Genomic DNA, 144,179 nt, shown 5'->3' on the forward strand with positions numbered 1-144,179 from the left:
TCTCTTTACATTTTTCACCTTTGGGTCAATGATCAGGTTAGCTTTAGGAGAGGATTGTTGCATCTCAAACTCGAGGCCTTGTGACAATTGAGGTTGTTTAATTTCTAGCTACATGAACACTTTAGTAGTGTTAGGAACAACCTATTCCAATTGAGGTTGAAGTTTAGATTGTATTTCTTCTTTCTCTTGCTCAAGAGGAATATCTTCCTCCTCACTTTTAACAATCACAACTGTAAGAATTTCTTGGTTGTATTCTTTAGGTAAGGTAATCTTACTTATAGGATCCACTGTTTGGGGCTCTAATTTTTCACAAGTTAGACCTTGAACTTCTTCAATATTGATGGTATGATCATCTGCTTCATATGGAACTGGACTCATCAACTTTGTAATCTCATTCTGACATGGGATACATGAAATTTCTGAGTTCTCCTCATGATGTATTTGACACCATTTCAGAAGCAACAAATCTTGTATCTTCATAGTGTTTCCCAATAAACACATTCCTTATTGTACTGCTATAGCGAACTCTTTGACCCATCTTCTATATGCATTCTTGTCTACTCAAAATAATTGGAGAGAAGATGATGTAGAGAAAGTAAGAATCTCATTGACTCTATAAACTCCTGGACTCACTTCAACAAATTCCACTTCATTGAGAGCACCATAATCCGAGACTAATTTCTTCAATTTAGGCTCACTATCAATTCAGATCTGGTTGCTTACCCCCTTCCATGGAAGCCATAAGTACATAAAACAAGTTGAGAAATATCCTCTCAACATCTTGGACCAATCCCTACTAAGGAGCATCCCATATACTTCTGAAATATCCACTACTTGAATGTCAATATAACAAGATACTCGGGGAACAACACCTAACTGGATGTATACATCTTTCAATTCTCCGATGATGTTAACCTCAATTTTGTCTAGTTGCACCACCTTACTATTTGCATGTACTAGTTAAAGTCTGAGCTGTTGACATATAGAGTAGGGCATTACATTTTCTAAAGCCCCTGAATCTACCAAACAATTATGTAAATTCTGATGAATACTAAGAGGGGGGTGAATTAGTATACCAAAAAACACTGAAATCAAACACTTAAATAGTTTAGTAGATAACTGGTATGATAGATTTACAAATAGACCAGTTAAGATAAATGCAAACAAAGCATTCACCCACAAGAGCACAATCACTATAACACAAGAAGTTTTGACGTGGAAACCCAAATGGGAAAAACCATGATGAGAAAAAAATCACAAGTAACTATCTACAGAATAGAAACTAGACCGGTTAAGGTCAGATCGGTTAAGGTCATACAATGTTCTTCACCAGAATAGATTCTGTTAGGAATCTAGATCTTTGTTAGGAGATAATTCCTATTAAAGACTACCTTGTGAGAGGATTTTAGATTCACAGTTGTGAACCACCTTGTTAGAGGATTTACAAAGGATTTGCTAGGCCTACCCGGTTAAGGGTTTCAAACTTGTTGAAGATATGAGTAATCAACAAGTAGGTGATTTAGATACTGGCATAGTATGCTTGGTTAGATCCATGATAGCTCATTGTTAATGCATTTCAGCATTACTTCAGTCTTTCAATATCTCCACACTTCTACTCTTCACACAGACCTAATCTTCTCTTCTATGATCACACATACAAAACCTCATCAACAACTAAAAACCCTAGACATGATGTCCTTATAAAGGAGTCTGATTTCATGTCGGTCCAATAGGATTACATTACAAGTTCCTAGGTTTAGTGCATCTAAACACATTTGGTAACATGACACAAAATTACCACCAAAGTGTCAGTGGATGATAACTCATCACAGAAATAATGGTTGGTAACTCATCACAGAGTAATACCGGTTCATGCATTTTACTAATTGTCGGTTATCAAAAATGAAGACTAGAAAAATGTTAACTACCTCTTTGTTCCTTCGCACCGCTTGAGATCCTTGAACCGCTTGAGGTCTTCATACTGCTTTGGGTCTTCAGTCAGTTTGTGACCGGTAAACATCTTTTGCAAAACACCAATAGTCTAAAGACTATAATACATAATACCAGTTGGAACAAATATCGGTTGAGCATAACTCATACATAAAGAAAGTGATCTCCAAACAAGTGTGTGTCCATGAATGACAATCATGGCATCATCAAAATGCCAACAGATTCTTCCCATATATCCTCAAACTTAGTTAAAATGGTGGATTTTCTATTGCATCACTAATGATGTTAGCGTTGGCTTCATTAAAGTCTTCCATCTTAACCTCATTGCTTTGTGATTCTAATAATTCCAACTTTCTAAGAAGAGCCTCTTCTGTTTAGGGCAATATCTCAATACTTCCATTAAGGACATAGTCATGGCAGTCCTTTCCATGTCCTTAGTAATGTCAAATGATCCTTTCAGAACATAATATTTCCCTTGAGCTTGTCTAGGGCGTGTTCCTTAGAAAGCTTGAGGAGGGTGAGGATTGTTGCTTGCATTCGCATCAGGAGGTACAAATCTACCCATTGGGGGAGGTGGCTCCATTAATGGAGCTTTACCTTGACTCCTAAGATTGTAGTTGTTCCTGGTCTGAAAGGCCTGAGCATCGTAGACGCATGGTTCACCTTCAGCTTTAGCTTTAAATTCTCTACATAGGAAAGTATTGACCAGCATGGTTGTATTAAACTTATCAGGTTCATTGTTGGATCAATCTTTGGGCTGAGAGTCAGCTTGCGAAATTCTTATGATTTTCTTGAACTGAGCACAATTAATCTCAGAATGCGTAGCTATGTCATGCAACCTGCACCAATTTGTTAGCAAGTTCATATCGGCAAGGTTAACACTTTGTGTGTGGTTTGGGTTATCTCATGCATCGGGGTGATCATGGTTCACCCCACTGTTATTCGGACCCATATTCCACTGCCTATTATAAGGTTTGTTGTTGTACCTTTGATTTTGGTTTTGGTTATTGTAGTTCCGCTGATTATTATATGGTTGGGATTTATTATACCCTCCTAGAGGTTTCATCTTTAGCTAGCTCAAGTCTGAAGTAACCTATGAGATCATTTTCTTTAAGGCTTCTACTTTAGCAGATATATGGGATCCTTGATTCTCAGGTGCCATAGTTGGAGGTTGGTTTGCTGAATTAGTATTGTCAACTTGTTGATTTTTGACTTGCACTTGACTAGCATATTATGTTTGAGTAGGGCAGTATTGGTACCATTTTTCCAAGTCGACACTTGAGCAGTGACTTGCTATTTTGCCTGAGGTTGGGGTGCATATATTGGCACGAGGTTCATCATTGGAGGACCTATAGGTAGAGATGAGGGTGGACCTAGGAGTTGATTGTAGTTTCCTTGATTCACCCCTATAGGTAAATTATATACGATCCCTCCCGGGGTTTGACTCAACTCATGATTCATGCTAATTGCTAATGTGAAGACTTTTGCCAAGGTGTCCCTTTGATCTTTGAGGAACACTCTTCTTAATAAACATATAAGTCCAAGGGTCAATAGCTCTTAGATATGAGTCGATGGCTATGTTAGGTGCTACTTGGTAAGGGACTTGTAGCCTCTTGAATGCCCTTTGGAAGCTAGTATTAAAAGTTGTTAATGGCTCATTTGGCAATTTCTTAAGAGAAGCGAATTGGTGGTATAGTGTCCCAGGGTCTACGTATACTCAGAATTGATCAATGAAGGCCTTCTCCAAGAGGTCCCAACCTATGATGGAGTTTGTAGGTAAAGTTAAGTACCAATTGTATTTATTCTCCCCAAGTTAATATGGGAAGAGTCTACATACTACATCTTGGTGTTCAATATGATTATGAACAACCACATCTTTGAATGCTTCAATATGTTCATCAACCGTTCATCCCCCTGAATAGTAAAATTTGCTGAAAAATTTATCCAGGTTTCTAGGCAGGTCATGTATACCCCTTGGTATGGTTCCTAGTGGTGTGGTTTCTTGGTTGAAGTAGGTCAATGAAGGTGGTGAGAGGGGACGTTGAGTCACAAAAGGTGCAACGATAGGCTGAGGACTAGGAATTAGTTGATCTCCTATGTTGAGTATGGATGAATGTACTGGTGAGGTGTTGAGGGTTGTTTCTTAGCTTTGTTCTTCTTTCTCCTAGTGGTAGGTCCTAATTCTACTAAGTCAGATGGTGAAGAACCACTCCTAAGGACTTGGTGGAATCTCTCGGGAGAGAAGGATGATATATGATCTAGCTTAGTACCTCAATTTTTTGGTTGAGGAGATGGTTGTGAATTTTCTTGTGGGTTCACCTGAGGATTAAGTTGTCTTTGTGCCTCTTCTTCTATACGTATAGCCTTTTGTCTCTCATTGTCCAAGACTTGTCATGCTTGTAACCAATTGTTATAATCTCTTGTACTATCCCAAGTGAAGTCGTATAGCTGGGTAAGAATTTCATCTTGCTCATTGTTGAGGTTAGGTTGGGTAAAGGGAATCAATCTATCTCTTGGGAGTACCATATGTGGTTAACCAACAAGGGGATTAGTCTTGGCCCTCCTTCTACTACTAGTTTTTTTGACGACTATTTTTGACACCCCCACCAACAGTCAGATAGCCAGTGTGAACACTCACCACCTCTCCTGAAAAGTAACGAGTTTGGAAAACTCACTACTCCAAGGTCTCTATAGTTGGGTCTCAATGGTGATGACCAACCTAATGGTTGATGTGGTTATATCTGTAAAGGGGCCTGCTGGTTGGAACTAAATCTCACTGGCTATGGATGACTGCACTTCCTTTCTTTTTGTATTTTTATGGTTTAATATTCTCTAGGAAATAAAATGCGAAGCATAAAGGGAAACAAGAAAATACCAATATAATAACAACTTAATGAACTACTTAATTAGTTCCCTGCAATCCAAGCAATTATCATATATTATCGAAGTTAACATTCAATAACAAACCTCCAGAAAACCTGTAAAATCATCAATTTCACAAATTTATGGAATTAAAATCATCAACAATATGGCCTATCAAAATAATTCTCATACACCACTAATGTGTGCAATATGATTCCTAAGGTGATAGACAAAATTAGTAAACCATGTTGCTAACTCCAAATAATAGACGTTACTAGATTAGACAGAACAATTTGCTAGAATATGAACGTAGATCAGGCAATCTACAAGTTGCTTCTCATATTAATCTCAATGAATGTATAGCAAAAAAAGCTCAAACTTCTTAATCAATCGGCAAAATATTCGAAAATCTCTAAGTAGGCCACAAATCATCAATTTGGGATCCTTAAAAATGAATCCAACTTCTCAATTTATAGAATTTCTTTACCCTACTATCTAGGAAATAACCCTACCCTAAATTAAGAAATAAAACTAGGAGTCGCAGTTAACTTGCAAGTTTCTCCCTTGACACTCCACTTAACAACTATGAAATGGGGACTACATGAGCACTACAAAGACACTGCTAGGTGAGCCACATTTTTGTAATCATGCAGAATTTCTCTCAAAATTGGAACTCAAGTAGGAGTCACAGTTAAAAATACAAGATTAAGGATTTATAAAAAAATCTTTGCCATCTTTAGCAATTGTGTGCTTATCCTTTATTTCTTGATAAAAACTCTATAATTATCAACTATACATGCGACTTCTTGAACCGGAGGGTCAGCTACATGCTTAACTCTAAATTTATACTTCTTCAAAACTTCATCTGCATGCATTCTCCCCTCCTCTAACTCCTTCACCGTGTTTTCCACCTCCTGACACTAAGTAATCAGATATGTGTACCTGTCCATAAGGGTGACATCAAACTAGGCCGCAGGTCCTAGGTGTTGTGCCTCATATGCATCCCATTGATTCAAAACTTGCTCCTGGTCCATTATTCTTGTATAAGCTAATCTGAGGCCAAAAGGTCCTAGCATATTCTTTACAAAATTCTCGTATGACAAAATTTCCCTTAGGACAAGGTTCCTAATCTCGGTCATATCCTTGATATACTGCGGAAACATTTCAATCTTTAGCTCTAAGATGTATACATAAGACTGCAAGTTTTTATAGTTGTCACCCCCTAAGAGGTCTTCCTTTATCACTGTCTCTTCCCCTAGCTGGAATATCTTTTTCAATCTTCGAAACTATTTATTGAAAATGTTTGACTTTTGTTCCCATTGCGTGGAATAGGAAGCCAAAGCTCCACCTACCTATACCGCCTTATGATATATCTCCATCGTATTCTGCAAGAACAATCTAATCTTAGTTGCATTCACCTGGGTCCAAGATTTCACGGCAGCAACCACTTGCCTCACCTCCACTAGTGCCTTTACCTCTCCCTATGGTAGTGATGAGGTTGAAGGTAGGTCATCAGCTCTACAGGAGTCTAGAGGTTTTCTCATTTCAATCAGGAGCTGCTTGTATTGCCCTAGTTGTGCTTTGAGCTCCATATTTGAAGTATGCTCCTTTTCTACACACCCCCTAACAACACTTGTGGCTAGCTCCAAAGTATCTAGCTCTCCCCACTTGGTTTGTCCACCCAAATTTACCTAGAATATTTGATACTTGGGAGAATCTTGTCCCTCAACTTGGAGTGGAACTACCACATCTGCAATCACTTCACCGAAGTCCATTTTTAATAGATGATGAACAATTTTTAGCTTCTTAACCTTCGGTGGCTCCTTAGTGATTACTTATTGTAAAGTGACCTTGGGAAGCTCTGCTTTTCTCTTTTTCTTCTCAAAAGTGAACTCAAGCCATTGCAGTATATTTTTGTCTTTGTCACCTTGATACGATACTATATCTATAGCTATAACATGCACCTTTGCCTGCTCCTTTGGTTTGTCTCTTACTTCTCTTTCTGTCTACCCAGGATCCTTAGGTGAGGTACCCTGGTAGGCTAGATTAATTTGGAGATCTTGTTGGTTATGTAACTCTCCTAATTTTTGACTGACCTCCTCATTAAATGTCATTTCTTCCTCACATGCCTCTGTTTCCCCTTGCCTGGTTGCTATATCCTTAAGAAGGTCCTCTTGATCTTACGGGGTTAGAATTAGTCTTTCATTCAATATGTCTTCTGCCTCATCCCCTTCCTGCTCACCTTCCAGCGGCCATTGTTGCTCAAAATCTTCTTCCTCCTTATCCAAATCAGACTCAATGTTTCTAACATTTATTCCTTCAATGGTAGACTTGAAGCCTTGCACTCTAGGTTGTCTCGTGAGTATATTGACTAGTGGTGGTACAGGGGCACTGGTGCCTGGAACCTATTTGGCATCTATTGAAGGTGGCTGAGTGGGTATCTCCTTAATAATTTCTATATTTTCTTCTTGCTCTTGGTTACCCTCTCCTTCAGTGTGCCCTATAGTCATACTTGGTAGGAGAACTTTGGCAAGTGTTACCGCTCCCAATCCATTGGTCACTCCCAGGTTCGCTGCCTTCTTCAATAATTCAGACTCCCTTACCTTTTCTTGGAGTTTCTTGAGTAAGTCCTCAGTACTTTCTTGAGGTTTGTCTTCTTCACCTGGATCGGTGGATGTATTTTTCCTCGAAGGTGACCTTGGATTCCTTATGTTTTGCCTTTGAGACGTTGGGCCTTACCCTCTGGCATAACCATCGCTTGGTCGTGTTGATGACCACTTGGGAGACCTTTTCCATATTTGTGTCTTCACTTGCAGAATATTTTTTTAGGGAGAGGGGCCTTTTATCTATCCCTCATTCCCTTTAAGTTGGATCAAGTAAGTCCCCATCATCCCTAAGGTCTTTAGGGAGGTTAGTCTCAATTTTGAAATCTCTTACCTGTGGCACAGCTAACCTGTTATATCTCTTCTCCCTAACCTCAAAATTGTCTTGCAAGTTGGCCCAAAATTCCTCCAGTCTGGGATTGTGCCCCTCATACACCTTAGGCATAGCTTGTTTAAGTTTTCGGTAGGGATCATAAAATTCCCTAGCATGATCATATTCCTTCAAGTTCAAATCTTGAAGCTCTTGTTATGCTAATTTTGCTACTTGTATTTTGGAACATGCAAAATATCCAATAGATATTGAGAAATCGATACCTGCTTTGTGTTTTGATTACAAAAGTGACTGGAGGCCCACAAGCTGCCTCACATACTCTAGCAAAATTATCCTATCATTGTAGTATCGGGGCAGCAGCATTGGATTTCCTGTGAATCCACTAACCCTGATGTAAGTAGAGTGTGGGTTTTGGATAAATCAATAGGCCCACTCTCAGATGATAGGGATGGCCTCCGAGCTAATCTGATGGCCTCCAGGCTTGGAGCTAGGGAAGAGGAGATCTGAATAGACAAATGAACCTTAAAAAGTCCTTCATCCCTATTTATAGCTCATCCCAACCCCGTCTATATGAACACTTTGAACACAACCTCAGGACTCTGGGGTCCCCGATTTTGAGCTTAACACGAGGAAAGGAACACCCCACCCTGGAACTCCAGGGGTCTGGGGTTCTGAAGCAAGAAAAAGGAGGCTCCACCTTCAGACTCTGGGACTCCAAAGTTCCGAGGCAAAAGATGCAAAAACCTCGGGACTCTGAGACTCCGGAGTTCCGAGGTCAAAAACCGAAAAGAAAGCAAAGGGACCTCAGGACTCCAGAGTTCTAAGGTCAAAAAATGAAAAGAAAGAAAAGGGACCTCAGGACTCCAGAGTTACAAGGTCAAAAACCAAAAAGAAAGAAAAGGGACCTCAGGGCTCCAAGACTCTGGAGTTCCGAGGTCAAAAACCGAAAAGAAAGCAAAGGGAAAAGAAAAGAAAACAAAGGGAACCCAAATTTTGATGGAAGGAGACTAATGGGGAGATAAATATGCAAGGCATAACAAGACCTGCATTTCCCATGGGTGAATTAACACTATGTCCATCATCCTCTTGCACAAGATGTTTCCTTCTTTCTGGTCCATGTGAACTAGAAGCTTTCTCCAGGAATCTCCTCATGGTATGACCCACTTGGTTGAAATTTTAACACTTGCCAGTGAAAACACTCAGACCTCTGCCTTGAATTCCTTGCCTACCCCTACCAAAAGGTCTTCTTCCTCCTCTAAATCCTCCATTCGTATTGTTGAACTCTCCATTGGACTCTTGCTAGTTAGAGTCACCATTTTTAAAGGAGTATTTCTTCCTCCATAGCCACCTCTACCTCTGAAATTCCTACCTCCCCTTCCTTTATTGTTTTTCTCTCCTCTTCTCCTTATATTATCTTCCACTCTCAATGCTAATTGGAAACATTTGTGCATAATGTCCAAAGTGATGATGCTAATCTCATCTTGAATGTTTTTCCTTAACCCATTCAGGTATCTAGCCACCTTCTCCACATCTTCTTCATGCTTCTTTAACCTGAGACTTAGTTTGTTAAATTCTTTAGTATATGCATTCACATCCATCTCCCTCTGTCTGAGATTTTGCAGCTTCTTGTACATCTAAACCTCATAGTCTATTGGTAGGAATTGATCTTTGAGTTTTATCTTCATCCTCTCACAAGAGGATATCTTCTTCTTCCCCATATTCATCCTTTCTTCTTGCAATACTATCCACCACAACAAGGTAGACTCCTTGAGTCTATACTTTTCCAAACTCACTCTTTTCTCCTCAGGAACTTCTTTGTAGTCAAAGTGGTTATTGAGTGCTTTTATCCATTCAAGCACCTCTTCTCCATTCAAGCTACCATCATAAATAGGTAAACTTTCAACATTGTATTTGTTTACTAATTTCAAAGAATCCAAGAACATATTTTGATTAGGTTCCATATTCTAAGGGATGGCCCCCTTCTCTTCATTCTCCTCCTCTGATTCATCATCACAAGTTTTGTCCTTTCCCTTGGTTTGTCTGGTCTCTTTGAGTTTCTCTTCAAGCAACTCCTCTACCATCTTCTCGATGGCCTCTGGATTCATTTCCTTAGGAGGAATTGTATCATTCTCTCTTCCAAATATTGAGTCTAACATACACTATTCCACCCTTGGTACAACTCTGATACCACTATGATGCAGAGGGTTAGGTGTTAATGAGCAATTTCCTTGGCTTCTTCTATGGGTTAGCACTTAGCACAATCCAATGGTCCAATACCTCTAACCTTCCTAAGGTTTTTAATATTATCCTTGCTGCTTCCCAAGTATCAATCCACTCAAGACATCTTGGTTTCACAAGGAGACTCCTACTTATATGTGCTCAAACCCTAAACCAAGACACCTCACAACCCCAAGTCCCTTACCAATAGGACCTTTTGATCAAATGGTGGAATATGTCATGTGTGGGTGTTTGAACATGTTTGAATTGGTATTTACATTAAATTAGACCTCTTTGGTCTATGCTTACAATCCCTTTGTATCTTTTGTTCTTAGTGACCTAGGAAATAAGGCTACAAGCAATTAGGCCTCTGTTTGGGATTTTTCCTCTTTATCTACCAATCTCTCCAAACAACCCCTTGAAAAAATATTATATTCAGGTACCCTTTTTGACCCTCTAAAGGATTTCAAATTTTTGCATCTAGGTTTTGAGTGCAAGTGTTCAAACCCTACCATGCATATTTTAGCCTAGTTAGTCGATATAGGGGTTTTAGGTCTCAAAACCTTCACCAGTCAAATGGGAATGAAGTTAGGGATTTTGGAGAGGGTCTACACATGTCTAAGGGTCCCCTCCATGCAATTTTTGACCACCATTTTGTCCACTTCTCCAAGGATTCATTCAATCCTTCACTACATAGACTTGTCACATGGGTAATGTCAAGTCTAGGGAATCACTACAAAAGTGAAAGGTGAGATATTCTACTTCCAAGACCAATAAAATCATCTATTATACATGGTAATCCAACATTCCCTAGGTTTTTAGACAATTCCCATTGAGGAATCTTGAATGGTGGCACCTTTTGCATCCAAACCCTGATTTTTGGGGTTTCTTCTAGGCAACGAGAAAGAAAACTCAATTACTCCTCAACCACAAAGCTTCAAGACCTCAAAACTACATCAAATTGATGAATACTAAGAGGGGGGGGTGAATTGGTATACCAAAAAATACTAAACTCAAACACTTAAACAGTTTAGCAGTAAACTGATATAACAGATTTACTAACAAACTGGTTAAAACAAATGCAAACCAAACAACAAATAAGGCATTTACCCACATGAGCACATTCAGCATAAAACAAGAGATTTTGACGTGGAAACCTAAATGGGAAAAACCACAATGAGATGAAACTGCCAAGTAACTATCTGCAGAATAGTAACCAAACCAGTTAAGGTCATATAATGTTCTTCACCAGAATAGATCATGTTAGGAATCTCAATCTCCGTTAGGAGATAAGTCCGATTAAAGACTACCTTGTGAGAAGATTTCAGATCCATAGTTGTGAACCACCTTGTTAGAGGATTTACAAAGGCTTTTCCAGGCCTACCCGGTTAAGGGTTTCAGACTTGTCGAAGATGTGAGTAATCAACAAGTGAGTGCTCTAAATACTAGCATAGTATGCTTGGTTAGATCCTTGATAGCTCATTGTTAATGTACATTTAGCATTACTTTAGTCTTCATTATCTCCACACTCTGATTCTTCACATAGACCTAGTCTTTTTCTGTGATCGCACATACAAAAACCTCATCAACCACCTAAAAACCCTAGCTTCACCTAAAACCCTAGACATGATATCCTTATAAGGAATTTGATTTCATGTCGGTCCAATAGGATTACATTGCAAGTTCCTAAGTTCACTACATCTGGACACATTTGGTAACACGACACAAAATCACCGCCAAAGTGTCGGTGGATGATAACTCATCACAAAAATACCAGTTGGTAACTCATCACAGAGTAATACCGGTTCATACATTTACTGATTACCGGTTCACACATTTTACCAATTACTGGTTTGTCAAAATGAAGACTGGGAAAAATGATAACAACCACTTTGTTCCTTCATACTACTTTGGGATCCTCGAACTGCTTGATTCTTCATACCGCTTGAGATCGGTAAACACTTTCTGTAAAACACTGATAGTCTAAAGACTATAATACATAATACTAGTTGGAACAAATATCGGTTGAGCATAACTCATACATAAAAAAAGTGATCTCAAAGCAAGTTTGTGTCCATCAATGACAATCACAACATCATCATCAAAAAATGCCAACAATCTCCCCCTTTGGCATTGATGGAAACACTTAGGAAAGTTTTGACATCTAAGTGTTTTACAACAAAAAAAATATGCCATAATCAAAATTACTCCCCCTAAGCATATACACTATCCCTTTTGCAGAAAATACAATGTATACTACTCCCTTAAAGAGATAACATGAAAGTATTCATAGCATACATAGCATTCATCAAAATTTTAAATACAAAATACTACTCCCCCTTTGCCAACAATGACAAAGTATTGCAGAATCACCCCTTGTTTCTCATTATCATTAATATAATAAATGTTTATGATAATAATGAGTGAAACTTATCAAAAACTGATTTAAAATATCGCATGAAGGTCTTCATGGATAAAGACCATGATTCAAGTAATGAGGTAGCCACCTCACTTTTTGTTTGCATCTGGGATACCTATTCTTCCATGGCATCAATGGTGCTCATCTCTTGAGTGACCATTAAGGCATCCAGATTGAGATAGCATTTCTGAAGTATTTGCAGTCTGGGTAGTAGAACCAGTTGAAGTTCCTGCAAATCTCTGGTCTGCTTGTTGATCTCCAACTCTATTCTAGCGGACTAGATCTGAAACCAATGAACAATTCGCCCATATGTAGTAAAGGAATCATAGGGTGTTTTGAAGGTGCTTATAAATGCCTGCAAATCAGATTGCAGTTTTTCATTTTGTGCAAGCACATCATCACAAAATAGATGGGGTTGGCTTATCTTACTGAGCAACAGTTTTCCCTCATCCATAGCATCTCTTATATCCTTCTATTCTTTCTAAAGTTCAGACTGAAGCTCATTTAGTTTCTTCACTAAGGCAGTGTTTAGTGCCTTTTGATGCTTTTTCTGTGCATTGGCTTTAGCCACCTCTTCCAGGCATTGTACCTGGTTATTACTACTTATTAAGTTGTCATTAGTTTTATATCCAAAGTCATTCTATATACTCTAGTCGATTACGACTACCAAAACATTCAGTCGGTATGCACAGAGCAGTCGGTTATAAAAGAAAGTAGTCACAGAGACCAGTATACACCGAGCTATCTACCAAGTAACATTCCATGTCTACCGAGCATAAACAATGATACATCGAGTGAATCATGTTACCAGATTCATTGAACCTAGACACACATGTGGAAACATGTTACAAGATCGAGGAACATAGAACCGTTATCACATTGGAAATTACACTTAAAGATTGTGTATGATTTTGAGGTCATCTATCCAATGAAATATTTTGTATGGTTATTCATTTGATAAATCATGTTTGTAAGATCATAGCAATGAACCAGATCACCGACATAAGAGATCTATTTATACAGCATAGATTGAGATCAAATATATATAGAGAGAGAGGTGTATGAAGCAAGACATGTGTGACATATAAGAAAGCACTAAGTGTTATGACTGTTACAGAGACACAGAGGTCACCAAGAAGCATTTCAGAGAACAGTCAAGGTATAGAGTAAACAAAAGGGTTTATCGAGTTATTCTATGGGTTATCGAGGTATGATATAAGCAAGGTAATCTCATTTTTAGCACATAGAATCTGCTATAACATTCCAGATGTAAAGTTGCAGATATTTGTAAAGATTTTATTGTAATATTTTGAAGTTGTAAGAGAAACCTTTAACAGGGTAAAAGACTCTAACAAAGTCTATAAATTGTAAAGCCTTTAACTAGGTGCAACATTTAGAATAAGTATTGTAAAATCCTTTAGTAAGGTAGATCTAATGATCTTGATACTCCTAACAGGGTAAGCTATCAGAAATAGCTGAACATGTAGCTCTGAGCAACCTTTATTATTGTAGTAGTGAAGTTGTGGGTGCCATCCCCAGTGCAGTTTTTCTCTCTAACCAAGATTTTCTGTGTAACCAAAATATATGTGTTATGGAGTGAATCATGTATGATTGTTATTTATTTGTTTTAGCTTTATGTTATGTTACAACGGCTTTTGGTTTATGCATATCAGTGAAGATATTTTTGAAGAAAGGATTTGTAGTACTGATTCACTCCTCCCCTCTTAGTACATTAGCTTTCCATATTGGGCCTAACAATTGGTATCAGAGCTTGAATCTTGGAAAAGGGTTTAACAACCTAAAGAAAAAGATCTTATCAATGGAAGGCTATAAAAAATCTCGGAGAATTGTGTATTTGCAAGAAGAGTTGGATCATGCTAATCAAGTGATTGTAGACATGAAAAGACAAATGAAAAAATCATTGAAAGTTAGAAGGAGATTATCTGATGATTTGCAGGACTCTCAAGAGTTAGTGGAACAAATTGAAACATTATCTGAGAACAGTATATCTAAAGAGACTGAAGAAATTATTGGAGAACTGAAAGAAAAGAACAAAGCACTAACTGCTCAACTAAAAGCAATGAAAAGAGGACATGAACATTTCAGCACACGGATGACTGAGAATATTGATGCATTGAGGATAGTTGAAGATAAAGTAAGAGATCTAGAAAGAGAAAAACAATAGCTTGAAGCATTAGTATCTGAAAAGAATGATGAAATCACAAGGTTGACTAGGATTCAAAAAAATATGTCGGATCAATTGGGCTATGCACATCATGAAGCAAATCTGAAAGATGATGAGAATCAAGCATTGAAATTTAAAGTATCAAGGTTGACCGATGAACTTGAAACAGAGAAGAAATCCAAAGAAACACTGAAGAAGAGTTATGAAGCATCAAAGATGTTGAATGATCAACTAAATACAAGAAGACCCAACAAAGAAGCAGGACTCGGTTACAAAGGAAAAGACTCTACCGAGAAGGGAATCCACACTACCGAGAGAGGAGAATCATCAAAGCAAGCTGGAAACAAGAAGAAAAACAAAGGAAAGAAGCCTATTTGCAAATACTGTGGAAATCAAGGTCATACTGCTAACTTGTGCCAATTCAGAAAAGGTAAGCAACCGAATGTCACTAGGTCTAATGGTTATTGTCACAATTGCAACAAATATGGTCACACATCTAACCAATATAGGACAAAGTCTACTAGCAATTATAAGAAGGCAAAATTCAAAGGGTTTTGTAAAAACTGCAATAGATATGGACATAGTACCAAGAAGTGTTCGTTTAAGTAGAAGAACTATATGTGGTTTGCACACCGAACAAATACTAGAGGCTACCAAACTCACATAGATCCTTACCGACAATATTCTGCAGTGCCATGGGATTAAAATACAAGGATATGGTGTAATCTTGTGGAAGATATGGACATATAAGTGCCAACTCCTTTATAAGGTTTGAAATGAACAACCAAAGATCGTGGAGAAATCCTGGTATGGCATGTTTTCATTGTCACAAAGTTAAAAACATGGCTACAGATTGCAGAGATCATCCTAGAGGAGTCATTGAGGAAATAAAAGACAAATTACAAATGATTTGGAGAAAGAAGGAAATTGTGTCAAATGAAGAAAGCACCTTACTTACCGAGTTAGGTGCACCTATTCCAAATTAATCGGTAAAGGTATGAAGGGACTGCATTCTTTCAAAGGTTAAATCTTAAGAGTTCCTATTCTATCATGTACTTAATTCAAAAATCTGCATAGCTAAAGATGCATTAGGAAATTTGAAATTTTATCAAGTCTTTTGGAGGCCTATCTAGTCGGTGAATACAGGAAATCTGGCTACTCGATAAAAGCATAAAAAGGAAAGGTAAATTGGTTTAAGGGAACCGAGTGCATTTAATGTCTTTTGACCTAACTACATGAAGCCCGATAAGGTATATTGTGTACTTAAAAGCCTTTATGTGGTCATTTTTCACTCACCAAGTTTTCAAGAAAGCAGAGCAAAGCGATTCAAAGGCGATCAAACCACCTCCCGAGCAAATTTCAAGGTATTTACATATCAATCTCAAGCATTTCTAAGAACTAGTTTACCGATCACATCAATTGTGAATATCTATTTTACATTTGCTAAGTGGGAAGCGTCTGTCATTTCAAAGACTTCAAACCCTAAAAATCTTTTGTTAAGTGACTATCCAAAATCTACAATGGCCCCTAAGATCCCGAATCCCATTGTTGTTGATAACATTGAAAAGCCCTCACTGAAATAATCTTTAACTCCCAAAGTAGCTTCTGAACTGGATGATAAAACTACATTTTCACTCATTTCGGATAGGGTTTTATTAGTCGAGGATGTGAGATTCTTCACTAAGTGTCGAGTTGAGGAACTAGATCATGTTGAGATCAAAGACACATATGATGAATTGTGTACCGATGGTAAAATGGATAGAAAATATGAACACATCAAAATCAAGGGATTGACCGAAGCCCTAACCTATCCCTGTGTATTCAAACCCTAGTGGGTCAAGTTTGTTCAGAGCAGAGTTCATGATGATTTCATGTGGTTAGCAGAGCAACCATTCAAAATCACCAAGGAAATCATTCATTTGATCACTGGTTACCCTATTTTTGATCATGCTCGAGCTCAAAAAATGATATCTCAGAAGGAATTGATCACTCTAACCAGAGTTGAATCTAATTGCAGAGGATTGAAACTGAACAATGTGACAGATGCAGAGCTAAAATTTACCATTAGAGTAATAGGTTATTGGTTCTTCCAATCAGCAAGGGAAAATAGAGTACCCTGTGCAACAGTCGACTTAGCATATAAAATTATGGAGAAAGGCATGAAAATTGGTTTATGTGAGGTATTGTTGAAAAACCTATTTGAGAATTTCAATACCATAAGGAAGCCAAAGAAGAACAACTCGGCTAACACTCTAAAGTTTGGATTACTTCTAGTATGCATGTTTTTCTATTTTGAGAAATTCTTTCCATCAGTCGGTAATGTAGTTTGGGAGCTACACCGACCAATCACCCATCAAATCAATGACTTCATCAAGAAGCTAGGTGATAATTTTAATGATATTATGGATGATTATTTCAGCAAGTTTCAAGGAAAGATGCATAACAAGTACCGGATCCCACCCCAGTTAGTAGAGAAATACAAGGATGAGATATGTTTTGAAGTAGACACTAATTACTACTATGTTAATGTTGTGGAACCGAGATCTCAATCTTTGCCACCTATGGGTTATGAGATTGATTTTGACATCGCACAACAATAGATAGATGCTTTTTTTACATTACCAAGGCATGCTACCAAGCTGAGGTATGGAACATATGAAGAAGTAAAGGAAAAAGTAAAAATGAGCATTGTAGTACCCAAGGCTACAAGAAGGCAACATAAATGATCAAGGCATTAACAGAGAAATTTTGAGAAGGTTCTTCCTCCACACCTATCAAGGGCACCATAGTAATCACCGAGGAGGAATCTAAAGCCCAAGAGGCAACTATAACACTGAGCACCGAGTTGCCTAAAGGAAAAGTTTTGAAAATAAAGAAATAGGATACATCAAAGGTATCACCGACTCCTTCAGTCAAGTGCCCAAACAAAAGATCATCTCCAACATCACTGAGTAAGAAACCAAAGAATGTTACCACACCCAAGGTAACAAAAACTTACAAGAAATCTACTCAGAGACTCATTTTGACTAAAGAGTCCAGTGACACTGAATCCGAAGATGCAAGCAAATCAGATTGTCAAGAGTAAAAAGGTAAATGTACATAGTGTTGACAATTTTTGTACTAATCTGAAGCAATATGGTGGATTTGGAGCATTCAAATATGTTAAGTATGAATCCAGATCTAATGATGAAAAGAGACAAATAGAAGAAGTTGTCATCTGCACACTATTGAAATTCTGATTGGTCCCATTGGAAGTATCTAAATCTCTTCCAAATGAATTATATTTGCATATTGACAATAGGTGGAAGTATGCCATGGACTTAGAAAAATAGATGAGAGAAAGAAGTCTAGTACATCTTTTCCCAAACATGATGGTAGATGAGATGACCGAACATCTAAAAAACTACCACACAAAATTCCTAGTCATGCAAAGAGCCTTGAAATTGATGAATGGCCTTTACTTGGATGTAGAGAATGAGACCAAAGAAAAATGGTAGGAAATATTTTGAATCAAGAATGTTGGTGAGCAAGCTGAAGTTGAAATAGTTGATGTCACCGAGCAAGATCCTGATATCACCGAGCAAGACCCTGCTGACACTATACAAGTTGATGAGGATATCATGGACACCGAGGCACCAGAACAAGAAATGATAGAAGGGAATGCTTATGCCCAGCTTGTATCCAGTGAATCAGTTTTGGAGCAAGTTCAGCCCTATCCTCTGGTCACTCAACCTACTTCAACCGAGGCCCGTCAAGACACTGAGCAAGGAACAAAGGGTCACAAGTCTATAGAAGGAGAAACTACTTCTCAAGACACTAAAGAACAGACCTCTCAACCTTGATCTAGCACTGAAAATGTTACAACCGAGACACCAAGCTTAGAGACACCAAAGGACACTACAGAGGCTAAAGAAACTGACCAAAGTGTTGCCTCTACCGAGAAACCTACCAAGGGTCAACAAGCCTCCCAAGCCATTTTTTTAGTTAAACTAATGAAAGGTAAAGAAAAGAAGATGAAAAAGCATAGTTTCACATTAGATTTGTCAAAACCAATAGTGTTGCCCAATGTTCATATATCCAAATTAAAAGGGAAAGCACTCATTGAATTCGGTGAACTATGCAAAGCGAAAGCTGAACAAGAGAAGCAAATGGCTATTCAAAAGAAAAATAAAGTACTTCAGAAGGTGAAAGCACTCTTAACCAATATGCTACCTAAAGCAATAGTGACAAAAGATGCCGCCATCCACATTCAACTAGATGAACTCCTAACCAAGATAGAGACATCTAGAGTAGATGCATCTGAATATTCGAGCAAGTTAAAAGATAAGGAGTTCACTGCTAAAATGATTGAAGAGGTATAGAAAGCTATTGCTATTGGCAAAGTTAAACTTGTTAAATTTGTTGCTAAGTTGTCCCCTGAACTCAAGCACATTCTTTATTTATTTTAGAAACTCTATACATTCTCTTTATTCATTAAAGATATCAAAAATAAAACTAAAGTGATTGAGAAAGAGATCACCGATCTCTCAAATAAGTTGACCACTAAGCCAAATTCCATTCAGAATTTTTATACAAAGCTACAAAAGCTCATGGCTCAACAATTGGAACTCAGGAATGAAGAACACAAGATAAGGATGGACATAATGACTCTTTAGACATTATTCATTCCTCATCTTCCATCCGTCCAAGAGCAGATCAACAAAGCTACCTCCCTATCCACTCAACAAGAGGGAAGCACCTTAGATGGACTAATTTCACTGTTAGCTGACATTACAGCTTAGAATTCACTTATGGACAATGTCAAGGATGCCCTCTTTGCCACCCTTACCGATGCAAAGACAAAGTATAAATCAATTTTTGACCAGTTGCCACCACCGAATGGTAACTAATTTTTGATGTTTGTAAAAAAGGGGGAGTGAGTATAGCATCAATGTACCAAAGAGGGAAGTGTTGTATATAGGGGAAGTATACTAAGAAGTGATCACCAAACAGAACCAAGTATAGAACATTGATCACCAAGCATGCAAAATCAGAGTTTTGTATAGTATATTGATAAAGGGAGTATATCTGAAACATACCATTTTGTTGACTAATATATATACTGTCTGTCTAGTCAAATTTTGTAAGTATATAGATTTTTGAGTTATGACTTTGAAAGTAGTTTTGTCAAAAATCTCAACTAATGTCAAAAGGGGAGATTGTCACTACTTATTAAGTTACCATTAGTTTTATGTCCAAAGTCATTCTATATATTCTAGTCAGTTACGACTACCAAAACATTTAGTTGGTATGCACAGAGCAGTCAGTTATAGAAGAAAGTAGTCACAGAGCCCAGTATACATCAAGCTGTCTACCGAGTAGCACTCCATGTCTACCGAGCAGAAACAATGATACACAGAGTTGATATACACTGAGTGAATCGTGTTACCAGATTCATTGAACGTAGAAACATATGTGGAAATGTGTTACAAGATCAAGGAACATAGAACCGTTATCACATTGGAAATTGCACTTAAAGATTGCATATGATTTTGAGGTCATCTATCCAATGAAATATTTTGTATGGTTATTCATTCGATAAATCATGTTTGTAAGATCGAAGCAATGAACCAGATCACTGACATAAGAGATCTATTTATACAACATCAATTGAGATCAAATAGATATATATAGAGGTGTATGAAGCAAGACATGTGTGATACATAAGAAAGCACTGAGTGTTATGACTGTTACAGAGACATAGAGGTCACCAAGAAGCATTTTAGAGAACAGTCAAGGTACAAAGTAAACAAAAGGGTTTACCGAGTTATTCTATGGGTTACCGAGGTATGCTATAAGCAAGGTAATCTCATTTTGAGCACATAGAATCTGCTATAACATTCTAGATGTAAAGTTGTAGATATTTGTAAAGATTTTATTGTAATATTTTGAAGTTGTAAGAGAAACCTTTAACAAGGTAAAAGACTCTAACAAAGTCTATAAATTGTAAAGCATTTAACCAGGTGTAGCATTTAGAATAAGTGTTGTAAAATCCTTTAGCAAGGTAGATATAACGATCTTGATACTCCTAACAGGGTAAGCTATCAAAAATAGATGAACATGTAGCTCTAACCGAGCAACCTTTATTATTGCAGTAGTGAAGTTATGGGTGCCATCCCCACTACAGTTTTTCTCTCTAACCAAGAGTTTTTGTGTAACCAAAATATATGTGCTATGAAGTGAATCATGTATGATTGTTATTTTTTTTTTTAATCTTTATGTTATGTTACAACAGCTTTTGGTTTATGCATATCAGTGAAGTTATTTTTGAAGAAAGGATTTGTAGTACTGATTCACCCCTCCCCTCTCAATACATTAGCTTTCCATATTGGGCCTAACACTGGTCTTCCACAACTATACATAGAAGTTTTAGTTGGGCCAAAGAGGAATCGGTACTGGGGAGGTTTGTATCGGGAATCAAACTGGTAAGAGTTTCAACCGCATTTTGAAAAAAATCTTGCTCCTTTTTCTTCCTTAATGCTTCCAGTCACTCCTATGCAAGCTTAATGCTTTGGAGTAGCTCCAATTCATTTGCAGATTGGAGGTCAATGGGACTGGTAATGTTAGCCAATTTGGCTTGACTACTGGCTACCTTTGGTGTCTCCACATATGTACTCTTTGCCGCTTCCTTCTTCACTTCGGCTTTTTTCTTTTCCTGTTCTACCTTCTTTTGTTCCTCTACTTCTTTCTTTTTCTTCGCCTCATCCTTCTTCCTTTCTTCTTCCTTTTGCTTCTCTTCTTCTTTCTTCTTCTCCTCTTCATGTTTCCTCTTCTCCTCTACCTTTTTCCTCTTCTCCTCTTCCTTTTTCTTCTTCTCCTCTTCTTATTTTTTTTTCTCCTCTTCTCCTTGTTTCCTCTTCTCTTCCTCTTGATTCTTTTCTCTTTCTCCACTTGCACTTTATCAACCTTTTCTTTGTCCTATTTTTCCTTGTCCACTTTCTCTTTATCAGCCTTTTCCTTTTCTACATCTGGAGTGACATTTTCACCATCCAAAGCATCAACGTCAATTGTGTCCATCTGTTCAGTGACCGGTTCTCCTTCACTATCATATATCTCATTCGGTTTTTCAGTTTCCGGTTCTTGTTGAGCCTTCTTGTTGGCTTCAAACACTTGGTGCAACCTCAGAGTGGCTTTGGCATGTGAGTGTGTATCTTTTACCACTTCAGGAACTTTCCCTTCTAGTAACAAGAGTCTTCTTCTTCTCATGAAGAAGAGACCTTTGTATTTATCCATAACTTCATAGAGTTTTGAATTTGACACACCAGGAAAATATTGTGCAAAAATTTCTTCTCTTATTTCCTATTCCTTTTCTATGGCAATGCGCCATTTGTTATCTAAAGAATTGTATAAAGAATCCGGTGTCTCAGATCTAATATATGATGGCGACCGGTCATTAATACATAGGTACTAAATAACTTCCTGTTCAACTTCCTCTTTTTCATTATCATTAAAATCATAAAAATGATCTATTAAATCACTTAGCACTTTTCTCCTAATATTCTTGATAGTTATTTGACAATGTGTCAATAGTTTGTAAAAGGAAATGTCTATATTTACCAGTGCTGACAATGTCAGATCATTACTGGTTGTCTTTGTCTTCTTCCTCATTTGCCTAGTCTTTTTAGGCTACACTTCAAGTTCTATATCCTCAGAATTTGGTGAGGTGTTCTTAGTTTTCCACTTTCTTTCAAAGACCTTGGCGGGTGCAACTTCTGGTTTCTTCTTGGTCGGTGACCGCTTGGTCACTTTAGGACTTGTTGAAGTAATCAGTGTCAATATCGATGGCACTACCTTTCCCTTCTTTACTAAAGGTTCTTCAACCGGTGTTACCCTCTCCAAGTAGGTGTCCGTTCTCTTCTTCTTTGGATCAAGAGGTGAGGCAAGTAGGGTAGAGGCATACCCATCGAGCATATCATACATCACCTCATATCCCATGGGCTCAACCGCCTCCATTATGCACTCATCTACTCTAATGATAAAGCAGATGTCCTCTTCATATTTCTTGACAATATCACCAGATATTCTCATCCTCTGCCTAATCTTGCATCTAAATTCATCAAAGTATTTATTCAGGACTTTAGGATAACCAGTTCCCACCATTTGAAGACTTTCTCTGATTTTCTTGGTAACCGATTGGTCAGGAGACCATTGAATATCACTAACTCCCAGAAAATAGCCTTGAAAATAGAAAAACAAACCTACCAACAGTTGTCCAAATTTAAATCTTAAGGCATTGTCCTATTTGATAGACTTCAGGTTTACCAGAAGTTGCCTCTACATATAGGTGCATAGATCAAATGATGCATCTTCCATGATCATTCTATAGGCTGCATTCATTGTAGTTGCAGAGACAGATTTTATTTTGCTAGCATATGTCTGGTATCCGATCACCATGCAGGCATATTTAACCAAATCATCCTTGATGGTGTTAATGGTCATTCATTGTTGGTTGCTCATAGAACTGGTGAGCTTGGTCATTTCCATCTTAATGACTTTCCTTAGGGCTGGCACTTCTCCAACGTGACAGAAATCGGTGACGGCATGAATCGCTTCTGGTGTGATGTCATGTGTCCACTTAGATACATTTTGTCACCATGCACTTTGCTTAGGATGATGCGGATGTGATCTTCTATAAATTCTTCAAGAAAATAGATCGTATTGTGAAGTTTTTTTCTTTCTAGGATGATGTATTCTGGTTTGATCTTCTTGTCATTCCTGCAGAATAAACCTAACTAATAATGGATCACTAGGGATCCTAGGTCTTCTATTTTGCAATCAATATAATCAGAAATACCTTCCTCAACTATAACACCAACGGGTATCTGGGATTGGGCATTCTATTTCATCTTCCTTTGTATGAAATCCATTGAATCACTAGGTGCACTTGAACTGGAGTGTGATGCAGAAGCCATGATAAACAAAGAAACTCAAAAAATACCTTCGTGAATCAAGATTTAGGGCTTTGACACTGTGGCTAGCAACACACCACTTCAGTTGCTTGGAACACCGCATAGTGTCCTTCACTTGACTGATTGATACTATCTTTGGATTCTACTTCAAAGTTTTTGAAATTTCACTAAATCGTAAAACAAATTGCCTTTGGTCACTCTACACTTGAGAATTTCTTTGCTCGCAAATTGATAAGTGAAAATGACTTGAAAAATCCTTTTAAACAAATTCTTCACCTACCATAATAAATGCTCCACCATTAGGTTATAAACCCTAATTTTTCCTTTTACCATTTCTGGTCTTCTGTCAATTGATAGGTAACACATACCAGTTAAGGTCTTTTACCGATGTAAACCGGGGGTTCGAAACATTTCACTGATTTGTTCCCCCTAAGCTTTTCTAAAGCTTAGTTTGTCAGTTCAATGACTTCCACACTAGGTACGAAAACTGGTTCTTCTTGTGACACTTGTTCAGGTTTCTTCTTCCATGTTGTCTTCATATCTGCTTGAATAGTTTCAATAGTAATCTTTCCTTCCGGAATGACTAGTATATCATCTAATATGTTCTTTCTTATTCTGTAGGTTCTGGTAGGGTGTTCTGATTTGTTGCAATGATAGCATACCATTCCAAGTGTTCTCCATGGTCCATTGTTCATTCTACCATTCTTCTTTCTGCATGTTGCAATAGTGTGACTGCTACCATGGCAAATCAAATAGGTTGCTCTCCAACCGGTTGCCGCTTGATAGCCACCACCACCTGACTGATGGTCATAGGCATTATACCGGTTTAGATTCCGGTTCACAGAGGATTCAAGAAAAACTCCTTTACTCCTTTGAGGATATCTTCCAGTGTTGTGTATAACAGACCTGCATTCAAATGCTCTATGCCCAAACTTGTTGCATGCATAACAATTACCATTGAATCTATTGGATCTAGGCTTATTGTTTAGAAAGTAGGGAAAATTATTGTAAGCCTTATTTCTACATACATTGGAAGTGTGTCCTTCCTTGAGACAATTAAAGCAAACATGTTTGAACTTTTTCTTACCTTTATCCTTTGGTGTTGGTTGCTTCTTTGATGTTCCATCTTTTGTTCCAGAGGTCTCACCTTCCTCATAACCACAAAAACCAAGTCCAGTGGTATTTTTTACCAGTTTTTCTGATTCAAGCTTTTGTTCTAGCTTAATAGTACTCTTATTGAATTTGGCAAGTATTTCCTTTAACTCAGCGAGTTCTTTGGAAATAGCAGCATTGGATTCCTTCAAGGTTGCATTCTCAGAAATAGCCATGTTTAGTTCACCTTGCATTTCTTCTTTTTCCACTTTACTCTCTCAGAGATGAGCAGTAAGTGCACTGATTTCTTGCTCCAGCTTGGAGATCTCATGATCTTTGTCTTTTACCAGATCTTCAGCTTTCCTCCAGTTCTCAAGCTCTTGTCACATTTTGATAGTCAGTCCTTCTAGTTCCCTTCTCAGGTTGGCATTGGACTCATTCAATTTTTCAACTTCTTCAACTAGGGCTTCCATGTCTGCTTCATCAGAAGAACTATTTTTAATAAGCTCCATAAGTTTCTCAGCATGCTCTCTTCTCTTTGCTAGAGAGGCCTTATATTTGACTTTAAGTTCATCAAAGGCTTTCTCAGTCTAAGTGAGACGACGAGTAAGCTCCCTCATAGTGTATTCCCCCATATCTCCTTTCAAGTGGTTAAACTTATAGAAAGGTTGGCTCTAATACCAATTAATAAATACTAAGAGGGGGGGGGTGAATTAGTATACCAAAAAATACTAAACTCAAACACTTAAACACTTTAGCAGTAAACCGGTATAACAGATTTACTAACAAACCAGTTAAAACAAATGGAAACGAAACAACAAATAACACATTCACCCACAGGAGAACATTCACCATAACACATGAGATTTTGACATGGAAACCTAAATGGGAAAAACCATGGTAAGATAAAACTAACAAGTAACTATCTGCAGAATAGTAACCAGACCGGTTAAGGTCATACAATGTTCTTCACCAGAATAGATCCTATTAAGATTCTCAATCTTTGTTAGGAAATAAGTCCGATTAAAGACTACCTTGTGAGAGGATTTCAGATCCACAGTTGTGAACCACCTTGTTAGAGGATTTACAAAGGCTTTTCCAGGCCTACCCAGTTAAGGGTTTCAGACTTGTCGAAGATGTAAGTAATCAACAAGTGAGTGATCTAAATACTAGCACATTATGCTTGGTTAGATCCTTGATAGCTCATTGTTAATGCACATTTAGCATTACTTCAGTCTTCATTATCTCCACACTCTGATTCTTCGCACAGACCTAGTCTTCTTCTGTGATCGCACATACAAAAACCTCATCAACCACCTAAAAACCCTAGCTTCACCTAAAACCCTAGACACGATATCCTTATAAGGAATCTGATTTCATGTCGGTCCAATAGGATTACATTGCAAGTTCCTAGGTTTAGTGCATCTGGACACATTTGGTAACATGACACAAAATCACCACCAAAGTGTCGGTGGATGATAACTCATCACAAAAATACTGGTTGGTAACTCATCACAGAGTAATACCGGTTCATACATTTACTGATTTCCGGTTCACACATTTTACCAGTTACCGGTTTGTCAAAATGAAGACTGGGAAAAATGATAACAACCACTTTTTTCCTTCGTACCACTTTGGGATCCTTGAACCACTTGAGTCTTCATACCGCTTGGGTCTTCATACCACTTGAGATTGGTAAACACTTTTTGCAAAACACCGATAGTCTAAAGACTATAATACATAATACCAGTTGGAACAAATACTGGTTGAGCATAACTCATACATACAAAAAGTGATCTCAAAGCAAGTGTGTGTCCATCAATGATAGTCACAACATCATCATCAAAAATTCCAACAATCAAATAAAAGATGATTCACTGTTACAACCTATTCAAGACATTATCCCTTCTAGATGTCCATACAAATCTATACCAAAGCCAAGAACACAAGAAAATGCAGAAAAAATGACAATTTCAAAATTGTAGTAAGCATAAATTTCATTCAAAATCTCAATCTAAAATTTGGGAATCATTCCTCAAATTTAAATAAGGCCAAGGAATCCTTCTAACCACCTCCCAACGTACAAGTGCAACCAACTAGCCATTGGGTAACCACAACTCAATTTTTTTGCAAAATTGCCTATGACAACATAGCAACTTTGGACAAATTATTACATCACACACTTGCCTTCACACCAAAGGTTACAAATTGGACACACAACACCTTGAGGACCCCTAGACACCAAAAACATAAATAAAATTCCCATAAATGGCTTTTGACCAAGTACATACCTTGGAGCCTTAGGGCTTATTACATAGCATTAGTAGCATTGGACCTACCACATCCATTTAGGACCTACACAAGAAACCTTGAAGGCAACACATTATGTTGCACTCAAACACATGTTGAAAAGATGCTAGCACACCTTTGAGTGCCCCTACACCAGATTGTCAGAATATTGCCATTGATATCATTGATGTTTTTGGATCCAGCAACTTTGGTTCAACATATTCCGACATAAGCTTCACATGCAACACAATCTAACACATGCTTCAATATAAGGTTTGGCACTATTACTAGTCCAAAAATCATGTAAGTCTTTGGGATCATTATGTATATGTAGTGTCCACCCTTGACTTGACTTGATTTGACTTTTATTTCATGCATGATAGACTTATCTAGACTCGTTATGATGCCCAGAAATCATGTAAGGCTTTGGTATCATGATGTATATGTAGTGTCCACCCTTGACTTGACTTGATTTGACTTTTATTTCATGCATGATAGACTTATCCAGACTCTTTATAGTGCTTCTGATTATGATTCTATATGGGATTCAGATACTCATTGTGATGCTAGACATTATTGGACGTATGCTATTTTGATTATTTATATGGATGGTGACACTATCATTATTGATCATGTGATTTGATGGATATATGTGCTTGATGGATTCTATATGCTTACTATGTGATGGATTATTGATGATTTATATTGATAATGGATTTGATGCTATTACGTTCACACTAACCCCAGTTCATGATTACATATGATGAGTTGATTATGTGACATGTTCAATTGTTGTATGACTGACTTTGTGAGAGGGACGATGTCACATCACTCATTGTGATTCCCTATCACTTGTATGTTATGATATATGTATATATGTTGTATTGTTGCTTTGTGGTTGCAGGAATCGCAGGTACCAAACACTGACTTCACTTGGCTCCACAAGTCTGAGTGTGTCTTTAAATCCCAATGACATGTGGTCCGGAGATGACATGAGTTCCCCTCACATACTCTAGGTCTAGTTGTTCACTTTGAGTTGTTTGCATCCTGGCGTAATTTGCCATGTCAGTTAGTGAGTTGTGGCTTTGTGAGTATGCTAGCTCATTATTATTTTATTTGATGCATTTATGTGTGATTTAATTGATTGGATTATTGACTTTTAAGTATTTAATTATTTGATGATTAATATTTATTTATTTTACGATATTTAAGATTTATTTAATATTTATTGCTTAATCGTTATTTGAGGTTTGATCATTTATTTGATATTTGATTATTTATTTATTGCTTATCATTTTATTTAATTATTTAGTGTTTAATGTTTAATATTTTATTTGATTATTTAATTATTTTATGAGCTTTGAGTTATTTATTTATTAATCCCCATTTGGATTATTTATTTATGGTTTATGATTTATTTATATAGTTTGACTTTTATTTGTATTGGGGTGTATAAATACCTTAGAGTGAAATAATAATATTCCCCACTTGGTTTGTATAAACACATTTTATATTTGTTCTACCTACCCTTTACTCTCATTGGATGAATTTGAAATGGGAGAATAAAATTATATCATATGGTGGTTGGTAAAATATACTCCATAATGGAATATTTTGATTGGTTCTCGTGGAGGCTAGGGTTTTGGAGTTTTGATGGATTTTTATTTTGTTTTTTGAGCTTGTTCTTAGGTTGGATTTTCTGGAAAAAGCTTTATGCTATTTTCTTTTGGCTCTTGGGTTTGGTTTTGGCTTTGGATTGTTGGAGCTTTTTTGGTTTTGGCTTTTGGTTTCAGAGCGCTACTTCAACCCTCTTCCATCACACAAGTTGCAGGTTGGAGCTTTTGTTCCCTTGCATTTTTAGTTTTCTCTTTTCCTGTATGCTTCGTGTTTGCATACTATATTTGGGAGAGGGGATGAAATAAATCCTTATTATATAGTTTCCTTATAGTTTAAGAAAGAAATGTGTTGGGATAGACTTTGCATTATATGAGTTTGATATAGTTTGGGTTGAAATATATTGTGTTTTTTGTGTGTTGTCATTCACGGTACTAGGTATGTGTTTGTGTTGAGAGAACTCTTTCTCTCTAGTTTTTGTTATTTCAAGAGGTCTTTCATTGTTATAGTGTGAATCCTTGTTGTGAAAAGTGTGTTTTCTCATTGTCAGTCCAAGTGATTGATTTCTCTATTAAGTTTCTCAGTGCATTTGGATTGTTTATGCCGTAAGCCATACTTAGCAATATCTTTGTCTATAGTTGGTGATTCTATACTTGGTTTATACCTGGTTGTTTGTGAAGTTTGAGTGACTCTTTTCATATATTTTTTGAGGCTTATTGTTTCGACTTTGATTTTATGTTCTTCTTGTAAGTTGTCTAATTTTTCTGTTTGTTTCTGGCAAATATGCTAGAACTGATAAATGCACTAAATCCTCATGTATATGTGTTGTTTTAGCTTGTAAATGTGCTAACCTGTATAGTGTATGCACTACCAAAGTGGGCACATGTGCTGAAACTGTATGAATGTGTTATTCCTTCTATTGAATGCACCGTTTAGTCTAGTAAATGCATTTCAAAAAAGATCAAAGGCGCTACATTGGTTAACAAATGCGTGACTCTGCCTAGATTTGGTGTTTTGGTCTATTTGCTCATTCTGTCTTACTTTTCTGGATTTAATTTTTGTACCAAATGCTTGTTTAGGGTCTGTTGATGTTTTCCAGATTGGTCCCTAAACAGATTTGATATATATTTCAATGGTTTAATGCTTATTTATCTTTTTGTACCAAATGCTTGTTTACTATTCTTGAAATAGCAAGTGAGTTGGCCTTGTTGTGGGTTTTATCTTTATGTTGACAGCAAAATTGATGGCTTGTTGTGGCCCTTATTACATTTTTATGCCAAGAGGATAATTTTGTATTATTTTTTGTTATGGCCATTTGTACGTTCAAAAATATGTATGTATGTATTTGGTTGCATGTAGATGTTCATGTTTTCAGATTTCCATGTTGGATTATAGCATCTTGTGATTTATTATTGTTTGGGTCCATGTTAGGGGGAGTGGTCTTCCTTGTGATGATAAGGGTCATGAGAGATAGACTTGCATGAGGCTCCTTGTCAGGATGCATGAAGCCTAGACCGCCAAGGCACAATGGAAGTTTACCATGATGTAAACAAGTGATAACATAATAATAAATTAATGGGATGGGTAAATAATTCACTAATCAAGATAATGAATAGTTGATCCCCATGACTTGATCCTGGGGAGGATGTTTTAGGATAAGCTTGGGAAGGCCATTGCGATGGCAAGTCAATCTCCCTTGATCTCTCATAGGTTGAGATGGCTCCACATGTCCATAAGGCTTATGCCTTGTGTTATAGTATTTGTTATGTTATAGGATGGTATGTGATGACACTCCACTCCTACATGTGTCCCCTTGTTGATTTGTAATTATTTCTTGTGGATTTCCATTTATGATTTGATGATTTGTAAGCCTCTGGGAGTTTCTTCTTGTGATTGTTTGTGGTTGGTCCTAGCTTGAGAATCCTTGTATTATTTAGTCTTCTTTGGTTCTTAGGTGCCAGCTTAGGTCTAGAGTGTGTGTTGGGACCTTATGTCATCTCCTAGCATGGGGAGTGGTTCCTTTGGTTCCACATGGTCAGGTGGTTGGTTCTTTTCAACCATTGGGATATTCTTATGGATTCTTCATACATGGAAGTGGGTTCTTCTCATTTTTGCAGCTTATAGATGTTCTTGTAGCAAATTTATGTAATGGATGTCTTGGATTCATGTAATGTATTAATATGTAAGATGTAGGTGAATCATGTATAAGGAAGGAGAAATGCTCATGATGTACTATTCATATGATTGTAATTGTGTTGTATTGTAGTTGGTATATTAGGATTAGGACATGATTTGTAATAATGAGACTATGAGATGTATGGTGATGATCTTGTATGAAGAAAGTAAATGATTTTCATGTACTTAGATGTTTGTAATGGAAATATACTTGAAATATAATAGAATTCATGTTATTTTTGTATTAATTTTTTATCCCATTATTAATATCTAGAAAGTAGATTTATATGTGGAAGAACCTTGAGTAAATGGAATAAAAGTAATGTAGGAATTGTGGTTGATTAATAATATCATGTTTAGTTGATAATGTCATTCATGTGATTGCATTGGATGTTAGGAAGTATGCATTACACATAAGACAATTAAACTAATGAAAGTCATTAGGATTATTGTATCATACATTTGGAATTCATGTTAAAGAATTGATCATGCTAGGAATATGGATGCATGTGTAGTATGAATAAGATCATGTAGATAGAAAATGGATAAGGGATTAAGAATATTTGGATTTGGTTATAAAATGAATTTAAGAAAAAGGGATTAGTCTTGCATGGAAAGAGTAAGCATATTATGTTAGTTAGATGATGGAGTATAATGCATCTCATAATGTTTGAAAGATCAAGTAGTTTGCATATCATAATGGAAGGAAATAAATAAGTTGCATTTAAATATGATAAAGGATTAATCAATAATGAGAGTAGTAATTCAAGTGAGTAGAAAGTTATGGCTTAGGATAGTTAACTAAGTAATGACGTTGAGGTACCCTAGAGAGATAGTAGTAATGGTTGTGATGTTTATTCCACTTGCATATTTGGTTAATGAACTTATGTGAATGGTTTATGTTCGTTATGCTTAAATGATAATGAATTTTGATTCATTGTATAGATGATATGATGTGTAGCATTAGATGTTAAAAAAAAAAATTATTATCTCTTTAAGTATGTTAGATGCTTAATTTCTCTAGGGTATTTTGGCAGACATTATAGTATACCACTCCTAAGGTCTACATACGAACATTTTGGGGTTGATGCTTTATTACAGTTTTGTTATGGGTCTAGTAATGCGATACCCTATATGCTCGGTTAATGCAGCAAGGGATCTTTGGAATCATCAACAAGTTATATTTTTTGTTTTTTAAGTTATGAAGGAAGTCTTTTTGTATTATGGTCAACTTCTTTAAAACAATATAATCAGTATAGCATGGTGTGTAACGGATTTTTGGAGATTATCCTTTACTCTGGTTAAGGTCAACTTCATGAAGATCTATTTGGTACATAATGCAGTTAGCTAATAATGTTTAGATAGATGGTCTTTTTGATCATATGATATGGTGTATAGTATGTACAATCAAACAGTGAATGTGAAAGTGATTATGTACAATGATTGTAATATAAAAAATATACTTTATTGGAATTGTATCTCATGCATATGATAGATGCAATCATAATAGTTTAATTTTTGTATTATCGGTTGTATGCCACCTTTGGCAGTAAGCCATCATACTCTGTACAATGAGTCCATATGGTAGTGATCCACTTGTTTTGTATTATTGTAACCGGTTACATATTACTAATAGTTAACCCTCTCTATGGTTTTTCCCATCTTGGGTTTTCCACGTATAAATCTCTATGTTATGTGGTGTACTCTTTTGTTTGCTATCTTTTTATTTTCCTTAGCTAAGTAATGTTATGTGGTTAGTTATTTAAAAATTTTAATAAGTTCAAGGGAATACTAACCCCTCCCCTATCAGTACTCTAGGTGTGCAACAGTAGAGAGTGGAGAAGAAGACAACTACTCATTGTCCATCTAGATCTTATCATCATTGTTGTTGCATGATTTAATTTTGTGGAGGGTGGAACCTTAATTTTGCATGCCCATTTTTTTGCCAAATATAAATGTAAAAATGACAACTCTACCCCTTCTAATGTCTTGTAGATCTCTACCATATTTTATACTATCATTTTGGTATTGGGATATGTGACTGAGTGATGTGAGTCATACAATGCAATCTTTTCACCCTCTAAAAAATTCAATAATGACGACAATTAAAAGGTTTGGAATGATCTTTGATTAATTTTACAATTATTTCTTATTAATCAGGATACCTTAATGTCACTTCACCACCCATTTTGAGTTAATTTTGGTATATTCCACTTGCCAATCCTTTTCTAATGACATTAAAAGTTTTTGAGATACTCAACATGTAAAAATTTCATGACAAGAATTGTTTTCACTATGCAGAAAAATAATAGAAAAATGAATTTGAAAATAGTTAACTTGTTTGAATGTTTACCCTTTCATAATTTGTATATAGCTTGAGGTAGGATATAAATCATTCAACAATAACTGAGATCAGGATTTGTTTGTAGTGTGTGAGTTATTTCTTTATCAAAGTAAACTCACTTGAAACCAATATGTAGTTGTATGGAGGTTACCTTACAACCAAGCAATCTAGAGTATTCTAAATAAAACCTTTTAGATTGAAAAACAATACTTATTAGGAGTTGGTTACTACTAAAGAGATTTTTGTAGCATTCTAGAGGAAAATTTCTTGGAACACCAATCTAGAGTAATTAAGAGCTTATTATCCAAGAATTGATATCTAAAGTTCTTTGGAGAAAGGAAGTCTTGTGAAGTGAGGCCTCCATTTCTAGTTTTCAATCCATTCCTAAGATTGACTTCCATTACTTATTTTCAATTGAACCCCATTTTTTTGGAAGATAAACTGCCATTTTTGATGTTCCATCTATCTTCTTTATTATTTCTCTTCTAAAAGACATTCAAGGAGAAAAAATTGCACCAATGGAAGATAAGTCTTCCATGATGAAATTCTCAACTTGTGATTGTAATTTTATGAAAAAAAATCCCTTTGGAGCTAGCTTATGATATAGCTTAAGATGATGTCCATTCACCAACATGGTTTCCTTTCTCTATCAATGGGTATTAGTTTTACAACATTGTTATAAAAAATATGACTAGCCTTGTAAGAGTCGAACCATCTACTATGTAATTTTTCCTTGATATCATGAAATCTTGACTTAAAGAGTAATGCCAAATCTCCTAGACAAAACTTCTTACTATTTATGTTCTTGTCATGCCACTAATTTTTTTCTTCTAGACCAACTGAATGTTGTGCAATGATTCTAGTCTCATTTATTCTAACTGGTTCAACTATGTGTTATCGTCGATTTCAAACAATGAAAAACATGGGATACTCACTACAAAATTTGTATGTTTCATAGCTCACAACCTCTAAGCACTATGTTTCATAACTCACACCCTCTAAGAATGCATGTCAAGGTGCTTGTCAAACCACCTCATGTGTATTCAAGCTCTCAAGAAATCATCTTGATTTAAGTCTTAATTTGTCAATTCTAAAAGATTCATAAATTTTCATTTTAGGAGTTAGTTTTCATTTATTTGTGTATTAGTTTTCATTTATTTGTGTATTATCAGAGTTAAACCCCGATTTTCCATAAGTATCAAGTTTTGTTGTAATCTGGAGTTATAACCCCAAACTACACCAAAATCACCCTATTGGTGTAATTCAGAGTTATAACCTAGAACTACACCAAAATCTCAAGTTTTGGTGTAATTTAGAGTTATAACCTTGAATAAGACCAAAGTCACCCTTTTGTGTAAATCGAATTTATAACCCCGAACTACACCAAAGTCACCATTTTGATGTAATTTGGAGTTATAACCTTGAACTACACCAAAGCCATCATTTTGATGTAATTTAGAGTTATAACCCCAAACTATATGAAAGTCTCAAGTTTTGGTGTAATTCGAATTTATAACCTTAAATTACACCAAAGTCTCACTTTTGGTGTAAATCAAAGTTATAACCCTAAATTATACCAAAGTAACTCAGATTTGGAATTTTTGGTCTATTTAGTCTAAATCTAGGAATTATTCAAATCAGTACTGCACTCCACTCCATACGCCAGATTCTGTACACTGGGACCATATGACTAAAATATAGGCTACCTTGCAGCAATATGAAGATTTTTTTTTGAAGGATGATATTGAAGATGTGTCTTTGAACACAGTCATTTTTTCCATGCTTTCTAGATTATGTAATTTGTAATTTGTTTTAAACATTTTACATGTCTTTTTGTACATATGAAATTACATATAACAACAACACAAGTCCAAAGTCAAATAGGACTTTGTTGTTAAATAAGTCAAAATTAGTTGTAACTTTCCCTCTTTTTCCTCATAAGATCTCTTCTATAAGTATGAGGGTGCTCATTGTAAATATGTATCTTTTGGCAATATAATAAGACTTTGTTGGTATGGGAAACACTCTAAAACTTTGTTTTTAGATGTAAATCGAATTGCAATCAATAAAAGAGACAACTTTCTTCCAATCTTTGTGTTGGAATAAGTTGTAATGTGACAACATTATCCAGAGTTGATTGTCAATATTCTGGTGTTATCGAAAAGATATTTAAACCCAATCTTGTAGTCTTTGAGCTACTTATCACATTTGAAGCTAATGTTTCATTCTCAAGAAAAGAGATAACTTGTAGTCTTTGTGTTTCTTTTACCTTCTACATTTGTGCATTTAAGGTGAAGTGTATGTTGAAGTCTTTGAGATACATGTATTTCATCTTTGTTCCTTAAGCTTTCAAGGAAGTCATGGAAAGTCTTTGATCTTTCATGAGCTTCTTGGTTACTTATTCTTGGTTGTACTTTAAAGTTTATTGTAAGAAAAGATCATCTATTCTGAAGGAAGAGGATATGATGAAGGAAGAACACCTATTCTAAAAAAAGAGAATACAGTGAAAGTAGCACCTTATTGATTAGTTCAGTGTACATAATTTTAGCTCCTAGTTAAGTGTTAGTGGTTTTTAGTAGCAATAAACAAGGGGAGCCTCCCCTTACAAAGAAGAGGGACTGTGTCTCACACATTATGTTTTAAACTACTATTTTACAATTGCTTGAGTCAAGTTAGTTGCAAAATTTTCTCCCAACAATTTTGGCGACTCTATTGGGGATACGATAGGCATCCAAAGGCCTTACACTTTTGGTTGAAGTATACCAATAGCCTATTCATTGTAATTTATTTTCTTGTAATTTGTCAAGCTTTCACCAAGGACATGTAAAATGGCTGCCCAAGGTCCATGGGGGATTTCTTTTAGTCCATTGAATCTGATTCCACCTCTACATGCTTTTCTTGAAGTTTCACGGAAGAACATTTTGAATTTCTACAAGGATGGAAAACAACATCCAAATAAGAATATTTTTGCATTTTATATTGCATGCAGTTTTTTTTGTGGTAGAAAATGAAGATGTTTTAGTAAGAATGTTTATTGAAATATTACAAGGTGCAGCTGCTGATTGGTTCTTTCATTTAGCTCCTCAAACCATCACCAATTGGAAAACACTCAAAAAAAAGTTTGAAGAGAGGTTCGAGCTCACGAAGATGCTCATGCATTGCTAGCATGACTCATACAAATGAAAAAGGAGCCACAAGACCCCATGCAAGATTTTGTGAATAAATTCAACAAGTTGTCCAACAAAATTCCAATGGTAGCTTAGCCTACCATTGAAAATTTGAAGTGCTTATACATCAATTCTCAGCTACCTAAGGTGAGTTTTTTATTGAGAAGGGCAATTTCAAGAGACCTTGCAACTGCACAAACATTATCAATTGAGGTTGAAGATGATTTTATCATTGCTGGTAAGATAAGGAAAGATCCTATAATATGTCAAGGGTGAGTCATCTATGGAAATTTATTTTATTTCAAGTACTACTAATCCCATGGTGCAAAGGCTGGCTAATGAAGTGGTAGCCCTTAAGAAGTAGTTATCACAAGGTTCTTCTTTTATCTCTCACAGAGATATCCCAAGGAATTATCCAAATAATGCTTCCAATTATGTAGATAGAAAATAAAATAAGTTGCCTCCCTCTCCAAAGAGGCTTGCACTTGAAGAACCACCAACAAATCCAACAGTGGGGAATTATGAATCTGAACAAAATGATCTTGCTAATCTCTTCCAGGAGAAGGAAGCATACATAGTTAGCAACTCTTATATCTGGTCAGTGCATTATGAAGAAGTTGTTGAATAAGAAGAAGAGATTATAAAAGATACCATGGGGAATAGACAAAAAGAGGTTGAAGGCCACTATTCAAAGGTGTTGGTAAATGAGGACCATAATATTATGAGATGTGAAAAGATGAATATGCATGAAGGTACCATTTAAGTTCAACAAGATGAAAAGAATGCATCTATATTTCAAGGTCATGAACTTGAACATATTATGTATGAGAGAACTATCATAGAACTTGATGAACTTCTTACAAACATAATAGAGGAGTTTTGCTCAAGTCTTGATGAAAACTCAATATCTCTCAAATTTAAATTTTATGAATATCATGATGAAGCAAGCTATGCAACCATGTTTTCACTTGAATCACGTGAGGAAACTCATTTAACTCAGTGTGAGGATATGGTTGAGAAATCAGTTCATGGAAGTAGAACTAACAAGAGGAATTTATTCTTTGTCCTATCAATGGCCAACTTGATGAAGCAAGTGCATTTGTTCATCTCTTTCAAGGAATGGTACATCAATTTATGTTACAATTGTTTGTGCTTCATCTTCATGTGACTGCTTATGATCATGTAATACATTCTACCTTGCTAAATAAGGGCAACTAATTTGGAGTACCATTTAATGGTTTAATTTGAAGAAGTTTATGTCATCAGTTAGTCTAGGATAGGTTAGTTTCCCTTTCTAATAAATGCAAATGCACAAAGTTGAGTTGTGTTTTGTTTTAGTTAGGTACGCCATCCTTTTTGACTTCAGTATCTTTTTTTGTTTGACTTTGTAACCCAAAGGATAGATTAAGGCACTTGGAGTTTTGGGTTCTTCTCCCTTCAATCATTTCAAAGAATGATCAAAGGAAGTTTCCCAGTCAGAGCCAACTATTATCACTAATTTGATACTTGGCAAAAACATGGGATAACCCCTATGAAATTTGTCTATTTCATAGCCAATACCCTTTAAGAACACATGTTGAGGTTCTTATAAAACTCCATCATGTGTAGTTAGGCTCTCAAGATTTCATCTTGATTTGAGTCTCAGTTTGTCAATCTAAAAGATTGATAAATTGTCTTATTAGGAGTCAGTTTTTATTTCTTTGTGTATTATTGGATTTAAACCTCAATTTTGGATAAGTCTCAAGTTTTGGTTTAATTTGGAGTTACAACCCCAAATTACACCAAAGTAATCCTCTCAGTGTAATTCAGAGTTATAATCCAAAACTACACCAAAGTCACCCTTTTGGTATAATTCAGAGTTATAACCCCAAAGAACACCAAAGTCTCAAGTTTTGGTATAATTTGGAGTTATAACCCTGAATTACACCAAAGTCGCCCTTTTGGTATAAATCAAAGTTATAACCCCCAACTATACCAAAGTCACCCTTTTGGTTTAATTTGGAGTTATATCCCCAAACTACACAAACTTCACCCTTTTGGTGTAATTCGGAGTTATAACCCTAAACTACACCAAACTCTCAAGTTTTGGTGTAATTCGGAGTTATAACCTCGAATTATACCAAAGTCACCCTTTTGGTGTAAATCGGAGCTATAACCCCGAATTACACCAAAGTCCCCATTTTGGTGTAAATCAGAGTTATAACCCAAAACTACACCAAAGTAACCCCAATTTGCAATTTTTGGTGGTGTAAATCAGAGTTATAACCCAAAACTACACCAAAGTAACCCCAATTTGTAATTTTTGGTCTATTTAGTCTAGCTCTCAGAATTCTTCAAATTAGTACCGCACTCCACTCTAGACACCATATTCCACACACCAGGACCAAATGGCTCTGAAATACAGGCTACCTTGCAATAATAAGAAGATTTTTTTAAAAAGATTGATGATAACAAAGATGTGTCTCATGTTTGTGGGTAACACTATTGCAAAGAATTAACAAATGCCTCTTCTCCCGCCTTTCGTCTGCAATTCTCCTGCCTACTTTGCATTTGAACCTGTGTCCCTAGATGACCGCCCCCTCTAGGAGTTCCCCCCTCCCCCACTAGACCCAACACCAGATTCTACGGTCGGTGCGCATGCTACTAAACCGGCTGCGAGGTCCCAACGATCTGTGGACCATATGGAAGAAAATACCAGCCTTCACACCCCTTCCACTTCACCAGGTCTAATTGATACTAGCATGAAAGGGGATGAAAGGAATATACCCCATCCCAAACCAAAAACTTTTGCCATATAGGAGGATGTGGATCTTGTGAAGGAGAATCCCAAGACTAGCTAGAAGAACGCCCTCCTTAGGTCAACAAAGTTGACCCCTGAAGATGTTGTGGCCACCTTCTCCCAAATGGAAGACGCAATAGAGATCAAACTCCCAGACAACCTGATGGACAAAATCACCTCTTCCCTTCACTTGAAAATAGTTCGTTGTTTCTTCTCCTTCTGACCATCTATTGACATGGTTAGGCGATGGGCAAAATCTTGTTGGAAGCTTAAAGGAATCCTGGAGGTTTCAGCTATGCTGCGGGGACTCTTTCTATTCAAGTTCAAGTCTGATGAGGATCTGATCTATGTTCTATCAGGGTCTTGGGCTTATGGAAGCCTGATTTTGACCCCTCCACAGAAATAAACCGCATGGCTCCAGTCTGGGTTAGGCTTCTTGGACTCCCTTTGGAATTCTGGGATGAACAAATCTTCTGCTGGATTGGAAACTCATTTGGCAGCTTTGTTGCAGTGGACTCGATCACTCTCAACAAATCTAGATTGGTGTATGCTCATTTTTGTGTCAATGTCATTATTAACAAGGCTCTCCCAAACTTTATCTCCCTAAAATCAAAATGGGGAAAATGGTCCCAAGCTATTGTGTACAAAAATGCCACCTTGTATTGCTAGAAATGCAATAACCAGGGGCATTCATATACTAATTGTAAAGCCCCCGTGGTTGCGGAACCCAAGCTCAAAAATAAAGCCATCTAGGCCGAACCCATCAACCTTGGTGACCCATTATCCTCGGCTCCCCTTGAGCTGACTACTGTGAATGAAATTTTTGAAGATTACCCACACATAGACAAGATCCTTGAGATCTTAAAATCCCCAGCGGACCCTTTCAAAAACTCAAACATTCGCCTAGAAGAGGGGGAGATCCCGCAAGAGATAGCCCTCAACTCGGCTTTGGCCAAGCCTCTTTTGACTAAAAATAGCTTACCCACTTCTTCAACCCCCCTCTCCCCTATAACAGGGGATAGAGATGTGCACCCTAGAAACTCCCTAGTAACTCCACTAAAAGTGTCCCCTCGGGCTCCCCCCGGATGGATAATGAAGAATGGATAACCTAGAAGAAGAAAGTCAAGGCCAAGAAAGTAGATGTTGGGGGTAATGAAAAAAAAGTAGGCAGACTCTCAGAAAGAGTCCTGAGGCACAAGGTTATGGCAAGGGACATTGCAAAGGGCAGACAACTGACCCTAGACGGACTTAACAAAAGCAAGAAATGAAGTTCCTCTCTTGGAACATAAGGGGTCTGAACAACCCCCAGAAGTAGTTCGCCATAAAACAACTCATTCTCGAGATGAAAATTGACATTTGCCTCATTCAAGAAGTCAAGATGCCCTTTCAAACTTTTGTTGTGGTTGCTGGTAAACTTTGGCCTGGTTTGGACTATCTGTATGTTGATTGCTTGGGTGCTTTTGGGGGTATTGCTACCCTCTGGGATCCCATTAAAATGAAAGGAAAGCTTTTCGCTAGCTCCCAAAATTTCCTAGCGGTTTCCCTTCATTATGGGGAACAATGCTGGCAAATGTTCAATATCTATTCTCCCAACTCAAGATCAGGGAGATGGATCCTATGGGAGGAAATTTCTAATATCATTAGGACTAACCAGAAGGACCTGTTTATGCTTGTGGGAGATTTCAACTCCCCCTCTACCCATCCGAAAAGTGTGGTGGCTTGGAAGATTTCTCTGACAACATGGGTGACCTAGCCAATTTCATCAATGCTACAAGCTTTATGGATATTTATCTGCAGGGTGCCCCCTTCACCTGGTTGAATAATAGGAAAAGAAAACATCTAATTCAAGTCAAGTTGGATAGATTCCTGATTTCCTCCAATTGGGACATTGGAAATAGCTCTTACCTGATTACCCTCATAAGGACTACACCTGACCACAACCCCCTTCTTTTCCACTAGAAAGATAGACCCTACTAGGGTCCCCCCCCTTTTGGTATGAGATCATGCGGTCCTCCCACTTGGACTTTAGGGAGATGGTAAGATGCTGGTGGACCACCCCGATCTAAGGGACTGCCATGTTTACAATTATGGAGAAACTAAAGTTAATTAACAGGGAAGTCAAAAGGTGGAATAGGACCACATTTGGAGATATCTTCAAAAGAAAGAAGAACCTGGGAGCCAGAGTGGAACATCTTCAGAATATTATGGCCATCAGTAACCCTCCAGACCCCATTTTGAAGGAGGAGGAAGATTGTCACAAGAACTAGAAAGATACTCTCTCCAGGGAAGAAGTGTACTGGAAGCAAAGATCCAGGATCCAATGGTTGAAAGAAGGGGACATAAATTCTACTTTCTTCCATAGATCAGCTTCTATCCACAAGAGGAGGAACTATATCAAAAGTATTAAGGATGAAACTGGCCAGGAGATCTCTGAGGACTCTTTGCTTAGATAGAGTGCGGTGGACTTTTTCACTAGACTGTATGCAGATGGTGGAAGGGATTCTTTGCTCTAGGACTGCCTTGTTAGTAAGCTGTCAATGGCCATCAATGAGGATGACAATCGACAACTTTCGGCTCCCATCTCGACCGATGAAGTTCACAGGGTTGTCTTTGCTATGGGAGCCTACAAGACACCAGGCTTGGATGGTTTCCCCCCAGCATTCTTCCAAGACTTTTGGGACATTGTTAATTATGATGTCACCAAAGTTATTCAAGATTTCTTCAAAACAGGGAGACTGCTGAAAAAGATCAACAACACCTTCATTGTCCTCATCCCCAAGACCACTACTCCCAGCTTCTTGAAGGAGTATCGGCCTATAAGCCTCTGCAATACCATTTATAAAACTCTCTCCAAGGTCCTTGTGAATAGGATTAAACCCTTCCTGGAAAATTTTATCAGTCCATCTCAGAAAGGCTTCATCTTGGGATGCCAAATTTTGGATGCTGCCATTGAAACTCATGAGATAATCCACTCCATAGATAGGAGCAAATTGCTAGGTATGGCCTTTAAACTTGATATATCAAAAGCTTATGATAAGGTTAATTAGGAGTTTCTTTTCAAAGTGCTTCTAAAACTAGGATTTAACCAAAAAATGGTGAATATGATTCAAGAATGTGAGACCATGGTTCAATTCTTAGTTCTGATTAATGGGACTTTGAGGGGATGCTTCAAAGATGAGAAAGGTATCTAGTAAGGCGATCCTTTATCCCCTTATCTATTTATCATGATAGTTGAAGTCTTAAATAGAAATGTGACCCATTTGGTCACCAATGGTAGGCTCCAAGGATTCAAAGCAGCCTCCACGCTCCCCCCCTCTAATATTCAACAATTCATGGATGACACTTTCCTTTTTGGTAGGACTTGTGTCATGGAGGCTAAAGGATGGAAGATCCTACTGGCAGACTACGCCAAGGCATCGGGACAATGCATCAACTATGAGAAGAGTAATATCTACTTCTTCAACACTCCAAATGACCTCCAACTCAAAATTCTCTCCATCCTCAGATGCAAAGTGGCAACTCTCTCAGGGACCTACCTGGGTCTCCCCCTCACGGTCAAGGAAGTCACCCCCACCTTCTAGAACTCTATCTTGCAAGGAATGCAGAAAAAACTTGCGGGATGGAAAGGTAAATTCCTCAGTAGTGTGGGGAAGCTCCAGCAAATCGCAGCCTCCCTACAGGGAATTTGGGTGTACTTCCTCTCCATGTTTAAATTATCAGGGACCATGGGAGAAAAACTTGAAAAAATCCAAAGAAACTTTTTATGGACTGGCTTAGAGGAAAAAAAAAATGCCTTGCTCTGGTCAATTGGGATACTGTGTGTCTACCCAAATCTCTGGGAGGTTTGGGCATAAGAAAGATTAATGCCCTTAGTAAGGCGCTAATTGCCAAGATTGGATGGACCCTGGCTAAAGGTGAGGCAAACTGGTGCACCATCATCAAAGCTAAGTACTTGGACTAGGAGCATTTCTTTTATAATTTGAATACAACTGGCCTTCCCCAAGGCTCCAAGTTGTGGAACAACATTCTAAAGAACAGAGTGATGGATAGAGAAGGTCTGAAGTGGCAGCTAGGAGATGGTAAAAAGGTGAGATTCTGGGAGGATTTTTGGATGGAGGACAAGCCGTTGGTCAACACTCGCTTCCATCAAATCATGAATCACCTTAAAGGTATCCTGGGGGATTATGCTGCAGATTATTAGGTCTCAGGGAGGGGCTAGAAGGACATTGTTCTCATCTGCAGCAATAGACCTAATTTGGCCCCCCTGACTCAGGATCTACAACTCATTTTGTCAAAAATCAAAATCCCCCTGGCTCCAAATGAAGATAGCTTCATTTGGAAAGAGACATAATCAGGCTATTTCTCAGTCAAATCTGCTTACAGTTAGCTCCTTAAGTACCCTTTGGATGCAGAATGCTGGAAGAAAGTGTGGAACTCTCAGCTAATCCCTAAATTAATTTCTTCTAGTGGGCCCTCATGCATGGTAAAACCCTCACGCTTCATAACCTTAAAAAGAGGGGATTCCATCTCCCCAATAGATGCAGTTTGTGTAAAGATGATGAGGAATCTATTGACCACCTTTTTGTTCTCTGTCCCTTTACGGCTCATATTTGGTCTATTACTCTTCAGAAATGCGGTCTTTGTTGGGTCTTCCAGAAGAATATTAAAAATTTTTCTTTTGATTGGACTCCCCCCTCCCATCATCCCCTCATCATTCAACTTTGGAAACAAATTCCACCGCACATCTGCTAGGCCTTATGAAAAGAAAGAAATAATAGAATTTTCAGAGACACTGAGACCCCCCCAGACTTTGTGGCTCACATTTGCTTTAAGATGATTACTAAAAATTTGGAAGTTACAAAATGGAAAATCCACCCCTATCATCCCAATGAGGTGGACAAGAAGATCATTGTTTGCTGGAAGCTCCCCCCTGGCTTTGATCGCTTCAACAACAACACCAAAAATAAGAGACAGATGACTAGATGGTCAACCCCCAGGCTTCACTGGTTTAAACTGAATTTTGATGGCTCTGCTCAATGCAACTGTCAGGCAGGTGGTGGAGTCATCAAGGATCATCTAGGGAACATGGTTGCAGCCTATGCTGCCAACCTAAGGGATAATACGATCACTCAAGCTGAAGGAATGGCCCTCCTTTGGGGTTTGAAAATGGCTAACTCCATAGGAATAAAACACCTAGAAATCGAAGGAGATTCTCAAATCATTATTGATTCTACCAAAGGAAACACTTCAGTGGGATGGAGAGTGGAACCTATTCAGAGGTTCATCAAGTGCTTTCTAGTCAAAATAGAGGACTTCACTATATGCCACATCTTCAGAGAAGGAAATAGAGCCACCAATTCCATGGTGGCTAAAGGAAGGCTGCAGAATGGCTTATGATGCTGGAGGGACCCCAATCTGCTGCCAATCACCATTAAGGAAATCTTGGAAAAGGAAAAAGCCTTTATCCAAGAAAGGACTATCCCATCTGCTCAATGATGAAGGAAACTTTTTTACAATTTTTAAATTGGCATGGAGATCCCGCCAATTTCTACCCTAAACGACCACATATCAAGGGTAGGCTGAGTCGCCACTACCACTTGGGATGGATTTATAATGAAAGTACTAACATTGGCAATGATTACCCTCTAATTATTACCCGGATGGAGCCAACTAGTGATGGTAAAGCTGGCATTTGGGGATCTATCAACTCACATTGGCCCAAGTAAAGGCTCGCACGTTCTAAGTAGATCTTCGGCCATCGATATCTATGAGATCTTAAGGGATAATAATCACTCTGATTATTATGACCATTTATTTCAAGTCCGACACACTCTTCTCAACCATTCCATCTTGAGTTTTCTTCGACTCTATGTTCTAGTTTTTTGTCATTCTTAAACTGTGAAATTGGAGGATTCAAGAATGGGGGGGAAAGGCTCAGACTAGAACCCAACAAAGTGGATGAGTTCAAAGCCAAATTGGCAGCCTGGTTTGTGTGCACTAAAGGTGGTATTGACAAATTCATGGAAAATATGAAGGGCAATGACGAGAGACTCTCCAAACAATTTGTGACTTCCTGGGAGGACAGAAGGGTGACCATGGGGAGAATCTCTTTCAAAATCAACAAAGAGGTCATTGCTCAAGTGATGGGCCTTTCAATGGAAGGCAAAAAATGGAAAAAGCAGAGCCACATTGCAGATTCTACCAGCCTCAACCAATTTTTCTACCAAGGTGAGAACCCTATCAAGAGGGATGGAGGCTTCAATAGGGAGGAGCTTCCTCACCTGTGGGATGAAGTTTGCTACATCATGATGAAATATTTTACACTGGAGGGTAGGTATGGCATTTTTATACTACTACCATCTCCCATTCTTGAACCATCTAAGGAACAAAGACCTCATTTCCATTCTGTTCTTTTTACTACATTTGATGGATGCTAACATCAAAGATATAGCCAAAGCTAAGAAGAAAGGGAAAGATTTTCCCATCCTGCATTAGGGCCTTATGCTCTACCTATATAACTTTCACCTCACCCTTTGCCCACCCCATTCCATTTCTGTGTAGAATGTTATCCCCTCGACCCAGCCTCCAGCCATTAATGATTCAAGCCCTCTATGCCCAGAATTTGGATCCTCCAGCAAAAAACCAAGAATCACTCCTCGGAGGTGGTCAAAACCCCTAAAAGAGTCAAAATCCAAGAGATTGACTCTGATTTGGACATTACAGAAGAAGCCAACACCCCCCGCCGCTCTAGCAGATTGGCCTCTAAACCCTCAGAGAAATCCCTGAGAGACCCCTCCTCCTTGCACGACATGAGCAACTCCATTCCAAATGTCAAAATGCCCCTGATCTAGCACAAATAGACCCCCCATTCTATGAGCTCCACCTGGATTTCTGAAAACCCCGTCTCTATGAATCCGGAGCCAGCCAATTTCCCATCCCTGACCTTTAGGATTGAAAAAATGTTGGTTGTTGAAGAGGCCACTAGTGTGAAGGAAGAAGATCCCAACTTGGCTGAGCTTGAGAAAAAGATAGAGGCCCTCTCTAACAATGTGTAGGTGATTACCAGCAGACTAAAGGCGATGGAGTCCAAGATGCACGATGTGTCCAAGTTCGCACTGAATGTCATGAGATGCTTGACTACTACGCTTTGCCTGTTGCAGGATACCACGACCAAAGGGAAAGATAAGGAGGACAATGACTACAAAGGCCTATTCAAGTTCCTCACAAAGGAATGGGCTAGAAAGATGCTCCCTAAGAAGAGCCAAGGGAAAAAGAATTAACTATCTGCATGTGGAGGCTTTTTTGTCTAGGCTGTGTAGTTGCAGGTTGGATAAGCCCTGTTTAGGCATATGTTTATATTTTGCTGCTTATAGCCCTATGTGGCATATGATTTATACTCTGACTGGTAGTTTTTTATCACTGATAAACTCTCATAGTATGGTTTTTGATTTTGACAGAGGCAAAAGGCTGCTACTTTGGTGATTTTATGCAAACAATGGTCCTGCCACTGTTCTCTTAATTGTACCTATGGGTCATCCCCCTCGTTTTTGGCTTCTTTTATTATCAAAAACAAAGATGTGTCTCCGAACGCTTAGTCATTTTTTCCATTCTTTCTAGTTTATGTAATTTGTAATTTGTTTTCAACATTTTACATTTCTTTTTGTACATATGAAATGGCATGTAACAACAACACACATCCAAAGTCAAATAAGACACTTTTGTTGAATAAGTCAAAGTTAGTTGCAAATTTCCCTCTTTTTTCTCATAATTTGTCCTCTATAAATATGAGGGTGCTCATTGTAAATATTTATCTTTTGGCAATACAATAAAACACTATCAGTTTGGGAAGCACTATAAAACTTTGTTTTTAGATGTAAATCGAATTGCAATTAATCAAATAGACAAGTTAATTCCAATCTTTGTGTTGGAACAAGTTGTAATGTGACGATATTATTTGGAGTTGATTGTGAGTATTGTGGTGCTATCTAAAAGAGATTTAAACCAAATATTGTAGTCTTTGACCTTCTTGTTGTGTTTAAAATTAATGTTGTCAAACTTGATCTTGTAGTCTTTGAGCTACTTATCACATTTAAAGATAATGTTTCATGCTCAAGAAAAGAGATAACTTGTAGTCTTTGTGCTACCTTTACCTTCTATGTTTGTGCATTTAAGGTGAAGTGTATGTTGAACTCTTTGAGCTACACTTGTCTCATCTTTGTTCCTAAATCTTTATAGGAAGCCATGTAAAGTCTTTGAGCTTTCATAGGCTTCTTGGTTGTCTTGAAATTTTATTGTAAGAAAGGATCATATATTATGAAGGAAGAGGATATGATGAAGGAAGAACACCTAATCTAAAAAAAGACAATGCAGTGAAAGTAACACCTTATTGATTAGCTTAGTGTACATAATTTTAGCTCCAGTATTGTTTATTAGCAATAAATAGGGGGAGCCTCCCCTTACAAAGAGGAGAGACTATGTCTCAAACACTATGGTTGAAACTACTATTTTGCAATTGGTTTAATCAAGTCCGTGACAAAATTTTCACCAAACACTATGCAATTCTGAATTTTTTATCTTCTAAAAGATTGATTCCAACCTCTAAAGCTATCTAAAATGTCTCCATTCAAACTCTATGGTAGTCACAAGAGTCTTACCATAGAGTAACTTATAGGGAGTGAATTCAGTAGTGATCTTCCATGTAGTATTATAGGCCTAAATTGCCTCTTATAATCTATCTTCCCAATCGGTTCTTCATGCAAAAAAAATTTTGGTGAGAATAATTTATAGCTATTTATTGGTAACTTATACTTGACCATTAGCCTAAGGATTATAAGGAGAAGATATTATATTAGTAACTTGATAACACTATAGTAATTCTTGAATCATAAGTAACATAAGCTAAGGTCCCTAATTTGTAATATGAGTATTTGAGGTTTCCCAAATCTCTAAAGAATGTGCTTATATAGGAAATCTATATTTTTTTCTTCTTGAGCTACTAGTAATGCCTTTGCCTCTTCCCACTTAGTGGCATATTCTATGCAAACTAGGATGTACTAGTTTCCTCTAGATGGTGGATCAATCGGCTAAAAAAATTCAATCCCCCACTTTTCAAATGGTTCAAGAGAAAACTAAGGCTTGAGAGGCATTTCTATTGAGGGAGTTGGTCTCCCCATTCTTTGACACTGGTCACAATGCTTTATATGTTGAAAAATATCTTTTGACATATTCAATCAATCATATGCAACACCAAGCACCTTGTGACCAATTCTAACTACTAAATAATGTCCTCCTTTAGGTTCATTATGACAATCTCTCAAGACATCATGAACCTTTGTTTCTTGCATACATCTTTGTAACACATGGTTAGGGCACATTTTAAAAAGCATTTAATCTATTCATTTAAATCTAGAGCTCTCTCATATCAACCTTTTCTTTTTCTTGGAACTAAAACGAGAGGGGCACTTCCCTATAACTGTATAATTTTATAGGTCAATAAACAAAAGATATCAGATTGATATGGAAAATAGCTACTCATCTCAGAATGTGTCTTTTATTGGCTCATCATTTTCCTATAAATTAGTATTGACAATAAATTGGGAACTAAATTATCTTTTCCTACCTTATCAATGATGGTTATATCAAATTCCTATAGTAACAACAACCACCTAATAATTCATCCACCAATTACAACTTTATTCATAAAATATCTAAGGGTTGGTTAGTGTGAACAAAGATTTTATAACAAGATGTATAAGGTGGAAAAATGAGGATTCACTAGCCTAATAATATAGACAATGAATTAAACTCACTTCCAACCAAGATAGATTAAAGGGGAAATAAGATCCAATAGGTTAAATCTCATAAATTTGTGTTGAGAGGGTTGAACACATATTAGAGTAGACTCTCCCATTGTTTGAGTTGAAAATGAATAATTGAATGTGATAAATAGGGTTGATGATGTAAAATTGATAATGATCAACATTAATAGAGAGTTTCAAAACATATATGAAGACATAGAGTATAGATCTGGAGATGGGAAGTACAGAGCAACCTATGGCTAAAATATGGAATTGGGAATGTGGGTCAAGGATGCTAGGAGACCTTGGCCCAAAACTGTCAAACACAAACAACATAAATATTTTTGAAATCAAGATGTCAATCTGAGTATCTCCCTGAAAATCTATTGGAAAAACATTGAACACTAATGTTAGGTGACCTTGACCTAGTGCTTTAATTTTTGCAAAATCTAGTTGTATTTCTCTATCTACTCTTCTCAAATCTATATTTGTTGTCTACAAATATTGTCACCTATAAATACAAGAGGATAGAATGTTGTTGTGTTGATAGGGGTTTTTCCTAGATCAACCTTTAGGTTGGAATCAACCCTTGAATGAACTAGATAAATTGTAATGGAAAGCTCTAAAGTAATATACTAAATGTAATACCCCAATCTTTTTGTAGTTGATAGTAGTGATAATGCAATTCTCTTTGAATGTGATGATAAGTTTTGATGCAATAACATGACACATGACAATACCTAAAAAGAATCAATCATTAAAAATGGCTTGCAAGAAGACTATTGCAACTTATTGCTCCATAATGCTCAAATCTTGAAGGATATGGTGAGATGAAATGATCTTAGTAATGCTCAATATTGTGGATGAACATAAATTCTTGTGATTTCAAAATTAATTGAAAGGATTCTCTTATATAGGGTTCTCAAGGTATCTCATAAATTATTCCAACATCTAATGGTCATATTAAAATATTGGGATTGGGGATCAACAAATGGGAATCGAGCAATGACATATTTAAAAATGGGCCCTTTATAAAAAGGCAAGGATGTATAGTGACCTTGACCACTAGGAAAAGGGTACCTAACATCCTTTTCCACCCAAAAAGGGGTGAATCAAGGATGTATTTTGTGCACTCAGGCTTAAGACAGAGAGCCAAATCACCATATCATCATACAATAGTAATTTTGTATTGCAAAGGCCAGCATATGCTTGGATAAGAACTAGGAGGAAACACACTAAGGCAAGGGAACACAATGGATTGTAGCACAATAAGGGGTCACAATTTACAACACTATATTTATCCCCCACTTTAGTGGGAGTATGAGTCTACACTCATACTCGCGGTAAAGGAGGAGAGAGAGAGAGAGAGAGAGATGAGCAACTAGATTAATATTACAAAGAGATAAGACATCACTAAATTTGAGGAAATAAGCCCCCAATCTTAGGATCTTAACTCAAACTATCCCATACAAAAACACACAAAACAAAGAAAAATGTAAAAAGACAAACAAATACAAAAAAAAAGTGTTAGTACTAAAAACAAAGGCTTCAAGTCAACCAATTGAAGAGACCCCGATAATCAAAATGTCTCAATCACTAATATTATTCCCAAAATTCTATTGCAAGAACACAAGTAATCACATGGAAAGAGAAAGAGCTTACATCACTTAATGAGACAAGAAGCCATGACCCAACAAATCGCAAGGTGTGTTATGCTATGAGTTCATGGAGGAAGGAGAAAGGAAACATGGATTTCATAGGCTAGCTAGCTGTGTTATGATAGGTGATCCATGGAAGAATGAATTCTATGGGAAAACAAGTTGTGTTATGTAGTGTGATCCATGTGAAAATTAAATGAGAGTCTGTAGCATCATTAAATTGTGACACTTGCAATTTTGACCATGTTTTAGGTCCTCACCCTAGCGACTGCATCTCCCTACTCAATTGGGACCCCTCTCTACAATAGTCTTCCAAATCTCCTCTCGTTTCAGCCCTTGTGCTACCTCATGACCCTATCCAAGCCCTAAAATAAAGCAGGACAGGGGCGTGGCACCCCTTTCCCCTTAGGATAGGGGCATGGTGCCCCTATCCCCCTTGGACCGAGGTGTGGCATCCTTGTCCTCTCTCTTTGTGTGGCCCCAAAATGGGTCCATCCGACCCTTAGACCTAATTTTCTCTTCGAGATTTAATTTCCCCTATGTCGGCCTTTGGTGAGAGAAAAATTTAATCCTACAAGGAAATTATAAAAGGGTATCTAGTCCTCTCATTTGCATAAGAGAAAATAAGCGAAGATAAGTGAAAATTGGGTAAACAAGCAAAAGGTCTTTATTATCGTCATCAAGCGTTCAAATGTTCAAGCCTTCAAGCATTCATTAAGTCCTCCTTTTCCTTCATGTGTCTTCTTCACTCATCCATAGGAGAAACATTACGATATTCATTTGCAAGAATGTGTGTGTGTTAGGGTTTTGTCATGTTACATGCCATTTCATGCAACACTTGTGATTACATTCAAGAAGCAAAGCAACCATCATCAACAAATTGCAGATCAGCAAGGTATACATCTCCATTATTTACATTTAACCATTTGCAATTACTTTCTTTCAAGGTTGATTCCTCAACTAGGGTTTGACTAAGGCAAACCCCTATCCACAACCCTTCTTCCCTTATTTTCTATGTGTAGGTTGCAGGTGCATGGTTGTAATTGCAGATTTAGGCTTCATTTGCAGAGACAGAAAAACCCTTTTCGACTGGCAGATTTTTCAAAGGACTATGCATAACTTACACATGGTCCCAATGACTTTTCTCCAAATTTACAAGGCAGATCTGTATCAATCTAAACATCTCATATCCAAAGTTACAACAAGATCCTGAATTGGTAGCTCCTTATTTCACCCATTTTGTAATCAACAAGTCAACATATCTATTTAAAAAAGAGGGAAAATTACATTCCAACACTTGCAATCCACTTAGCATTCACATCCTTATTTCCCTTGGATTTGGATCTAGTGGATTCAATCCTTTTTTTTAATGTAAAGTGCATTTTTGCATCAAGTGAAAATCATCCTATTGGTTTCCTTTCTCTCTCCTAGGTGGGGAACCACTAAGGTCCAATTTTTCACTTTACATTTTGGTGAACCTAACGTCTTACATCTTAATTCTGATTTCTTATTCTTAGATTTGAATAATTACAATTTGAATTTCAAAATTTTATTTCCAAGTTTGATCTTTTTGCAAATTTTAGAGGTTATTTACATAAAAACCCTAATTTTTCATTTTGAGGAAATTAAGCTTGTGAATTATAGCATTTTAGTTTCTTGTTTCAGATCTGATTTCTATTTCAAAATTGCAATTCAAATCTGTCTTTTCATTCTGAAAATTAAGTGGTTAAACAACACAACCCTATTTTTTAAGAATCTCCTATTTCAACCTTTGACTGCTAATTTGACCTATCTAGACATCTCCAAATTAGATATTTTTTTGGATTCTACAATAAAATCATAATTTCTATCATCCTTGAAAATTTTCAAAAAAGTTGGTTGGACCGTGCATAACTTACGCACGGTCCCTAGCTTTTTTCCCAAAATTTTGGGAGTTGGAATTGACTGTATTTTTCTGCTTAAATCCAATAAATTGATGTACTTTATCAATTTTAACACCTCTCAAGGTCAAAAACAAATTCAAATTTCAACACTCACAACTTTTAAATTAATTTTCATAAAAGGGGTCCTAATTTTAGATCTTCTTTTTTAGCAAACTAAGATTTTAATTAAGAGACTTTCAATGGCAATCAATGGATTCGATTTATTTTCTATTACACATATGATTACATTGTTTTTAACACATATTAATTACAATCATGTGTTGGATAATGGCTTCTTTCATTTCATGTTGCATCTTTTCATTCATAGCACTTGGTCATAGTGTGTTGTTCGGATTCAAAAGTCATTTCCTTTTCAATTTGATCTCAAAGCTTTCATGTATCATTTATGTTGTATTATGGTGATGTTATTAAAAAAATGCATTTCATATGTTAATCACCTTAAGGCTTTTGTAGATCTCAGTCTTAGAGATCCTAATCCTTGAACCTCTCTTAGGGTATCTTCTATGAATGAGATGAGAAATAATGCTTCAACCAATGATCTTTTTAAAAGAGAGAAAGCATTGGAAAGAAAAATGGGCCCATCTTTTTCTCATACACATACCCTTGAGCAAGGTGGGAAAAGTCAAAATATTAACATTCTTACATCTTAGACCCTCCTTATTCTCCTAGGACCTATCTTTTACATCAAAATATATGTAGAGAGGATGATGTTATGCACTTTCTTAATGATCTTTCTCCTCTCATAGAAATAAGTAAAAATGAGCCTTTAGATGATGAAGATGCCCATTCCCAATCTCCCAAAAAGGATAAGCATGATGAGAGAAAGGAGAATATCCCTTCAAGTGATATTCCTTCTTCATCTACAAATCCTTGTATTCCCCCTTACACATCAGATTTCAAATAAATTCATGATCCCATTCCCCCACCTAGTCATTTGCAACATTATTATAGTCACGACTTTCATAAAATAACAAAACAAGGTTTTAAAGGACAAGGACTTGGGAAGTTTGAACAAGGAATTCATGTCCCTATAAACCCTCCTACATAAGCTACTACAGAAGGCATAGGAAATGAGACTCCTCTCCCTATTGACGAACTCCTTAGGCTCCAAACTTTCAAAATCATATCCAAAGACAACAAATCATAAGAGCTCGTAAGAATGCTTCTTCTTCAAAACATCATTTTTCCTCATTTCATCAAACCCACGATCACAATGTTGATGATTGCCCTGATTTTTAGAAATCTATTCAAGAGGGCATAGACAATAGAACAATTAGAATCATGGATAATGATCCTTCTTCTAACATTTTTTCTCCTCCATGTCAAGAAGATGAATTAAAGCATATTTATCATCCCGAAAGACTAGCTACAAGAATATATTGGAGATTGAAATATGATAAGAACATTTCCTCTCCTCCTAAAAAGAAGAACAACAATCTTGAGCAAGTGAAAGGTGATGAATATTGCATTTTTCATGATTCATATTCACACTCTTCGGAAATGTCATGTATTTAATAAATTTATTCAAAAGCAATATAATCTTGCACAAATTTGTCTTACAATAGATCTAGTTGTATTTCTTGGCAAAAACATAGTCCCTTGGAACTTCTTTTCTCTTCATGTTTCTCTTCACCCTATGACATAAGTAGGCAACTTAATTGGGGGCTCTTTATCATTTGTGGTGGTGTTATTTCAATTTTAAATACCTTGTGGTAGCAACATGAAGTTCGCGTTATTTCTTCTTTCTATGGATTTATCTCTATCTTTGTGAATTATTCATTATTAGATCTCCTTTCTTGCATAGAGTTATTATTATGTGAGCATATAATTATTCTTTGTTTTTCCTCTTTTCTTGGAGAGGAGCATCTTTAATGAGTAATCCACTTCTTCTCTTTCCTTCAATCTCTTGGAAAACTTACCTCTTCTATGGTTTTGGTTATTTACAAATATGATATTCCCCCTAGCATGGAATGATCTCTTGTGAAGTAGATGTCCCTTCCTTGAGAGGATTTGTTTCATTAGGAAGGCATATCGCTTAAAAATAATCACCATTAAAAGATGTGTAATGCTCCTTGTTCTTCTCACTTGGGGGGCAAGGATTTCACTACTTTATCTTCCTTTCTATCTCATTTATCATTTCCTTTAGGGGCTGCATTTTTCATATTTGATTATCATTCCTTACAATGGTATGGGGTGAAATTGGTGTACTTTATCAATTTTAACACCTCTCAAGGTCGAAAACAAATTCAAATTTCAACACTCACATCTTTTAAATTAATTTTCATAAAAGGGGTCCTAATGTTAGATCTTCCTTTTTAGCAAACTAAGATTTTAATTAAAATACTTTCAATGGAAATCAATGGACTGGATTTATTTTCTATTACACATATGATTACATTGTTTTTAACACATATTAATTACAATCATGTGTTGGATAATGGCTTCTTTCATTTCATGTTGCATCTTTTCATTCATATCACTTGGTCATATTGTGTTCTTCGGATTCAAAAGTCATTTCCTTTTCAATTTGATCTAAAAGCTTTCATGTATCATTTATGTTGTATTATGGTGATGTTATTAAAAAAATGCATTTCATATGTTAATCACCTTAAGGCTTTTATAGATCTCAGTCTTAGAGATCTTAATCCTTGAACCTCTCTTAGGGTATCCTGTGTGAATGAGATGAGAAATAATGCTTCAACCAATGATCTTTTTAAAAGAGAGAAAGCATTGGAAAGAAAAATGGGCCCATCTTTTTCTCATACACATACCCTTGAGCAAGGGGGGCAAAGTCAAAATATTAACATTCTTACATCTTAGACCCTGATTATTCTCCTAGGACCTATCTTCAACATCAAAATATATGTAGAGAGGATGATGTTATGCACTTTCTTAATGATCTTTCTCCTCTCATAGAAATAAGTAAAAATGAGCCTTTAGATGATGAAGATGCCCATTCCCAATCTCCTAAAAAGGATAAGCATGATGAGAGAAAAGAGAATATCCCTTCAAATGATATTCCTTCTTCATCTACAAATCCTTGTATTCCCCCTTACACATCAGATTTCAAATAAATTCATGATCCCATTCCCCCACCTAGTCATTTGCAACATTATTATAGTCACGGCTTTCATAAAATAACAAAACAAGGTTTTAAAGGACAAGGACTTGGGAAGTTTGAACAAGGAATTCATGTCCCTATAAACCCTCCTACACAAGCTACTATAGAAGGCCTAGGAAATGAGACTCCTCTCCCTATGGACGAACTCCTTAGGCTCCAAAATTTCAAAATCATATCCAAAGACAACAAATCATAAGATCCCGTAAGAAAGTTTCTTCTTCAAAACATCATTTTTCCTCATTTCATCAAACCCACAATCACAATGTCGATGATTGCCCTAATTTTTAGAAATCTATTCAAGAGGGCATAGACAATAGAACAATTGGAATCATGGATAATGATCCTTCTTCTAAAATTTTTTATCCTCCATGTCAGGAAGATGATTTAAAGCATATTTATCATCCCGAAAGACTAGCTACAAGAATATATTGGAGATTGAAATATGATAAGAACATTTCCTCTCCTCCTAAAAAGCAGAACAACAATCTTGAGCAAGTGAAAGGTGATGAATATTACATTTTTCATGATTCATATTCACACTCTTGGGGAATGTCATGTATTTAATAAATTTATTCAAAAGCAATATAATCTTGCATGAATTTGTCTTACAATAGATCTAGTTGTATTTCTTGGCAAAAACATAGTCCCTTGGAACTTCTTTTCTCTTCATGTTTCTCTTCACCCTATGACATAAGAAGCCAACTTAATTAGGGGCTCTTTATCATTTGTCGTGGTGTTATTTCAATTTTAAATACCTTGTGGTAGCAACATGAAGTTCACTTTATTTCTTCTTTCTATGGATTTATCTCTATCTTTGTGAATTATTCATTATTAGATCTCCTTTCTTGCATAGAGTTATTCTTATGTGAGCATATAATTATTCTTTGTTTTTCCTCTTTTCTTGGAGAGGAGAATCTTTAATGAGTAATCCACTTCTTCTCTTTCCTTCATTCTCTTGGAAAACTTACCTCTTCTATGGTTTTGGTTATTTACAAGTATGATATTCCCCCTAGCATGGAATGATCTCTTGTGAAGTAGATGTCCCTTCCTTGAGAGGACTTGTTTCATTAGGAAGGCATATCGCTTAAAAATAATCACCATTAAAAGATGTGTAATGCTTCTCCTTGTTATTCTCACTTGGGGGGCAAGGATTTCACTACTTTATCTTTCTTTCTATCTCATTTATCAATATTTCCTTTAGGGGCTGCATTTTTCATATGTGATTATCATTCCTTACAATGGTATGGGGTGAAATTGGTGTACTTTATCAATTTTAACACCTCTCAAGGTCGAAAACAAATTTAAATTTCAACACTCACAACTTTTAAATTAATTTTCATAAAAGGGGTCCTAATTTTAGATCTTCTTTTTTAGCAAACTAAGATTTTAATTAAGAGACTTTCAATGGCAATCAATGGACTGGATTTTATTTCTATTACACATATGATTACATTGTTTTTAACATATATTAATTACAATCATGTGTTGGATAATGGCTTCTTTCATTTCATGTTGCATCTTTTCATTCATAGCACTTGGTCATATTGTGTTGTTCGGATTCAAAAGTCATTTCCTTTTCATTTTGATCTCAAAGATTTCATGTATCATTTATGTTGTATTATGGTGATGTTATTAAAAAAATGCATTTCATATGTTAATCACCTTAAGGCTTTTGTAGATCTCAGTTTTAGAGATCCTAATCCTTGAACCTCTCTTAGGGTATCTTGTGTGAATGAGATGAGAAATAATGCTTCAACCAATGATCTTTTTAAAAGAGAGAAAGCATTGGGAAGAAAAATGGACCCATGTTTTTCTCATATACATACCCTTGAGCAAGGGGGGCAAAGTCAAAATATTAACATTTTTACATCTTATACTCTCCTTATTCTCCTAGGACCTATCTTCAACATCAAAATATATGAAGAGAGGATGATGTTATGCACTTTCTTAATGATCTTTCTCCTCTCATAGAAATAAGTAAAAATGAGCCTTTAGATGATGAAGATGCTCATTCCCAATCTCCCAAAAAGGATAAGCATGATGAGAGAAAGGAGAATATCCCTTCAAGTGATATTCCTTCTTCATCTACAAATCCTTGTATTCTCCCTTACACATCAGATTTCAAATAAATTCATGATCCCATTCCCCCACCTAGTCATTTGCAACATTATTATAGTCACGGCTTTCATAAAATAACAAAACAAGGTTTTAAAGGACAAGGACTTGGGAAGTTTGAACAAGGAATTCATGTCCCTATAAACCCTCCTACATAAGCTACTACAGAAGGCCTAGGAAATGAGACTCCTCTCCCTATGGACAAACTCCTTAGGCTCCAAACTTTCAAAATCATATCCAAAGACAACAAATCATAAGAGCCCATAAGAATGCTTCTTCTTCAAAACGTCATTTTTCCTCATTTCATCAAACCCACGATCACAATGTCGATGATTGCCCTGATTTTTAGAAATCTATTCAAGAGGGCATAGACAATAGAACAATTAGAATCATGGATAATGATCCTTCTTCTAACATTTTTTCTCCTCCATGTCAAGAAGATGAATTAAAGAATATTTATCATCCCGAAAGACTAGCTACAAGAATATATTGGAGATTGAAATATGATAAGAACATTTCCTCTCCTCCTAAAAAGTAGAACAACAATCTTAAGCAAGTGAAAGGTGACGAATATTGCATTTTTCATGATTCATATTCACACTCTTGGGAAATGTCATGTATTTAATAAATTTATTCAAAAGAAATATAATCTTGCATGAATTTGTCTTACAATAGATCTAGTTGTATTTATTGGCAAAAACATAGTCCCATAGAACTTCTTTTCTCTTCATGTTTCTCTTCACCCTATGACATAAGTAGCCAACTTAATTGGGGGCTCTTTATCATTTGTGGTGGTGTTATTTCAATTTTAAATACCTTGTGGTAGCAACATGAAGTTCACTTTATTTCTTCTTTCTAAGGATTTATCTCTATCTTTGTGAATTATTCATTATTAGATCTCCTTTCTTGCATAGAGTTATTCTTATGTGAGCATATAATTATTCTTTGTTTTTCCTCTTTTCTTGGAGAGGAGCATCTTTAATGAGTAATCCACTTCTTATCTTTCCTTCATTCTCTTGGAAAACTGACCTCTTCCATGGTTTTGGTTATTTACAAGTATGATATTCCCCCTAGCATCGAATGATCTCTTGTGAAGTAGATGTCCCTTCCTTGAGAGGATTTGTAATCACCATTAAAAGATGTGTAATGCTTCTTTTTGTTCTTCTCACTTGGGGGGCAAGGATTTCACTACTTTATCTTTCTTTCTATCTCATTTATCATTATTTCCTTTAGGGGCTGCATTTTTCATATGTGATTATCATTCCTTACAATGGTATGTGATGAATACTAAGAGGGGGGGTGAATTAGTATGCCAAAAATCTTTGAACTAAAACACTTACACAGTCTAAAGATAAACCAGTAAAGCAGTCTGATAGTCAAACCGGTTACCACACATACAAACCAAAATGCAAATAAAACATTCACCCACAAAAGCAATACAACCATAACACAAGATATTTGATGGGGGAACCCAACTGGGAAAAACCATGGTGAGATGGAACTCACAAGTCACTATCTACAAAATAGAAACTAGACTGGTTAAGGTCAGACCGGTTAAGGTCTTACAATGTTCTTCACCAGAACAAATCCTATTAGGAATCTCATTCTCTGTTAGGAGATAAGTCCGATTAAAGGTTACCTTGTTAGAGGATTTTAGATTCACATGTGTGAACCACCTTGTTAGAGGATTTTACAAAGGCTTTGAGGCCTACCCGGTTAGGGGCTACTGACTTGTTAAAGATGTGAGTAATCAACAAGTGTTTGATCTATCTAATAGCACAAACTACTTGGTTAGATCCAGTATTGCTCACAACTAATGCATTCCAGCATTACTTCAGTCTTCTCTATCTCTCTCTTAGTTACAACCGGATCTTCTTAGATAAGATCGCTCTTCCAACAACTCAACATCCACCTTAAACCCTAGCTCAACATTAACCCTTTTCGCAACAACCTAAAACCCCAGACATGATGTCCTTTTAAAGGAATCTGATTTCATGTTGGTCCAATGAGATTTCTTTACAATTTTCTAGGTTCAATGAACCTAGACATACTTAGTAACATGACACAGGAGTCACTGTTAATGTGTCAGCACCATCAAACAATTGGTGGATTGGTAACTCATCACAAAATGCTGGTTGGTAACTCATCACAGAGTATTACTGGTTCATACAAAATACTGGTTGCCAGTTTGACAAAAAAGAAGACTGGTAAGAATGTGTTGTGCCGCTTTTCTCCCTCATACTGCTTGTGATCTGTGAACCGCTTGGGGTCAACATGCCGCTTCAAACCGGGAAACACATTCTGCAAAATCACTACTAGTCTAAAGACTAGAATACAACATACCGGTTGGAACAAATACCGGTTGAGCATGAGATCATTGTGAGGCCTCACCTTGACTCAGTCTGACATTTAGTGGATTTTATATTTAGACTATTATGGATACTTTATTTTGATGCATTTTGAGACTTAGAACTTATATGATTTCAGGATTTGGATAACGTTGCTATGTTTTGATGATTTACTTATATGCTTTATGAGTTAGAACACTACATGATTGTTAGATAGGATGATATTGCAATGATAGATGTCGTTATTAAATTTGTAGGACTTTACTATGATAATAGAACTATAATGTATGGTTAAGTTTATGTGAATTGGGATGAAATTGCTTATGTGAAATTGCTAGATAAAAGATGTATTTAATATGTGCAGATGAAAATTGTATGCAAGTGATGATGTGTATTGTTAATCCTTTGAATTATATTATATGTGGATATTTGAAAGTACTAATGTGTAAATTGAGATGCGCAGGAAATTTACCATGTGACCATGGAAAATTACGGAGAACCAAACCTAGACTTATGTATGTTCGTAAGCCAGGGGTTGTCTATTTGGAGAGACAACACCCCGTTAGTGTTGTATTTTATTCATAACAGTATATGCTGCATGAGTGTTAAGTGTTATTTAAATTTAATGTGTAAAACCCACAAGAGACGATTTCATGTTTTAATTTGTAAAAGTGTTTTATTTGTGTCACTTGACACATGTGTGGATTTAAATTTAAATGTTTTATTTTTGTCTCTTGGTGGGAAAGTGTTTAACTATAGTTTCTTTTTAAATAATATAACATGTTGTCATTAATACCTTGGAAAAGAATCTTTGGAGTGGTCAACATATGTTTGACCCGAAAATAAACTTCAGAGGGGTTTAAAATGGGTTAAATGAACACCTAGGGGTAGTTTAATAGGGTTTCCTAAAGCCTAGAAGGTATACCTAGGGGTTAGGGGTAATTTTAGGCAAGTTTCTGCTTTTATGTGACCCTTTTGACGCTTTAAAAATTGGTTTTTTTGAGTTGTGCGAAAATTGAAAATTAGAAGTTTAAATCTAATTGAGATTTTTCCTATTCGAATGGGAGTCTTTTTCCCATTTTTCTTTACTTTCCTTTTTGGTTTTTAGAAACTTGTGAGAACTCAGAGAATGAGCTTCTTAAGAAAGAATTTGTGAAATTGAGGGTAATCACCCACTCTCCATTTTTGGAGACAAGAAAATTTTTGAAAAGAAAAGAATAGTTTGGAATAGAAAATTTGACTAAGGGTAGAAGAAGAAGATCTGTGGATTGGGCAGCTCTTCCTCAAATATTATACTACCATTGGGCAGATTAAGGTTGGTTTGATTATTCTTTCAAATGTCTATTTTCTTGTATGTGTTTGAGAGTATGATTGGTATAAGAAATCCGTGTTTTTTTTGAATGTTTTGTTTTAGAATTTCATTTGGAAGTTTTCATTATGCTTTGTTGTGTTTTGGGAGTTTTCTCAAGACCTCTTACTCTTGGGAGAGAGGAGGATCTTGTGGGTGGTAGCAGTGACAACCCTCGAGTGAGAGACTCTCGTTTGAGAGCGATCACAAGGGATCTTTGTGTGACCCTTGCTGCATGGCCTGTTTGTGCAATGGGGGTCATAAGGAGGGATATAAGGCTAGAATGCCTTTGGGGGGCATAAGGAATAAGGGGTTGAGGTTTTTGATGTATTTATTGTGCCATGAGGTGGCTACTTGTTTTTCCATACTTGCAATTCTCCTCAGGCTATTCGTCCACTACCACCCTTAAAAAGGTCATCACCAAAGTGTGGTGTTGTGAAGCCAAGTTGGGAGTGTGTCTAAATCTCTGTGTGTGTATTTTTGTCTTCTATGTGTTTGCATGTTTGTTACCCATCTAGGGCTTGGTTCTCCGAGCTCGGGGGTGGCTACTAGTTAGCCTAGGCTGGGAGGTGAGCACTCCATGGTCATATTTGTGTTTCTATTATGCAGGAATGCCAGGAGAAAAGACTAGGAAAAGTGAAAGGTTGCAGAAGAATATTGTTGAAAGAATTTCAAATTTATTTGCAGTTATTAGTTTTAAAATTTGATAGGGGAAATACATCCTCATTCATAGAAATGAGAGGCAAGTTGTAATTTTGAAAATAGACATGAGATTTGTTGTTGTAGTTAAATAAAGGAACATCCTGTAAATTTGTAAAATATCGTTAGAGTTGTAAAAAGCTAGATATGCTTCTATTTTCTATAAAAAAAAGAATTGATTTTGATTTGCATGCAATAGTTTTTTTTTTTTTTGCAATATAAAAATCAGTTTATTTAAATCTGAGTCCTTCTTTTTAGCTAAAAATCTATCTCCATTTTAATTGCAGAAAATCATGAATTGTACTTGTTGTTAACATGTAAATAAAATTAGTTGTTTTATTAGTTGAGAAATCAATAAATGTATTTGTTTCAGAAAAGTATAATGCTTTCCTAAAATAGTATTTCTTAAGTTTTAAAAAAAAAAAAAAAAATCTTAGAATTCTGTTTCCTGCATACCCATAGATTACAATATATAGATTTTGATATAGTTCTGGAAATATTTGTTTATCCTTTAAAACAGGCGTAATCCATACTTCCTTTCCTACAACGGTACATCAAAATCTTTCATGATTACGATATTAGTTTAAGAAAAAGAATTAAAACTATTAGTCATAAATAAATATTTATATATATCTATATGCATGTAGAAATCATGGGTATATTTATATATATTTTTATACAAAACATGCCATATAAATACCCTGCAAAACAAATGAAAAAGAGAGCCTAAGTTTATTTACCATATATATATATATATATATATATATATATATATATATATATATATATATATATATATATATTTAGCATAATGAGATTACTTTATTATTTTTTTGTTCCTTTCAAAAAAACATTTGCATGTAAAAATTAGCATTGAGAAATATATATATATATATATATATATATATATATATATATATATTATATATAAATTAAAAAAAAAAAATTTAAAAAAATTTTAACAAAAAAAAGGGGCCGAAACACTGTGCATCGCACAGTGAATGGCGGAGCCACGCACTGTGCAAAGCACAGTGGATGGCGGTGCCGCACACTGTGCAGTGCACAGTGAACGATGGGGCTGCGCATTGTGCGCTGCATAGTGGGCGGCAAGGCCGAACACTGTGCAGTGCACAGTGGGCGGCCATGGCCGAGCCGCCACCAGTGAAACCCCCACCTTTCTTTGAGTTCACCCTTTGTCGTATTCTCTCTCTCAGTTCGGCCCTGCAACGTGGGGTTTGAACAAAACCAAAAATATATATATATCAAACCCTAGCCCGGGTAGGGCTAGGGTAATAAAATAAAATAGACTGTTTAACTCTTGTTTATAAATAAGAAAAAAATCCCTAATTAGGGATTACATGAAAATTGATTTTTTTTAAAGTTGTGGAAAATCTATATTTAAGATTAGATAGGGTTTTCAATTTAGATAGATGTGGGAATTTTTTAATCCCAATTAATTATTTTATTAAATTAACTATTTGTGAAGCCTTGATTAAATAGAAAAAAAAAATTAATTCCTTGAAAGCTAAATTGATTTTTGGAAAGATAATTTTCCTCATCGAATAACGTCATTTAGAAAATTAATTTGACACTTTAATCCATTAATTTAATTAATGATTTAAAATGAAATTTAGACAATATGGCTTTATGGGAGATCAATTCTTATCTTCGTCTACCCATTTAAATGAGTTTAATAAATTAAACTAACGACTTTATTTGATGAGAAAATAAATTAAAACATTTAGTTTCCGCAAATGAATTTTTAATTAAGTTTTGATACTTAGTTAGTATCATAGTTAGAACGATCTTTGTTATGGCCAACATGTTAACACATGTCGTGATAGCAAACTTGGTGATTTAACTAGTCGTTTAAAAAAAAATCGTTCTGTTTTTGCCCTGAATTTTGGGAATGACACTCATACATATAAAGGGGATCTCAATACAAGTGTGTGTCCATCAATGACAATCACAACATAAACATCAAAAATGCCAACAGTATGTTCTTATGACTAATCCCTCTTGGGGAATATGTGATTCTCTTTCTCTATTCTCTTTGAGGATTACCACTTCTTGAGACGTGTATTTTACATATACTAATGTATTTTCTTGCATGTGTTCATGTAAGTACTGTTTATGGTAAAAATGGAAACAACAATATTGAAAGAATAAATAGATTCAACCACAAAACCCTAGCCTAACAACAACAAAGATCCACCATAATGTATGAAGATTACCTAAGACAATGTAAATCAACAAATGATAAAGATTATACCACCATATGTCCAATAGGGTTTGAATCTCCATTCTTCCTATCTCCATTGATCTTGCTTCATATATTTTCTCTTAAATTTTATGTGTGCACAAGAGCTCAACAAAGAGCAGAAATGTGGTTGCAAGTGTTGGCATATGTACAGAGTTGGATGAGATGATGATATTGTATATTGTCATTGATGTCAATATGATGAAGTATGAATTGGTATATTAAAGTAAGCGATCTGGCAAGTGAACTGGTATGATGGTACAAGTGAACCGGTATGATGAAGTGTGAACCGGTATGATGGAATGAACCAGTATATGCAAAAAGTGAACCGATATGTGAACCGGTATATGGAAAGTTTGTATTGAGGTTTCTGGTTGATGCTTTCCAAGTCTTGGTGATTCAACTGACGACATCCTATGATGAGTTAGCATTGAAATGAAGATGAGATCATGTTTCCACATTAGCTTTGTGTGCATGAAGAATCTCCTTGAGGATCTTGCATGAAGAAGATTGATTCTATCCACCTCAGGAATGAGCAAAATCTTAGTAAATGGTGGAGAGCGCATGATAGGTTATCAGCTTCTAGAAGCGGCAAAGAATGGACAATGGAGAACATCTTGAGATTTGTTCAAGATTGTTTTACTCTATGCAATGTGTTAAACAGTCAGGATTGGACCGACTGTATTGTTAATCTAGATGCTTAGGGTTTTAGGTTTTGGCTACCGACCTAATTGTTGTCTATAAGGTTGATGATGGTTTTCATTTAAAGTTGTTGGAAAATGTTATGTGTGTATCCAAGTGAAGAGATACTTGATTCTTGCCAGACCAGAGCAGTGAGTAGAGATCTGTAGAGTGTGATTGCACTAGTAAAGAAACTGAAGTGGATCTGCCTTGGCATTAACTGTTGTTATCAGATTAGTGTATTACCTATTGACTTCTAACCATTTCAGCAGTTGGAAAATCCCTTTACCGGGTAGCTTTAACAAGCCTTTTGTAAATCCTTTAACAGGGTGACTCAAAATCATTGAGTTCTTCAAATCCTCTTGCGAGGTAACCTTTAACAGGGTTTTAACCTTTAACCGAGTATTTAGCCATCCCTTAACTAGGTGATCCCTAGCAAGATCGATTCCTAGTAGAACCTGTTGTAAAGTCCTTAACCGGACTAGGCTCCTAATAGAGCGGACTTCAGAAGAGTTCAAGAACAACTTGTGGGTATTCATCCCCACCATGGTTTTTCCTAGTTGGGTTTCCACATGAAAAATCACTATGTCATGTGTGATGCTTTTTCATGTGATGTTTTAGTGTTTTTTGTTAAGTAGTAAGGCATGCTGATCCAATGGTCATTATATTCCTGAAGTATTACTTGTTTCGGCATATGGGTGAAGTGGAAATGAGATATTAGTTACCCGTTTATGACTTTCACAGTCACTATGTTTTACTGGTATTGCCTTGATTTAGATCGGTGATGTTGTTTACCAGTTAGTGCGGTCTTTGTTGTTTAAGTTGTTAAAGAAGTTTTTTTCTATACTGATTCACCCCCCCTCTCTCAGTATCTGTTGAGTATTTACTGTTCATCATTATTCATCAGCAAGTAGGCTTGATCACATGTGAAAATTCAAAAGCGTAGTTGGGGTCGATTAGTAGTTGAATTGTATAGAATAGGTAGGAGATTGATAATGAAGGAAGTATCTCCTTATATAGAAGACACTTTAGGAAATGGAGGAATAAGATTAAGAGGTGTAAAAGATAAATGGTTGGCTAGGATTAGAGGGTAGGTAGAGGAAATATAAAAATAATAATGGGGTAGGTAGTGTAGGAATTAAGAGATGAATGAAATGTGTCATAGGTAGAAAAGTCTAATGAATTAATTAAATAAATAGAGATTTATTTAATTAATAGAAGAAGTGGGATCAATTAAATAAATAAGATATTTATTTAATTTAGAAAAGGATAATTTAAATAAATAAATGTATTTATTTAAATGAGAAATAAGGCTAGAAGAGGATAAATGAATTAATTAAATAAATAAACATTTATTTAATTAATAGAATAATTAGGCTAAAATAATTAAATAAATAAAATAGTTTATTTAATTAAACATGACAATTTTAGGTGTCTACATTTTGCCCCTCTTTGAGACAATCCAGCTTATCATGTTGTTTCAAAGAAGATAAGATGAACTAATACAAAGTTGCCCCAAGATGGGAATGATATGCCCCCTCGAGAGATTGGATGAAAATGTCTAGAAAGATCACAGACAATTGTTCGATAAGAAAGAAAGGCTAGAAAGGACTGACAAGATAGGATAGGGTGATAGAGTCACGGGATAAAGAAGACTGACTAGGGAAACTAGGGCTAGGGTAGTCTATAATATAGACTATGAGGGAAAACATCCTCATTGTCATCCACACACCTAAGAGATCAGAGTGTAGGAGAGTAGAGAGCACTCAGTAGTCAGCAACGATGGCATTGGTGCACAAATTTGATCATGTTCGCCAATTTTAGAGGCCAACAGATGCAGGAGAGCTAGTAAGTACCACAAAATCTCCTTGTACTTTGCTGCATTAATTATTATCATAAATGCATGTTAGGTAGTGTAATAAATATGCTCTAGGTAGATCTAGAAAAAAAAAGTCAAGCGAGGTAAAAATGGTAAGGCATGTCTATGTTGCTGCCAGGCACATCTGGGTAGGCTAGGCATGTCTGTGTTTCTGCCAGATGTGTCTATGTTTGCAATAGTGTCTATGTTAGATGTGAGCATGTCTATGTATTTCTGGCGCATTATGCAGGACACGCACATTTGTGAAGTATGCAAGTGCGTTTGTGTCATGAATGTGCCTTTATGTCTTCAAGGTTGAATTGGCAGTTCTGTGATAAACATACGTTGTTGATTGGATAAGCTGCTAAGAGGATACACTCAAGCAGGTCCTCTAGGGAAGACTAGGATAGCAGATAGGGCTAGGATTGACAATTTTGTGATAAAACATATGTGGCCAATTAGGAAACTACTCAAGAGGAAATACTCAAGTAGAGGCCCTAGGATAGGATAGATCGAGGCACTTTGTGATGAACAAGGAGTACCATAGAAATTGACAATTCTATGATAGAACATGTGTTGCCAATCAGGAAACTACTTAAGAGGATACAATCAAGCAGAGGCCCTAGAATAGGATAGATTGAGGCACTTTGTGATGAATAGGGAGTACCATAGAAATTGAGAATTTTGTGATAGTACATACATTCCCAATTGGATTAGGCTGAAATTGAGAATTCTATGATAGAGCATATGTTGTCAATTGGATAAGATACTCAAGAGGATACACTCAAGTAGGTGCCCTAAAGATAGGATCAAAGCAACACTTTGTGATGAACAGGGAATTCTACTAGGATAGAAAGAAGCACTTTGTGATGAACAGGGAGTACTACTAGGATAAAAAGCAGCACTTTGTGATGAATAGGGAGTACCACTAGGATAGAGTGCCATATGATAGATATAAGCACTAGGATAAAAAGAAGCACTTTGTGATGAATAGGGAGTACTATTAGGATAGAGTGCCATATGATAGATATCAGCACTAAGATAAAAAGAAACACTTTGTGATGAACAGGGAATGACACTAGGATTGACATAGTTGATTTTCTTGACTGTAGGAGGACCTACCTATGTTGGAGTCACTGGAGAGATTCCCTTTGACTTAGAGTTTGTGAGCAGAGCTGACATTAAGGGCTTGTGATATATTTTGCATGTTCCTAAGTTTTGGGCGAGCATGGGATTGTTGACTGCATTAGTTGAGAGATAGCGCTCAGAGACATGTACATTTCATTTGTTGATGGGTGAGATGATAGTCACCTTAGAGGATGTATACAGGATATTGTAGATATTGATCTATGGGGAGTTGGTTCCTTACGATCGAGAGGGAGACAGAGATGCACTGAGATGAGTGTTTCAGGATCCAAGATTGGAGATGAGGGCAAGACATGTGGCTTGGGACACCATGGCAACTATATGATTGGCTCTACCAGTGGTGCTAGAAGGAGTGATCAGTGGGTTCCTCTATCTAGATAGGGTGACATGAGGGTTGGTGGTGGGGTGGGGAGGACTCTAGAGACATTGGTGATTGAGCACACTAGGCTTGTATGGGGGTCGTGTCTGTTGGCACACTTGTATTATGAGCTGCATCAATTTGTGTATCACAGACCAATAGGATTGTGATGCTGAGTGACACTGTTGCAGGTATGGGCATATGATCATTTGTTGGTTACATGATCAATACACTTCAATGGTAGAGGACATGGGCACTTTTATGTGCATTTTTATGATATGATTATGTCACAACCACGGATTAGGAGACTACAGTATTGGCATCAGGTTATGGATGAGATAGATAGTTTGGTATGGAGGCCTTACTTAGACTGTGAGGAGTGGGAGGATGACACAATGGAGCTACCATATGTATTTAGAAGTAGGTATCTTATCGGTCGAACACCATATATTATTGAGAGGTAGTTGATTGATAGGGTATGCAAGCAATTTGACAGGATACAACGAATGCCACGAGGGTCAGGGATGTATGCATAGACAATGAGGGATCAGGTACATTTAGGGCCATTACTTTCTTATGATTAGGTGGTGACACAAATGAATGAGATGGTTCCCATGCCTTGGGATGTTTGGGCAGATGTGGAGGATGAAGGGATGGATGCAGAGTATACTGCATATTGGGCAGAGAATCCAAATCCACGGTTGATGGATCTAAGGGAGCCAATATATGGAGACAGTGGAGGTGATGGAGATGATAATGGGGATGGTGGAGGTAGGGGTTGATGGTGGAGATGGGGCGCAATGATAGAGAAGAGAGTGACTCTAAGGAGAGAGGGCGAAGAGGAGAGACAGGCTCAACAGGCTCATGTAGTGAGGGGTAGAGGTAGATTTCCATTACAGGTGCTAATAGCATAGGTTCCCAGACAAGTACAGGCTCCTAGACATGGACAAGGATAGGAGTAGCCATAGGGACAAGGTGAGGGGAGAGAGGAGGAGGATGAGCTACTATCCTTGAGGGAGATCTATCAGGGATAGGCAGATGAGATCCAAGATCTTGAGAGGAAGACAACTGGTATGGCATGTTTCAACTGCCATAAGATCAATCACTTAGCCAGATAGTGCAAGAACCAATCCTACAACCGGTCTGAAGACAAGAACCATTTTAGAAAGAAGAAAGATCAAAATGACCTAAAAGGAAAGAAAACAATTAAAGAAGTAAGAAATGAAATGAAAAAAACATGGATCAAGAAGGAAGAAGGAAAATAAGGTGAAGGTCATTCTAAAACCAAGTCATCATCCATCGATGATGACAGTTCCTCTTCTAACTAGGCATACTGATGCCTAGGGGGAGCACATATGGTAAGATTACTTTTGAATCCCCTTAACAAATATAAGGATATGTCTATCTGCACAATTGTGATGCATAAAACCTAGTCTAAAAGTTCTTGGTTGAAGAATGTTGTGTGAGTTAGTTGTTTGTGTATCGGTATCGGTAACAAACAACCGATAAAGGCAAATCGGTGTACTTTAAGTTGTAAGTTTCAAATCTAACCGTTGTATCATAATGCCGATAAATCTCAATGGATAATTAGGGAAATGTCAACACATTTTCATTTATCCAATTTTCTTGTGAAATCTCTTGAGCTCTTGTACGATCAAAGGTGATTGGAATTTTGCTAAGTAATATTTGTGTAGAAAGCTCAAGCAGAGCGATAGTGGTGTTTGGTATTTTTAAGGAGAAGGTATTCAAATTCATCTAAGAAAAGCTTGTTTGAATGTCATCATGGCAACACCGATATCGACTCCTCTGTTGGTTGAATCTATCAAAGAACCCCAACCTGAGTTCAAGCTACATTCGATTAAAGCCAGTGAGATCAACATGACCAGTGCCTTATCATTTGTGCCCTCTAGTGTATTGTTGGTAGAAGACATTCGCTCATACATTCATTGCAAGCTCAAAGAACTTGGAGACAAGTTCATTCGAAATGAGTTTAAAGGGTTATGTGTTAATGATCAATTGAAGGAAGAATTTCTATCTTTGAAGACCAAGGGTTTGGCTAATTTTGTTGATTTTCCTGATCAACTTCATGACAACTGGGTTATGTATGTACTGAGCAGGGTTTATGATCAAGTTTTGTGGCTGGAAGCTCAAGCACTGATCAAGATTACAAAGGAGGTGATTCGAAGAGTGACAGGGTTTAGTGCAACAGGTGAAGCGTCAACCCTAAGAATGATTTCATCATCTGAAGTCATCTAGTTAACCAAATCCCAATGTGAAAGTAGTGCAAATACAATCACCCATATTGAGGATGTTGAAGTAAGTTTTGCTTCTACAGTGCTGGGTTACAGGGTTTATCAATCAAGCCAGATGAATAGTGTATCAAGCAGTGCCATACATGTTGGGTATCGAATTATCAGGGAGGATGCAACCTATGATATTTGTGAGATGATTAAAAGTCAATTTATGGTGAGCATAGAAAGAATTAAGAAGGACAAGAAACAATCCTTCAGATATGGCTCACTACTAGTATGTATATTTTTCTATGTGCAAAACTTTTTCCCTGGTAAGGGTAATGTAGTATGGTCTGAAGGGAAATCTATCATGGTTCAGATAGGTGACATGAATAGGGATCTAGGAGATAAGTTTGGTTAAACAATGTGGGGATACTTTAAGGAATTCCACATTAGGATGCACAAGAGGGAAAGAATTCCAACTGGTATAGTGCAGAAATACAAAGAAAACATTTTTTTTCTTATAGACACAAATTGTTGTATCATTCAAGTGGTTCAACCCAGAACCTTTTGGGTTCCACCTATGGGATATGAGGTTGCAATAGATATTGTGAAAATTCATGTCAATATGCTATTGTCTAAACTAGTAGACTCGAAGGCAAAGAGATTTGGAACCTGTGAGGAGGAAAGCGCCAAAATAAAATGGGAACTTTAGGCACCAAAAATGAAAAGAAAAGTAAGAAGAATGATTGATACTCTTGACAAGAAATATGGAGGTGAACCATCCAGTGCCACTACCTCCATCGGTGCTAGTGAGAAAATAGGGGTCACACCTACTAAAGATGAAGAATTAACAGTGTTAAAGACAAAACCCAAGGGGACTGCAACATACACAAAAGAAAAGGATTTAGTTACTCTTGTATCTTCCCCAAGTAAAGATAAACCAGTAGGAGTGACTTATACCAGAAAGAAGAAGAGTGATTCAAAGCTCAAAAAGGATCTGAAAGAGGTTGATATCCCTAACACCCAGTTAGATGTAGAAATTAAAGAGGTTAGAAGGAGTGGAAGAAACAAAGCTCCAACAGTGGATGAATTGGTCCATGGGATCAAAGAATGTGGAGGTTTGTCTTGTGTTGGGAGAGCATATTCCCTCAGTAATGAAGAAGATAAAAGGAAAATTGAAGAAGCCCAGATTTGGAACTTGCATAAGTTTTGTAGGACACCCAATGAATTATATGGATTAATCCCATTAGATTTGCTAGATCAAATTGAAGGGAGATGGAAAACATAGCTGGCTGTTGAGAAAGAACACAGAATAAAAGCACTCATGGAAGTGCAACATGACTTAGACCTTGATCAAGCTTCACTAGTGGCTGAAGCATGCATTCAACATTTCAAAATAAGAAATAGAACTGGGATAGTGGCATTAGGTGAAGTTGAAGCAGTGCACGAAGAAGGTGTTGCCTTGTGGAAGAAAATCATTAATCAGCAAAAGGAAGCTGGAGAATAAATAGAAAAGGAAACAAAACAGGACCAAGGTGCAGCTGTCCTTGACAAAGAAAAAGGTAAGGAAAAAGATTCTACTGAAGGTTTTTATGTCTTCTCAGTCAATGATATTATAGAAAATGTTATGTCAGACATTCCCAATCTGGCAAAGTTTGTTGAGCAATCGGTTCACACTACACCGATGAAGGAAGTTGATCAAACTAAGCTTCCTGGTCAAGATGAAGTGATAGATGAAGACATTCCTTATGAGGATACACATCACAAAACCTCATTGACACCTAATCATATTCTATCATAAAAAGGAAAAGAGGAAGAGAAGAAAGTAGAGGATAAGAAAGCAATGATGGATACTCCTCCAGAAAAGAGGAAGTTAGACTTAGAGTATGAAAGTGAAAAGAAGAAGGTAAAAATCATCATAGCAGCTAGTTTAGAAGTTGAGACTATAGATAAGGAAGATGAAACAGAGGAGGAGGAAGAAGAAGGAGAATTGGTCATTGATATAAAGAAGATGACTCCCAAGCAGCTAATGAAGGTTTCAGAAAAACTGAAAAATTCAAGCTGAAAAGGCTAAGTTAAGAGCAAAGAAAAAGAAGGTAAGAATTATCAGTTCTACCAAGACAATTCTCTATGATCTAATCCCTGACATTGTTGTTGATAAAACTGCCCCCAGCATTGACCAGTTAAATACTCTTGTTACAACAATTGGTTTAGAGGCAACTGATCTAGAGAAGGTTGTAGTAAGGAAATATGAATCAAAGAGAGGAGATAATTTAATGGAATAAATATCAGTTGGAAAAGTTGCCCTCTCTACCCTAACAGAAGAAGTCAAAAATATACTTCACGAAGTTGGTCAATTACTGGTCAAATCTTAAGTTTTACCAATTTCATTAGAGATCCAGAAGACAAAAGAAATCAAACTCAAAAATAAATTCAAGATCTGATAAGTTATTTTGATCCTCTCACTAGTTCAGCATCAACTTTCACTGGCAAGGTCAAATAACTTAATCAGGAAATCAAAAGGTTGAAAGAAGAAGAGGACAAACGAGGTCTTAGTTTGTTAGAGCTACAGTGCTACCTTGAACCAATTATTGACTTCATGCAAATGAATATTAAAGAAACAAACTGCCTTATAAGTGAACCTGATTGCAAAATAATTATTGGTATGGAAGTTTTTATTGCACTGATGCATGGAAACTTCACCACCATGAAATAGGTAAAATCTTCATGGGAATCCTCCTTGAAAGTAGCTAAAGAAAATTTCAAGGATCTTTTTGCTTTACATTGAAAAATTCTTTTGTATAGTCTTTTCCATTGATGGCAAAAGGGAGAATTTTGGAGACTTGTATAGTGTGAGTTACAGGGGTCAAAAATAGGTGCCAGAACCGGCACGGTTTTTGTAGTGTTTGCCACCAATGCCAAAGGGGGAGTTTGTTGGCATTCTAGTGCATTTTTGTATTACCGATGAATGATATGGCTGTCATTGTTGGAAACATCATCTCTGAAGTCTTCACAGTCTATTGATAGTAAGTAGACTGGTATACTAAGGTTAACTAACAAAGCAATAAGTAAACAAGGTAAGCATGGAGTAGACCGGCACATAGGAGATCAACCGGCAAGCGGTGAGTAGACCGGTGCACAGAAGGTCAACCGGCAAGTAGTGAGTAGACCGACATAGAAGAAGTCAACTGGCTAAGTAGAGAATAGATCGATATACAAGAGGAAATCAGCTAGGTAGATTTTAATCAGTACACTGGTAGAGTCTATAACCAATAGATTGGTAACATTCAATTAACATTCAGTTAAACCGGCAGTCTTCTCCAGTCAACCGACGGACTTATCGGCATGATCGATTGTCTTGATAGAGATTCCTGCAATGATTTTAGGAGAGTGATTTATGGTATGGTAATAGAATTTTGAATAGTATGTTTTGGAGGGAAAGTTGGTGACAGATTGATAGGATAATAAATTCACATAATTCATTCTTGAGAAGGTTGTTGTTCATGCGAATAGTGATAATGTGAAAGTGAACACAAGGGGAGTATAATAGATTGTAGATCTGAGTGATAGAGGACTGGATTAGTACAGATCCGAGTGACAGAGGACCAACAGAGTGTAAATCTGAGGATCAGTAAATTAGCAGAGGGCAGAGCCCAAGGTATATTTAGGAAACTGGTGTTATGCAGAGCAGAAACAACCGATGCAGATATAATATGATTTTAAGTGTGATTTGATCAAGCTATCAGTAGCCACTCTCGCAGATCATCTTTATGTTTCTCTCTAACCATTGCAACTAAAATTCCCTTAATAGGGTAGATTTTAACATGTCCCATTGTAAAAATCCCTTAACTGGGTGTCATCTTAATTGATGATCTTAAGACCTTTGACAAGGCTACCTTTAACAGGGTAAAGGCACTAACGGGACTTAGACAAAATCCCTTAATCAGGTGGCACCTAACAGTGTCCTTGTAATCTCCTAACAAGGATGGCTCCTCACCAGGCATACTTTAGAAGAGTACAAATTTTGTGAGTTCCTACTCACACCATGGTTTTCTCCCATTTAGGTTTCCACGAGATAAATCTTAGTGTCACTGTGTATCTTTTAATGCATGCTTATTCTATTGCAGTGGTTATTTATATTGATGAATGTTAAGTTAGTAAAAACTTAAGTTAAAAAGTTTAATTAGGTAAAATTGGTAAAGTGTTGATTCACCCCTCCCCTCTCAGCACCGATTGGGACTAACACACGACTGTAATTGTAGCTTTAGACTTCATTTGCAAAGATGAAAAAACCCTTTTCGACTCACAGATTTTTTGGAGGACCATGCATAACTTACACATGGTCCTGACGAATTTTCTCCAAATTTGCAAGGCAGATCTATATCAGTCTAAACATATCAGATCCAAAGTTACAATGTGATCCCGAATCGGTAGCTCCTTATTTCACCCATTTTTTCTTCATTTTCAGCATAATCAACAAGTCAACATATCTATTTACAAAAGAGGGCAAATTACATTCCAACACTTGCAATCCACTTAGCATTCACATCCTTATTTTCCTTGGATTTAGATCTAGTGGATTCAATCCCTCTTTTGAATGTAAAGTGCAATTTTGCATCAAGTGAAAATCATCCTAGTGGTTTCCTTTCTCTCCCCTAGGTGGCAAACCACTAGGGTCCAACTTTCCAATTTACAAAGTCAAAAGGTCTTGCAAGTTGTGTTATTCTAGTCAACTCATTATGAAAAATGAAAGGAAGAGTCAAAAGGTCTAGAGAGTTGTGTTATGCTAGTCAACTCTTCATAAAAAAAGGAAAAGGAGAGTCAAAAGGTCTAGCAAGTTGTCTTATGCTAGTCAACTGATCCTAAAAAGGGTTACCAAGAAAAACTTTCTTTTTCCAAGGCAAACAACTAATAAAAAGGTTTTACTAGGACACTACAACAAGAATAACCAAACAATTCATTATATGTAAGGAAATTCACAAAATTGAGTAAGGATCTACAAATTGAAAAAGGATAACCAAAAAAAGCCCATTGTTTGTAAGGAACTATTGCAACATTAAACAAGGATAACCAAACAAATACTATTGCTTGTGAGGAAATACTACAAAATTGAAATGCAAAATAAGCAACAAGGGGGCTACATATATACCCCCCCTTTAAGATGTCTCTTGGAGCTCAAAATTGCATGTTGCCAAACCATAAAGGTATGCCAAGCCTTATGCTCGGGTTCAACAATCAATTATGGCCAATGAACATAATAAACCAATATGGTTACTACTCCTTGCCCTTTTGGTTCTACTAAACCAAGGTAGGTGTAACTTCTCTATGATTGAGCATATTATACAATTGCAATATCTTTGATTACTTCTTTGATTTATCTCAAACTAGCATGAAGGTTTGAGATAACTCGTTCTAATCTAAACACTACTTCTACCCCTACTCCTACAACATGAAACTGAAAAGTGAAAGTAGTTTAATTGTTTTGATATGAGATATGATCAGTGCCTTCTATCCATTGGGAAACAGAGTCAATCTTCTGCCTCTTCAATGGTTTTATATCACTCTGTTAGACAATTTTTACATCCACACCTTGCATGAATCTATCAATTGTTTTAATCCTTATACATCCATGATTTTATCTTATTATTATGACTTTTCAACATGAATTTAGTCTCTCCTTGAGAGAACCAAGCCAACAAATCATACAGAGATACTAAAAGTTGACATTGATGCTAAAATCTCTTTGATCAATTTGAAATATCCTTGATACTCAAATTAATATAATAGGAAAAACATGACATATAGGAGTTTTCAAACAACCATGGCTACTTTAGCCAATATAAGAGGTGAAACCAAATCTGAAAAGCAAAGAAAATGAATATTTACAAAAATCTAAATAGTCACTTTTGATGATTCCCCCTAATTCCAAATCTCAATTTCCCTATCGAATCTATGTTTTCCCTTTTATAGACACAAGGGATCCCTCCAGCTTGGTTACAACCTTTGGCTATGAAACAGTATGACTGTTCATATAGAAACTAATTAATTATCCCTAGTCAAATAATTAACCACCCCTAGAAACCAAAAGACATTTACAATTACAATTGATTTACAATAAAAACTCTTGCATATCATTCCCGTAATAAGTGAATATTATGTTGTATGAAAATACTCCTGTCTTCCATAACTAAATCTTTGTTAAAAGATGTTTTGACATTTTTTATTTATTTTTTTAAATATGCTTGGTAAACTTTTTAATGTGACCAGTGATGCTAGCATGAAATGCCCTCTGGCTCCATGAGAAACGCTTTTGACCCAGAGCTATGAACCGGTGAGGCCACAAATGGGGGACCTCATCCCCACACTTCACTTGTTCAAATCCACGAGCTCAATGGCCTAGCAAAGATTTGAACCTTGGTGGCCGCTTCACCAACGAAGTGTTCTAACTACGACACTACATGTCCGAAGACTTTTGACATTATTTATGTTTTGTGTTTGTTATTAATTAATTTGAATCATTTTATAATTATTCCACTTCATCCCTTGAGATATACCTCTCTTTAGGACACTCAGACAAAGACTTCTTGGGCCTTGCATATATCTCCCCATTCCTTTGATGCATCATATCAAAGTAGTTCATAGACATTATGTATGCATTTCCTACTATGAAACGACATCATACACAACAACATTTGTCATCAACCATATTCATTCAAGTATTTTGAGCCTTTCATAATAGATGCATCATATGCATATATTATAAACTTTGTATGTTATGGGGTTTCACTGCTTCAAGGTATAAGAATTTCATATGTTCATACATGTCTTCAAAGGTATTCATATTTTAAAAAACCTCCATACTATCATACTTTAGTAGATATCGATGCTCTTTTCTATAACTTTCGATCTTCATAAAGACAGTGTAGATCATAATCATCACACTTCATATGGCAAAAACTCCACATTCACTGTGCTCTGATGGAAGTCTACAAATGTATTTCGATGAGACCTTCAAACTATCCTGTCAAAATCCCATTTTTTATGTAAATAGCCTTTTTGTTAAGACCCCTTTTGGTCTTAATAGATCATTGGTGTCACATCAATGTTTATATTTCGATGAGAGGCAAGACGTGTCTCTTTGATAATTCCATTTTCGGTGTGACCTTGCTATGTTTCTCCGACACCACCACTTTCAATGTGACATCATCCTTTGTCACGAATCCTTTTATTCTTGTTTGACTTTCAATGTCATGCTGAAATTATCATTTTGATAAAACATAAAACATGTCTCCCCGATGAATCATTTTTGGTGAGACTGTACTTTTCGGTAAGATCTCTTGTGTCCATGGTTGATTTTTTGTGTCCAAAGTTTGTACTTCATTGGGATATATGTTGCATCTCTTTGATAAGTAGGGTTTTATTGTGACATTACTTTTCGGTGAAGCATCTTCTACCCCTGTTTAATGTTTGCTATCATGTTGACACCACTATAGTGGTCTGTGATTTCAGTAAGATCATGTTTCTTCAAGGCATGGTGTTAAGTGATTCATGTGTTTGTAGCTTCAATTTTCAATAGAGATTTCCTTTTCACATGCTTGATGTATGTCCAAACTCTATCACAAGGTTCCATTTCACTTACTATCAATAAAAAGTGGCAATCCTCTATGTTTGCCATATTGCAACTTATATTTTCACCAGCCTCACTCTTGTTGCGATTGGCAAGAGCCTTTTTGCACTCTCGCAATTGCTCCAGAATTTTGCCCTTTTCCCTTTGTGAAATGGTGACAACTTCTTGTCTTGAGTTCTTTGTATCATTGTTTCACAAGATGCTCAATGCAACAGAAAAAATATTTTGCAAAATAGTGATAATTGATGGTTTTATTTTACGGTGGTACACATAAGATGATAAATGGGTCATAAAGATATTTTTTACGTAAATGGAGTAGGATATGAATGTATTACCAGATGGATAGAGTTCTCATTAAGGATATGATTTTGGTCTATTTTCAACTCAAAATTTGACTTATTGACAAGGACTTTAGTGTTATGTTTTGGGATTTTTAAGCTAGAAAACACATTGAATTATTATAATCGTGTAAATCCACTCATGCATGGATCTCCTTATGGGAACTTTATGTTGGGCTCTACCCTTGTGGGAGCCATATTTTAACCCCACATACAATGTGAAATTTTTGGAATATCAAGCTCCATTCAATCTTATAATGGTATTCATCTCTATATGCCATCTCTATATGCAAACATTACTTCACAATGGATGCAATTTTAGGATTTTTACCACCTTCTTCACCTTTAGGGAACCTTGAATTTTGCAAAATTTTAAGGTTCCAATAGTGGCTCTTTCTGGGGATGTATGCCTCATGTGGGCATAGCAAGAATCTAGCATCTCTGGTGGAAGAAGACCATGTGTCCAAGTCATTGTGCCCTTCAAATTGCTACATACTATGGTTCTATAAATTGAATTATAACTTTATTTGGTGGCCCCAAGCCACCAAAAATGAGGAACTTATATTTGCCTCTATTGCACACTTTGTTATCATTTGATTGAATCCAACCAAATCTGCAAATATCACTATCAATCATTGTGTTATACTCAACATGTTTTCTTTTACCCCATAACATCAAATTAGTATTGAATTGATTACCATTGGTCATTCTGATTTCACCACTCTACATTTCTAGGTCAGGTATATGCTGAAAATATTTATCTTGAAGTGAGACATGATTCCCATACTCACCTAATGTGATATTTTCACTCCCCTTATTATTAGCTTCACATTCTAATTTGAGGTAAATATCTCTTGGATTAAAGTTACCACTATAATTAACCTCACAATCATTTTTTATTTTTTCCTTCACCACAAGAAACTTTGGACTTTTATAAACCATAATATTTTCATATTGACAAATGTTCTCCTTTCAAAATGGCTCCTTATCTATAAATGTATCATCACTCACCTTTATCTTATTAGTATGATCCACGTCAACCAAAATACATTGATTGTCATTTTCATTATTCTCTTTAGAATGAACCACATCTCTATTGTTGTCTTAAATCTCCATGATATCAAGATTTGAAATACTGCTCATTTCTTGGGCTACTCCTTCTAATAGTGGTATCATATGTTAATATGATGTATATGATTCTATCTTAACATTATATAGATCATCTTCATAAAATGGTGTGCACAATTCTCATACCATCTAATAATGCCTCTTCCTCTTCATATATTGGATTTGAAAATTTAAAATGACCACATTCATATATATTTTAGCATCATTTTCAGGCATACATCTTGCTATTATTTTATTTTCACAATATGTATCCTCAATTTTAACATCTTCTTGGGACACATCCACCTCTTCTATTGCATCATTATTTAGTCCATCTTCTTTGTCAAAATTTATGTGTATAGGGCATAGGAAATTTGACTTACCCTCATAGCCATACTTCTGACATTGTATATCTAACTAGTTTGAAATTTATTCACTGACGAGTGAACTCTCCTCCTTGTCTTCCATGTCACTGATATATTCTTCTTCAACCATGTAACCTACTATTTGTTGATTTTCTCCTTTATCGCTAAGGTATTCCTCATGCATTATATTTTCTTTAGATTTATAATCTCCTTCCAAGGTGTGAAGTGGTCCTCTGACCAATTCTTCTTCATTGAAACCTAGAGCACTATGATTGAAGACCTTGCTTTCACATGTCTCCATTGATCGCACCACCTCATTCTTTTCTTCATGTTTATTGATGGCATTACAAATTTCAGCCTTATGGGATTCAACACTGCTAACACACTTCCTCTGGATCATCTCTTCATCAGAAATAAACCTCAATAATTGCTCAAAATTTATTCCTTCTGGAGATTCAGGCCATTCAATTGAGATAGTTTCATATAATTTAATAAATATTTCGACATAGATAGATTCATTCGGCAGTGCATAGGTAGATATTTGCTTATAAATATTCCATATTCTTTTAATCAAAGCCAAAATAGATTCACCTTCCTGTATTCTTATGTCAAATAAGGAATTTATGTATATCATTAGATCAACACTTCTCAATTTCTACTTGTGACTCAATTGAAACTCATTTTGGCATGTGGGATATCGGAGTGAGAAAATTGGGGGATTCATGGTAGATGCATTGTCTTCATGAAATTCATTTGGAAACCACTTCCGAAGTTCTTCTTCATTAAAACCTAGAACATTATGATAGAGGACCTCACTTGCATATATCTCCCTTGTAAATTGCATTGTGTTATTATTTTCTTCATCAATGTTGCTACCATTCTCCACATTATGTTTCTTTGCACTCTCAACCATGTACAACCATTTAGGAATCTGAGAAAAGTTTTTTGGTTTCAACTTGTCAGAAAGAAACTTCAAAAATGGGTCATATAACTCAATAAATAAATCAACACATTTGATTTCTTGGGGTCTAAAATATTCTATGATTTCCATATATGCATCTATGATCCTTTTGAACAGAGAACCTAGATCCTCTCCTTCTTGTTTTCTTATGCCAAACAATGTATTAATGCATATTGTGGGATCAATGCTTCTTAGTGTCTATTGATAATTTGGTTGAGACTCATTATACCATGTAGGGTACTGTGATGAACAAAATGGGAGATCCATGATAGGTCATTATATTAAATAGTTCCTTGAAACTAATTTAGAAACCATCTTTCACGTTCTTGCCATGATGAAATACTTTGCGAAGGAAACAAACTAAAAAACTAACTTGCAACATCTGCCAATGATCTTACAAACAATATCATGACCACATCTTCTACACAAATCTGAAAATATTCAATGAACTTATAGAATGCTTGCAAATGCTTGACTGTTGACTCACCTTCCCTTCCATGGAATTTTCGCACATGCTCTCTAAGTTCAAGATAGAGATGATTTGGGTAGCCTGGGATGTTGATGAAGTTTAGTGGCTTGTATCTCTCTGGGACAAACACTTTTCTCTATGGGCATCGTTGTCATTTTTTGTTGTGGAGATTGTGTATACCCTAAAGATTTAATTAATTAAATACGCAATATTTAATTAATCTCCCTTCTCAATTAATTGAATTCACGGGAAATTTGATTAATTTCCCTATTCATCTACTAGTAAATAAGTCTAAATTGATTTATTTATATAGTTCATTCAATAATCCCCTTTGATTAATTAATCCTCCCCTCATTTTATTCAATTCTTCTAATTCCTAATTAAGATTAACAAATTCTTAATTTGTTGAGATTAATTACCATTTTTTCTATTGTTTGAATTTCTAAATTCAAATATGAGCACATGGCTCCTAACTTCTAACTACCTAACCTAACCCATTCTATCTAATCCTGGGTTTAATTAACCCTATCCTATCTTGCACATCCTAACCTCTTTTATCCTAGCCTCTTATGGTTGGATATTCTCCCCTTGAGACACATGGCACTTTTTCCACATGTCTCCTCCTTTGGACACTTGCCCTCTCATGAGAAAGGTTCCTTGACACTTGTCACCACAAAGATGCCATGTGTCCCTTCCTCCAACCTCTTCTCCAACTTCCTCAATCTTAGCGCTTGATATCTTCATATCAAATCTGGACCATCGATTCCTACCACCTCATCTTTGGCCTTGAAATTCCTATAAATACACCTCATTTTAGAGAAAAAAAGATCCCTTGCATCCTATATTTTAGCATCATTACTATAGGCATTTTTATCTCAATCATATAGCATTATTAGCATTTTAGATTAATCATGCATACAATAATGCTTCTCATATTATTTTAGATTAATCTAACTTAATTTTCTTAATCTTACATTCATTTAGTTTGCATTCATATAGATTAAATCCTTTGTCTTGGTGTAGTCTAGTCACTGGTATTTCTTAGATAAATCTGAGAGTAAATCTATACTCGCATCTTTTAGGAGGCAATAGGTCAATTGGTTATGGTTTTTACATTTATATATTTTGATCAACTAACCATGCATGCAATGATTTATTGAGTGTTTGTGTTTCAGATACAGATTCCAAATTTCACACACATTAATTGGTGCCCATCGTGGGGCTGAAAATTCAATTTTTTGGTCTTGCAGATCATCCAATTCTCATCTTTTAGATTTTGTTTGTACATTCTTTGCAAAATCTCGTACAACATTCTATTCATTACAGTACGATATATTATCTTCTTGCATACGAGTAGGTGAGAATTCTTGTATGGTCGGGTGAGAAAGTTTGTACGATTTTCTTCTTTCTTGCATGAAAAACATAGTACTTTTAGGGGTTTTTTTGATTTGATTTTTCTGGCACTAATGCTAACCTTGATCTATTTTCTATCTAAGTGATTTTCACAACCTGACAAGTTTTTACAGAACATTTATCCAAGAACACGCCTGTATCACTCAAAAACACTATGATTACTGATTCGTTGTTTTTGCAAGTTACCTAAGAAAATTCAAGAAAACTTTGTGTATTCTTAATTTTTTTCTAGACACCTAAATTGCGATGTGGTAAATAAACAAATCTATTTTTTGTGTTTGAGAAAATTCTAAAAGGTAGGAGAGTATGCTCTTGTATGCACAGACAATCAAAAATCCAATCCTTGAAGCTTTTCTAGTTTGATATTTGTGTTCCTTTAGCGGGCCTGTCACAATGGGTAAAAGTAATCACTGTTAGGGATCCCACAAATACGGGGGGGGGGGGGGGGGGCAATTAGTATCTGACCGGTAATTAGAATTTCTTAACTTAAAACATGCAGAACATAATATAACAGTGTACCGGTATGCAAGAAATAATGCAATAAACAGAATTAAGAACATCCACATGAAAAGTACACCATAACACAAGATTTTAACGAGGAAACCTGGTGTGGGAAAAACCTCAATGGGATTTGTGACCCACAATATTCACTCACTGGCCAATAAGAGAATATTACTTACAATAGGGGCCTACACATGCAGGAAGGCCAACTGCCTAGAGCTCACTGCTCAATGGGAAGTCTCATAAGGATTATACAAATCCAATATCTTGTACTGCTTTACAATAGCATCTTCAATGCCAGATTCAATACCGGTTCATCCTCTCTTCTTTACATATACCCCTTGACTTATATTTTGCACATTAGGTCTGCCTAATATTTTCCTTAATGCTTCTACTTCGCATCTCAAATGTCTACAATGATCTCTTTTATATATAAGAGTCATTTTACAATTTGCCAAGTCAGCTTACACATTTTTACAATAATAAACAAAATATAATATAACAAAATCTTGTCGGCCTCTGTGCCGGTATACTTCCTTTCTTCTGTGCCTATGTTGGTGTCCTAAGTGTCAGTGTAGAATGTGTTTTGTTGATGCTGGTATAATGCCTTTGCCGGTGCCATAAGATTGCAAGGTTGCCATCAATGACAAAACCTTCAATCACATACAATGTCTCATTGGAGTGTGCATATGCCAACGATCTCCCCCTTTGGCATTTATGGCAACACTCATGAGAAATTTCAAAAAGTATCCAAAAATGTGTAGTCAAAAAAATGTTACCAAAATTGTGTGTGCTCCCCCTGAGCATATGATTCCTATCTGTGATTTGAATTTTATCATCCCACTACTCCCCCTTTGGCATCAATGACAAAGGTTGTCAAGATGTTAGTAGAGTTTGTGGTTTCAACCTTGTAGTTGGGTAGTTATAATTTGAAAAAGATCTCCCAAAATCAAGTTTATACTATCCATAAACTTCTTGCTATCCTTTATTGATGTCTCTGTTATCTTCACTGTATCGGTGAGATGATGCAAATGTTCTGCTAGTGTTTTTCTTCCCTGTATTAGTGCCTCAGAAATTTCCTTCCGCAGAGATGCTAGATAGTCCAATCTTGGACTTAGTTTAGATCTCAAATGTTTTGCCTTATTTATTGTTCTTTCTTTCTCTCTTTCTAATTTGAGTAGTTCTTCCTCAAAATTTGTTATCTTCTCCTCAAAAACTAATAGTGTATCAGGTGAGTTGACAAAATTATCTGCAAGTTTATTGATCTCATCATGTACCTTGCTCATCTTTTTGTCTATATCTACAGTCAAAAAGTTTGTTTTACAAGTATCTTTGTACAATTTTTTTTACTCTTTCAACAAATTACATAATTCTGGTAGAAGTGTGTCAAAATCTCTATTACACTTCTTTATTTGTTCATCAAAGAATTTATGTTTTTCAACTTCTACTTTATCCTTTACTGACTCTTCTTTTATTTTCTCAATGTTTTATGAGATATATTTACACAGTGTATCCAATTGTCCTAAAGAATCTTTGTTATCTATATTACAGTTAGGAGCAATTACCTTCAAAATTGGTATGGTATCATCAATTGCTTTGTAAGCCTGTGAGTTGCAGTCGGTTATTTTCTTGATAGAATCAAGTAGTACCTTAGTCACATTGGTTGATTTGAAGCTTGATGATGAATCAACAATCTGAGTACCAGTTGAAGTAACCAAGCTTGTATTGACCTCTAGTCGGTCAATTTGTGTCTGCATTTCTTTAAGCAATGGTTTTCCTGCTTCACTAGTTGCCGGTGGCACTGTTTCTTTATGTACCTATTCTAGTTGTTGTTCTTCTAGAGCCTTTAGCTCTATTTGTTTCTCTGTATGTTTCATTGCCTCAGTCTATGTCTTAGTCTCTACCTTTTTCTCTTTATCTTCTACCAGTTTATCAGTTTCCCCTGCTACCGGAGGCTCACTAGCCATATCTGACTTATCAGTTGTATCTTTGTCTACTACTATGTTGATCTTCTGAGTATCAACATTCATAGTATATAGGACTTCAGGATTAGGATTATTATCCTCTACATCCATACTCTCGGCTACCGATTGATCTTCAGTAGTTGTTGATTTTACCGGTGGAGTAATCAAAGGAGGTGGGGGTAAGTTGTCTCTAACCTTGATACTTGGTGGTCCACCAACTTTTCCTTTCCCCTTGTCTCTATCTTTTTGATATACCTTTATAGGTTTGGGGTTCCTGTACTCTTCTTGTTTTTCTTTCTCAACCAGGAATATATCCCATCCATTTTCCATTTCCTCTATCACCTCATTAACTCTTCCTACCATTAAAGCAACATGTCGGTGTGCAGTAGAAAATACTATCCGGTTTACTTGAGCAATTAGGTCATCAATTTCTTGTGGAGAGTTTATCGGATATACAACAAGTAATTTTTTAATTTTTATTTTCTTATCCAATTCTATCACTGCTTGTCTTCTTGCCTCTAGTCTTTTGAATAATTCATCTGGTATTTCATTGACTACTTCCATCAAAAATTTCTTGTACATATCCATGTGCAATATAACACTATTTTCAACTTGTTCTTTCTCATCAGTTGTTAGAGTGTCATATATTTTCTCTATATTCTTCAGTTTACCTTCCTCTGTGATTTCATTCAATAGTATATCAAGAGGGGCCAAGTCTTTGTTTGTCCTTTTCTTCTTCTTGGGTGTCAGTTTCTTCTTTGGTGTGGCCTTTCTAACTGGAGATCTCACTGCTTGTTGCTTTTGCCTTGTCCTCCTAGGTGAGGGTGTGGTTGCCGATGAGGGATCTCTTTTTCTTACAACTCTTTTGAAAGTTTCAAGCATGTCACTTCCTGAAGAAGTACCTATTGGTGATAGGTGAGTTTTAGGCTATGGAGCTACTAACTCATCGTATGTTATACCGGTTTTCTTCAATACATCTTCTTTGATGGCTTTTGCTTGTCTGGACCCTTTCCTTACAACTACCTCAACCTTGTTCACCCTTTTCTTTGATTGAATTTATCTCTCAATATTTTCTGCACTACCAAATACTTCTTCCTTAGGTTCTCTGGGGGCTTCCAGAAGTGCTTTAGCATATGTTTCAACTATGTGATCATCTATTTCATAGCCTATCTCAGTTACCCAAACTATCCTTGGGATGACTGCTTCCATCCAGATTTCATCTTTCTTGATGAAAAAGCATATATCATCTTTGTATTTGTCTACAATCTTCTGTGATAACCTTACTCTTTTCTTCATTTTGGTCTTTAATGCTTGAAAAAAGTCATGAATATTGTTTTCCTTGTTCTCACCCATGTTATTGAATAGTTTAGTCAATTGTTTTCCTATCGGTATGTCATATCCAAGTTCTTTGTAACCTATACTGGGAACCTATTTTGTTATGTGTAGCATTAGACATACTAACAGATTTCCAAATCTGAAAGTTCCTTTCTTGTCCTTCTTGATCTTTCCAAGGTTGTCAATTAATTCATCCTTTAACCACTCACATATGTCATTTTTTGTATTATCTGTGACCATGTCATAAGCACTCTTAATGCATAAACTTGAAACTGAATTGAGTCTATTAGCATGAGTAGCTTTATACCCTAATATCATACTGATGAATCTCACATTGATATCTTTTACATCATTAACTCTTAGAGACCTCTTGTCGAATGTTGCACCAGTTAGGTTTATAACTAGGTCATTGGAAACCTTCTTGGTTTTATCTGGTCTCTTACCAGTGGTCAGTAACTCTGTGACAGCTTTCACAACTTCCTTGGTGATTTTGTGAATTGCATCTAACCAGAAAAATTCTCCATGTACCTTGCTTAAGACTATCCTAATCACATCCTTTGGAAATTCAAGAATGCTGAGGATCTCTGTAAATCCTAGGGTCTCAATGATTTTTTGTTCATCCTTTACATTGTTGGTATTATCACATATCATGGTTTTATACATGGTTTTAATTTCCTCATCTCCTAACTCTTCAATGTTGTAGTGGATGTACATTCTGGGGTCTTCAGCGTACACAACTCCCTTACGAATTTGAGAAAAAGTACCTAAGGTATCACCCTTCTTTGCTATCTCGGCAACTAGCTAAAATACGGGCCTAGGTCTTTTTATTACTTCAACAATAGTAGGGTTTGCTATATATTCAATTGTAGAAGTGGATGCCATGATTAAATACCTTTTACTACCTTGGATGGATGATTGCTTGGAGTGTTCTTGCTTCTTTCTTGAAATGCCTTAGCTCGGAGTCTTCGCGCTCTTCAAAAATTTGAAATCTCAGTGAAATGAAATGGAGCCAAAACCTTAATTTTATAGTGTCTTTTCACCATCTACCACATTAATTGCGTGCCGGTTAAGTATTCACTTAACATTGTTTTCCGATAATAAGTAATTTCCAACTTCTTATCTCTAACCGAGGGAATAATAGCACATGTATCAATAGATTGCCAAACCCTCAAGGAAATTTTCTTCAATTAGATGAAGAAATTTCTACCAGTGGAGCACTGCCCTGTCCTTCCGGTGAAGCATCACTCTATCCTGTCGCTGAAGCATTGGTTGGTTCTACCGGTGGAGGAGTATTCCCAATATTTAGATCAACTTTTCTAATCCATTGTTTTGAGAATTCTTGCTTAACCTCTTCAACTTTTTCTTTACCTTTCAAGCTAGCACCTTTGTTGTCTATCGGTGTTCCTTTACTTCTACAGAATTTAGCAATATGTCCAATCTTGTTACATGCATAACAAGTTACATTATTCTTCTGAATAGCTTTCCCATAACCTATGTCGGTTTGTGTTCTGCATTGATTAGATAAATGTCCAAATCTTCCACAAACATAACATCTCACATTCATTCTGTAGTTTTTAGAGTTGTGACTAACTTGGTTGCATTTAGAACATTGGGCGGTGGGTGTGTTGATATTCTAATAATTTCTAGATCTACATTCATTTTCTCTATGACCATACTTATTACAGTTAAAGCATTTACCATTGAAATTATAAGCATTAGGTTGTCTTACCAGTTTGCTGTGATCTTGAGTATTTGCAGTACTGGAGCTTTCACCAACTTCAAAGCCAATTCCAGAAGTGTCACCTTTAGGTTTTGGATTTTTGAGCAAGGTGCCAAGTTCCTCTAAGCTTTTCTTGAATTTTTCTTTGTGTTGATTTGCAGTTTCTAGTTCTCTTTCTAAGACTTCTTTTTGTCTCATCAGTTCATTTGAGTCATTCTGAGTATGCATCAGATTTGTTTTCAACATGTCATTTTCATAGCTAAGTCTTGTGTTCTCATTTGCTACATCACCTAGTCTTCTGGTCAATTCTTCTTCATTCTTCTTCCTGTCCTCAATCTCTTTGCAAACTCTCATAGTCATATCCTACATCTTATTTTTTGTTGTCATGGTCTCTTCTTTCAACTTGCTTATCATATCATTAAGTGATTCCTTTTCATCATTCTCATTTTGCAATTTTCCACAAAGTTCTCTTCTCTTATTTCTTGCAACAGTAAAATTTTCTTGAAGTGCCTGAAGGATATCCTGAGCTGCCCTTAAATCATCTTCTAGTTTGATATTTTTCAATTTTTCTGCATCATAGTCTGTAAGAGCTCCTTCCAATTGTTTCATCAGATTTTCCATTTTTACCGGTGTCAAGATCTTCCTCAAGTTGTTAGGCTTCTAAAAATAGAGGACCAAGCTCTGATACCAATTGTTAGGGATCCCATAGATATTGAGAGGGGGGGATGAATCAGTATCTGACCGGTAATTATAATTTCTTAATTTCAAACATGCAGAACATAATATAACAGTGTACCAGTATGCAAGAAATAATGCAATAAACAAAATTAAGAACATCCACATGAAAAGTACACCATAACACAAGATTTTAACGAGGAAACCCGGTGTAGGAAAAACCTCGGTGGGATTTGTGACCCACAATATGTTACTACTTATCAAATTGCCATTAGTTTTATATACAAAGTCATTCTATATATTCTAGTCGGTTACCACTACCAAAATATTTAGTCGGCATGAACAGTCTAGTCAGTTATAGAAGGAAAACAATCACAAAGCCCAGTATACACCAAGCTATCTACCGAGTGTTATTTCATGTCTACCGAGCAGTGAAGATAATACACCAATTACCAGATTCATTGAACCTGGACACACACATGAAAACGTGTTACAAGATCGAGGCACATACAACCGTTATTGCATTGGAAATTGTACATATAGATTTTGTATAATTTTGAGGTCATCTAACCAATGAAATATTTTGCATGGTTATTTATTCGAGAAATCATGTTTGTAAGATTGAAGCAATGAATCAGACCATCAACATAAGAAATCTATTTATACAGCATGAATTTAGGGTTAGAGATATATGTGAATGAGAGAAATGTGTGTGCATATGTGTATGAAGCAAGACTTATGTGATACATGAGAAAACACAGAGTATTATGACTGTTACAGAGACACAGAGGTCACCGAGAAGATTATCAGAGAACAGTCAAAGAACAGAGTAAATAGAAGGGTTTATCGAGTTACTTTATGAGTTACCGAGGTATGCTATAGGCAAGGTAATCTTATTTTGAGCACATAGAATCTGCTACAGCATTTCAGATGTAAAGTTGCAGATATTTGTAAAGTCTTATTGTAATATTTTGAAGTTGTAAGAGAAACCTTTAACAGGGTAAAAGACTCTAATCAAGTCTATAAATTGTAAAGCCTCTAACCAGGTGCAACATTTATATAAAGTGTTGTAAAATCCTTTAGCAAGGTAGATCTAATAGATCTTGTTACTCCTAACAAGCTAAGCTATCAGAAATAGCTAAACATGTAGCTCTAACTGAGCACTCTTTATTATTGTAGTAGTGAAGTTATGGGTACCATCCCCACCATAGTTTTTCTCTCTAACCAAGAGTTTCTACGTAACCAAAATATATGTGTTATGGAGTGAATCATGTATGATTGTTACTTATTTGTTTTAGCTTTATGTTATGTTACAGCAGTTTTTGGTTTATGCATAGCAGTAAAGATATTGTTGATAAAAGGATTTGAAGTACTAATTCACCCCTCCCCTCTCAGTACATTAGCTTTCCATATTGGGCCTAACAATTGGTATCAGAGCTTGAATCTTGGAAAAGGCTTTAACTACCTAAAGAGAAAGATCTTACTAATGGAAGGCTACAAACAATCTCGGAGGACTGTGTATCTGCAAGAAGAATTGGATCATGCTAATCAAGTGATTGCAGACATGCAAAGGCAAATGCAAAAATCTCTGAAAGTGAGAAGAAGATTATCTAATGATTTGCAGAACTCTCAAGAGATAGTGGAACAAATTGAGACATCATCTAAGAATAGTATGTCTGAAGAGACTGAAGAAATGATTGGATAATTGAAAGAAAAGAACAAAGCACTAGCTGATCAACTAAAAGTAATGAAAAGAGAACATGAACATTTCAGTACACAGATGACTGAAAATCTTGATGCATTGAGGACAACTGAGGACAAAGTAAGAGATCTAGAAAGAGAGAAACAACAAATTGAAGCTTTAGTATCTGATAAGGATGATGAAATCATAAGGTTGACTGGGATTCAACAAAATATGACAGATCAACTAGGTTATGTACATCATGAAGCAAATCTAAAAGATGATGAGAATCAAGCATTGAAACTTGAAGTATCAAGGTTGAGCAATGAACTTGAAACAGAGAATAAATCCAAGGAAACACTGAAGAAGAGTTATAAAGCATCAAAGATGTTGGATGAGCAACTGAATACAAGACAACCCTACAAAGAAGGAGGACTCGGTTACAAAGGAAAAGACTCTACCGAGAAGGGAATCTGCACTACCAAGAGAGGAGAATCATCAAAGCAAGCTAGAATCAAGAAGAACATCAAAAGAAAGAAGCCTATTTGCAACTACTGTGGAAATCAAGGTCATACTACCAACATGTGTCAAATCAGAAAAGGTAAGAAATTGAATGCCACTGAGACCAATGGTTATTGTTACAATTGCAATAAATATGGTCACACATCTAATCAATGTAGGACAAAGTCTGTTAACAATTATCAAAAGGCAAAATTCAAAGGGTTTTGTAAAAACTGTAATAGATATGGACACAGTACCGAGAAGTGTTGGTTTAAGCAAAAGAATCACATGTGGTCTACACACCGAGCAAATACTAGAGGTTATCAAACTCACACAGATCCTTACCGACAATATTTTGTAGTACCATGGGATTACAAAACAAGATATGGTGTGAATGTTGTGGAAGATATGGACATATAAGTGCCAACTGCTTTATAAGGTTTGGAATGAATAACTGAAGATCATGGAGAAATCCTGGTATGGCATGTTTTCATTGTCACAAAGCTAGACACTTGGCTGGAGATTGCAGAGATCAACCTAGAGAAGACACTGAGGAAATAAAAGAGAAATTAAAGATGATTTGGAGAAAGAAGGAAATTGTGTCAAATAAATAAGGCGCCTTACCTACTGAGTTAGGTGCTCCCACTCCAAATTAATCGGTAAAGGTATGAAGGGACTGCATTCTCACAAGGTTAAATCTTAAACAGTTCCTATTTTAGTATGTACTGAATTCAAAATCTGCATAGTAAGATGTAGTAGTAAGTTTGAAATTCTATCAAAGTCTTTTGGAGCACTTTACAGGAAATCTATCAAGTTGGTGAATTCAGGAAGCCTATCAAGTTGGTATATGAAGGAAATTTGGTTACTCGGTTAAAGCACAAAAAAAAGGGAAAGAAAGTTAAGTGAACCGAGTGCATTTAATGTCTTTGACCTAACTTGCACGGAGCCCGATAAGGTATTTTTGAGTACTTAAAGGTTTTTCACAGTCATTTTCATTCACCAAGTTTTTGAGAAGTAGAGCAGAGCGAATCAAGGTGATCAAACCATCTTCAAAGTAAAATCGAAGGTATTTACATCGAATCTCATCACATTGCTAAGTTGGTTTAGCGAACTCATTAAGTTGTTATTATCTGCTGAGTGTGAAGCATCTGTTGTTTGTTAGGTTCTCAAACCCTAAGGTTCCTTTGTCAATTTTTATTTGAAATCAAAATGGCACCTAAGATCCAAGACCCCATTGTTGTCAAGAATGTAGAGAAGCCCTCACTATAATACTCTTTGACTCCCAAAATTGCATCTGAAGCGGATGACAAAACTACCTTTTCACTCATCCCAGATCGAGTCTTGTTAGTCGAGGATGTGAGATTCTTCACCAAATGCCATGTTGAAGAACTTGGTCATGTTGAGATCAAAGATGCATATGATGAATTGTGCATAGATGGTAAAATGGATAGCAAGTATGAGCATATCAAAATAAAGGGATTGACTGAAGCCCTAACCTATCCCCATGTGTTCAAACCCCAGTGGGTCAAGTTTGTACTAAGTCGAGTGCATGATGATTTCATGTGGCTACAAGAGAAACCATTTAAGATCACTAAAGAAATCATTCATCTGATCATCGGTTATCCTATCTATGATCATGCCCGAGCACAGAAAATGATATCACAAAAGGAATTGATCAGTTTGACTGGAGTAGAATCTGATTGCAGAGGTCTGAAGTTGAACAATGTCACTAATCCTGAACTCAAATTTGCCATTAGAGTAATTGGTTATTGTTTCTTCCAATCGGCAAGGGAAAACAGTGTACCCTGTGCAACAGTGGACTTAGCATACAAAATTGTTAAGAAAGGCATGAAAATTGACTTGTGTGAAGTATTGTTGAAGAACTTGTTTGAAAATCTGAACACAATCAGGAAGCCAAAGAAGAACAACTCGGCAAATACTCTAAAATTTGGATCACTACTTGTAAGTATGTTTTTCTACTTTGAGAAGTTTTTTCCAACAATCAGTAAAGTTGTTTGGGAACTACACCAACCAATCACCCATCAGATCAATGACTTCATCAAGAAGTTAGGTGATAACTTTAATGATATAATGGATGATTACTTCAGCAAGTTCCAAGAGAAAATGCATAACAGGTACCGAATTCCACCATAGCTGGTAGAAAAATACAAAGATGAAATATGTTTTGAAGTCGACACCGATTACTATTATGTGAATGTTGTGGAACCAAGGACTCAATCTTTGTCACCTATGGGTTACGAGATTGATTTTGATATCACACAATAGCAAATCAATGCATTTCTGACACTACCAAGGCATGCTACCGAGCTGAGGTATGGAACCTATGAAGAGGTGAAGGAAAAAGTAAAAATGAGCATTGTAGTACCTAAGGCTACAAGAAAAGCTACAAAGATGATTAAGGCATTAACTAAGAAATTCGGAGAAGAGTCTTCCTCCACACCTGTCAAAGGAGTTCTAGCCATCACCGAAGAGGAAATAGAAGCCCAAGAAGTAGCCATAACACTTAGCACCGAATTTCCTAAGGGAAAAGTGTTGAAGAGAAAGAAACAGGACACTTCAATGGCCCTACCGACCCCTCCAACAAAGAGACCTAACACAAGGGCATCTGCTGCATCATCGAGTAAGAAACAAAAGATTGTTGTCATTCCTAAGGTAACTAGAACTTACAAGAAATCTACTCGGAGACTCATTTTGCCAAAAGAGTCGAGTGATACCGAATCTGAAGATGCAAGTAAATTTCATATTGTGAAAAGCAAGAAGGTAGATGTACATAGTGTAGAAATTTTTTGTAATAATCTAAAGGAATATGGTGGATTTGGTGGATTTAGATTTGTCAAATATGAATCCAGATCTGCTGATGAAAAGAGGCAAATTGAAGAAGCTGTCATTTGCACACTTCTAAAATTTTGAGTGGTCCCATTAGAAGTATGTAATTCTATTCCTAAGGAATTATATGAACATATTGAAACCAGATGGAAATATGCCCTAGACTCAAAGAAACAAATCAGAGAAAGAAGTCTGGTGCATCTCTTTCCCGATATGTAGGTTGATGAAATAAAAGAACATCTGACAAACAACCAAACACAATTTATAGTAAAACAAAAGGCCTTGAAATTGATGAATGGCCTGTATATAGAAGTGGAGAAGGAAACAAAAGAGCAATGGAAGGACATCTTTTGAAGAAAGAATGCTAGTGAACAATCTATAGTGGAAATAGTCGATGTCACCGACCAAGAGCCTGATGTCACTTGTAATGCCCCGCCAGGAAACCCCTAAGGGTTTAAGTTAAAAACACTCAAGTAGAGTGTAAATATTTTTTTTTTTTTTTTTTTATAATAATTTAGAGCATTAATGTAAAATTACAACATTAAGATAGTTTGAAGTTATCTCTATCTAGATAACACAGCGGAAGGCTAAAATGATCCTAAGGAGTTTCCCAATGCGATTACATAACCTTACACCTAACTCAACTTGCATCATTAGATTCATTAAACTGGATATCTTAATTACGAGATAATGCTTAGGACATGATTATATATATATGTTCAAAGATATGACATCTTAGAATTTTAGGAAGCGTTCATTTACCTTGGTTGGTTAGGAGGCCATCGAGAGGTTAATTACTCAATGCACTTTAATTCATAATTTCATTAGGAGGCCTCCCAATAGGTTCAAGCGTTTTTAAAAATAACAAGGTTCATTCATTTGGGTTTAAGGTAACCACCCCCGATTGGTATCTTTCTTAAATATTTAAAGTGTGGTTAATCAGACGAGATTCACTCATTAAGGATTAACCACAAATAATAGAGTGAGATCCCTTCATTTGATTTCATGCATAGCCAACTAATGAGTTGTAGTTCTTTTATGAAAGGTAAAATGTGAGTAGCCAAAGAATTCATTTGAATTTTTGATAATGCAATTAAATGGACTAATTTCATTAAGGTGGATATGCATTAGGACACACGAGAGCATCCTTTAAATTAAAATATCGTTAGCTAGATGACATTCATCATTTCGAGGTTAGAATGATAAGATCATAGTGACATTCTTCTATTAGGATTAAAATACCATTTTCTTATTGCATATCACTCCTTTTTTTTTTGTTAAATGAAGTTAATATGCGTGAGATACTTTTGCTACGATTTAGTGCATAAACAACTAATCAATGATTTCCCATTTCAGTTCAATTTTAGCAATCATAAGGGATTCCTTTTATAAGGATTAAAATATGGATATCTAGTTGAGTCCACACAATTATCAAATTAATCTGGTGAGGATTATTGGTTATAATTACAACATAAATAACTAAATATATTCATCCAATTTAGTGGAATATAATTAACATGGCGTAGCTCATTTAAGAAGATAAAAGTAATTACCTATATGTTGGTCATTTCTTAGATTCCAACTTAGAAATTATAACATTAATTCTATCTTTGTTTTCCCCTACTCATTTGTTCAATTTACATGCTTAATAACAAGTTAATCCAATGATGTAATCTAGCAAGATTCTTTCCACTATTACAACTTTTAAACCACATTATCAGAATATTCTTCCATAATCATAATTATAATGTTTTGTGAACCTAATAACTACATTTATCAAGATAAATAATGTTAAGCACTTATATTTAAATTCATTAAATTTCCACCATATACTTATACAAGAATACAACCATCCATGATAATTTAAAGCATAAAACAAAGTAAGCTAACAACCTCGCATAACACAGATATGATCTCGGAGTTCACCCCTAAAGGGGCTACATCTCCGGGTCTGCTCAACTGCAAGACCCCTTTGGTATTATATCATTAGGAATACAAAATTTATAAGTCTTTACATCTTTGCCACTTAGGCGAATACAACCAATATACAACAGCCAACTCGGACGTTAATTACATAATGATCCCTTTTGAAGCGGATCTTACCAAATACATCAAAACAAAAAGAGCAAGGGTTTCTTAACTGGCGGTACCCTAAATGGAGACTTGACCGACGTTGGTCAGACAAAAGCAATCAGATGACGGGGACCCAACATGTCTATCTAAGCCGTGCTATTATAGCAGACACAACAAATCTTCCCAAAATAATAAGCCATGCTCAAGCATTAACGGGTAATTACAACACTTTCTCAAGTTGACATAAACGTCTAATTAGATTAATTAACCCTTAGATACCCACTAATGACAAGTTGGTTTACAACAATAGTCTAGCCCCCTTTCTAACGACACAAAACAAAATTTCCCCTTTTTCTATGAAGAACAAATACATAATGAGTGAATGAAGAAAAGGAAAGAAAATCATTTCTGAGCTAAATAAGCTTCTATTGCATACATTTAAGGATCAAAAACCATCACCTCCATTTAATTTACCCTTTATCATATAGTTATTTATCATTTGGGTTTAAAAATTACAATGAAGGTCATTGCTATATTAAGGCCCATAATTCTGTATATATATAGTTAATAATACATGCTAAATAGGTGTTACCCATATTAGCATATATTTTAAATATATACCTTTATCCCCTTTTGGTTAAACATACTTGCTAGAGTATAAACTACATCTCTTTTTTTTTTTAATACCCAAAATATTTCTTATGATAACTTTATACTAATAAGTAAATCCCCTTTTTTTTTATTTTAAACATTATATATACTAATATAAAATCCCAACTCATTTGAAAATACAATATATTACTTAAAACAGATTTTACACCAATAACATCTCCCCATTTTATAAAATGAAAACCCCCATTTCATGTTTAACTATACTAATAGATTTTTTATTTTTTTTAAACATTTTAAAAACAAAGCAAAGGGCGGCCAAACCCTAGCCATGCCCTAACTGATAGGAATTGCGGCCACCATGACGGGCGCAGCCCGGGGTTTACTGCGTCCGCCATGGGGAACGCAGTCCCTACGACTCCCCCACACAGTGGTGCCGGAAGGGGCTGCGGCCTCCAAAGGAGACGCAGTCCCCTTCGGCCCCCATTGTGTGTGGGCGCTGATAGTAACTGCAAGCGGCGCGCGGGGAGGGGCAGGTTGAGCTTCAGCTCCCCCCCCCGAAACCCCAAATTTGTTATTATTTTCTTTTTTTTTGTTATTATATTTTTTTTTGTTAATATATGATCCGATTCACAGTCGGATTTATCCATTAAAAATCTTTTTAAAAAAATAAGTATATAACCAAATAACGAATTCTCCCATCTTTAATATTTGTTTTGTTTTCATTTTTTTTTTTATCACAAACCCATTCTTTTTTTTCCAGATTCTACCAAAATCTCCATTATGGGAAGAATATTTCCTATCAAGTTTAAAAATCACAAAATCCATCAAGAACAAGGATTTGATTCAAGAACAACCAAGGTTGGGAGAAAACTGAAACTAAGCCTCAAAACATTCATGGGTAATACTATTTTTTTGTATTCAACAAACAAATAAAGGAGTAGATTCGAATCCTACCTTATAACGCACTCCGGGCAAGAATCTGATGCAGAGCTCCACCTGCAACTCCAAGCAAGAGAACTCCATTTCCTCCCACCATTTTTCCCACCTCCATTTTTTTCAAAAAAATTCCCCCCCAAAAGAGAGAACCCCCAAAATGTTTACAAAACTAGGTTAAAAAGAGAAACCCTAATTTTGCCCTAATTTTCAATTTCGAAATTAGGCATTTATTTTTTTAAAATAAAATAAATGAAAATCAAAATGGAAACCACTATTCAATCCTTCTTATTCATTTTTCTTTTTAAAATTAAAAAGCTTCCATTTCTTATTTAACTCTAATTTTAAATTTCTTCATATCACTTTAGCCAACACTTTATATTTTGATTAATTTAATTTTCTAAACCAAACTTTTATACTATATCCACTTTACAAATAAAATGGAGATAATTTCTTTTTAAATAATAATAATTTACCCCTTTTTCTTCCAAAATGCGAAAATGAGTAATTTATTTCTATTTCTCAATTGACTTTTAAATTTTTCCTTTCCAAAACGCATAACTCATTAAATTCATTATTTTCGAATTTAACTATTAAATTGACTTGCTATAACATAGTAAAGCGACCTTTTTTAAAATAAATGACTAATCTAATGCAATAGTCTTATTTCTTCTAATTTCTCAACTACAAATACGTAAATGTTACAAATGCGCAAATGAGCACACTAATCCAAGTTAAATACCTTAAGCTTGCTACATTAATAATTTAAGGCAATCTCTTAAATTAATGATTAATCATATAAAGGAAGCTACCCATTTAAATTTCTAAATTACTAATGTGCTCGTCTACTCATAAATTTGAATTTAATACTTAGAACAACAAACTCCGCTTACCTCGTGCAAGGCACACAAAACGAGGAAGTCCACCAAATCACATGACATGAAATCCAATGAAAAGTGAGAGCCCCACGAACCACACGTGCGATGCTCACCTGACCATGGCTAAGGCAAGACGATAGTTATATGACCACCAAAACCGAATTCTAAAGATAAAGGAGGCATACTCAACCTTGCAAATCCCAAAGGAGATGAACCTTGCCTTAGGCGGAGTCGTACCTGCAATCTCCTGCACTCATGAATCACGCAAGCATACATATACATATACATATTCAATGAAGGTGTTAGCTCAAGATTTATCACAAGAGTTAGGAAACAATTACATTTACACAAGGATCGATGCAAAAGCACAATAATAAGTATGCACAATTTATTTATATTATCTAAACTACACATTGCATATCGGTTAACCTACCATTCAAGAATGCCACATAGGAAGTCAATCAAGGTCAAACGGGTTTTAAAAGTCCGACTAGGGTATGGGCATTACATCACTGAGCAAGACCCTGCTAACACCATTCAAATAGATGAAGATATCATGGATGCAGAGGCACCTGAACAAGAAATGATAGAAGGCAATGCTTATACAAAACTTGTCTCTAGTGAATCTATTTTGGAACAAGTTCAACCTTACCCACCGATCAATCAACCTTCTACAACCGAAGCTCCTCAGGATACAGGTGAAGGCACCGAAGGTCAAAAGTATACAGCAGAAGCTACTTCACAAGAACCAACCTCTCAAGAACCTTCTAGCATGGAAAATGTTACAACTGAGACACCAAGCACTGCGACACCAAAGGACACTACCGAGGCTAAAGAAACCGACCAAAGTATTATCTCTACCAAGCAACCTACCAAGGGTCCTCAAGCCTCTCAAGCTATTGTAGAGGTTCACCCAGTGAAAGGTAAAGAAAAGAAGTTGAAAAAGCATAGTTTCAAAATTGATTTATCAAAATTGATAGTGTTGCCCAATGTAGACATCTCCAAATTGAAACGGTAAGAACTCACTAAATTCGATGTACTGTGCAAAGCAAAGGCCGAACAGGAGAAGAAATTGGCCATACAAAAGAAGAATAAATTACTTCAGAAGGTAAAGACCTTACTATCAGATATGCTACCTTCAGCTACAGTATCAACTGATGCAGCCATCCATATTCAATTGGATGAACTCCTAAATCAGATTGAGACATCTGGAGTAGATGCATCCGAATACTTGAGCAAACTAAAAGACAAGGAGCTAACTACTAAAATGATAGAGGAAGTACAAAAATCCATTGCTATTGGCAAGGTAAAACTTGTCAAATTTATTGCTGAGTTGGACCCTCAACTCAAGCACATTCTTTCATTATTTCATAAACTCTGCACATTTTCTTTATTCCTTAAGGACATTAAGAATAAAATAGAAGCAATTGAGAAAGAGATCACCGATCTCTCAAATAAGTTGACCCCCAAGCCCAATTCAGTTCAGAATTTTTATACTAAGCTACAACAGCTCATGGCTCAACAATTGGAACTAAGGAATGAAGAACACAAGATCAGGATGGACATAATGACACTTCAAACATTATTCCTTCCTCATCTTTCATCCGTTCAAGAACAGCTAAACCGAGCCACTTACCTCTCTACTACACAAGAGGGAAGCACTTTAGATGGCTTAATTTTATTATTGGCTAATATTAATGCACAGAATTCTTTAATGGACAGAGTAAAGGATGCACTCTTTGTCGCTCTCAACAAAGCCAAGACAAAGTACAAATCCATTTTTGATCAGTTGCCACCTCCAAATGGTAACTAAATTTTGATGCTTGTCAAAAAGGGGGAGTATATCATCAAGAGTATATATAGCATCAAAGTACACAGGGGGAGTGTATAGTATTCAAAGTATCAAACAACCAGAGTGTAGTATACAGGGGGAGTATACTGAGCAAAATGAGCAGAATAAGAAGAGTATCCAAGAGCAGTGAACCGAGTAGTGAATAGAGGAAAGAATAGTGATTAAAGAGTATTGATCACCGAACACACATAATTAGAGTTTTGTATAGCATATTGATAAGGGGAGTATATTTGATTATACTATTTCATTGACTAATGTATATACTGTATGTTTAGTCAAATTTTGTTAAGTATGCAGATTTTTGAGTAATGACTTTGAAAGTAGTTTTGTCAAACATCTCAACTAATGTCAAAAGGGGAGATTGTTACTACTTATCAAATTGCCATTAGTTTTATATACAAAGTCATTCTATATACTCTAGTCGGTTACCACTACCGAAATATTTAGTCAGCATGAACAGTCTAGTCAGTTATAGAAGGAAAAAAGTCACAAAGCCCAGTATACACCGAGCTGTCTACCGAGTGTTATTTCATGTCTACCAAGTAGTGAAGATAATACACTGAGTTGATATACATCAAGTGAAACATGTTACCAGATTCATTGAACCCGGACACACACATGAAAACGTGTTACAAGATCGAGGCACATAGAACCGTTATTGCATTGGAAATTGCACATATAGATTTTTATAATTTTGAGGTCATCTAACCAATGAAATATTTTGCATGGTTATTTATTCAAGAAATCATGTTTGTAAGATCAAAGCAATGAATCAGACCACCAACATAAGAAATCTATTTATACAGCATGAATTTAGGGTTAGAGATATATGTGAATGAGAGAAATGTGTGTGCATATGTGTATGAAGCAAGACTTATGTGATACATGAGAAAACACAGAGTATTATGACTGTTACAGAGACACAGAGGTCACCAAGAAGGTTATCAGAGAACAGTCAAAGAACAAAGTAAACAGAAGGGTTTACCGAGTTACTATAATGCCCCGCCAGGAAACCCCTAAGGGTTTAAGTTAAAAACACTCAAATAGAGTGTAAATATTTTTTTTTATAATAATAGTTAAGAGTATTAATAATAAGTTACAACATTAAGATAATTAGGAGTCATCTAAAACTTAGATACCACAGTGGAAGGCTAAACGAACCTAAGGAGTTTCCCAACGCGATTACATAACCTTACACCTAACTCAACTTGCGTCAATTGATCCAATAAATTGGATGACTTAGTTACAAAATAATGCATTCGACATGGTCATATGAATGTTCAATGAATTGACGTCTTTGAATTTTAGGAAGCGTTCATTTACTTTGGGTGGTTAGGAGGCCATCGAGAGGTTATTTACTCATTGCACTTTAAATCCTAATTACATTAAGAGACCTCCCAAAAGGATCAAAGTGATCAATATACCGAAGTTCATCCATTTGGTTTTAAGATAACCACCCACATTTGAAAGCTTTCTTAAATATTAAAAGTTTGGTTAATAAGATGAGATTCGTTCATTAAGGAATTAAACTTCCATTAATAGAGTGGGGTTCCATCATTTAAACTCAAGCATAACCAACTAATGAGTCGTAGTTCTTTTATGGAGGATAAGATGCAAGAAGCCATAGAGTTCATTCATTGAAGCTTTAATAGTGCTATTAGATGGACTCAATTCATTAAGGTGGATATGTATTAGGACACATGAGAGCATCCTTTAAATTAAAATATAGCTAGCAAGATGAAATTCATCATTTCAGGGTTTAAAATATAAGTTCATAGTGATGTTCTTCCATTAGGATTAAAATATAATTATCTTATTGCATGTCACTCTTTTTAATCAAATAAAGTTAATATGAAGAGATACATTTGGCTATGATTAAGATATAAACAACTAAATGAATCCCTCCCTTTCAGTTCAATTTTAGCTAATCATAAAGAAATTCATTTATTAGGGTTATAATATGGATAGCCAGTTGAGTTCACCCAATTATAAAATTGATCTAGTAAGGATTAATTGTTAGGATTAAAACGTGAATAACTAAATAAATTCATCTAGTAGTGACATATAACTAACATGACGATATTCATTTACTAAGATAAAAAGGTAATACCCATATGAGGTTCATCCTTTAAATTTCAACTTAGAAATTATAACATTAATTCTAACTTTGTTTCCCATACACATTCGATCAATTTACCAACTTATATCCAGCTAAAACAATAAAGGCATCCTAATGAGATTCTTTCCACCATTATTTCCTTTATTTAACATAAACCAAATTCTTTTCCATAATCATACTTACAATGTTTTATGAACCTTATTACTACATTTATCAAGATGAATAATTTTATGCACTTCATTTAAATTCATTAAATTTCCACCATACACTTATACATGATAACTTAAAGCATGAAACAAAGGAAGCTAAAACATCGCATAACACAGATATGATCTCGGAGTTCACCCCTAAGGGGCTACATCTCCGGGTCTGCTCAACTGCAAGACCCCTCTGGCATTTAATATAGTTAGGAACTTACATAATCACATGACTTTTACATCTTTGCCACTTAGGCGAACACAACCAATATACAATAGACACCTCGGTCGGAATTTACATAATGATCCCTTTTGAAGCGGATCCAACTGAACACTTCAAGCAATTACAGGTTCAAATGACAAACGCTACTCTATCTAGGGACGTAACCGGCCATGACCAACACAAGTAAACAGATGACAGAGTCCAAAACAAACCTAGCAAAGCCTTGCCAGTACTTAACACAAGTGAAAAACATAAAATAAACTTGCCATATTTTCCCATTATCTATTTCTCGTTATCAGGAAGGGAAGTAACTAAACTATTTATTTTACTAAAGAAGATATCATTAACTTCCAAACTTCCAATCATTACATTACTAAATTTCTGATGATCCTATTAGCATATCATTTGAGCTTTCAAAATTTCCCTTAACAAACTTAAAGATACTTATACATTTCAGATTTCCATTTCTAAGTTCTTAGAATGATCAGATCGAATCACAAGTTGTTCCTGAATATCGTAATATTTTTTTTTTTAAAATAACCAATTGTTAAATACTATTCCAATATATACATATAAATTTCCTTCAAAAGTATATATATATATTAATCATACTATTTAATAACGTTCGAATTTCAAATTTATTATTTATTAATACATATAATAACCTTCACATTAAATATATATTAATAAAAATTAATTATTATTTAAAAACTTTATTTTAAAAAAAAACTATTAATAAAACCAAATTAATTATTTTATTATATCGTAATTTTTTTTTTTAAATAAAAATAAAATAATAAAAAAAAGAAACTAAAGTAACAATTGGGGGGGGTTCCACGTGGACCCCACGTGGCCCCCCATGGTAGCAAGCGGCTGCCATGGGCAGCGCTGCTACCATTTGGTAGCAGTCCGCTACCATGGTAGCAGACGCTACACCCCGTGGTGGGGGTTTATCCCTGCCATGAGGGTTTTCTTGCTTTTTTTTTTTTTTGTTTTATATTTTTGTTTTTTGGAAATTTTTTTTTTTTTTTTTTAAATTTATCTACTGTCAATAAAAGTCACACAGCAAATAAAATACAGTCTCCTAGAGACTTTAAAATTTCATTTTCCAGCAGCATGGTTTTCTCATATTTAAATTTTTATTTTTTTCTTCCTTTTTTAAAAATCAAACACCATCATGGCCAGGGAGATTGATTTACACAAATTAATAAGAAATCAAAACCCCATAAAAGTAAAACAGTAATAAAATAAAAACCCCCAAATTTTCTTTCATTCATAGTCACTAATATATATTTTTTTTTTAATGACAAGGGTTTCAAAATAATAGAAGAAATTGTTGAATAACCCTCCCATTAAGCAAATCTTTGGCACAAGAAAGCTCTCTTCTCACACAAAGATCCAACAAAACTAATCTTTAACAATTTTCTACAAATGAAACTTACTCATGGGCAAACAATGGAAACTCAGAAAAAAAAACCAAAATTGCAAGAACAACATACAAGCCCTTTTTTTTTCATTTTTTTTTTTTGGTTAAAAGAGATTCCTACCTCAACAAGCTTTCCTGGAAGCATTTTGATGGTGAGCCCCCAAATTTGCTGCTCTAAAACTCCATCTTTGTCCAAAACCTCCAATCTCCCTTCCAAAAACATTTTTTTTTCCAAAATGATGACCCAAGGAAAGAACCCCCAAAAACATTTCAAAAACTAGGTTAAATGAGAAACCCGATTTTTGACCTAATTTTCAATTTCGAATTTAGGCATTTATTTTTAAAATAAAAGAAAATGAAAAATGGAAATCATTCCTTTCCATTATTCAATACTTCTTATTCGTTTTTCTTATTAAAATTAAAAAGCTTCCATTTCTTATTTAACTCTAATTTTAAATTTCTCCATATTACTTTAGCCAACACTTTATATTTTGAACTACTAACAAGGGTTAGGTATTTAAATTAATTTAAATTTCCAAAAATTAATCCTTTATACTATATCAACTTTACAAGTAAAAAGAATAATTTCCTTTAAATAATAAAATTTACCCTTTCTCTTCCAAAATGCGAAAATGATTAATTTATTTCTATTTCTCAAATGACTTTAAATCTTTCCTTTCTAAAACGCATAGCTCATTAAATTCATTATTATTATTATTATTATTATTTTTTTTTTAAATTAACTATTAAATTAACTCGCTACAACATAATAAAGCGACCTTTTTAATAAATGACTAATCTCTTGAAAGAAACCTATTTATTTTAAATCCTCAACTTTTAATGCGTAAATGAACACATTATTTCAATTTAAATGCTTTAAGCTTGCTACAATTATAATTAAAGCGATCTCTTTAAATTAACGATTAATCATATAAAAGAAACTACCTATTTTAAATTTCTAAATTACTAATGTGTACATCTACTCATTAAATTGAATTAAATACTTAGGATTACAAACTCCACTTACCCCGCGCATGGCACGCAAACTGAGGAAGTCCACCAAATCACACGACATGCAACCCAACAAAAAGAGAGGCCCCTCAAACCACACATGACGCTCACCTAACCATGGCTAAGGCAAGATGAGAGTTTTATGACCACCAAATCCGAATTCTAAGGATGAAGGAGGTATACTCAACCCTGCAAATCCCAAAGAAGATGAACCTCGCCCTAGGCGATGTTGTACCTGAAATCTCCTGCACCCATGAATTCATGCAAGCATACATATACATATACATATTCAATGAGGGCGTTAGCTCAAGATTTATCACAAGAGTTAGGAAACAATTACATTTACACAAGAATCGATGCAAGAGCACAATAATAAGTATGCACAATTATTTATATTATCTAAACTACACATTGCATCATGGTTAACCTACCATTCAAGAATGCCACATAGGAAGTCAATCAAGGTCAAACGGGTTTTACAAGTCCGACTAGGGTAGGGGCATTACAGTTACTTTATGAGTTACCGAGGTATGCTATAGGCAAGGTAATCTTATTTTGAGCACATAGAATCTGCTACAACATTTCAGATGTAAAGTTGCAGATATTTGTAAAGTCTTATTGTAATATTTTGAAGTTGTAAGAGAAACCTTTAACAGGGTAAAAGACTCTAATAAAGTCTATAAATCGTAAAGCCTCTAACCAGGTGCAGCATTTATATAAAGTGTTGTAAAATGCTTTAGCAAGGTAGATCTAATAGATCTTGTTACTCCTAACATGGTAAGCTATCAGAAATAGCTAAATATGTAGCTCTAACCGAGCACTCTTTATTATTGCAGTAGTGAAGTTGTGGGTGCCATCCCCACCGTAGTTTTTCTCTCTAACCAAGAGTTTCTGCGTAACCAAAATATATGTGTTATGGAGTGAATCATGTATGATTGCTACTTATTTGTTTTAGCTTTATGTTATGTTACAACAGTTTTTGGTTTATGCATAATAGTAAAGATATTGTTGATAAAAGGATTTGAAGTACTGATTCACCCCTCCCCTCTTAGTACATTAGCTTTCCATATTGGGCCTAACACAATATTCACTCACTAGCCAATAAGAGAATATTATTTACAATAGGGGCCTGCACATGTAGGAAGGCCAACTGCCTAGAGCTCACTGCTCAATGGGAAGTCTCATAAGGATTATACAAATCCAATATCTTGTACTGCTTTACAATAGCATCTTCAATGCCAAATTCAGTATCGGTTCCTACTCTGTTCTTTACATATACCCCTTGACCTATATTTCGCACATTAGGTCTACCTAATATTTTCCTTAATGCTTCTACTTCACATCTCAAATGTCTACAATGATCTCTTTTATATATAAGAGTCATTTTACAATTTGCCAAGTTGGCTTACACATTTTTACAATAATAGATAAAATATAATATAACAAAATCTTGTCAGCCTCTGTGCCGGTATACTTCCTTTCTTTTGTGTCGGTGTCGGTGTCCTGAGTGCCGGTGTAGAATGTGTTTTGCTGATGCCGGTATAATGCCTTTGCTGGTGCCATAAGATTGCAAGGTTGCCATCAATGACAAAACCTTCAATTACATACAATGTCTCATTGGAGTGTACATATGCCAATAATCACCCTGCGAGAATGACCCAAGTGAGTATAGCTAGACCCAAGCATTCTGACTCACTATAATAAATAGGCCTCTTTGAGATTAAAGTCTCGGAGGATGAAGTTATTTGAGTTTTCTCTTTGAGATTTCTCATAGTGGGCATTTTATAGGGCCTCGTTGTCTCAATCATGCTTGCATGACTACATCTTGCTTGGTACCTTGTTGGGCTATAGAACTCAATCATGCTTGCGCGACTTCAAGGGGTAACTTCAAATAGAAACATTTACTAAGAAATCTAGGTTAGAAGCTACCCGATTCACCTCCAAAAGGGGGATAATCTTTGTGTAAGAGAGATAGTAACTCTCCCAAGATACCTATCATATCATGCCTCCATTAGCATTTGGAGTCGGCTAATAAGAAATTGAGAATCCATTGTGTGAGTCTCAGTGGCCATATTCTGATTAGCTATTGGGTGTGTACATAAGTTTTCAAACAAAGGTTTTCTCTCTCAATCAACTTCCTTAGGATTGGCGTGTTGTTCTTGAATTCACTTTACATTTTGTGTGTTTATTATGTCTTTATCCTTGAACTATCTAAAACTATCACTGAACAACCTAAAACTGAAACTGGAAAACCTGACTTATCAACCGAAGCATCAAACTTAGTGGTCAAAACTTTGTTTCCTGTCAAAAATTGTTTCTTGTCCGATCCTATTCTGTATGAGTTAGGACCTCAATTGCCTAGTTTGTCGTACTGCTATCTGATAATTGTCATATGAGCCTTTGTCTATTGTCATATGAGCCTACAACTTTCCCTATCTGCTTTGAACAACTTTTGAACACTTATAACACCATCTCGTACGAGTAACCTAGTTTGTCATCTAGTTACCTTTAATTTGTCATATGAATCTCTGTGTATTGTCGTATGAGCCTGCAACTTTCACTGTCTGCTTTGAACAACTTTTGAACACTTGTAATAGCACCTTGTATGAGTAACCTAGTTTTTCATTTGATTACCTTTAGTTTTTTGTATGGTCTTTGGCATTTTTTCGTATGAAATTTTGTCTTCCTGAGTCCATAAAACTTGGTTTGCATGATTCTGATATCTTGTACGGACCTCTATCATACTTTCTTGGTCAGTCTTGATACATCATAGGATATCATATACCTGGTATTTTTCATCCTGAACATAGCATCTTGATAGTATGCCCCTCCCATTGTGTTACATGATTTTGTCGATTATATCCTAACTCGTTCAATCAATCATCCATCAATCTGATCAATCTGATCCACTTAGATCTTATCTTATACAATATAGATCATTCTTGAAACCAAACTTGATCTCAAATCATTACCTCAAACAAACATCTAGCTTCAATTTGATCTTGACATCTATATCACTTCTAGCTCTCGGTCACATCAATTTTACATGCTCGTTTTAACCAGGGCTCAGAGACAAAAGATGCAAGAAAAAAAAATAGAAACACTTGAAATGGTAGAAGATCATGAAGAAATGGTACAAGGAAATGAAATACAAGAAGAAGAGATAACTAATCAACACATCAAAGAAATCCAACAAGATCCTAAATTTGATAAATTCATGGAGAAAATATTGGAGGGTGAAAAACAAAAATACTTCCTAATGTTAGCAAAATCTGGTGCTAAACTTCCCCAATATTTTGACGTAAATAATTTAAGACAAAGGGGAGGATCAAGTGACACTTACAATGAGAATGAACAAAATGAAGAAATTTTTAGTCGCAAAAAGGATGACACAAGAATTCTTGATGATAAAAGAACTCATGAGGACACACAAATAACTAATGATGACACAAGAAGGAATCATGATGACACAAGAACTCATGAGGACACATGAATAACTAATGATGACACAAGAAGGAATCGTGATGATACAAGAAGATATCATGATCACACAAGAACTCATGATGATATGAGGATAAATCATGTCGATGATCCTCTCTTAGCTCTCATGCAACAAATACAAACTCTTCAAACACAAATTCAAGATATGCAAAGAGGAACTACTAAGAGATATTCACTTAAAGAAATTTCTCCTTATCCATTTAACAAAAGTCTCAACATGATACCTTTTCCTCCAAATTGTGAAATTCCTAGATATGACAAATATAATCGAAGAACCGATCCCCAAGATCATATAAGAGAATTTTACATGATGAGCATTGAATTTGCACATGAGGTCGCATACTTAATAAGGTTATTTCCAAAGAGATTAATTGGACAAGCTATGGAATGGTTCTTGAAACTTCCACCTAGAATTAGATCATTTGCAGAATTGGTGGATAAGTTTGTTTCACAATATGTGTACAACATATAACATGAGATCACAATGCTAGACTTGTGTCACACTAAGAAAAAGAGTGGAGAACCTTTCATGATGTTTCTACAAAGGTGGAGACAATTAGCTGCACGATATCCTCGTACAGTACCAGAATATGAAAAGATGGACATATTCATTGACAATCTAAATGAACAAATGAGTTATAACCTAAAAATACAATGTCATCCAAGTTTCAAAAAGATGATTGATAATAGAATCAGGATTGAGGAAGCTATGGTAAAGAAAGGAGAGTTGAAGATATACAAAGGATTTAATCCTCCTTCCAACAACACTACTAATAATAACAATAATGATAAGCCCAAGTTTTGCAACAGAAATCGAAACATCGTCAATGATGGGATAGTGGATAATAATAATGTGAAACCAAAGAAACCGATTTTCAATTTATCAAATCACATAGTAGTGATTCAACAAGATAACAATAAACCAAAATCATCATTTAATAATTTCTTTCACTTACCAACATTGGTGAATCACTTGGGTCAGCATTAAAGACACTTCTTCAAAAATAGTTGATTACCTTGCTAGAAACAAGAGACTTTAAACCCAAGGTAAAACCTTCTTGGTGGAACAACAACCATTATTGTGATTTTCATCAAAACAAAGGACACCAAATAGATGATTGTCAGTGGTTAAAACATGTCATCCAAGATTTGATTGACAATGGTGTAATAATTGTGGATGGGCATAAGACAAACGAATCGCACATAGCTTTCAAAACTCCACTTTCTAATTATGAGAAGGGCGAATCATTAGCAGCACAAAATGGAAAGGGTAAAGAAAAAGTGAACTATGCTCATACTTATGATAACGTGGTTAATGTGATTGTGGTCAAAGAGAAACAACAACAAGAAGCAAAGCCAAGGTTAATTTGTCGGGTCCTACAACTGACACGTCATCTACTTCAAAACAATATAGTCTAGTAGATCAACTACAGAAAACTCTCACACAAATATCGATTTTAGAACTTTTAAGACTTTCACCTGCACATAAAGAAATTTTAGAAAGAGTGCTAGTAGATATGACAGTATCCAAATATCTTGGTGTAGATCAATTCCAAACTATGGTGAGATGCCTCACAACACCTCAATGCTTATCATTCACAAAAGAATCCGACATGTCTCTGCAACATCCCCATAATGCTCCCCTGCATATTGAAGTCCTTATTCATAAAACATGTGTTAAACGTGTCCTAATAGATGGAGGAGTTGGCTTGAAAATTTTCTCATTAATTCTTGTTCCTATTTTAGGTTATTCTGAAGATGTAGTTGATTCCCGTAAAAAGATCACAATCAAAGCATATGATGAAGAAGACCGTTCCTCCAAAGGAATATTTGTTTTACCAATCAGAGTAGGACCCTTGTAGAAAGATATAGCATGCCAAGTTCTAGACTTGGATTTATCATACAACATACTTTTGGGAAGACCATGGATTAATGACATACAAGCTATTCCCTGAACTTATCACCAATGCTTGAAGTTTTTGTACAATGGGCAGGAAATCACAATTTCAGCAAACTCAAATCCATTCTAATATTGTAGCAATTTGAAACCGGCACAAGAGGTCACAGTTTCACATAATAGAGAGGCATCCTCTTCAAGCATACAATCTAAGGAAAAATCATTTTCCTCAATCTTGTCAAGTTTTGAAAAGAAGATACAGCTAAGAGATCAAGGGAACAAAGAATATTCACTATCACCGTTACCACTTTCTCCAAAATCTTATGATAAACCTTCAAACTCAAAACAACAACCAGTTGTAAAACCTCTTCCAATATTTGATGGAGCATTTGTTAGTGTTGGGACATTATCTGAAGAAATAGAGGACAAAAACATGCTACAATGGCTATATAAGGATGAATAAGTTCAACAAAAAATCAATAATGTCAGAATACCCACAAAGAAATATGGAATAGGATTTAACATCCTTTAGAAAATGGGCTACATTGGAATGGGTCCTCTAGGAAAAAGAAAAGATGGTATCTTAGAACCCATACACCCCCATACTCAGTAGGCTAAAGACAAATCAGGCTTAGGGTATGAACAAGTTACTCCACAGGAAGAAACATCTTCTAGGCAACAACAGATGAATATGACAAAAGACAAGAACAAATTGAAATCCAAAGAGAAGAAGAATCTACCAAACAACAAGAACAAACAAACGTAAGATCACAAAAGAGAGAGCTTCTAATCAACAAGAAAGACAAAATAATGGCACTGTTGGCAAATGCACACTCCAATGAGATATTGTAGGTGATTGAATGTTTTGTCATTGATGGCAACCTTACAATCCTATGACACCGACAAGACAATTTACCAGCACCGACAAAGACAGACTCTACATCGACACAGAGACCATCAGTAGTAAAAGGAAGCATATCGGCATAGAAGCCGACAGGAATTTTGTTTGTAATATATTTTGTTAATTATTGTAAAATCATTGTAAGCCAACTTGGCAAGTTGTAAAATGACTCATATATATAAGAGATCATTGTAGAACATTTTGTAATAGATGGAAGAAAATATATAGGCAAAATAAGGTAGACCTATTAGGTGAATTATAGGTTAAGGGTTTATGTATGAAGCAAAGCTATAAATCGGTACTGGATCTGGCATAGTAGATACTATTTTGAAGCAGTACAAGACATTGGATTTATATAATTCATTCTATAAGTCAGTGAGACTTCCCATTTTGTAATTGAGTAGTGAGCTCTAGGCACTTGGCCTTCTTGCATGTGTAGGCCCCTATTGTAGCAATAATATTCTCTTATTGGCTAGTAAGTGAATATTGTGGGTCACAAATCCCACTGAGGTTTTTCCCACACCAGGTTTCCTCGTTAAACTACTATGTTATGGTGTGTTTTTCATGTGGTTGTTGTTATCTCTATTTATTGCATTATTTATTGTTTACCGGTATACAGTATTGATATGCTTTACATGCTTTAAGTTAAGAAAATCATTTAACCAGTTAGATACTGATTCACACCCCCCCCCCCCCCCTCTTAGTATATGTGGGAATCCTAACAGGCACTTCCCAAGTAGAGTCAACTTATAATCAAAATAGAAAAGAAGCTAGTATTAAGCAAGGAGAACTAATAGCAAACTAAGAGAACTAAATATCAGCCTAGAGGAAGTTGAATATGAGAGAAGAAAAGAGATAGAAAGGAAAATAGAAGAAACAAACCAAAAGCTAAATGAACAAATCTGCAGATTGTAAGCTACTAGGGAGACATATTCTAATAAATGGGAATGGGATTCCTATCAATCTGAACAATTAGCTGAAGAAACCTGCTATGAAGAATATGTGGGTGTCGATGTAGTTCATGTGTATGTAGGACAAATGTTAGGAACTAGATCAATTGAATTAGAATCACATTTGGTCGACTTGGATTTAATTGAGGACAATCAGGAACTACTTGTGAGAGGTCATTCTGACGAGAGTATCATCCTAGGCATTGAAATATGTATTGAAGACTTTAATGTTTCTGTCATGACCCTAATGCCTTTGAAACATCTCAAACTGAGGATCCCTTACCTTTAATACATCCTGAACTTATTGACTGGGATAATGAAGGACATTTAAATTAATACATTTCCTAATGACCATGCTATGGCCTTATACCTCAATGCAATTGAGCCCACAACAACTTCCACCAGGGATTTCACCAACACATCTTCCAATCAAGTGGGTGCTAAATCTCCTAGTCGCAAAAGTAAAAATAAAGAAAAAAAATATCAGGTCTAATGCTGAAAACCATTTATTGGAAACAATAGGCCAAAGAAAAGTAAAAAGAAAGGACGCATATAATGGTGAAAACCTCCTTGAGGCATCGGAAGATGAGAGATTTGACACCTTACTTGAATATTATCAAGAGAGATCATCTATAATTATTGAACCAACAAAAGTAGTCAACATTAGAACAACAGATCAACCAAAGATTCTACATCCGGCAACCTCTCTATCAGAATAAGAAAAGTAGAAATATCTGGAATTTTTTAAAAGATGACAAATCAATTTTGCCTGGGCATATGCAGACATGCTAGGATTGGATCCAAATATTATAATGCATCACCTAAATGTCACTCTAGGAGCCAAACCAATAAAATAGAAATTGAGAAAGATGCATCCTCATATAGTTCTCCTTGTCAAAGCAGAACTGAAGAAATTACTGGATGTGGGATTTATCAGACTGGTGGCATATCCTTAATGGGTATCAAACATAGTTCTTATTTTTAAACCAAATAAAAGTATCAGAGTATGCATAAACTTCAGAGATCTCAATAATGCATGACCAAAGGATGAATTTCCTTTACCTAATATTGACATCATTGTAGATTTAATTGTTGGAGATTCCATGTTTTCCCTAAAGGATAGATTCTCAGGACATAATAATATTAAAATAGCTCCAGAAGATCAAGAAAAGAAAGTTTTCACTTGTCCATGGGGTACTTTTTGCTAGAGCATCATGCCATTTGGACTAAAGAATGTAAGTGCTACATATCAGAAAGCCATGACAACAATATTCTATGACATGATGCATACATTCATGGAAGACTATGTAGTTGACATATTGGCAAAATCATATATGAACATCTAGAAATCCCAAGAAATGTGTCTTTGGTGTCACTTCAGGTAATCTATTGGGATACATTGTTTCAGCTAGAGGTATAGAAGTAGATCCAGCTGAAGTTAAAGAAATCATGGAAATGGCATCTCCCAAAAATATCAGTCAACTTAGATCACTTCAAGGAAGATTATAGTCAATTAGAAGATTTGTTGCTTAGTTGGCAAATAAGTGTCAACCATTTACTCATCTGTTGCACAAGAATGTTCATTTTAAATAGGACAATCAATGTGAAGAATCATTCAACAAAATCAAGGAATATCTCATGCAACCACCAATACTAATGTCACCAATTCAAGGTAAGTCATTGTTACTATATGTATCAGCCACAGAAGTATCATTAGGATTTATGCTTCCACAACAAGATAATGAAGGAAAAGAATGAGCTATTTACTACATCAGCAGAACATTAGTGGGATACGAGCTTAATTATTCACGAATAGAAAAATCATGCTTAGCAATAGTACTCACTTCTCAAAAGTTGCAACATTATCTACTCTCTCACTCAATCAAATTGACTGCCAAAATAGATCCATTAAAGTGTTTTCTCAACAAGGTGACATTAACAGGAAGATTAGAAAAATGGGTCATGATCTTGAGAAAATTTGATATTGAGTATGTGGATAGAAAAGCTATCAAGGGACAAGTCATTGCAGACTAGCTGGTAGAAGCCCCACTTCAAGATGATCATCCCTTAAACATTGAATTTCTAGATGCTGATATACTCACAGTCACCAAATAGACATGGCAGTTGTACTTTGATGGTTCATATTCATAGCATGGATCAAGAGAAGGCATTTTATTCATCACACTGCAAGGTCACACAATTCCAAAGGCATATAAATTGAGATTTCCATGCACCAACAATACAGCAGAATATGAAGCTTTGGCCACAGGAATCAAAATGACCATAGAATGGAACATCACACAACTATAGGTTTTTGGAGACTCTGAGCTTGCCATTAACCAAATTAATGATGATTATCAAACAAAAGATGACAAACTAATGCCTTATAAAAAGATGGTAGATGATTTCAAAAAGTATTTTGTAGAGATTACTTTTGAGCAGATTCTAAGAAATGACAACAAAGCAGTAGACGCCATGGCAACACTTGCTTCTCTACTTCAGACATAGGAAGATCAAGAGCATTATGAATTCCTGGTGGAAGATTTGTTTTACCCTGCCCATAACTATCTTGATTGCCAAATTATTCATCACCTTGTTGGGCATGATTCCTCTCACTATGGCCAAATTTATACATACCTAAAAGATAACACCCTCCCTCCTGACTTGTCAAAGAACCAAAAGAAAATTTTCATCCTCCACTCTTCCCATTATACTCTTATCATGGATACCCTTTTTAAATGAGGTCTAGATGGTACTCTCTTAAGATGTCTCGAGAAAGCAGAATTTGAAGAGGCCTTAAATGAAGTCCATAACGGCATTCATGGCATCTCATATCAATCATGTAAAGTGGCATCATCATTGCATTGCATTGCATCTATCTCATATCAATATGATAGATAAAATCATAAAAATAGAAAGCATTTCATTTCACATGAATCACATAGTACATATAGAATCATCTTGCATCATCATATAAGAAGTATACATCCATCATCTAGGGTCCATAATCATATAGCAAGTAGAATGCATCCATAATCTCATAAATCATATAAAGCAAATAGAATCGACTGCATATCATATCGCTAAAAAATAATGAAGGTCCAATGCACAATGATATCACAAAAATGTCAGAGATACATCACAAAAATATATCGTAGGAATCATCAATGTCTCATCAATGGTGTATACAAAATCGGATCAATGATAAATCTCTCATATCAATGTCAACTAGGACGATCACCAAAATTTTCTCCAAATATTACCGGCCTAAACAAATCTCATGCTCCTCCCCCGAAAGCACCAACATCAGCACATCTAAATCTTCCTACAATGAGATATCAACAAAATGTCAGTTCTTTATCCAATCAATCACTTTGATCAATTGATCTACTATCCTATCCGCTCACTAGAGATTTCCATCAATCTCTTTGAGCACCCATCAGTGATGCTCATTCATCATGAGGTCACACATCTAGTCTATCCAATGTTGAGTTTACATCATTGACACTCATCAATCATGAAGTCAATCAAACTCATCCAATCTTGAGTTTACACCATTGACGCTCATCAATCATGAAGTCAATCAAACTCTATCAATCATCAATTCAAGCAAAGCATCAAAGTAATCAAAGAAATGACACAGTCATTAACCAAAGTTGCAAGAGAATCAAATATCTTTATCGAGAAATCAATTTCGCACCAAATCCAAAAAATCATTTAAAATCATCAATTTTTTTAATTGATCTCCCGAGGGGGCATCCTCGATCGCAACTTATCAATTAGTGTCTGGGGAATCATATCGAAATCATGTCCACATCGAATAAAAAATTATCATATCAAAATCAAATCCACATCGAATAATATCATCGAATCGATTTTTATTTGAACCAATGCATCGTCACACATCGCTTCAAAGAGGGGAAAAATGTATACACCTAAAAATGGTCTGAAGATAATTAATTAAATACACAGTTATTTAATTAATCCCTCTTCTCAATTAATTTAATTCACAAGCAATTCGATTAATTTCCCTATTCATCTACTAGTAAATAATTCTAAATTGATTTATTTATATAGTTCATTCAATAATCCCCTTTGATTAATTAATACTAAATTAATTAATCCTCCCCTCATTTTATTCAATTCTTCTAATTCCTAATTTTAGATTAACAAATTCTTAGTTTGTTGAGATTAATTACCATTTTTCTAATATTTGAATTTATAAATTCAAATATGATCACACGGCTCCTAACTTCTAACTACCTAACCTAACCTCCCCCTAACCTAACCCATTCTATCTAATCCTGGGTTTAACTAACCCTATCCTATCTTGCACATCCTAACCTCTTATAGGTTGGATATTCTCCCCTTAAGAAACATGGAACTTTTGCCACATGTCTCCTCCCTTGGATACTTGCCCTCTCATGATCAAGGTTCCTTGATACTTGTCACCACAGAGATGACATGTGTCCCTTCCTCCAACCTCTTCTCTAACTTCCTTAATCTTATCCCTTGATATCTTCAGATCAAATCTGGACTGTCAATTCCTGCCACCTCAGCTTTGTCCTTGGAATTCCTATAAATACCCCTCATTTTGGAGAAAAAAAGATCCCTTGCATCCTAGATTTTAGCATCATTACTATAGGCATTTTTATCTCAATCATCTAGCATAATTAGCATTTTAGATTAATCATGCATATAATCATGCTTCTCATATCATTTTAGATTAATCTAGCTTAATTTGCTTAATCTTCCATTCATATAGATGAAATCCTCCATCTTAGTGTAGTCTAGTCATTGGTATTGCTTAGATAAATTTGAGAGCAAATCTATACTCGCATACTTTAGAAAGCAATAGGTCGATTTGTTATGGTTTTTACATTTATTGATTTTGATCAACTAACCATGCATGCAATGATTTATTGAGTGTTTGTGTTTTAGATACAGATTCCAAATTTCACACACATAGATTGCAACACTGAATTTGGAACATCATGGGAATATTTATAACGATACATCTTGAATGTCTAGGATTTTCCCAAATGGATTTATCAACTGTCTCCCCAACAAAATTGCCAATCTGTTGGAGCTCAAAATTGCAAGTTACCAAACCCCTAAGATATGCCAAGCCTTATGCTCAAGTTCAACAATTAGTTTTAGCCAACAAATGGAATGAACCAATATGGTTACTATTCCCTACAATTCTGATTCGGCTAAACCAAGATGGGTGTGCCTTCTATGTGATTGAGCAAATTATATAATTGCAATATCTTCAATTACTTCTTTGATTTATCTCAAACTAGAATGGTTTGAGATAACTCGTTCTAATATAAACACTACTTCTACCCTTACTCCTACAACATGAAAATGAAAAGTGAAAGTAGTTTAATTGTTTTGATATGAGAGATGATTAGTGCCTTCCTTCCATTAAGCAATAGAGTCAATATTTTGCCTCTTTAGTGGTTCTATATCACTCTATTAGACAAATTTTACATCCACACCTTGCATGAATCTGTCAATTGTTTGAATACTTATAATCAAATGATTTTATCCTTATCACTATGACTTGTCAACATGAATTTAGTCTCTCCTTGAGAGAACCAATCCAACAAATCATACAGAGATACTAAAATCTTACATTGATACTAAAAGCCCTTTAACCAATTTGAAATACCCTTGATACTCAAATTAATATAATAGGAAAAACATGTCATATAGGAGTTCTCAAACAACCTTGGCTACTTTAGCCAATATAATAGGTGAAACCAAATCTTAAAAGCATTTAATTGTATTATGTGCACAATATCAAGAAGAAAATGAATATTTACAAAAATCTAAATAGTTACTTCTGATGATTCCCCCTAATTCCAAATCTCAATTTCCTATCCAATCTGTGGTTTCCCTTTTATAGACACAAGGGATTTCTCCATATTGGTTACAACCTTTGGCTATGAAACAATATGACTCTTCATCTAGAAACTAATTAGTTATGCCCAATAAATTAATTAACCACCCCCAAAAACCAAAAGACATTTACAATTACAAATGATTTACAATAAAACTCTTGCATATCATTCCCGTAATAAGTGCATATCATGTTGTATGAAAATACTCCTTCCTGCCATAACCGAATCTCTGTCAGAAGTTGTTTTGACATTATTTATCTTTTGTATTTTTTTTTATTTAATCTGAATCATTATGTAAATATTCCACTTCATCCCTTGAGATATACCTCTCTTTAGGACACTCAGACAAATACTTCTTGTACCCTGCATATATCTCCCCATTCCTTTGATGCTTCATATCAAAGAAATTCATATGCCTTATTTATGCCTTTCCTACTATGAAACGACATCATACATAACCACATTTAGCATCAACCATATTTTTTAATAGATTTTGAACCTTTCATAATAGATATATCATATGCGTATATTGTAAACTTTGTATGCTATGGGGTTTCACTGCTTCAAGGTATAAGCATTTTATATGTACATACTTCAAAGGTATTCATATTTTTAAAAACCTTCATACTATCATTCTTCAGTAGATATCGATGCTCTATTATACAAATTTCAATCTTTGCAAAGACAGTGTAGATCGCAATCATCACACTTTGTTTGGAATAAACTCCACATTCACTGTGCTCTGATGGATGTTTGCAAACATATTTTGATGAGCCCTTCAAACTGTCCTATCAACATCCCATTTTCAATTTAACTAGCCTTTTTGTTAAGACCCCTTTTGGCCTTAATAGATCATTGGTGTCACACTGATGTTTATATTTTGATGAGAGGCAAGACCTGTCTCTTCGATAAGTCCATTTTCAGTGTGAGCTTGTTATATTTCTCTGACACCACCACTTTCTATGTGGCATCATCCTTCAACAGGACTCCTTTTATTCTTGTTGACTTTTATTTTCATACAAAAATTATCATTTTGATAAGACATAAAACTTGTCTCCTCGATGAATTACTTTCAGTGAAACTGTAGTTTTTGGTAAGATCTCCCATGGCCATGGTCAATTTTAGTGTCACACCAAATTTTGTACTTCACTAGGATATATGTTGTGTCTCTCCAATAAGTACGTTTTTGCTATGACATGATAGTTTTGATACTAATTGTTAAGTACAGATGCCAAGCTAACAAGATGAGAGGGGGGGGTGAATCATATAAACTTAATCTTCGATAAAATCAACAGATTTAACCTCAGTAGCTTAAACAGATATATGTAATCAAAACTGTAAAACATGCAACCTTAAGAACACATAATCATAACAACACTCATAACACCAAATTTAATGTGGAAACCCAAATAGGGAAAAACCACTGTGGGATTTCGGACCCACTAAGAAATATACTCTTCTAGAGTATGCTCGGTTAAAAGCAAATCCTGTTAAAGATTACAAACACATTGCTAGATGTGACCCGGTTAAGGGATTTCCCTCAGATCTATTAGAATCTTCACTTTGTTAGAAGTGACCTTGTCAAAGGATTTCAAACACTCATTTAGAATGTCACCTTGCTAGAGGGTTTTACAAATAAGACTGTTAAGTCCACTCAGTTAAGAGATTTCCTGTCACTTTACAAAATAACAGTAATAAAATATATCTGCAACTTCACATCAAAAATGCTAAAGTAGATTCTTATTTCCTCAATACAATCTATTCATAGGACTTATCTTGTCCCTCTGTTGGGCTCTATACTTTGTTAATCAAACAGGTCTTCAAGCTTCTATGCTTGGTAATCACTATGTAGCATCCCTGTGCTTACACTTGCTCGCATGCATTGTTTATCAATAGTTCCTTATTTATAAACAATTTGCTAACCACTGAATCTCCTTGATCACATATCCCTTGATCAATCATAGCCATCAGATCTTCAAACTTGACCAAATTCAATGTATCCTTCGATCTGAAAAACATTTTACCTCGCCTTGGAACTTGCATACATTTCTTGGAACTTGTGCTAAGGTATTGTGGTTCAATCTGAGCTGTAGATCTTTCTTCCAATCTTCCATTGCCATAGATTCTTTAACAAACTTCATGCATGGCATACCAATCATTTAATCAATTCCAGCTCATTAGCTTCCTTCATTAAATAATGCTTTTAATCATTTAATGCATTTTGTTACAGCTCAGTTGCAACTCGATAAATACTACACTTCACTCGGTAAACCTTCCGCCTTCATTAACCGATAGCAATAACCTTAGGGTTTACCGACTAGGTTCTTTGCTCGGTAACATAGTATAGTATTAACCTTACAATCAACAACATATGTAGGATATCAAAACAATCTAAACATCATGATCTCATCATTGTCTAACTCAGTAATAGTTTCCCATTGAATAACTTATTTCTCCCCTTATTCATCACATTCTTTCTGTGTCTTTTACCGACATCTTTATACTCATCAAATCATACTAAATTAGAAAATCAATTTCTTGACATCAATGACAAAATAATAACATTAAGATAGTAAACATCCTTAATCAGTTATATCCATAATCATCAACAACCTTCTCAATATCCTTATTGAAATGCCAACAATCTCCCCTTGTCTGTTATAATGCCAACGTGACATTGCTTTTCAGTAAAGCATCCTCTACCCTCGTTAGATATTTGTTATCACATCAACACCACTATACTCGTCTATGATTTCAGTGAGACCATGTTTCTTCGAGGCATGGTGTCAAGTGATTCATGTGTTTGCAGCTTAAATTTTCAATAAAGATTTCCTTTTCACATGCTCTAATGTATGTCCAAACTCTATCTCGAGGCTCCATTTCACTTACTGTTAATAAAAATCCCTAATCCTCTATTTTTCCATGTCACAACTTATATTTTCACCAGCCTCACTCCTATTGCGATATGGCGAGAGCCTTTTTGCACTTTTGCAATTGCTTCAGAAATTTTCCCTTATCCCTGTTACCTATTTTTGCTACTAGCTCAATCAGGTAGAGCTGTGATATTTTACACATGAGCAAGAAGGTGCATTTTTTATTCTGCTAAATTGCATTCGTGATTATTTGAAAAGAAAGGCAAAAGATTGCAATATAATTTTCATTGTAGAAAGATGCAGGAGATATCATATCAATATGCCTCAGAAGGAGAAACAAGTGCTAAGTATGAAAAGAATACATGTTTTTGTCTAACTTGTTTTCTTCATGTGCAAACAAAGGGAAAATAACTTTTTGTTCATTGAATTATAGCATGTGCGGTAAAATGTGGGTCCCGCGAGGGTTGAGCCCAGCATGCTGATGGAGATGGGTGTTTCTTTGTAGTTTTTTGAATTTTTGCCTTATCGGCAAGATGACCCAACGAGTAGTGTGGAGCGCGGAATGTTGTCATCGGCTAGAGGGGAGCGATTTCATGTTATCTCGATGACCTGATGGAAAGGCCCAGGGATAGACCATTTATCTGTTGGAAAATGTGCCTCAAATTCACTTGACAATAGTCCATATTGATCAGGTTAAGTCATGCCGATGAAACAATATGAAGGATTTTGTGAGCTTTTTCGGCATGACTCTTGCCGATGTATTCCCTTCTATCGGGTATCAAAATAGCAGGTTTGAAGTCATCCCGATGACCCGACGAAGTCAACTTCGATCATCGGGGTAACTTCAGCTATCAAAATAACTTGTGCAGCGGTATGTCAATCTCTTGATGAGCCTGCTCTACCAGTCTTGGTTCGGGTCACCTATCGGCTATCGGGTTGACATTCTGAATGTCATGTCGATGTCCCGATGGGATTGCTTTACTTGTCTCGGTTATTTCTCTTATTGGCATAGTGTTATTCTTTGTGTTCCGATGACCCGATGAAGTCATCGTACTAGACTGGCAATGCAAATCGGGATAATAGTTTCGGACTTGGTCTAATGAGCCGATGAGTCCTTGTTCTTAGTATCAACATAATAGTTGTGTTCCTGTTCCGATGCCCCAGTGGAGATCACTCCTAGCCTTTGGAGATTGGAGTATCTTTTGGAGAGTTATACCGGTGACCCGATGGGGTCGCCTTAGGCGATCAGGTATCATCGGGCCATCGGCTTTACCTTTTGAATGTTGTGCCGATAGCCAATGGAGCGGAGACCAACTGGGGAGCGAGGTCAAATTGAGATCCAAAAGATCGATTCTCAGATACTATGTATGAGACTGTCGATGTAAATGAATACGAATCGACCCGGTTGTCTACTGCATGTGGGATAACTATTTTTTTCATGATTGCAAACTGACACAGGCAGACGGTTAGACTTCGAGCCGTTGGGGCCATTACTCTGATGAACCGTCATGTCGTTTGGTATTGAAAACTGATAGTAATCCAAAGGTTGGGAGAGGAGGACGAAATCTTGAGAGCAGGGGTGTTCTGCGAAGAGTTTTGATCCGATAGTTTGTATGTCTGGAATGACTATGTAACAGAGTGAAGAAAATCTGCATATGAGACTCTATTGTATTTTTTTAACATACTTTTAATAAAGTCGATCATTTGCTGGTGGTGGGTTTTTCTCCCGAAAGGGTTTTCCTGCGTTAACTCTGTGTGTCATCTCTCTGTGCCTTTTTTGTGCACGTTTTTACTCGTACCATATTCAGTAAATGTTGAAGCTTTGTCTACACTAGTCTGTTTCTCCTCTATGAATTGACATTAAGGAAGCAAATTCCGCACTTGCTTTCCTTACAAATTGTATCAGAGCCTGTCCCATTTTATTATCCTTGTTGGGTTGGGTTGGTTTTTTGTGTTAGTTCTATCTCAGTGGGAGTTTTGCAGAGTGTCTACTTGTTTTACAAACTGAAATGGTGAGTACTTCAGGACGCATAGACATGGAGAAGTTTAATGGTTCCAGTTTTGAACTTTGGAAACTCAAGATGGAAGATTTGCTGGTCGATAGAGATCTCTGTGGTGCTATAGTTGCAACTTCTAAGCCTTCAGGCATGAAGCAAGAAGATTGGGATTTAGCCAACCAGAAGGCGAGGGATCTAATCAGGTTATGTCTAGCTAATTTTGTTTTGTTAAATGTCCATGAGGAGAAGTCTGCACATCTTCTCTAGGAGAATTTGGGTGATATTTATCAAGGAAAATCCTTGGTGAATAAACTTTTCTTGAGAAAGAAATTGTACTCTCTGAAGATGGACACAGGGACATCATTAGCAGATCATTTGAATGCATTCAACATGGTTCTTGCATAGTTAGCTTCTATTCGTGTATCCATTCAGGAAGAAGAACGTTGCATGTTGTTGTGTTTATTGCCTGACTCTTGGGAACACTTAGTGATGCCTATTTGTAGTACCACGACCCAGTTCAAGATGGATACGGTGGTTAATACTCTTTTGTCAGAAGAAATGAGAAAGAAGTCTTCTAAGATGACAAAGGATGCACTCTCTATTCAAGGCAGATCGAAGGACAAAGACAAGAAGAAAGAAAAGAAGTCCAAGTCTCAAGAGAGTTTTAAATATCCAGGCAAGAAGTCAAAGGTGAAGTCCTAGAACTATGGGGAGAAAGGGCATATCCGAAAGGACTGCAAGAAGGAGAAGAAGAAGAAGAAATTTTATGACACTGAGTCTTTTCAGAGTGATGCTGATGCTTTTGTTGCAGCCCTGGCAATGCCTACCATAGACGACACCTGGTTAGTAGATTATGGCGCATCTTTCCATATGACATCCCACAAGGAATGGTTCTCAAAGTATGAACCATATGCTGGTGGAAAGGTATATCTAGCTAGTGACTCTACATTGGAGATTGAAGGGAGAGGCAGAATCAAAATTTAGTTTCCAGATGGTAGAGTGAAGGGGATCAATGGGGTTCTTCATATACCAGGTCTGGCAAGAAATCTTCTCTCTATAAGTAAACTTAATGATGCTAGAGTACAAGTTACATTTGTGTCTGGTGGTTGCAAAATGACTAGGGGTTCCATTGTATTGGCAAAGGGTGATCACATTGGTACACTGTACAAGTTAAATGCTAAACCTATATGTCGTAACGTAACTTTTGAAAAGTCTGATAAAACAATTGTAAGGATGCATAATGCAAACTTGTTGGGAGCTAAACTTCCTGCTGAGAAAATAATGCTCTAGCATAATAGGTTAGGCCACATAGGTGAAAAAGGTTTAAAAGTCTTGTAGAATAAAAACCTGGTTGAAGGTCTTGATGATTATAGTTTTGAGTTCAATTTCTATGAGCACTACATTTATGGAAAACATAACTGAGTTCAGTTTTATTCTAGTTCTCATAAATCTTATGTTATTCTGGACTATGTTCACTCTGATGTGTTTGGTCTAGTGGATGTACCTTCTTTGTCTAAGTCTAAATACTATGTATCCTTTCTAGATGATTATTCAAGAAGGGCATTTGTATAGTTTCTTAAAAGTAAAATAGAAGTGTTCAGTCGGTTTAAGGAGTTTAAGAACCTTGTTGAGAATCAGACTGGGAGAAGGATTAAATGTTTAAGAACAAACAATGGTGGTGAATTTTGTAGTGCAGATTTTGAAAAGTACTGTGTTGATCATGGAATTAAAAAACATAAGACTGTACCTTACACTCCACAGCAAAATGGAGTCACTGAAAGGTTGAATCGGTATCTAATGGAGAAAGCGAGGAGAATGTTGAGTGGAGCTGGGCTGGAACAAACATTCTGGGCTGAAGCAGTTGCTACAACATGTTACCTACTAAATCGTTCTCCTACTTCAACATTGGTTGACAAAACACCTATGGAAGCGTGGTCTGGTAAGAAACCTTCTCTAAGGCACCTACGTGCTTTTGGTGTAGAGGCATATGCTCATGTTCCTGAAGTGAATAGATCTAAATTGGATAACAAAGTGGTAAAATGTATCTTCATTGACTATAGGGTTTTATTCAACAGAAGTGTGATTTTTCATGAACTGAAGCCTATGTCATTAGATCATAAAATAGAAAAGAAAGGACAAGTTGAGGTTGAAGTACCTCTAGTCAAAGAAGAATCTCCAGAGATACCTAAAGATGAGGAGATTTCAAATAGTTCAAGTAGTTCTGAAGAAGAACATGATAATGAGCCTCCTGATGAATCTCAAGAAGCCCCAATACCAGAGTCGAAAAGATCTACTCAAGAGAGGTGGCAACCTGAAAGGTATACACCTAATAAGTGCAGTCACTCTATGTTGAATGTTAATTGTGCTTATGAATTACTTGCAGATACTGATGAACCTAGGACTGTAAAAGAAGCAATTGAAATGCCTAATTTAGATTCCTGGTTGGAAGCCATGAATGATGAAATGTCATCATTGGATAAAAATGGAACTTGGGATTTGGTGTCATTGCCTAAAGACAGAAAGCCTGTAGGCTATAAGTGGGTATTCAAAAAGAAGTATGGTCCAGATGGCAACATTGACAAATATAAGGCAAGACTGGTTGCAAAGGGGTATTCGCAAAAGGAAGGTATTGAGTATGGAGAAATCTTTTCTCCTATAGCTAAGCTGGCATCTATTAGATTTCTCTTGTCACTTGCAGCAGCATATGATTGGGAGATTGAGCAGATGGATGTGAAGATAGAATTTCTTCATGGTGATCTTGAAGAAGAAATTTATATGTCCCATCCTGAGCACTTTGTGGAAAAAGGTAAAGAACATCTGGTATGCAAACTCAAGAAGTCTATGTATGGTTTGAAATAGTCTCCCAGAATGTGATACCATAAGTATGATACATTTGTTTTGTCCTTGAGATTTGTGAGATCCAAAGTTGATCATTGTGTTTACTACAAAACTGATGATGATATGATTCTTATCATAGCTTTGTATGTAGATGACATGTTATTCATAGGAAACACAAAAAGTATGATCTTGGATTTAAAATCTCAGCTTTGTATGAAATTTGAAATGAAGGATTTAGGACCAGCAAATTACATTCTAGGAATGGGGATCAAAAGAGATAGGTCTAAGAGGAAACTTTGGCTTAGCCAGAGAAAATACATAACCAATGTTCTTGACAGGTTTCATATGTCTGACTGTAAACCACAGGTTGTTCCCATCTTGCAGGGAACTAAGTTGTCTATGCTGGACAGTCCGAAGTCTCCAAAAGAGATTTAAGACATGAAAGATGTACCGTATGCAAGTGCTATAGGTAGTCCAATGTATGCTATGGTCTGTACAAGACCAGACATTGCCCAACCAGTGGGAGTACTTAGCAGGTTTATGTCGAATCCAGGGAGAACATACTGGGATGTTGTAAAGAGAGTGTTTAGATACCTGAAGGGTACTTCAGATTTTGCATTATGTTATCATGGTAATCTGAAGGATTCAAAAAGAACTCTAAGCATTTGTGGTTACATGGATTCTGATTGGGCAGGGGATGTTGATAGCAGGAGATCTACCAGTGGATATGTTTTTGTCCTGAATGGTGGAGCAGTTAGTTGGATGAGCAAGCGGCAAGCTGTAGTCACTTTGTCCACTACAGAGGCAGAATACATGGCAGCCACACATGCTTGCAAAGAAGCAATCTGACTTAGACATTTGAGTTCTGACATTGATTTTGATGTGGGGCAGATTGAGGTCTGGAGTGATAGTCAAAGTGCCATTTGTTTGGCAAAGAATCCTACTTTCCATGCCAATTCAAAGCATGTTGATGTTCAGTATCATTTCGTACGTGACATGGTGGAAGATGCAAAAGTTTATCTTAACAAGGTAGACACTCTGGAAAATGTTTTAGATGCCTTGATGAAACCTATGAGCACACACAAGTTCAGGTGGTGTTCAAATTCTATGGGTCTTCATACCCATGTCTGTCAGTAACGTCTGGAATGATATCTCAATCCAGTGAATTCCTCGTCAAGTGGGAGTTTGTTGGAAAATGTGCCTTAAATTCACTTGACAATAGTCCATCCTGATCGGGTTAAGTCATGCTGATGAAACAGTATGAAGGATTTTGTGAGCTCTATCGGCATGACTCTTGCCAATGTATTCCCTTCTATCGGGTATCAGAATAGCAGGTTTGAAGTCATCTCGATGACCCGACGAAGTTGACTTCGGTCATCAGGGTAACTTCAGCTATCGGAATAACTTGTGCAGCATTATGCCGATCTCCCGATGAGCCCGCTCTACCGGTCTCGGTTCAAGTCACCTATCGGCTATCAGGTTGACATTCTGAATGTCATGTCGATGTCTTGATGAGCTTGCTTTACCAGTCTCGATTATTTCGCTTATCGGCATAGTGTTATTCTTTGTGTTCTGATGACCCGATGAAGTCATCCTACTAGACTGGCAATGCAGATCGAGATAACAGTTTTGGACTTGGTCTGATGAGCTGATGAGTCCTTGTTCTTGGTATCGGCATAATACTTGTGTTCCTATTTCGATGCCCTGGTGGAGATCATTCCTAGCCTTCAGAGATCGGAGTATCTTTTGGAGAGTTATACTGGTGACCCGATGGGGTCACCTTAGGCGATCAGGTATCATCGGGCCATCGGCTTTACCTTCTGAATGTTGTGTCAATAGCCAATGGAGCGGAGACTGATTGGGGGAGCAAGGTCGAACCGAGATCCAAAAGATCAATTCTTAGATACTATGTATGAGATTATCAGTGTAAATGAATACGAACCGACCCAGTTGTCTACTGCATGTGGGATAACTATTTTTTTCATGATTGCAGACTGACACAGGTAGACGGTTAGACTTCGAGCCATTGGGGCCGTTAACCATGATGAACCATCGAGTCGTTTGGTATTGAAAACTGATGGTAATCTAAAGTTTGGGAGAGGAGGATGAAATATTGAGAGCAGGGGTATTCTACGACGAGTTTTGATCTGATAGTTTGTATGTCCGGAATGACTGTGTAACAGAGTGAAGAAAATCTACAGATGAGACTCTATTGTATTGTTTTAACATACTGTTAATAAAGTTGATCATTTGCAGGTGGTGGGTTTTTCTCCCGAAAGGGTTTTCCCACATTAACTCTGTGTGTCATCTCTCTGTGCCTTTTTTGTGCATGTTTTTACTTGTACCATATTCAGTAAATGTTGAAGCTTTGTCTACACTAGTCTGTTTCTCCTCTGTGAATTGGCATTAAGGAAGTGAGTTCCACACTTGCTTTCCTTACATTATCCCACATTGGCCATGCAGAGTAAATTTATCACATTTATATGCAAGGCCACATATATCCTTAGTGTCAAAGCTTAAGGGCTTTTGGCAAGTTCCATCTCAGCATTGGTGGGCCCCCCGTGTGCGCGGGCATCTTAAAGTGGCCAAATTTTGCAGTAAAAGGGAAAATTAATAGGCGAGTAGGTTGATCTATTGCTATACTTCTATGCGAAAGTGCTTGACTATTAATCTTCATGACTTAGCGACTGATGAGATGGAGTCGAGTGGTGGAATCACAGACTGACACCTGGAAAAACATGTGGCGCCCAAATGGTGGCCAACTGGATGTGCAGTCAAACTAGAGAGTGACCTAATGAATAGATCTTGGCATCGATGGATCTCTAAATGGATTCACTAAAGGCATTGGTTTCATCAAAATAAGAGGCATCGATGAAACTGCAGGTTCGATGAGACTTGTAAACAACTCACCGAGAGAGTAGTTTGGCCAAAAGAATGGTATCCAATAGAACCAAAGGTGACATGGTGGTCCAGGTGGATCTGCGAGTGGGCCATAGGCTAATGTGTGGCAGACCTGGAAAATGGGTGGTACCCAGGCGGATCTCATGAGCGAACTAGTGGTTGACGCGTGGTGACACCTTGGCATAAGAGAGACCCACTCAGAGAGATTAACTAGCAAGCAAGTCAAAAATATCAACGGTGATCCAGAAAGATCCAACAACCATTGTTATACCGCTATAGAAAGAAGCTCTCCAGTTATCTGTGCGACTTGACAACAAAGCACATGCAAAAAAGGTGAGTGGGTCAGATGAGATAAGGTTCACGCAAGTCCAAGAAGATCCAACTACCATCGCTATACCACGAGATGAAAATGATTGATAGCTATCCCCTGTGACATAGCGACTAGCGATGTGGCAGTTGAGGTGGTCGTCTAGATGGGCTCAGAATGAATTAGGATGTGCCACATGGCAGAGCATAGAAGAAGAACCAAGGCAAGCCCAGGAAGAGGTGGGTCTGGTCTAAAGTGTTGAGGTGTTGAGGTGGATCCCAGGTGGTGGCAACAGACAAGTCATATTGTAACACGTGGCAAGGGTCTGTAGACGAGTGACTCGAAAGTGGGGTCATTTTGAAGGTTAAAGAGGTGGTTAAAAACCAAACAGGTTCCTGAAGATCCAAGGGCTATCATTATACCACAATGAAAAGGTACCTGAAGGTTAATCCTCATGACATAGCAGCTAATGACATGGTGGTTAAGGTAGCACCCAGTTTGATCCAAAGGCAAATCAGGATGTGTCATGTGACAGAGCGCGGAAAGTTGTCATCAGTCATCAGAAGTCAGTGTTTGGAGCACACCATCAGCTATCAGTACAACATATTTAGGAGCTACACCAAGGGCTCGATGGAAAAACACACCATTGGGAATGTGCCATCGGATATCGGTGGGAGTGTTTTGACGCTACGCCGATAACCCGATAAGAAGGTGCATGAGTTGTAAACTGTCTATAGATGAATGACTTAAAAGCAGGCCCAAGTTTGGTAGCATCTAGGTGAAATCAGTGCAAAATGAAGAGAATTCATTAGCTTTGGAGGATTTTTTCTTTCAGTTAGAGTCTTGATTTGGTGGAGAGATGACAACACATGTCTTTGGGAGCCAAGAATCATTTTTTGAATTTTGAAAGCTTACTGGTATAAGGGATCTTTGGTCACTTAGTTCTAGGGGAGTTCTAGAGTTGGTACTAGTTTAGCAGTAGATATTCATACTCCAGTAACTCACTTCTTATAAGTTCTCAAGATTTGTAATACATATACCTCCATTTGATCAATAAAGAAGTCCATTTTCCTTCTCACATTTGTGTTGTTCAAGCATTGTGTGTGAGTTCTTAGAGTGAATTTTTGTGATTTTTATACAATCTTTTTTTCATCTTATTGCCTCAATGTTATAATCATATGCAGCATGTTATAGTGTAGGTCAGTAAATGTGTTGTTATATTTAATGTTTGAAGCTGTGAAAATATCAGTGTTCTCCTCCTGCAAACATATAAAAGTTTAAACCTTTCATATGAATCATTTTTGCAAGCATGCATATTTGAGTTTTGAGATTACAAAGCTTCATTATCTGAGTATTTTGTGAGGTTTGTAAGCATTTGCAAGTTAGTTTTAGTCATTGGTGGATCACATTTTTAACTATAGTTTCATTTTATGCATATCCTTCTTCCCTTTTCTCAGAAATTCAATTAAGTTTTTAGGTGATCAAATAGGAAGCCAAGCTATAATCTAGAGGTCTGCTCGCGTAATAGGATACCCACAACCTGAGAGTAGTCCAATGTGTCACTGGATTGCAGGAATTTCAAGCTTGCATCAGGTGAAAATCCATGTGACAATAATGTTTGGCATGCTCGGTGGGACCATTGGACTTTATAGTTCATAGAAGGCCATCGTATGTTGTCTTCGTGTGTGCAGCAACAAATTATTTTTCACACCTAGCGACTCAAATCTTTGGTATTTTAGCAGTCCAACCTTCCTATCTTATGATAAAATACTAGACTAGGCAAATTGCTGCCTTAGTCAATCATACCCAGCCATCACCCCCAAAAAGGAGAGCTAGGGTAGTTAACAAAGTTCTAAATCCAACAGTTGGTGTGCTACCTGTTAATTCTAATTCTTATCTTGTTGTTGCAGTTTATAACAATCCATTGTTTGCAAGTTCTTCCAATCAGAATACACCAAATACCACTAGTCCCTACCAGTGCTACTATTTCTAACAACAATATGGCTCTTAATCAACCCCCTAGGGTTCATCCATTTGTGCCTTTTAATCAAGGCAGTCCTTTAAACTTGGTTCAACATGATGACATACCAGCTGCAGCACTTAAGAGTTTGCCATTTTTCACTAGAGAGGATCAAACAACAACTATTGAACATATTAGAGATGTGGCTTCCTTGTGTGGAGTGCATCACATTGTTGTAGAAAATGTTGCTTTGAGACTTTTGGCAGCCTCTTTCAAAGGGAAAGCCCTTCAGTGGTTAAAGGGCCTTCTTGTGAACTCAATAGCTACATGGGATGAGCTGGGACAACTTTTAAATTGGCATTTTGAAGACAATTTAGATCATCTTTCATTGGTGGAGCAGCTCACTACCATCAAAAGAGCTCCACATGAGCATATGATGGATTGCAACTACCAGTTTCAAAGGACTTGGAATCGGATTCCAGCATCGATAAAACCTTCTAATGATTATACTTTTTTGTTTTACCTAAAGGCTTTGAATAGTGATATTGCACTCATGATATAGTCTATGGGGGGAAATTCTTTACCAGTAGCATTTGATGTTGTTGTTAGGGTTGATAATAGTCTTATTCAAGCAGGGAAGATAGCACCTAGGCCTCCCATGCCAATTTTTGCTGATATACAACCCATTATCCTCGTAGTTCCACCTATTATAGTTGTTGTACCTTTATTTCCAGCATATAATGCTCAAGTTGTAGTTCAAGAGCATGTTGTCCCTAGTCATTTGCAGGAGATAATAAGTATTAAGGAGCAAAATGCTAATGTACAAAAGACTTTGCAAAATTTTGGTAATGAGCTAGATAATATCAAGAAAGCCCAAACTCAACCACCTTACCAAATTCCTTTCCAAACTCCCTACCAGGCCTCGTACCAGCCAAACTCTCAAGGTCAAAGAAGAAATTTTAACCAAAGGCCCTTTCAACAGTATAATCCTAATACACCCAATTCCTCAAGGGATATTGTTCCAGTCCAGAACAACTTGGTAGCTAACTATGAGTGGTTTTTTTCTTGCAACCAGCCACATAACCAATCTACATGCTCCAATGGCATGTTAAATCAGGCATTGATGGTGCAAAACATTGTTGTTGTTTCAAGAAATCAGTCTCAAGAAGTTAATGAACAACAATCTACACCCATGGAACAAGGTAATCCTGATGTTTGATGAATTGGCAAGGTGAGGAGTTATGTGGGGTTAATCAGCCTCAAAATCAGTCATATATCCTTGTAGCAGCCAACACAAGATCCAAGAAAAGGGTTGTCAACATGGGGCAGCAGACTGATAAGAATAATAATCAGCCTTTCTCAAGTACCCAAGCTTGGGCAGGGCCTTTCTCCACTCAAAATACACATATTCTTTAGAGATCACAACCTGTGGTGACCAAAGATCAGCCAAAAAACCAACCTCAGCCAGCACAAGTGCAAAAGAACATTGTTGTTACTAAGGGATAATAGAAGGTTAGTATGACTGATTTTAATATTTTGGATTAGTTGAAGAAAATTCATGTTAGCATGTCAATGTGGGATTCACTAGCTCTACCTCGGCAAAAATATTTGCTACAAGATGCTTTGTCTAACCTTTCTTTGACTATCAAACCATCTAATCAGCAAGCTTCAAAGGTCATTCTTACCAATAAGCCTCAATAGAAGAGTGAACCATAGGTTTAGCAGTCCAAGGTAAACAAACCACCTTCCTTTTATGTCACTCTAATCATTGGCTAGCACCCAGTGCATAACTGCATGATAGATTCAAGTGCAAGTAGCTCAGTCATGCCCAAGCAATTGGTTGACCAGTTAGGATTGACTTATGAGCCATTGAATAAGGGTGTAGTGCAGTTAGATGGTACTGTTGTAAATACTATAGGAGTCATTAAAAATTTGAGTCTAACACTCCATGCTTGCCCCAATTTTTCTATTCCGCAAGATGTATATGTGATAGACCTACCACCCTACTTTGCAATTTGCTTATCAAGAGACTTTACAGGCAAATTAGGGGGTTATTTGTCATCTGACTGGTCACATATATTTTTTAGGACTAGGTATGGAGCTAAAGTTACTATTAAATCCTAATCTTTAGCTAATGATCACATAGAACCCTATGTCCCTAGTGTTGTCAATGCCAATTTGACCATTCATGAGCAAGATGACCAACCCATTCTGCGTGATCCAAACACCCCTATTGATGACATTCCTGACATTATTATGGATGAATGGGCAACTGATAATCTTGAGGAAGATCCTTTTAAAAATATGGATGAGGTAAACCTTGGAGTCTATATGTTTCATGAACAAGGTTCTTCTATCCCAAACTTGATGAAGGATGCTGGACAACAAGATAATCAACATCAAAATAAGCTTTGGAATCTCTATTTTGATGGGTCAAGAAGTAAGAGTGGTGTTGGTGGTGGTTGCATGATGATTTCCCCTATTGATGATGAGTATTATGCAGCTTTCAAGTATTCTTTTAGTTGCACCAATAATACAGCTAAGTATGAGACCTTAATTCATGGTCTATAATGGGCAAAGAAGAGAGGAATCAACTATTTGTAGGTTTATGCTGATAGTGAACTAGTTGTCAACCAAGTAAGGGGTCTCCATACCACTAAGAATGATCTTTTCAATTCTTATAAACATTAAGTATGGGATCTTATTGACGATTTCCAAGCTTTCAATCTGTTGTCTATTCCTAAAAATCTTAATAAGCATGTTGATAGACTTGCTGCAATAGGAGCACAGTATGATATTCCAAGTGATATCAGCAATATTAATAAACATCAATATGTAAAAGTGATTGTTAGGTCTTCCATTACTAAGAATGTTGATCATTGGCAAGTTTTTGATAGTGATCAATAGATTATTAACTTTTTGAGGGAAGAGGCAGAGTTTTCAAATACCAGCCAAGAGAAGCTTAAGCAACAGTATGATGATCAGGTCATACAGCTGAAAATAAACAAGATACCTAAGGGTTTGGTCACATTGGAGTCAATTTTCAATGAGGATGATCAAGTGAGAAAAAAAAGTTCCATCTTGCAAATCAAGGAGGAACATTATGAAAATGTTGAGATTTCAAGGATAAGTTGTTAAAGCTTGGCAAGGTGTGTACTTTAGAAGAAAGGCATGCATTTGTTTTACTATGCCAAGAGTTTAGTGAAATATTTGCTTGGCAATATTCTGATTTAAAAGGCTTTGACCCTAGTATTTCCCAACATACCATAGAGCTTGAGCCAAATGCTAAACTTGTGAGGCAAAAATAGAGGCCTCTTAATCCAAAGCTCGAGCCCCTTATGGTCAAAGAACTTAATAAACTCATTGAGAGAAACATAATTTTTCCTATTAAACACACCTCTTTGGTGTCAAACCTTGTCCCAGTTAGGAAAACGAATGGTGAAATCAAACTTTTTGTTGATTTCTGAGATCTCAATAGAGCCTCATTGAAGGATAGATATCCACTGCCCTGTATGGAGCAGATTTTGCAAGTTGTTGTAGGTTTTGAGAGATTCTCCTTGCTAGATGGCTTTTCAGGTTATAAACAAGTTTTAGTGAAGGAGGAAGATCAATTTAAGAAAACATTTACAACTAAATGGGGCACTATGGCATATAAAAAGGATACCATTTGGTTTGTCAAATGTTGGTGCCACTTTTTAGCATGCTATGGATATGGCATTTCATGGTTTGATGTATAAATTTGTACTTGTTTATTTGGATGATATCACTGTTTATTCCAGAAATTCAGTTGAACACCTAGCTCATCTAAAGAAAAATTTTGAGAGGTGTAGAGAGTATGGTATATCTCTCTACCTAAATAGTCTGCAATGGCAGTGCTGCCAACCTCTCTTTTCCTGCAAACATGACACATTATTTACACTTTCTAAACCAAGAATGTGCATCTCTGAACAAATTAGGCCAATAATAGCCTCCTTTCATAATTTTTTAGAGTTGTAGCTCTTGCTGAAAAGTGTCCTCCTGTCGATCCTTCATGAAACTAATGCAATACCTTATCAACTTGATCAGCATCTATGCACCTCAATAATACACCATGAAAATCCTTTCTAAATAGAAAACCATTAAAGAGCACATAGGGAATGGAGTGAAGTATATAATACCTTCTCCTTGACTTACTCAATCAATAGAGACACTCATTGGTCCGCAAGAAATGAGTCATTTCTTGCACCTAGCTAGTAGGAGGGATAGGAATAGATACTAGTTCTTTGTCTTGGAGGGCTAAAACAACCTTCTCCTCATCCTCTTCACTGTTGTTTGTGTGATCAGCAAGCTACTCACACAGTCCCTTACCTCTGACTAGCTTGGTGACCTGAATAGCACTTATCCTCTCTGGATCAATAGTAATACCTTCTTTTGACACCACATAGCCCATAAGCCTACCCTCATGAACAAAAAACACACATTTCTTGAGGAGTCAAATATCTGATTGGGCAGTAAAGAATGGTGTTTATCTCAACACCTAATCTAACTATTACCCTCAGGGAAATGGACAAGATGAGTCCACAAATAAGAATCTGCTCAAAATCATCAAATGGACCGTGGAAGGAAATCAGCCTTATGGGCTAATAGAATCACACCAACGAGGTCCACTGGAATGTCTCCACACATGCTTGTGTATGGGAAAGAAGCAAGATTGCTTATTTCATTTGAGTTTCTAGCCCTTGATCTATCTCACTAGCTGGATATGATTGAAGAAGAGCCTATGATAGCAAGATTGGCTCAGCTAATTGAGCTAGAGGAAGTTAGAAATGAGGCAATGAGGCAAATTGAGCATCACCAAGCTCAAATGATAAGATCTTTTGATAAGAGGGCTTCTCCTAGAGTGTTCAAGGAAGGTGACATTTTCCTGAAATGGGATGAATTTAAGAGCAGATCAGGCAAGAATACAAAGTTTGATGCTTTTTGGAGTGGGCCTTCTATGATTTCTGAGTGCAAGCAGCACAATGCCTTCCAGCTATCTAAGTTGGATGGTGAAGTTGAACCAATCCTAGTCAATGGGATTCACCTCAAACATTTCTTTTGAGGTATGCCTAAGATTTGTTCATATTTCAGTTTTTCTAGTGGTAATAAGTGCTTTGTACAGTAGGTCAGTTTGTAGTTTTGTTTTCCCTAAGTGCCTAGTGCACAGTTTAGAAGGAGTAATAAGAGTCATACTACTGCAATCCATCGAAGCTATAGAAGAGAGGTGTCCATTATATGAAACAAGGAGTATGTTTATCCCCTGTCACACACAAAAGGCATCTCCCTCATATAGCTGCAATAAATTGTTGCAACAGAGTTTTCAGAGTTCTTTTGTTGTTAATTTCCCTATCTTATTTCATTGATTACAACCATATCATTCATGACAACAAGCTATTTCAGCTTACTGTCACAAGCCACATACCTATAAACAATGAATTTGGACAAGTTTTGAGGAGTTTTTAAAGTTCCTACTGTGTCAGTTGTGTTTTCAGTTTTCTACAAGTTTCAGTGACTCTATGCCCAATAGATAAAGTTAGGTAGTTGGTCAAGATGTTTAGCACGAAAACATATAGCAGATGTCGCCAAAAATATTACCTATTTTCACTACTAGCTCAATCAAGTAGAGCTATGATATTTTACACATGAGCAAGAAGGTGCATTTTTTATTCTGCTAAATTGCATTCATGATTATTTGAATAGAAAGACAAAAGATTGCAACATAATTTTCATGGCAGAAGGATGCAAGAGATATTAGATCAATATGCCTTAGAAGGAGAAACAAGTGCTAAGTATGAAAAGAATACATGTTTTTGTCTAACTTGTTTTCTTCATGTGCAGACACAGGGAAAATAACTTTTTGTTCATTGAATTATAGCATGTGGGGTAAAATGTGGCTCCCACGAGGGTTGAGCCCAGCATGCTAATGGAGATGGGTGTTTCTTTGCACTTTTTTGAATTTTTGCCTTATCGAAAAGACCTACCCTGATCGACACGATGACCCGATGAGTAGTGCAAAGTGCAAAATATTGTCATCGACTAGAGGGGATTGGTTTCATGTTATCCCGATGACCCGATGGAAAGGCCTAGGCATAGACCATTTATCCTACATTGCCCACCTAAAGTAAATTTATTGCATTTATATGCAAGGTCACATATATCCTTAGTGTCAAAGCTTAAGGGCTTTTGGCAAGTTGCAACTTAGCATTGGTGGGCCCCCCGCGTGCATCTCAAAGAGGCCAAATTTTGTAGTAAAAGGGCAAATTAATAGAAAGCAGGTTGTAAAGGATCTGATGGACATCGCTATACCGCTATGCAAAAGTGCTCAACTGTTAATCTTCGTGACTTAGCGACTAATGAGATGATGTCCAGTGGCAGAATCATAGACTGAAACCTAGCAGATAGGTGGTGCCCAGATGGTGGCCAGCTGGATGTGCATCAAACTAGAGAGTGACCTATCAAACAGAACTTGGCATCGATGGATCTCTAAATAGATTCATCGAAGGCATCAGTTTCATCAAAATAAGAGGCATCAATGAAACTGCAAGTTTGATGAGACTTGTAAATGGCTCGCTGAGAGAGTAGTTTGGCCAAAAGAATGATATCCTACATAACAAGACGTGTGGCAGGCCCGGTAGATAGGTGGTTCCAAGGCGGATCTCTGGAGCCAATCAAGGGGTGACACATGTTGACACACAGCACAAGAGAGAAAATCAGCTAGGGTTAAAGAAAGATAAACAGTGATGCGAGAGATCTGATGGCGGTCACTATACCGCTCTAGAATGAAGCTCATTGGTTATCTCTGTGACTTGGTGACAAAGCACGTATGGAAAAGGTGAGCAGCTAAGAGGTTAAAGATTGAGTAGTTTGAGGCTAGAGCAACGGTCGTTGCTATACCACATGATGAAGATGCTCGCTGGTTATCTCACATGACATGGTGACTAATGACATGGCAGTTAAGGTGGTGCCTAGTTGGCTCTAAAGGTGAATAGAAAGCAACACGTGGTGGTCCCAATAGTAGGGTGAGTTCCCAGGTGAGATAAGGATCGTGCAAGTCTGAAAGCTTCGACGGTTGTTGCCAAGGCACAAGGAAAAGTTGCATGCCCAGTTATCGCTGCGACTTAGTGACAAGGTGGGTCCAAGTCTAGTGGCAATTAAGATTGCAGTCCAGATGGTAGACAAGGTGGAACCATGAGTGAACCAGATGTTGACACATGGCACAGACAAAGAGAGCAACTCAAAAGGGATAAATACCAAACAGGTTCCTAAAGATCTAGCAGTGGTCGCTATACCGCGATCAGAAGATGCGCAGTATTTATTCACCGCGACTTGGCGACTAAGTGGTGGGGCTCATCAAATAAATTTGTGGAGTGCTACCATTGGCTATCGAAACAATCGGTTTTCCACCTACCCCGATATCCCAATGAGGTCACCAACGGATTGGAGCGAGTCAGAGTGGAGCTATTGGGTATCGGTATAACATGTTTATGTGTCGCCCGATAACCCATTGAAGAAAGCAATGCTAGTTACAATCAGAAGCCGAAAGTGGTGGCAAGCAAGTTACCATCCAGGGATCCATGCGAAATGAGAAGAGAAGTCATCAGGTAGTTTGAGGTCTAATTTGAGCTTGAGAGAAATTCTACATGAGTCTTTCTTGTGATCTTGAGGTAATAAGGATTGATTCTGAGCACCATATGAGTCAACCTTTAGTTGACTAAGAGTTTGAACTGAATTGCATGAGTTTTTCTCATGATTTTGAGCCTTTTTGGTGGTTTTTATTTCTACGAGAGGATCAATTTTCAAAAGAGATTTTTTCAGTGGGAGTTCATCTTCACTCATTCTGGAGTTATCTTTCTTCTACCTTTTGGAAGGTTTTGGTATAAAAGGAAAAAAGTTTTACCTTTCTTCTCTAATTCTTGATAATTTTTTTGTTGGATTTTAGCAGAGAATACATTCTTGTAGCTCATATGTAGTTTTATGATAGAATGTTAAAAAAAAATTATCAGCTTATGCCTTATGTCTCTATAGATCATTTTCTTATTCATGATTGAGAGCTAGTTTATTGTGTTATTGTTTAACTAACCTTTAAATTTTCTATCTCATTTATAAGTCATAGGTTGTGCATTGTGATAAATTGGTTAATTTGGTTGATTGTGAAAGTTTTTCTTTCCTTTCAATTTCTTGAAGTTTAAATCCTTTGCAAGAAATATTTATGTGTTATGAACCATAAGTCTATTTGTTCAGATTGGTGTTTTTAGGAGTGTGTCTCTATCATTTTGAGATATCTTATTGATGCTTCGCCTTGGTTTAGCATTTGCGAGTCATTATATTTTTCATTTTTAGTTTTTTCCTATCCCTTTTCTCAGTGAAGATTTAGAGTTATTCACAGGGAACTAGCCCTTCATCTAGAGGTTAATTCTCACTATAGGCAACCCACAGGTCTGATAATTATCCCATGTGTCACCAAGTTGCTTGAGCTTTCAGCTTGTGCATTACGGGTGCAATTTGAGTGACAATAGTTTTTGGCACACCCAGTGGGACCCATTTGAGCTATCTCAGTTCAATGAATATTCACTCTTGTTGCTTTTGGTATGAGGAGCAGCAATTCTAGCCTTCAGAGGCAACAATTTTCATACCTAGCTAGTCATTTTCTTGGTTTCTATGCAGATTCAGTGACATTTTGTAGTATATGAAAAAGTATCAAACCAGATAGAGTGAGGATTTGGTTGAGCATATTGAGCTACCACCATCATAGAGAATGTCAAGGACAACGAAAAAGACAAAGCAAGCAACAAATTTAGTAGTTGAGTTTCCAAAAAGTTTGTCAGTTGAAGTTTTTCAGGACACTCCAAATTATGATCTCCTATCTAATTCTTCTCCTCCACCTAATTCTCAGCCTAATTTTGTCACCCACATAAATCCTCTTTTTGCAACTACTCCAATTCAACCATCTATTACCCAGAAAGAACAAGTAAATCCACCTGTTATCTCAATGGCTCTACCAAGAGCTCAGCCTTTTGTGCCTTTTAATCAAGGCATCCCCTTGAATCTTACTCATTATGATGATATTCCTATAGCAGCATTTAAAAGCCTACCTTTTTTCACAAGAGAAGATCAGACCACTCCCATCAAACATATAAGGGATGTAGCTTCGTTGTGTGGTGTACATCCTCTCACACAAGAGAATGTTGCAATCAAACTCTTGGCTGCCTCATTTAAAGGGAAAGCGCTTCAGTGGTTCAGAGGACTACTATTAGAACAACTGAGTACCATAAAGAGATCCCCTAAAGAACAAATGACCGACTTCAATTTTTGTTTCCAAAAGACTTGGAGTAGAATCCCTGTCATAGTAAGGCCTAATCTTGCTCATGCATTTCTATCTTATCTTAGAGCCCTTAATAGTGACATTTCAGTCATGATTCCATCTATGGGTGCAAATACTCTACCAAATGCATTTGATGTTGCTATTAGAGCATAAAACAGCCTAATCCAGGCTGGTAAAATAGCTCCTAGGCCCCCAATGCCCATATCTCTAGAAATACAACCTATTGTACCTCTTTTAGAGCCTCCTCTAGCCATTGTCCCACCTTTACCGGCACTGAATTATCAGTTGCAGCCCAAGAAAATAGTGTCACACTCACAAATCAAGAGTTTCAGGAATTTAAAAATGAAATGAAAACCATGTTCCAAGGCTTTGGTAACAAAATGACCAATATTGAGAAGCAAGTTTACCAGAAAACCAAGTCTTATCAAGCCCCTTATCAGAACAACTAGCAAAACAGGCCTCCTTATCAAGCTAACCCTTAGGGTCAAAGAATAAATTATAACCAAAGATCCAATATACCTTACAATCCCAACACTACCAGCACATCCAAAGATATCATCCCAGCTCAAAATAACATGGCATCAGATTATGATTGGTGTTATCCTTGCAACCAACCTCATAATTAGACCACTTGTTTGAATGGTATGCTACATCAAGCACTCATGGTTCAAAATAATATTGTTGTCTCAGAAGATAGTAATCATGGAACTCATGATCAACAAGTTTCTCATTCTGAACAAGGCCTAGATGCCACCTTGGTCAATTGGTAAGGTGAAGAATTCTATGGAGTGAATCAGCCACAAGATCAGAATCAGTCTTACACTTCTATTGCAGCCAATACACGATCAAAAAAGAGAGCCATTGATATAGGAAAACAAGCTGATAATGGCATCAATCAGGATTATATAAGCCAACAAGCACCACCTGGACCTCAACCCACTCTGAATACACAAATCGTACCAAAAGGGCAACCAGTGGTCAACAAGGATTAGCCAAGAGGTCAATTACATACAACACAAGTTCAAGAGGATGTTGTTGTTAAAAGAGGACAATAGAAGGTTAGTACAAGTTCATTTAATATTTTGGATCAATTGAAAAAGACGCATGTCAGTGTCTCAAGGTGGGATTCCTTAGCTCTTCTAGGGCAAAAGGATTTGCTTAAAAATGTCTTGTCTAACATCTCTTTATCACAAGAGCTTCCTAATGAGAAACCCAAAGTAGTCTTATCCAGTTCCCCTCAAGAAAAGAAGGGTAAACAACAAACTCAGAAGGTTAAACCTCCTCATTTTTATCTAACTTTAATCATAGGTCAGCACCTAGTGCATAATTGTATGATTGATTCAGGTGCAAGTAGTTTTGTCATGCCAAAGAAGATAGTTGATAAGATGGGTTTGACATATGAGCCTCTTTCAAAAGGGGTAGTCCAGCTAGATGGGACAGTAGTAAACATAGTAGGTGTGATTAAAAATTTGGGTCTCATATTGCATGCATGCCCAAACTTCTCAATCCCACAAGATGTCTACATCATAGATCTTCCACCTTACTTTTCTTTATGCTTGTCAAGAGATTTCACAGCCAAGTTGGGTGGGTATTTGTCTTCTAATTGGTCACACATATTTTTCAAAACAAGATATGGTACCAAAGTGACCATAAAATCAGAATTTTTAGCTAATGATCATATAGAACCATACATCCCAAGTGTTGTTAATGCAAATTTGTCTATACAAGAACCTAATGAACAACCTGATATCCTAGATCCAAACACCCCAATAGAAGGGATACCTAATGTAGTATTAGATGAATGGGCATTAGAGAATTATGAAGAAGATCTATTCAAGCATATGGAAGAATTAGAGATAGGTGTCTACATGATCCATGAAGAAGGTGTCGTTGTCCCTAATCTTGAAAAGGGTGACAATCAATTGTCCAATTAGTAAGGTGAACAACAGAACAATGAATTGTGGCAACTCTATTTTGATGGGTCGAGGAGCAAAGTTGGTTCTGAAGGTGGTGTTATGTTAATCTCTCCTAAAGGTAAGAAATACTTTTCAGCCTTTAGATTTTCTTTTAGTTGTACTAATAATACAGCTGAATATGAGTCACTTGCACATGGATTGGAATGGGGCTAGAAAAAGAAATGTAAAATGTTTGCAAGTATTTGGGGATAGTGATCTAGTGGTAAATCAATTAAGAGGTGTCAATTTGACTAAAAATGATGTCCTTAAAATGTATAAGCATAGGATATGGGACTTAATTGAATAATTTGATGCTTTCAATCTGTTGTCCGTGCCTAGAAATTAGAATAAGGAAGCAGATAAGTTGGCTGCCTTGGATGCTTAATTTGACATACCAAATGAGGTAAGAAATATTGAAAGAAAACAATATGTCAAAGTGGTTGTTAGGCCTTCAATTCTAGATAATAGTCTCAATTGGAAATTCTTTGATTCAGATGAACAAATTATTAATTTTCTTATTGAAGAGACTGAATTTGCAGTTGGTAATCAGCATAAATTTGTAAAGCAATATGAAAATCAGATCCTTCAATTGAAAAGTAATAAGATGCAAAAGGGATTGGTAACCCTTGAGTCAATCTTTAACAATGACAATCAGGTTAGAAAGGAAAAAGGTGGCATGCTAGTTAAAGAGGAGCACTACGAACCTATTGAGATCTTCAGAGATAAGTTATTAAATCTTGGAAAGGTATGTACAGCTGAAGAAAAATAGGCATTTGTTTTGCTTTGTCAAGAGTTCAATGACGTATTTGCATGGCAGTATGAATATTTGAAGGGATTTAACCCCGCATTAGCCCAACACACCATAGAGTTGGAAGCTAATGCCAAGCTTGTAAGACAAAAGAAAAGGCCCCTTAGTCCAAAACTGGAGCATCTCATGAAGACGGAACTAAACAAGCTGATCCAAGGTAATATTATCTTTCCTATAAAGCATACATCTTGGGTTTCAAATTTGGTTCCCATAAGAAAGAAGAATGGTGAGCTTAGACTTTGCGTAGACTTTAGAGATCTTAACAGAGCTTCTCTAAAAGATCATTACCCGCTGCCCTCAATGGAGTAGATCTTACAAGTAGTTTCAGGTTCAGATAGATTTTCACTACTTGATGGTTATTCTTGTTATAATCAGATTCTGGTAAAAGAGGATGACCAACTTAAAACTGCGTTTACTACAAAATGGGGAACAATGGCATATAGAAAAATGCCTTTTGGTTTGTTTAATGCAGGAGCAACCTTTCAGAGGGCAATGGATATGGCCTTCCAAGGTCTTATAAATAAATTTATTTTGGTGTATCTTGATGACGTAACCATTTTTTCAAAGCATGTGGAAGAGCACTTTTCTCACTTCAGGCAGATTTTTGAAAGGTTTAGAGAATATGGAGTATCTTTGAATCCCAAAAAGTGCATTTTTTTTATACATGAGAGTAAGT

This window comes from Cryptomeria japonica, chromosome 5 (assembly GCF_030272615.1).
Source record: "Cryptomeria japonica chromosome 5, Sugi_1.0, whole genome shotgun sequence".
NCBI lineage: Eukaryota > Viridiplantae > Streptophyta > Pinopsida > Cupressales > Cupressaceae > Cryptomeria > Cryptomeria japonica.